This window comes from Calonectris borealis, chromosome Z (genome assembly GCF_964195595.1).
Source record: "Calonectris borealis chromosome Z, bCalBor7.hap1.2, whole genome shotgun sequence".
Lineage (NCBI taxonomy): Eukaryota > Metazoa > Chordata > Aves > Procellariiformes > Procellariidae > Calonectris > Calonectris borealis.
Genome location: NC_134352.1, coordinates 83,503,331 through 83,646,824, shown reverse-complemented (window position 1 = coordinate 83,646,824; position 143,494 = coordinate 83,503,331). Strand labels below are relative to the sequence as shown.

The window sequence follows — 143,494 nt, the reverse complement described above, 5'->3', positions numbered from 1 at the left end:
GCTCAGCTCCCCCCAATCCTCCTTTTCTCCAGCCTCAGGTGCCTAAATACGCTGGCAGAGCTCGCCACGCGCCCGCGGGCAGCGGTCCTGTATCCAAATAGCATCTCCCAGGATCATTCTTTTATAAATGAGGCTTTTCATGGCAAGAAAGTAATGAATGAGTTTTAAGCGTGCCCATAAATGCAATCTTTCAGGACGTCATCTTGCAAGAATACATTTATTTTAGGTGCCCTCCACCCTTTCCCCCCTCCCCCCACTCCGGTTTATTTTAATAATGCTGTAATTTTCTATTATAAAATGGGATTTTTCTGTTTAACTCCATGTAGTCCTTCCAGTATTTGCATGGATGTGCAGGCACTGATGACATTTGTCACCATCAGATGCTATTTTCTTTGAGGACCCCACCCTTGGGGTGGGGAGGGGAAGGGGGGGAGCGCAGGAGGAGGGAGAGGAGGGAGGGGGAGGAAGGAAAACATCAGCCTCAGCACACTTCCAGCCTGTGACCATCAACCTCCCCGGGGGCATGGGAACCATAAGGTCATTTCTCAGGCTCGCTGAGCTCCGGAGCTGTCAAACCACCCTGCGAGTTAAAAAAATGCAAATGTATGCAAATGAATGGGCTATTTCTCTTCCTCTTCCCCCCTCCTATTTAAATGACATGAATCACCTTCAATTTTGCCAGCATCCTGTAAAGTTATCGGCTTGCCTAAGTGCTTCGGTTAACAGAACCGCATCTCGAGAGGACCAGGAGGGGAAGAGAAAGGAAAAGGAGCTGTACATCATTTTAGTTTATAATCACCTACCCCCTGATCCTCTAATTCCATTTTTTCTTGCTTTCTTGCTGCCGAGTGAATAATCCACAAATTAGGGAGGATAGAGTTTAGTGTCTGGAAAAAACCTCCATAAAAACAATTGTCAGGGTAGTCTAACATTCTGCTTTTCTCATCTTTTGCACTTAGGGTGATCTGGCAATAAAAGATCAAAATAGATTCGTAGGACGACACGTCCCTTCACGTAAGGAGCTCCTTTAACACTAATGCTCCTTCCAAACAAATATAAACGAGTAGAAGATAAATAGAGCAATAGAAATTTAATTGCTCATGCTTATTATTAAGGATACAAAGCCTAAAAAAGGAAGTTATCTCTTCCTCCCCGGCTCAGGGGTTATTCATTATCTTACACTCCACTTGAAGACCACATCGGATTTACTTTCATTTATCGGCGATTTTCAAGGAAGATTTGATACGGAGCCGGTCGAGCTGGTAGAGGAGCGTAGCTAGTTAACATGGTTAAGCACAGCACACTATAATGAATCAATTTGTTTCAGACAACAGACATAATTAGCGTGGAGCTAATGGGCACACCAGGGGATGAGAGACTGGAACATCGTCCCTCGGCCGAAAATGTCGGTGGCTGGAGCTGAGGGGGGGTGTAATTCCCGGTTCTTTTCCCCATCTCTGGGCATGGGGAGGTGGCTGGAGAGGGCTTCCCATGGTGGGTCCAGCCCCCCACGAGGCTTCACTAGCTCAGGGACAGCTTGTCCCCCATCCTGACGTTGCTCCCACCAGGCTGGTGGTCCCTAACCCTTCCCCGGGGCATGCTCCGTCTGGGTTGCACCGTCTTCCCAAGGCCTTCGCTCGCCGGCTCCCACACGGCGAGTGTTCGGCAGCGCTGATTAGGTGTGGGGGAGATATCTGCAAGGTCTGGGCTGGAGATTGACCCTGCGGAGGGAGGAGAAGGGAGACGGCATTCCTCTTCCCATGGGAATGTTTGCTTCAGTCTGATCCCCTCTATGGCTCCCCAGCCTCCCCCAAGGGTCACTGGCTTGCCGACCAAGGTGAAGCAAGGATTTCCCTGGACTACCTCCATCAGACCAGGCTCTTTCCATCCCTGAGGGCTGGAGGCTGGTGGTAGGGTGGGAGCCAGCCCCACACCATGAGGCAGACCAGGTTCCCACAGCTGGTGGGAAGGAGGTTTGGAGACAGAGCGGCCAGAAACCGAGCAGGGAAGGACACCCAGGACGTGGCGATGGATCCCAGGAGAGATGCGGAAGAGGCACGGGGTGGGATTGGGAACCTGCCTGATGGTCTCAGCCTTGCGAAAGCGGCCGGAGTCGGGCTGCAGTTTTACTTAGGTGTACTCTGGGCTCTTTCGGAGATGAACCGCTCGGCTGTGAACTGAGTGTCTACCTGCAGCGGGGCCACGAGCCGGGGCTCGGAGAGGTGACACTGCTCTGTGTCCTGGGGGTTTCCAAAGGGTTAGCGTACTCAAAGTCATTCTGGCTGTTTGATGTATTCTGTATGTGATGGGATTAATGTATTCATCGCCTGCTGGAGGAAGTCGCTCTCCTTTCCTGGGATTTCTCATGTGGAAGGGCTGCTGGAGCCATGTGAAAGAGGAAACATCTTACAGATAAAAAAATGGCAAAAAAAAAATCCGGTTTTCCTTTTGGGTGTGGGCTTTTTGCTTCCGAATTTCCCTTTGAAGCTGGAGCTGCTCTAGCAGGGGAAGGTGTCTGCCAGATGCACAGGGCATTTGATACCATGCTAACAAGTCCAAACGGGATTGGGAGCGGAGCAAGCTCAGCTCATGGGTGAAGATAGCAGACGGCCATCTGCCACTGGCCAGACCCTCGCTCTCCGGTTGTCTTTCTTCGAGCGTTTAGGTACGCTGTGACACACAACTCCTCGCTTGCCTCCCCCATTCCCAGATCCCTCGGGAAGACGTCCCTATGCGGGTTGTCCACATGCTGAGGTGACATGGGATAGCTTCCAGGCATGAAGCAGCAGGAGGACACAGAACTGGAGACCTGCTGCCTCATAAGGACTGCTCTCCTGCTGCAGCAAACAGCCATGACCAGCAGTCCAGTTGTACCAGTCCCAAAAACAATTGCGTAGATGAGATGGGCACTCCCTGGCTCGTCTTGTTTAAGCGTTGTAGGTGCTGGCACTTGGCAGCGTGAAGCAATACAACATCACCCTTTCCCCACATAGCTCCTGGCAGGGCAAATCCAACATGTGCCTGGAAAGATGTTGGCTCTGGAAGGATGTGGAAGAAACGTGATGGGGAGGGAGTCATTGCACAAGGTTCCTGGGGGAGGGGTGTGAAAGAGAAGAGGGAGCTTGCGGTGGTTATGAAAAGGTGAATAGGGTGGGAACCGAGAAGAGAAGCATGGAGACAAAGGAGGAGACGAAGAGATGTGGAGGGGAGCAGAGTTTAAATCACAGAGGTCCTGGAAGGAGTTAAAGGTGACATGGAGACACACTGGGGCAGTGCAAGCAGGAGGTGATTACAGAGGTCCAAGCGAGGCGAGGGAGAGGAGGACACCGAGAGAAGGCGGGGTCGTTTTGCCATTATTGGTTGGGAATCCCCTGCTAATGCTCTACTCTCTATGTTTTGTCCTAGGGCACTACATGAGAATATGGCCAATGGCATTGAAGATCTTATCGGGATCCCATTCCCGAACCACAGCAGTGAAGTCTTATGTGGTTTAAACGAGCAGCGGCATGACGGTCTCCTCTGCGATGTCATCCTCATTGTACAGGACCAGGAGTACCGGACCCATCGGTCCGTCCTTGCTGCCTGCAGCAAGTACTTCAAAAAACTCTTCACTACCGGCACTTTAACAGACCAGCCCTATGTTTACGAGATTGACTTTGTCAAGCCTGAAGCACTTTCTGCCATCCTCGAGTTTGCCTACACCTCAACCCTCACCATCACCACCTCAAACGTCAAGCACATCCTCAGCGCTGCCAAGATGCTGGAGATCCAGTGCATTATCAATGTATGCCTTGAAATCATGGAGCCCGACAGAGAGGCGGAAGAGGACGATGACAAAGAGGACGAAGATGATGATGAAGATGAAGATGAAGATGAGGAGGAAGAGGAGGAGGAGGAGGAAGTGGAAGATTTTGTCAATCAGGAGAACCTAACTGATGTCCAAGAAGTAAGCTGTCACCAAAGCCCTTCTAAGTCTGATCTTACCGAAGAAGCATATACAGAAGCACCTAAAGACTTTCCAAATCACTACCCAGCCAATAACTCCTCTGGACACTTGGGTGTGATACGAGACTTCTCCATCGAGTCCTTGCTAAGGGAAAACTTGTACCCTAAGGCGAACATCCCAGAAAGGAGGCCAGCTCTCTCTCCTTTCGCCCCTAGCTTCTTCCCCCATCTATGGAACGGCGATTTTAGCTCCTTCTCCCAGCTCGAGGAGCCACAAGTAGACAACGGCCCCTTGGATCTGGTGATCAAAAAGAGGAAGATCAAGGAAGAGGAGGAGAAGGAAGACCTGCCTCCGCCTTCTTTCCCTAATGACTTCTTCAAGGACATGTTTACCAACACCCCAGCAGCTCCCTTAGGGCATATTAAGGCAGAGACTGACTATAGCGCTTATCTCAATTTCCTAAGCGCTGCCCAGTTTGGAGGAGTTTTTCCCCCATGGCCTCTGGAGGAGGAGAGAAAGATAAAGCCCAAGGCGTCCCAGCAATGTCCCATCTGTAACAAAGTCATCATGGGGGCCGGCAAGCTGCCCAGGCACATGAGGACCCACACAGGAGAGAAGCCGTATATGTGCAATATCTGTGAAGTCCGCTTTACCAGGTGTGCATCGGTTACCTCTGCCACGCGTGGCCGTGTGCGGGGAGGGTGGTTGGTGCTCGAAGGGGCCACGTCATGACCCATGGCTGATTCCTAAGCCACACAGCTCTTTTTCCCCCAAAAAAGTAGCAAAGAAAGCAGGGCATGATCTCTATCCCTTCGGAAAAAAAAGGAAGGAAGGGAGGGTGGAGGAAGAAAACGAACCTACTGATTTTGGTGGGTTGTGGATCACGTCCACAGCTCACTGAATCCATCCGCTCGCTGGACGGAAGCTTAAATAAGTAACAGGATATTTTCAACCCCACCATAGTTCACCACAGTTGGACCAGAGGGAGCTGGAAAACAGATGGTCAAACAGCCAAGGAGGCTTCATCTCCAATGTGCTGGGAGTTGCGTTGAGTTGGGAGGGCTGTTTAGCTGCGGGATGTAATTAGTTTGGGTTTGCACATTTTGGCATCAGTGTAGACCACAACCAAGTTGCACATGTTTAGACATGACAGCGTCTGGGCTTTCTGAGGCTGCAGCCCTCCTAATTATTGTACGTTAGTAGCGAGGTGGGGGTCGGTCTCTTCTCCCACGTAACAAGTGATAGGACCAGAGGAAATGGCCTCAAGTTGCACCAGGGCAGGTTTAGATTGGACATTAGGAAAAATGTCTTCACCGAAAGGGTTGTCCAGCCTTGGAACAGGCTGCCCAGGGAAGTATTGAGTCACCGTCCCTGGAGGTATTTAAAAGACGTGTAGATGTGGTGCTCAGGGACATGGTGTAGTGGTGGACTGGGCAGTGCTAGGTTAACGGGTGGACTCGACGATCTAGATCTTTTCCAACCTCAGTGATTCTATGATTCTATGATTTATCACCCTGAACGTTGGCCGCCCAAGAGCCTGGCACCTCGACTCCCTCCATGGTCAGTGGAAAGAGATCAGCACCCTCAGAGAGGTAGATGGGGAAAGGGGGTGAGCAGGGGTCATCCCTGACCACAAAGACAACCTGCGGGGCTTAGATTAGGACACCTAACTTTTAGGTATCTCAGGTTAGGTGGGACCAGCCCCAACATGGGCTGCTTCAAGGCAGGTGTGACCGGCCAGATCCACCCCTGGTATCAATTCCCAGCCTTTGCACCTCTCTTCACCTCACCGGACCCCTCGGTGGTAATAAATGGGAGCGGGCTACGCAAATCTAATGCTACGGCTTGCAAGTCTTCTCTGAAAAGCCGGGCAAATTTAATCGGTGAGCAGAGACAAATAGATTCCTGGACCTGCTCTTGCTGGGTATAATTAATATCTAATGAGTACAATCTTTACCATAATAATAAAGCTTTCTGACAAGAGCGTGGTATTTCAGCTCCTGGCTGTGTGTGAGAGAGAGAGCCCTATTAGGCTGGGGCGAGCAAACCAGAGGAAAATAATATGCACGGTAGGCAAAGGCGAGCTCCTGACAATGGCCGGACACCTGGGGTGCTCCCGCATTCAGCCTGTCTTTTCTTCTCCCGTCCCTGTGATAATATTCGAGTGGAGGTTATGCAGATGATGAGGATTTGACCTGAAAATAAATTTCCATGCTCCGCTCCATTAACGCAGCAGACGCTGTATTATAATGCGGGGAGCATCGTGCCTCGGGCGGGCGTACGCGCCGTGAGCCGGCTCACCCTGGTATTTGCAGGGGAAAGGCCACTGCCTGGTGCTAATTCCTGCCTGTAGGAATTTGGATCCGGCTCCTGCTGGTGTTGCATCCTCAGGTTGGCGCTGGGTCGTCACCTCCGGACAGGAGGGCTCTGCTGGGAGGAGCGGGATGGGTTCAGCCCGATGAGTGTGGCTGCATCCCGGGCTGGAGGGACCACCTGGCCAGCCCCATCCTGCCGTCCCCATCGCTCTCCTGGGTGTGATGCTGCGGGTGCTAATTGCTGACGAAGAAATAGCTTAGCTTGACCCATCACCAACACCTTCCCCATGATGGGAGTACTAGAGCTGAGCCCTCCCAGAGGGCTCCCAAAGTCCTCTACAGGCACGGGCAGCATCGTTGGCTTTGTTTGGGGAAACTGAGGCACGGAGAGATGTCGGTAGTGAGTCACAGTCACTGCAAAGGTTAGTAGGAGGGTTCAGGTGGGAATTCAGGTATCCTGACCCCTAATCCAGACAGGTTAAATCAGCATCTTGGAGGTTAAAAGCTCCACGCAGAGATGGTCTAGTATGGCCCATTACTAACGCAGGGTTAAACCCGACAGCTTCTACATCCCCCCCATATGCTCAACAGCTTTTAAATACAAAGCATAGGGCTAGGAGGACTTTAGCCCAAAAAAATAATCATAAAGAAAATTGGGACTAACCCAAGGGTGCAGTCTGCCATCATCACTCACGAAAACGAAGCCGTTTGTTTGGGTCACCCCGCACGGAGCTGAAGGCTGGAGGATTTTTTCCTTCTTTAACACTCTGAGCAAAGTGGGAATTTCAAAACATTGGTTTATTTTTAAATGTATTTGGAAGTATTTTGAATAGCACGCAGCTGTTCGGTTTTGTTTGGGGTTTTTTTTTTTTTTAGCCATTTTCAGCATTACTCTAACGTGAGAGCTCTCCTTTAGGGGAAAGCGTATTTACGCCAAGTGGAGTGATTGAGATGTAGAAAGAGATTTCCGCCGGGATTTCCTGAACGCTGCCACCTGCGTTACGTGTTTGGCTTTCAGGGGGAATCTCGTGCTTCCCGAAAGCATCGGACTCGCACCCACGGCAATGAGCGGTGCCTTCGCCGGGGAGATGCAAGCCCAGACGGTCCCCCTTGGGCTCCCCTGGGAATGAGGGTGCAGGGAAGCAGAGGTTCCCAAATGGGATTTCTGAATGAATCGGTCCTTTGCATTATTTCTGCCCTCGAGGAGCTGTGGAGGAACAAATTTACTGGGGGCAATTGAGCAAATATATTTTCCTGGTGGGGAGTCCCCCAACCTTCCCATCAGATCCCTTCCCCTTCGTATCCCCCGGCAAGGACCCCACATCCACCTGGATCTTCCACTCCCGACTCCCAGGGACATCTGATCGCAGGAAGCAGGACTTCATTTAATAGCTCATTAATTTTTTTCCTTAAACAAAGGCTGCTCAGCTTCTAGTCTGCTGTTTTACCCTGCTAAAACGCTGGAGAAAACTGCAAATATTTCAGCTTTTCCACCAAGACAACCCCGGAGTGCTCAAGGAGAAACCGTTCCAGCCAGAAAGGTTAACATTATTTGTTCCTATTATTTGTGTTGTGACAGCTCGCAGAGCCCTAATCGCTCTCCTAATGCAATTGCATTAAGGTTATTCACACACACGGAGCGCGGTTCTCCTTCGGAGAGCCTGCGAGCCGAGCTCTCCCATCTCGCAAAGCCTGTGATTCCCGTGCCGCATCCTCCCCCGGGGTGCTTCACCCCCACCCCAACCTCTGAGCTTCTCCAGGTAGAGCCATAAAACCTCTCTTCCATCCCACGGAGATGCTGCCGGGGCAGGGAGGATTGAGTTTCTCCCCGTCTGCTGCCAGAGATGGGTAATAGCCTGAAAAAAAGCTTTGCCTGTATTTACATTATACAGTCCTGGCACGCTGCGTGTTTATTAGGAAAAGCGATCCTGCTAGGTTAAACATTACATATATAGGTTTAAATTATATTATAGGTGGGGCTGGTAGCTCTGCTTTTTATTAACGTTTCCCAACACTTTGCATTACGAGCCCCTGCGTTCATCTGCTTACGACTTCGCTGCGCGTTATCCGTTTGGGATGAAATTTTCCAGGCTGCTTTGTCTGCTGCTGAGAACGGATTTCAGCCCTTTCGGGGGAAAGGCGCCCTCGTTAAAATCCTGGGATACCAGCATCCTTGAAACTTTCAGAATGAGAAGTTGGGATCTGGCCCTGGGCTTGGCATGGGGACCGAGAGATGCTTTTTTTTCTGTCTCCCTAAAAATCTGCATGAGTTGTAAACCTGCAGGATGCAGGACCAGGCTGGGATCGGTTTCCCGAAGCATCGGCTGGTGAAGAAGTGACTCTCTTGCTAGGGATACTTCCCTTGATCCCGAGGGACTGGTTTGCAGGGATGCCCATCCCAGGGCTGCGCTCCTCGCGGCGTGGCCGACACCGGCCGTCACTGAAAACTATTTTGAGATGCCTACTGGCAGGGCGGCAGAAATTAGTGCAAAGGCAGCACCTTGCAAGTTTTGAGGGCTTGACCCGCCAGCATAAATAGATTTTTGGGGTATTTTTTTCTTTTTTTTTTGCATGCTTACATATTTTATATATAATAAGGACGTGACGCCATATATTCTCCGTATTCTTAGCCACGTTACTAATGTCTTGGAGGGATCATACTGAAAGCATTTTGTAAAACAATATGAATTCTCCCACTTTGCTCTTTACTTACTTGAACTCCGTCGGTGCAACCTAGGCAGCGCGCTTGGCTCGGTTCAGCTACAATCAGCTTCGCTTTTTATAATCGTGTGCCTTCGCTGTGATTTTTGTAGACGGCAGAAGGAAACACTTATTCATGGGTAAAAAAAAAAATAGTGATTGGACTGCCAGCTTGGGAAAATATTCTTGCTGCTTTTAGATGTTCCCCTTAAAAAGAAGAAAAACCAACTATATTTGTAAATAAGTGCTAGTGGGATGGGTATTACGCTGTTCCACGGCTGTATTTAAAAACCTTCCCCAAAAGGCTGGATGTGCGCTGGCCTTGGAGAAGATGGCTGGGAAGGAGAGCGGGCGCAGAGCGGCTGCACCTCTGCCTGCCTCACCCTGTGCCACGCTCCCGCTTCAAACGAAAGCTCCTGAGACACCAAGTGGTCAATGCAAGGATAAAAGGAAAGGAAAAATCAGCTCCAGGAGGGACTTTATTTAAGCAGCGTTGACCCACAAGTTCAACTAATTTCCTTATCTGCAGGCAGGAATATAGCTGTACTTATTTAGATATTCCCATATGTTTTTTGGGTTTATTCCAGAGGGTTTTTTTCCTCCAATTTAGGCTGTTTTGCACTCTCTGGGATGGGCTGCAAACTCCTGACATGGAGGTGCGGTGTTTAGGCACTGTCCCCCGGGAAGGAGGAGGTGGATGCAAACGCCAGCCTACGAGAGCATCCGTACGTTGGGGCAGTGCCACGGCTGGAAGCCCCGTCACCTTTCCCTCTCCTGATCCAAGGGGCAATCCCAACCGCATCCCTTCCAGCCCACGCTGCCTGACAGAGCGCCTTTTCTTTTGCAGGCAGGACAAGCTCAAAATCCACATGCGGAAGCACACGGGGGAGCGGCCGTACCTGTGCATCCACTGCAACGCCAAATTCGTGCACAACTACGACCTGAAGAACCACATGCGCATCCATACGGGCGTCCGGCCCTACCAGTGCGAGTTCTGCTACAAGAGCTTCACCCGCTCCGACCACCTCCATCGCCACATCAAACGCCAGAGCTGCCGGATCGCGCGACCCCGGCGAGGGCGCAAGCCGGCGGCGTGGAGGGCGGCCGGCTTGCTCTTCGCTCCCGGCGGCCCACCGGTGGAGAAAAGCTTCGTGATGCCACCGACGTTGGAGGAGATGAGTGGCCACCTCGGCGGCGCGGCCATGTGCCTTCCTGGCCCCAGCCCCAAGCACTTTTTGAGCGGGACCAAGACCGCCTTCAGCCTGCAGGAGCTGGAGAGCCAGTTTGAAGAAACCCAGATGAAGCTCTTCAGGCGAGCCCAGCTGGACATGGAGAGGAACGCGGGCATCTTCGCCTTCGCCCTGGGCCATAACGAAAACCTCGCTGCCCAACCCTTCTTCCCTCTTCCCGATCCTTGGAGCACGGGCTTCAGCGGCTTGGCGGGGCTCGGCCACGTGGCTCCCATCTCGGAGGCGAGCAACTAAACCCGTGCCCGGTCCCACCGTGGGTCCGCTCCCTTCCCAACAGGGCGACTGGCTCCCTCGAGGTCCCTGCCTGCCTTTTCACATCGTCTGGCTCCCAAGAAGCTCTTCGTTCCCTCGCCACCATGGCCTGCCGTGGGGCTTAGGGCACGGGGCCATCCCCGGGGCGAGCGGGTGGGTGGGCAGGTGCTGCGCCCCATGGCCACCGGCACTTTAGACTCTGCGATGCACTTGGCTTTGGGGCGGTGGGGCACTCGCTGCCCCATCCAGCTGCCCACAGCTCGCGGCTCCATCCGGGAAGGCCAGGCCAGGACTGCTGCTCTCTTCAACGCTCCCAAAAATGTCACTTGCCTTAGTCCAGGGCACGGCCATCACCATAAGATGGCTCTTCTGGGGGAGATGTTCCCCATTTTCCACGCGCGGCGCCTGCTGGACAAGCCGTCCAGAGTTGGTTTTGATATGTTACATTCCTTGGCCCGTTTGGTCAAAAGGACTTTCTTTTTTTTTTTAATTAATTCCCGTGTCTGGCAACAAAATTTATTCTACAAGAGATAAAGGGGTGGGTCAAGCAGCGACGTTGGGAGGGGGAGGATCATGGCCGTTGCCTTTCTCAGCGGTGTATGAGATTTGCAGGGCTGGTGAAAGCCCTGCTGTGCAGGATGAGTTCAGACCCTAAAAAAAAATCCAAAAAAAAAGGAGATAGAAAATCACCCAGGAGCAAAGCTGGGTGGAAAAGGGGGTTTTTCCTTGTTTTGGTTCTTTGGCCATTTCAAAATTTCAGAAGGAGAACCAAAGCCTATTTTGAGTATTTTAACTTCAGTTGCTTGAAAAGGTGAAGGAAAATTTTTGGAAGGATCAGAAATGTTTCGATCCTGAGCTTTTATTAAACCTATGCTTTGCAAAAATAAACCACATGGGAATTTTGAAATGAAAAAGTCATTTCAAACCAAAGAGTCAGAATTCACCACCGCTGACCGTTCTGAAATGTCTGGATTTGTGTCCTTAATTCCCCCTAATTCCTACGTATATTTTGATGACAAAAATTTACAAAACACTTGAGTGTCCCCGAATCTGCAATGTCGATGGGAAAAAATTGGGTGTGCAAATATCCCTGCTGCTTGTCTCAAGGGATCTTTGTGGAAAAGAAGTCCACTAAAGATGTCTTGCAGATGAGATTGTCTACTTGCAAGCAAGTAGAAATACTACTTCTTCACCATTTGTTGGTTCAAGAATTGAGGCAGTAACATGATAGGGTGCTCCAAGCTGAAGGTTGCCCATGGTCCTCCCCAGCACCCCTGCAGACCCTGGCCTGGCCACCCCTATCTAATATTTCTTTTGAGGCCAAAAAAGTGGCAGATTGGCTGGAATTGCCCTGTCAGCCTCCTTCAGCCCCTAAAAACATGAGCTACTCTCAAGAATAAAGGCGTTTGATGGCCATCTGCCTCCAACGGCTCCTCTCGGACGTGGTGGGACCCCAGGTTCACCACCAGCTGAGATGGCTTGGGGCGGGTGCCCTGGGAAGCTGTTTTACACGAAACCAGCGCCCAAAAATGTAAATGTTACAGATTAGGGCTTTTTCTTTCTCTTTTTACTGTTACCTTTCAACATCAGCAGAATCAAAGGGAACGAGAGGACCGTGGGTTCATTAATTTTTTGGTTTGCCCGTCGATGGTGCCGCGCTGAAGGGGTGGCTGGATGAGGGTCTCCCCACCGCAGCATGGGGGGGGGACACAAGGGGTCCAGGATCCACAGCCCCCCATAAGGGCATGAAGGACATCTGCTCTGAGACCATCCATAGCAGAACGATCCCAAGGAACTGCCCAACGCTCGCTTCCTTCTCCAAAAAGAAATCCACAAAGACTCCGCGTGCAACAAGTCAATGGAGGGGGAAAGAAAAAAAAAAAAAGAAGAAAAAAAAAAAAAGAAAACTTCTTAAAACTGCATCAAACTGTTTTGTTTTTTTTTTTTTAAATCCGTATCAACTTCTTACACAAGCGACGTTTTGCAGATGACTGGTTACTTCAGGTGTTTTTTTGTCTACGATTTGGAGTCATTGTAAAGTATCCAAAGATGCCGAGTACTGTATAATCTACGAGGACTTGAAGCAAGGTGGTTTTTCTGTCTCGATTTGTTTGTTGGGTTGGTTGGGTTGTTTTTCCTATTTGTCTAGGGGGGAAAAAAAAACTTTGCAATTTTTCTATTTATAACTATTTTTATGTGATTGCTTTATGTACAAAACAATGGAAAAAAAAAATCAAAACAAAAAAGGAGAGAGAAACACACACACACAAAAACAAATTTGCCTTAGTTACTCACGGGACAATCACCCTTAACTTTCATTGACGCTAGAAAGTGGATGGAAAAAAAAAGAGACTAGATCTTTTTCTGTATTTATTAAACTGTATTAATGGATGCTCTTAAATTATTAGCAGGACTTAGTTCTCTTGCCTGTGGCCACGCTGAGAAGGCAAAGCCGCTGCAGATGCTGAGCTGCCTCCCCCCTTGGGCCGGCGTGGCCATCCCCGTGGCCTCAGGTCTGCGGATGTTTGCTGGACACACAGATTTGGTGCTTTCCAAAGGCACCTTTTGGAAAGCCAAAATAATCACACATTAATTAAGCATCTAGCTGGTACGGGCTCCGGCCCAAAGGGGCCGTTGGCGTTGCGATGCTGATGACGATTAACGAGTTAAGGTTGATTTTCCCGCGTTGCGCTGGGTTGGGTTGGGTTGGGTTGGATGGAGCCAGGTGCTGGTGGTGATCATGTTTTGGGGTGGGGAGGGAGGACTAGAGAAAACCCTATTTCTTCCTATTTCGATGTTGTACGGTGACTCCAGGCCACAGGTATCCACGTGGGAGCCCGGCTAAGCATGGAGGTGCCTTCCCAGGGCTCTGCTCCCCTTCCCCAGCTGGGACGGGTGTGGTGAGCACCGAGCCTTGGGCTGGAAGGATGCGGGGTGCTCTCCCAGGTCACGATGTGGTGGCTTCTTGTTCATCTTCTCACCATGGCTCCCAGGGCTGGGCTGCAGCAGGTACCGATGAGCACTGGGCTGCATCCAAAGCAGCGTGGCCAGCAGGTCCAAGGGAGGTGATTCTGCCCCTCTGCTCTGCTCTGGTGAGACCCCACCTGCAGTGCTGCGTCCAGCTCTGGGGTCCTCAGCATGAGGACGACATGGACCTGTTGGAGCAGGTCCAGAGGAGGCCACAAAAATGGTCAGAGGGCTGGAACACCTCTGCTATGAGGAAAGGCTGAGAGAGTTGGGGTTGTTCAGCTGGAGAAGAGAAGGCTCCGGGGAGACCTTATTGCGGCCTTTCAGTACTTAAAGGGGGCTTAGAAGAAAGATGGGGACAGGCTTTTTAGTAGGGCCTGTAGCGACAGGACAAGGGGGAATGGTTTTAAACTAAAAGAGAGGAGCTTCAGACTGGATAGAAGGAAGAAATGTTTTAGGATGAGGGTGGTGAAACCCTGGCACAGGTTGCCCAGAGAGGTGGTAGATGCCCCATCCCTAGAAACATTCAAGGCCAGGTTGGACGGGGCTCTGAGCAACCTGATCTGGTTGGAGATGTCCCTGTTCATTGCAGGGGGGTTGGACTAGATGACTTTAAAGGTCCCTTCCAACCCAAACCATTCTGTGATTCTATGATTCTGTGAATCCAGCTGACACGAACGTGAGCCCTGTAATTCATGTTGCTGCTTTGGAGTTGCAGAATTTCCTTGTTATTTGTGAAAGAGGTGCAAAACCCGGGAAAACAGGTCCCAGGTATGAATGGTGGGACTCATCCCACGTCATTCAGCCATTTGGAAGTGAAGTAACAGACACCCTGTGCACATTGAGACACCTACATCTTGACACTTTAATTTTGGGGTGTCCTAACCTGCAACGTGATTTCCAGCCTTCCTCTGATGCCATCCTGGCTCTGGAGGGAGGCAGGTACTGCTGGAGGGTGATTCACCCCACCTACGCTGGACCTCCCAAGGGTGGGATGAATCACCTTCGACACCACCTGCCTATCTACTACCTACCAACGTGGTTTGGAAAAACTAGCTTGGACTAAACTTTCCTTTCCCATAGCTACAGTGAGATAAAGTGAACCATGGGGAGGGATGTTCCCTCCCTCCTCCCTGCTCAGCTGATGCGGCAGTCCCTGGCAAAACCTTTCCCAGGAGGATGGGACGCTGGCACAGCCCGGGGACCGTTGCCAGCTCAGTCGGCTTGACTTCTTCCCAGTCTGTTTTCACTGGGAATGCAATGGGAAATAAAGGTCCACGTCCGTCCTCCCAAGCCTGAGGACCAGGGACTCAGGCTGACGGGTTGTACGCCCCGCTGCAACCCCAGCAGAACACCCCGAGCTCTCGCAACCAGCGGTTATTTTCCTTCCCTTACGCTCCCGAGAAGCGCTCCACAGCATCAGGTGCTCGGGCAGGGGTCTGGACCTGCGGGCACAGTCCAAAAATGTGGCTTGAGAAGATGGAAATATCAATCCCCCTCCCAGGGCAGTTGGTCGGTCGTTGAGCATCTCATCTGTGCTCAGAGCCTGCAGGACCACGGCCGGGTCAGCACATAAACAGTGTGTTTCTGAGCGCAAAAAACTACAAAATGAAAATTAAGTGAATTACTTTTTAGCTATTTAAATACATTTTTAATTTTTTTTTTTTTAAATCTTTTAACCCCATTTTATGCTCATATTCTGCTTTGCTTATAACGTCAAAAAAACTCAAAAAGATTCCCAAAGGGGAGGGTTGAAAAATCTGAAAATTGCTCGGAGGAGCTGTGCGCTAATCAGACACATGGGAATCACAGAAAGAAACCAGCTTCAGTAAATGCTTGTTAGCAGCAACATATGGCTACGCTCCTGCTCCCGAACAGCTGCTGTTATCTGCTGGATCATCCGGACCGCGGTGGGGGAAAGGGTGCCGGGGCAATGCTGCGCACGCAGCATTTGCTTGCAGCAGGTGTTGCTGCAAAAAGGAGCATCTCCTGCGTACGGGCGGCGTGGAGCTGGAGGGGCAACTCCCTGCCCTTGGCTCGAAACCCTTTGGCGAGGGGTGCAAGAGCCTCATCCTCCAGTTGTGCAGGAGAAATGAAATACCCCAAAAAATTACCAAAAAAAGGAAAGAAAGAGCCTGCACTTTGGGAAGCGAGAGGTTTTTCCATTTGGCAGTCACCTGCGGGGGGGGGGAAGAAAAAAAAGTGAATAATTTCTTAAAATACCCCCTAAAATACTTCAGATCTGAACGCGCGGTCCTCAGCAGGACTCCCAGTGACACGGTGGGGCTGCAAACGCTGCTCCTGCTCCTGCCCTGCCCGCAGCCCCGTGGGAGCTGCTGTGCCCCCTGTCCTGGGCACTTTCCCACCCATTTTGGAGGGGATTAGTGCTTTATTTACAGTCTCGGTGCCCTGAAGCTGGAAGATTGTGTGGTTGCAGAGGCAAGTTTTAAGAGAGTAAATGAAGCGAGACCCCAACCATCTCATTTTAAGAACGTTGTGTTTTGCAGCCGGTCGCCCATGGTTGGGTTTTTAGGGTCTGCCGTCACCTTTTGCCACCTTTTTACAGCCTGCGTCTCCTTGGTCCGCACGTGACTTTCTTTCCAAGCCAAAAAAAAAAAAAAAAGGGGGGAAGAAATGAGAAAAAAATCTTTCTTGTTGAAGGTACACCTACTCTTCCCGCGTAGCCTAAGCGAACGCAGCCCCGTCCCACCTCCCAGCCCCACCTCCGGGATCCCTGCCGGAGAAAATACCTGTGGCTTGGAAATGCCTTTTTTTTTTTTCCTTGTTTTCTTGTGTTGAACCGATGACTTGCACTAATTGCTGTAGGGCAGGATACTGTTAGGGTTCTTTGTTTCGGTCTCTTGTTTGGTTGCGACTCCTCTTGGCTAAGAAAACGGCAGTCCTATACACGTACCTGCTGCACATTTTACACCCCTGGAGAAAATAAACTATTGCCTGAAGCGGTGAGTGGCTCGTGTATCCTTAACGCTGCGGTGGGGCTGGGGGATGGAGAAGTTAACGGCATCAAATGATGGTGAGATGGGTGATGGACCACCTCGTGGTGGCCCTCCAGGGTTGACCCTTCGTGTGGCATCTGGGCTGTCACCGTGAGGGTGCTTGGGTTGAGGAGCAACCCCTGGCGATGTCCGATACCCCAGCATGAAATTTGTCTGCAGAAAAAAAAAAAAAAACCCATAAGCTTAATTTGGGGCTTTTCTCCCCATTTCTGCTCATCTGCTTTCTGCAGCTCCTTGGCACGCTCAAACTCGCACTGCCCTCGTGTGGTGGCCTGGTGACAGCTCTGCCACCGCAGCAGCGCTGGGGACATTGGATGTTCCTGTACGCGTATCTGGAGATGTTTTGGGAGGTCTCGGTTGCAGCCGGACAGGCACCGTCCTCCATCCCCCCCCCGTCGTGCCCAGCCGCATCTCCCTGCCAGGCAGAGGAAATACAAAGCTCAACCACATCAAGATGGAGTTCGACGGTTGGACTCGATGATCTTTTCCAACCTAGATGTTTCTATGATTCTAAGAGTTTTCTGCGCCCCAATTAACCACAACCACATAATTAGGCCAGTGAGGTTGGGGACATCCCACCCACAACCGTCGGTGACCTCACAGGGACCCTAATTTTGAGAAGGTTATTCCTGCAGCCCAGGGGTGAGCTGGGACTGGACCCTCTGATGCCCAACACGGCCCCAGCTGATATTTCCCTCTTCCCCTCATGGTACCACTAATAATATTGCCCAGTTCAGGTGTGTAGAGGGGACAAATATAAATCGTACGCGATTGTATAAAGCTCGTTTCCTTAGGAATTGAGGCTAAAAACCATAAATGCAAATACCAAGGAAGAAACCAAACAGCAGTGCCAAGCTACAACCCCCCCCCCCCTTTATAATTGGAAGTTTTATTTTATTTCTTTCTTCCTGCAGTGAAGACACCGACTGAGAAGTCACAAATCTGGTCGGGCTTCCTAATAGTTCCCGCAGCGTCTCGAGCCCCAGGGGTCATCTTAAATTCAGGCAGGCAATTTGCAGGCAGGCGATGCAAAGCTGCGCAAGGCGCTGGCTTGCTCAGACCAGGCAGGGGTTGAGGTTTGAAGGACAGACCCTGGCTCTCAGTTAAAAACTCTGCTCTGCCGGATAACCTCCGGCAAATCCTTATAGCGATGGCTGTAAAGCTGCCTGCCTTTAAGGTGTAGCTGTTAACTCGGTTTGCATAGTAAACAGGAGAGTGTTTTCTCCGTGGGATCAACTTCTGCAACGTTAGCTGGAGTTTTGCATCGTTTAGGAAATATTTAAGGCTTCGCTCTTGAGTTCTCAGAACCTGGGTTCTCATTTAAGCGGCTTTTATGAGATTATTTCTGGCCCTTCCCTGTTGCCGGGAAGTTTTAGTGATAATCACTGAAAAATCAAGTTGGAAATGCGAAGTTCTCCCCCCGCGTTCACGACCTTTCTGAGACATGGGCAGTGATTTGCTCCGAGCGCTGCTGCGGGGATGAGGGAGCCGGGCTGTGACACGCCGGAATTCGAAAAGAGCTGGACGAGGAAAGCGAAGCGCGAGCAGGGGCTCCGCAGGAGGTGGAAGATGACCTCCCATGGGGAAACGGTGGAGCTGAGGGCAATCATCACTGCCGGAGCAGCAGCCCACACGTAGACGTGCTCCTCATCCAGCTGGCTGGTGTCCTGCTCTTTTGTGCTTGATCAGCTCAGCCGATGACAAAGGTTATTGTAGCTCCACGCACCAGGGAAGCTTTTTCCCTGGAGCAGAAATAGCCAAGCTGTATAAGATATATATCTACTCTAAGATAGATTCAACAACCCTAATGTATGTATAAATACATATGCAGCCCTACATACATATAATACGTGTTTAGCTGCTATCCTCACTAGATCTTGGGTAGAAGACAGTATGGTTTCTCCTTTTTTGGGGGAAACTGAGGCACAGAGGGGCACAGAGATTTATTCATGGCTTCCTTGCAGCACACAGGTATCTGAGTGCAAGACACATGGTCCTTGCACGGGTGGAAATCATCACTGGGGAGTGGTCAACCTCGGCAACGGCTTAAATTAAATTTAAATTAAAATGCTAGGAGGGAGCATCCCCGTGCATCCTCGTCTCCTTGTCTCCAGCATCCCCATCTGACACAGTGGGCCACTGCGCAAATCACCACTGAGAAAAAAATTTGGAGCAAGAGGGAAAAAGAAAGTAACCAAGAGAGGACTTTTTTGAAGGAGACCATGCTAAGACGAGTGGGTGAGAGCAGCAGGAGCCATCAGGGACCCTGGTTCAGGGGGACTGTCCTCTGCATTAGCAGGCGTCTGCCATAAAGGTTTGTTTCCAAGGGTGGAAGGCTGCCACCCCCCCCAAAATAATAGTGAGCAACACCAGAGATAAATGTCCACGTCCCACCCGGTGATGCTCTGAAGCAACCGGGCGAGAACAAGGGAGAATGAAACGTGGGGATGACTCCGGATGCCGATGAGGAAGAAAACCCCCTTCAGAGTAAAACTCAGCAGCGGGGAGGGGATGCAGCTACCACCAAGCCCCCTAATCGGGCAGGGATGTCCGAAGCATAGGACGTGGTCACCTCACGCACGTGGGTTTCTTGTTTGCGGCAAACGCATGCACCCCCCGCGCTGAAACCCGCGCTGCTCCGCGCCAGCTGCTGCATTAACACCCCATATGCCAGGCCATATGCTCGATCCATCCGGGGGGGGGATGCTCGCATGGGCCTTGAGGGGAGGAAAAGGGACACCTGAGCACGTGGGAGCAGGTATGGTTTAGAGAGGCCCCGGGGACCGGAGATGCGGGTGTCGGGGAAGGATGCTCGGCGGGTGCGAGAGCCCAACAGCAGCAACGGGCCCCTGATGTGAAGCGGCTAAAAAAAAGATCTGGAAGATGTTGAGGGGGTGTTGGAGGGCACCACCAACCCTTTGCAACGTGTTTCTCTAAACCAGTTCGGCACATGCAGAATTTATTACGAAAAGAGCTTTTCAAGACACCCAACAAGCTTAGAAAAATCTCACGCTGGAAATCTGAAGGTGCTCGGTGGTTCTGCACTTTGGGAGCATCTCCTGCCTGGGTGGCAAGCAAGGGGGTGGATGAAGGAAAGGGATTCAGCTCATCTAGGTCAGACACCCGCAGCAGAGACGCCGCCGTCTCAGCTTGCCGCCTAGGCTCTTCCTGTAGTCAAGGGGAGAGCAATCCCGCTCCAGGTAAGCATCTGAAATGGGTCAAATAAACCGCACTTTGCACTCCGGTGGCCGGGAAAGGAGGACGTATGTCCCGAGCGTCCCCTCTCACGCACTGTCCCTTTGCTTATCAGCCTCCTGCCACGCGTTCTCCACCTGGTCCTTTGCAGGAGACCCAGCATCACCATAAACTCCAATCAAAGCTCTCACTCATCACCACTGAAGAGCCCGACACATTTAAATGCCCGGGTTGGGATATGGCATGGTACTAAAGGCAAAATTCCCTGTATGGATCAGCAGAGCAGAGAGGCAGGAGGCTGTGGGTGTGCCAACAGCTCGTTAGGTGCCAGATGAAGGGCTAACGAGGGCCACCACCAGCTGAAGCTCCACAGGTTCAGCCCGAAGCACTGAAAAGGGGCATTAGGCTGCGCTGAGTTAATCCTGGATCGCCAGGGAAGGGGATGGTGGGATCTGCATCTCCTTCAGCTCTTTGCCAGAGGGTGAATGGGATTTCTCCTGCATCCTTGGTAGCTCAGCCAGATACGGGTGAGAGAGGAGACCTGCGTCATTCAAAAGGTTAGTTAAAGCGTTTGAAAAGCAACTTTTTGGCTTGAAAAAAACCCTGTCAATTTATCAGAGTCTTGGTCACAAACAAAGCAGGGGACCTAAGCCAGGTTTAGAGGCCTCCCATTACATTTAATAAACTGTCTTGTGTCCTCTCCCCAGGCACGCCCGTGATTCCCAGCCCGCGGCTGTAACCCGCTCCATCTCCCCGCTTAGAGAGAAACTCATTTCATTTGAGTTCAGGACTGAGATTTGGGCTCCTTGAGGGAAGGCGGCTAATCTTTCTGCCTTAGCTCCTCGATTTGTAAAATGGAAATGATGACTTTATCCATCTTTACGGGCTGCGGTGAGGATTACTGCTTAATCTGAAACTCTGCTGCGCGCTGACGAGGGAGCCCGGCGTGAGAGCGTGTATTAGCCGTATTGATTGGGATGCTGCTTCCCTGCTATGGCTGTAATTGCTCCACGGATGTGGTGGGATTTGCGAATGGAGAAGGGGAGGGAGGGATTTAGGAGCTAATTTCGGTGTCAGGGTGAGCAGGTACATGCTCATCCCTGTTCCCAACTGGGCAGCAGCTTGCTCAGGTAGAGATGGGGAACCTTAACTATAAGGAGAGATGAGTCTTGCGGTGCCCTTAACCCGTGTGCATGTTCTGATGCTCTTGTGTGTGGGTCCACTATCGGCCAAGACATGGGAAATGTCTCCAAGCGTTGAAAAGCATGAAAACGGCAAAAGCTGAAACAAGGAGGTGACAGAGAAGCTGTAAGAAAAGGCAATCGGGGAGCTGGTGGGACAGTAGGAGTTATAGGAGCCTGGAAAGGAGAAAATATCAGGGGATGGCAGGGATGTGATTTGAAAAGAAAGCCATCTCCTTTGCTGCCCCAGGTCTTCTGCGCTGTGGGGCAGAGCGTGGTTTTGAGAGCAACCCCCAGCCCTCCCCCTACACCGTGCGCATTAACCCAGCTGCACCCTGACCCCAGCACAGGTTGGGCCAGCGCCAGGTTATTCTGTTGGTGGATGGGCCAATGATTAAAGTGGCCCAGATCCATCCAGAAAGCATAAGCTAAGGTGTCCAGAGCACTCTCTGCCAAGCTTTTTTGGGGGCTCTCTCCCCTTGGGCAGAGAGTTTATGTGGATAGAGATGTGCTTTGGTCTCAGAAGGGGGTTTGAGCTGGGGCTTAGCCTGGGGGTATAGGCAAACCCATTAATTCAGCCTACTTCGCTGTACACGCTCAAGTTTAACGCCTAAGTCAGGAGACCGTCTTGTCTCCTGATGTTCTGGAGAAGCCATAGAGGCACCTCCTGGATAGATGCTGAATTCTGGGTGAGCAGAAACCCCTTTGGGAGGTGCTCATTTCTCCCTACCAGATGCAGACGGAGCAAGAACCGTGCTAGCTCAGGAGGACGAAGTGAGATGGGATGAGTGCGGGTCAGGGGCTTGCGGGGACAAGGGCCTGGTGGAGGGATAAATACCACTGAACGTGCCAGACTGACCTGACGTCTAATCTTTTCTTCCTATTACTGACAAAATTTCCAACTAAATGATTAAGAACAAAACTCGATTTCCTTCCCAACGCACTTGTCATCGGTAACATGGTTGATAATATCCAGAAAGGAACCAGTTTAGGCTCTCCACACCAGTACCCTGACCAAAGACCTTTTGGTATTTCAAGCCACCATCAGCTGTTTAGCATATTTCTTCCAATATCTGCCCTTGCTCCTGTTGCTGTGGCATCCAAAGGAAAAAGCTCAGCCTGCTTCAGGATTGTTAATTGCTAGGAGACATTTAAAATCCCCGAGATGCCATTGTGTACCACTAAGTGAAGCCTGGTTGCGCTCAGGGACTTGGGCAGTTTGCAGAAACTAACCCCAGTATGATATTTTTTTTTTTTTTGGGGGGGTTGCTTCAGGTTTGGAAACATGGTCAGAAAGGAAAAGGTGTTTTTCTGGTAATGCATTAACCCAAGACGTGTAAAATCTGTGCTCAGTTCTCTGCCCTGCCCAGACTTTCGGCATGAGCTGGGCTGTGTTGTGTCCACCTACGGCAAACAAGGACTCTGCGATCTGGCCATGCGGTGTTGGGTTGGATTGACAATGGGGCTGGACCATCTGAGCTCATTGCTGTGACATCTCCAGGTAGTCACTGCAGATTAAACAGGCATTTTTAGGGCATGATTCGTCTTACCTTCCTTTAAATGTCACAAATGGATCATGCCCCAAAGTGCCTGTGGTCCTCCACTGACTCCAAAGGGAGCCCAGAGACTTGCTCAAGTGCAGGTCTCCTTACTAAGATATTTAAAGCTAGGGTTGATGAATCCCACGCTCTGTAGACACCAAAACTAACCCTGATTTCAGGCAGTGCATCAAGGTGCTATGGCAAAATGCACAGTCCTCAGTAAAGGTCCTTTTGCCCAACCTCAACCCTGTCCTCTGCTTCAGCTCAGGGCCCCTCTGAAGGGCTACGAAGTGCTTGCTCTGGGTTGCGTGCCCGAGGGGCTGCCATGGGAGCCACGCAGCTGGGCAGTTTGTATTTTGAGCTCACCTCCTGTAAATTAAAGGATCCAGCTGGGCAGTTTTGCCTTGGACATGCAGACATGGAGGGAGGAAGAGTCCCTGCAGCACTGTGAACGTGTACGCACAAGTCCTGCCCGTGTGAGAGACAAAATCCAACCCTGCAAGCCTTGAGCTCGGTCAAGGCAACAGGACAGAGCTGCAGTTGTCTCTGTTGGTGCAGGACCAAAGCCTAAGAGGATCTGCATGTGCATGTTGTCCTCCAGCGTCTTCATAACTCATCGTGGTATGTCTGAAACAAGCTTCTGGCAATGTGTTCTTGTTACTGCCCTTAAAATAGGATGCAGAAGGAAAGGTTTGTGGGAGATAATTCATTTCATTGGCTCTTCTGCACCAGAATTAATTGCAGCCATATTTATTGCTCAGGAAAGTAGAGATGAGGTAGATAAGGGAATGTCTTTGTTTAGGGCAATGAATAATTTATGTCGTAAATTCACCAGAACCTTGAAATTTGAAGGACTAATTTTGCTTCCTTCTGTGTCCAGGGAGTGAGATTGAGCCTTAACCCTTGGGCGTGACTGATGTTTTATGACTTTCCCGTCACTACGATCATCTGCTCAACTCTTCTGTAACACAAAACATAGAATTTCCCCGTGTAGGGTGGCTTGCGCTACCTATAGGGTTGGCATCCAGGCTACGTTTGTGTGCAGTGGTGAGAGGTGTATCCAAGGAATAACTCATCCTGTCCTATGACAAATGTCTAAGGCAGAATAAAACATAAACTGGCTACAGAGGGAGCTTTGACAAACAGATTTGATGGCTAATTTTCCATCTGCTAAGACACAGGTTACGTGTCAAACCCATAAGTTCTAGTTGAGCTGGAACAGATGGTTTTAGAAAGATGTCCTGAAGAACACGGACTAAAAACCTCCCAAAAGTTACTAGAAAGTGGCAGTTTCTTTCCCAAAGTGATTTCCCCCAGGCTGTAGGCTCCTGATGAATATTAGAATTTGTGTCCCAGGAAATCCCTTATATCTGCAATATCTATTTTTTCTAAGAGGACAGATCTGTTGTTGAGACCTCTTCTGCCCCTGGGGTGGGCACCACTACCTGCCCACCCCTCTGAGAGCCTGCACCGCTGTGCAGATGGCACGTGTCCTGCTTCCCAGGCTGGGAATCAGACGGTTTTGTAAGCCTTTGCCTTGGAGACGGAGGGCGAATGTTGGTGCATCAGCCTTGCCTGCTTGTGCTCTGGAGCAGAGCTGGAGGGCTCTGGAGCGTTGCATACGCTGGTGTCCCTCGGATGATCTTCTACTTCAAAATGAGGGGGGCGGGAGGGAAAGATAGTGAAATTGTAACTTCAAAGACAAGATGGGATGGGAGCCCGTGCCAGCTTATGAGAGGAAAATCAAGGATGTTTTCGATTAGCGAGAAGGTAAAACACGTGGTTAGACTGAATAGCAATGTCCTTTCAAAGCTCTCTTCTAATCAAAGAAAGGACAGTTGTGGGGGCCACTGGCATTCTCAGTGGAAACTGTTATGTCTTGGGAGGAAAAAATATCCATTTATTTTAATCAACTGAGAAATAGGTCTATAAATCCGTCTGCCTTGGAGAGACCCTGATAGAGTGATGCTAGCTGGATCTTCCACATGAGACACCACTGTTACCACCCTTACAGAGGAGAGGACTGGTGGCAAACTCAAGTTAAAAAGGGAGACTACAGGGAAGAAAAAAAAAAAAAATCTCTGTGGCCTAATCCTGTGGCCTCCACAGAAGCCAATTTTTTTTAGAGCATTTTTTTGCTCTAAAAAATCCCAACACAGAGTAGTTATCCAGTCTGAAGGGAGGTCACCAGCAGATCTCAGCTGGACACTGCACCATTCAACATACGCAGAAGTCCCTTCAGCGCATGGAAAATGGGTGGACAGGCATTTGCAGGGAATTTATATTTTTCGGAGTAGCTGAATGCAAAAAGGAGCAGAGGGCTCGTGGTGTAGAGCGAGCAGGCCACAGGATGGCAGCTGAAACTCAGGCTTGATAAACAACAAGTGCTGAACGTGGAGGGTGGGAAGATGATGCCTCTGCAGTGACTTGAGTGGTTCGGCCGGAATCCGACAGATGATGACAAACATCAACAGTGGCTGAAAATAGATATTCAGGGCTTGGATTTTGGATGTGGACACCTAAAATGGGATTCAGCTGCCTAATTTGGCAGTGATTCATCAAGAGCTGCCCTTGTTGCCTTAAGTGTGGCCCCTATAATGCCAGTTCAGTAGCTCTCAGGCCCCTGTGTCTGTTGGTGCATGTTGCCCTTGCTCTGGTCAAGGCTGAACTATGTCCTGAAGCCCTCAAAGGTCCCTGCTTCTAACACCCATCTTCACATCCAAGATACAGCTGAGGCAAAATACAAATAATGGTGGGGGGGAAAAAAGGATCTTGCTGTTTTTCTAATTTTTCTTCTAAAGTACAAGCTTGTAGGTCCTGCTTTCCTTCCTTGGAGGAGCAGGGAAGGCACAAGCCTGTTCCTCCTCTTTGCCTGCCCTGCCTCCAATTTGCAGGTCAGCGTTCATCCAGCAGTTGAATTTTCAGCTGTCAACAGAGGCAGAGACGAGGGGGGGGAAAAGAAGTCTGATGATAACTAAAAAGCCACCCGTGGATCATTCACAACCAGACAGCCAGAGATGGAGGCTGCTGGGTGAGTAATTTTCACCAGCAGAAGTGACCAAACAGTAGGCAGCATTTTCCCTTGTTTGGTGTTGAGAGCTGTCAGACAGCTGGTGAGATGGTCTCTAGATTGTGCTGGAAACTTCTGGGACAGGAGAGGTAATTCATCAGCTGCTGAAGGGTGTTAGCCCTCAGCTGCTCTCGTCTTCCTCAACATGGCCTTGAAACTCATCTTCTGTGGATGGGAAGACACAAACACCCGGGCACTGCCTCCTCCAGGATACTCTGCCGTCCTGGTGAAGCAGCTCTGTGAGGCAAGAGTTTAGCATTGTGAACACCAAACTCTTTTAACTGTGTATCTCCCAAACCTGCTAACCTCATCCATGCTTTTTGCCTTCCCTTCTCCTTCCCTGCCTCAGTTTTTCCTTCAGTATTTTAAACTCCCATTTACTTTAGTCTTCAAACCCAATAATTACCCCTCCTTGGCTACATGAAGAGCCAAGACTGGGTTACGTTGGTTAAAAAATGGTAGGTCACAACTTCTTGAGCCAGCTGGGAGATGTGGAAACTGGAGGAAGGTCTGGGCAGCGTTTGACATAACCGTGCTCCCGTAGGCTCCAGGCTAGTGCTGGAGCTGGGCAGCAAGGTCTGCACCCTGCCCGCAGCTGGGGAGGGATCAGCTTGGAGAGCATGGGAAGGCACGGAAAGGGTAAAAATCTCTGTTTGCCTTGTCTCAGCAGACTGTGGTTTACACAGAGGCTTCAGGCTAGCAGGAGGAGCATGCCAGCTTACCACCAGGTCAGGTGTTGGTGTAGGGGGGACATTCCCCAGCAGGCGTCGGCCACAGGAGGCATCACGCCACACGCACACCCCTTGAGTCACCACTCCTTGGGGTTATGATTTCTCTTTTCTTCCCCAAGCCTGAAATCACTTACAAGGCAAATCGTTACATTTACTCCATTCCGGTATACGCTGACTCAGGCTCATGTGCTCCTTAGCAAAGCTTAGACCTGTTTCTCCTCCATCACTGCCTCTCTCTGCCTGCTCAGCCATGGAGTGGGTCCACAAAGGCTTCCACTTCTCGCATCCATCCGAGGCTCTTTAAGCTCGCGTAAGGGAGAGGGCAAGGGCTGAGCCCATCTGTGCTGTAGGACTGCACTGAGTGAGAGGCAGAGCTGCAGGCCCTGCCACCAATGGCCAACAAGGTGGCCACACCATGCTGCATGACATCTTGTCTGGTGGGCTGCAACAAAACCCTAAAGTTATTGCAGGCATGGAGTAAAAATCGGGAGTTACAATTATGTTGTATGGCAACAGGAACTTCACATTCATTCACAGCCAAGCGTGTAATTTTGGTCCAGCCACTATGCACAGCCTGGACTCAAGGCCAAAAAAATGGTCCAAGTCCAGCCAGGTCATATGAACTTTGGGTCCATCTTAAGATATGCCCTGATTCCCCTCCTCCTGATGACTCCAGAACTTAGTGTAAGTTTACACTCAAGCATAAGCAAGCTAGGTCTCGTGCTTAACCACTAGCATCTCCTAGGTTTTATTGTGTTGCATCAGTCCTCAGCTGGATTTCCCATGTGCTGCCCCACCAGACCTGCTTTAACAGCATCTCCGGGCTGTTGGGAGAGACTTTGGGGTGTCCATTAGAAAGGTGGCTGGCTACAGCCTCTACCACAACCCACCTGTGTCCATCTGAGACAGATGCTTCAATATTTAGTGCACAGCTGGAACTCTCTGAAGTAGTCAAGATGCTAAATTCACAAATCAAGGTCTGGTTTGGAAGCGGTTGGGGTTACATTAGCACCAGGCTGCACAGTGGGGTTTTTCAACACTGAAAACTAAAAATAGAGACCAAGTTTGCTTTTGATCAACCAAGAGAACAGATATTTAAAATTCAATAGTTAAAATCATTGCAATTTAACTTTCATTGGAGCATTACTTTAATGAAAGATAAACCTATTCTGAATGATACAAAGGAAAAAAGGGAGTAATTACTTAGCTAAGCTATAATTTCATTCACTGTTATTAGGTGGATTTAGATTACTTGCTCACTCGAGATTAGAGATTTGAAGTACACGGCTGAAATCCTCTTTCTAATCCAGAATTGCTAAATCCTTGGGTATTTCTCCATTATCAGACTGATTTGCATCTATGTTCATGTTCAGGACATAATTTCAGTTCTCTCACAATATTTTTTCCTTTCTTCTCCCCTAAACATAGTCCCCTATTTTCCCGATAGCAAACACTGTAGAAAGACCAACAGCACCAACCCCTCCCAGGTTCCCCAAGGCTCCCAACACTTCATACCTCAGCAGGGTGCTGTAATTACAAACTTCAAAGCAAATGATAATTAATTATATTGAAACAAAAGATGCCAACAACATGAAACCACTTGAAAAAGAGGTCGGTTGTTGTTGTTCGGTTTTTTTTTTAAACTTTAACAAACTTTTACACAGACTTGACAAATCTTCTTGTTTGGATGGCTGCTACAGAAGTGAAATCTAACCCCTGTGCCCTGTTGCTCGGTCCCTTTGGCCTTGCCTGGCTGAGAGCTGTTGCTGGGTGTGTGGATGTGGCAAAGGAAGGAGGGAGCAGATGGACCTGGTGCTCCAAGAAATAGGACTTAAGCCTCAGCTGGTCAACTGGAGTGGCCCTGATGGGGTCAGCAGAATTATGCCAACTTATGGCAGGGAAGGACTTGGTCCTTCATTTTTTGAAAGAGGATTTTCAGACCCTCTTCCTACTCGTTCTCATATAAACCCATTTCCCTTGGTGATATAGGTACTTGGGGAACTCCACGAGGAGCTGCCTGTCCGTCCTCATCATCATTAGGGGAAGAGGTGAATTATCTCTGGGTGAGCACTAGAAAGGATGGAGTAGCTGGTGATTTCGGTTTGCATAGTTAAGGGAAAAGCATCATGTCCCCTGATTCTGCTGGCTGATGTTAAACCCGCAGACTACTTTGGGATAGCAGGATGTCACTTCATGTTCATTGCCACTTCCTAGCAACTGAATCTCCTATCAAGACAGGGAGCAAGGAGTTAACGAAGTCTTGTGCTCAGAGACCAGCTGTGGGGGACGGTGTTTTAGGCAGCTCTTGAACTGTGGCACTTAGTAACATGCCCATTAGTATTGCTGGAAAAGGCATCCATATTTTTCTATGTAAAGTAAAATAAAAAATCAAGAATTGTATGGAAAACCCCCCCCACGTTTCATCTGGGAAAAAAAAAAAAGTCTGCTGGAGATTTAACTCCAGACCTTTTGGTTTTTCAGCTGTTTAAATGGTCGGGGTGCAAAGGGAGTGGTTGGGTGCTGCCCAGAATCATAACCACACTGGTTAATGTTTCAGTGCTCAGTCACGTCTGGTTTCTAGCTGTTACCTGCTCTCACTCAACTGATTTTTAACTCACTTGGCATTTTCCGTGCGTGCGAGATGTTTGGTTAGATCCCTTATGCTGCGTGTGTGGAAATAAAAGGCCAGCTAAGAACAGACAAGCGATTAGGCATTAGGTGAGGTATAATCCTCCCTAATCACATTTCTAAACCTGGTAGTTGGAGGTAGGATTAGAGTTATTAACATGCGGACACTAAAGCATATAATTTATTTAACAATTACTGGCTCTTTGTGAAGGGGGATATACACAAGCTGCAACCGCAGACCAGCTTCTCCATCTCGTGCAGGATGAAGCTGCTGTCGGTGACAAAGCTAGCAGATACGGCTCGCTGTCCGCTGGCACAAAGGGCAGCAAAATAGGGGTTACCTTGAATATAAGCAGAAGCAAATCTGAAATCCCTTTGCAGGACCCCTACGCAGTCCTACAGGAGCATACCTGACATCTAGACATTAAGCTGCGTAAATATAAACAAATAACATAAGGTGAAAAAATTTAGCCAGTGTTTCTTTAGTCTTCTCTTTTCCTGAACACGCTGTAATCTAACTGTACAATAGTTTAAAAAGCTGGAACTTGTAGGATGAAGAGCAGGAGGCAAAGGCAACAACTGGGAAGTAGCAACGTTGTGCAAGAGCAGCAGGGAAGGGAATTCCAGTGCTCCTGGACCAAACCCTGTCCTGAGCATGCCTACAGTCTTCCCAGCTCAGCTGGGCACTAGGTGTTACACCAGAGATTTACGTGCCAGGCAGACTCCTGGTAGTCAAGAGATTTGTATTTTAGTTCTTCAGCCTATCATGCCGAGGTACCTGTCTGCCTTTGGAGAACTGAGGTTTGACCTTGTGACTGTGCTGAGGATGTTTGGAACAGCAAGGTTTTTTACCCCATTTGTAAAATAAAAAATAAAAATCTGTGCCCCAGCCTGTTGCCTGGTATGATTAATCTACTGAAGGATAGTTCCAAATTGCTCTAAGAAGGATGTCAGGTCTGCTCGGCAGCAGAAGGACAGGATGCCAAAGCCTGGGGGCAGCTCGGGCTGATCCCAGGACCATCTAGATGCAGATGGGAAGTCCCAGGGAAAGCCCAACACACACATCTCCTTTGTCCGTGCTCTTTGGCTGCCAGAGTCCCTGGCAAAGGCTTGGCCCTGGGCCAGCTGCACTCTTCCAGACGAGTCTTGGGCATGGTTTGGGATTTAGGTCAGACCAAGGACCATTTGCAACAACATTTTTCATGTGCCCGCCCTGTTTTGAAAGCCGAAAGTCTGGAACTCTGGGCGTTGCTCATTCCACACCAGTTGGCGTCTCTGGCTGCGGCCAGTTGGCATGGTACGTACACCGTGCACTGCTCCGCACTGGTAACCAGATGTGTTCACAATGCTGTATGAAGGAGAAAATGATACTGCCACGGTCAGGTTTAGACCCCCACATGCTCTGCTGGGTGCCTGGGGCCAGGCTTGCAGATTTGAAGCATCCCGAGGTATCTAAAAATGAAGAGGCTCCCTTTATAGTTAGTGCAGAATAATAGGAACTCCAGGGGGTTATTCATCCCACCCTAAAACAAGCTCTAAAGTAGGCCAGATGAACTGTCCTCTAGATGGGCCTCTCTTCCTGATGACTGCAGAAAGTTCAGGGTGGCTAACTTAGACTTTGACATCTAACTTCTAACATCTGGCCAAGCGCATCCAACCATCTGTCTGCAGGGATAAGGGGCTGCTCTTGGAGGTACCTCAAGGCACCCCTCAAAAGACACTACAGATCTAGACTGTAAATCCCACAAATGCATTTGCTTGTGTACATTATAGAGCAAAACCATGTTCCAAATATTGTTTTCTGGAACTGTAAGTATACCAGCATGGCTAGAGAGTTCAGCCCTGTTTCTCTGATCTCCTTTCTCTAGGTTTTGTTCTTGCCCCAGACAGTGGCCATGCGACGCAGTTCCTGGCTCAGAGCACGGAGATCTTTCAGGTAATGCCTTTCATGAACGACCTGATGGCCTTGCCAATGTTTCCAGCTGAGACTGTAATCGGGCCATGTCACAGATTTGAGCTGCATCAGCCACTGTTAAGTCATCGTACTCACAAAAGGGGCAAAAAGTCAGGAGAGGGGAACGGCAGGACCCCTTCATGGCGACAATCTTATCTGTCTGGAATTGTAAATGGTGCTGGGATGATTCTCTTGCTCCTCTCCGCTCCTCACCCTTTTGCTGAGAAGCAACCTAAGAAGAGAAACTGATGATCTGTTTCAAAATAGATGTTTTTCCAAACCACTAGCCTTCATTTTTAAATTTATGCCAAGTGTAAAATGTCATGGCTTTTCTTCTGGCTTTATCTAGCAGCAGGAGACCATTATCTACTGACATTACCTGTTAAATAAGTGCAAACTACCTGTAACTGCAGCATTGCATGTGCCTGGGGAATTTATGTAAGCCTGAGCTGATGTCAGGGATGGACTTTGGAAAAAAAACCTAGAACATCTTAAAGAGATAGAGTTGATTAATCAAATCATGTCTTCATCTGAAAATGTTGTACCTGCCACTGACACAAATAACCTCCGAGACGATGATTGACAGAGGATTCACGGGGAGAATATTCTCCCCTATCATTTTGTTAACTTGGTGCGTTTGACAGCACATCACTGCGTCTAGACAGTTTCACGGGCAGGCTGACAATCAGCTGTCTGGCACTGACACGTGGTAGGTGAGACGCTACATACGCTTTTTCTCCGGATCAACTAGAGGAGAAATAACAGGAACATCAGCTGAAGGATGAGAAGATAGCAGCCAGGAATGGATAATCAGAAAGAAGCCCAAGCACACTGGCTGTCATTTCTCCAAGCATTTCCAGGAGAGGACTATTCATACCTGGAGCATCGTAGCTGCCAGTGCCCATCAGCAGAGTCATTAGGGTTTGTGCTGGGCACTTTTCGTGGGCAGAACGACTCCTGGACTCAAAGCCCGCTCGAGGTATGTCTCCGCAGTGTTTCTTAAGGGTGGACAGAGTTCAGAATGACATTCCCCGACTCTCTCCCTCCCCAGACAGTGTAGTCACCTGTAACACCAAGTTTGGTGCATTGCAAAATCCACCCAGGACCTGGGTAAGCAGCCAGCCCTGAACTCCGTCTTGCTCTGGTTACAGCACTCGTAAACCCTGATTGAGTTCAATCAAGAAGTTTTCAACTCCGATTGAATTATAGACACATCTAGGAAAGGGCTTTCCCGATGATTCTTCTGTTTCCTTTAATTTCAACAGGGCTTTTTTCTCTCTGGTGGGCCAGAGGCAAGTTGAGCTTCATACACAATATTTAACAGTAATAATGGCACCCAATTAAAGGTCCTTCAAGGCTTTACCCTATGATAAAGTCACCTATCGGGATGACTTGGGGCTTCACAGGATTGTCAATCTCTGTCCTGCAAAAGCACAAACATCTATCACCTGCGTTAGCTAAGGAGAAGCCTATGGTTACACCTACCACAGTTAAGGTCAAAACTACACACAGAGGGCAGCTGGGTCCTTGAGTCCTGCCAAAACTTGCCTTAAATCCTTGCCATCAGATTTAGCTTTTAAGTTTGTGCAAGACACTTACATTCATTCTGCAAAGGAAGACACAACGTCCTTGGAACATCTCTAATATCATGTCTTGCCAGTGCTTGAGGTGCAAACTACTTTTTTTACTTTAATCTTCAAGCCAGTGGAGGGGGAACAAGACACTGCTTCTGAGGGATGTCACTGTTTGTCTTCAGTTGCTGTTCAACACCATTATTGGACATTAGCCTCTTTCCTTTGATTCTTGCTCTCTGCAGACCACTGCTTCTATTTCAGTTGCTGCTTCTATTTATTTGTGCATGGCGTGCGTCTTCCACGTTTTCTAAGGATTTCATCTTTTGTAGCTTTTTCTTGCCCTGTTCCTTGCTGGGACATATATCAACAGGCTGATTAAGTTCTGAATCTGACTTTTGCAGCCTATCTGCTCTGCTTTCCTTATCTCTGGTGCTTAAAACTATATGATCTGTAATATGTTTGCTCGCAGTTGTGTCAAACTTGCATGAAGAAGCTAACTCAGCTAGACTGCAGTTTCAGATTTTGTTTGGTCGCATCTATCAGAAGACATACTGCTCTATTTCCATTTTCACTAGCAACACTACTCTAAAGCATTTAAGATCTCATTATTGTCTGACCTTTCTTCACCTGTAAATGCTAAGGTCTGACAAACCAGAAGCTGTCCTTGCCTGTGGCTGTAAGCTGGGAGTCTTTTCCTACTGCCATGTTTCATAAATATTGACAAATTACTTTTACAGAGCGATCTGCACAGTGCAGTAAATGTAGTCACTCAGATTGGTGGTTTTAAGACAGCTGTCTCAAGGAATCCAGGCTGCACATCTCAACTTTAAGAGCAGGGACTGCATTTTGGAAAGCAGTGACTTTAAAAAGGATTTACAGGTCACTGCTGAAAACACTGTGAGCATATATTCCCAGTTTTACACGGCAGAGGAAACAGGGCCTTTGAATCCATAAGCAGAAGACAACTGAATAAAGGCAGAGAAGTGTTCTGACACTGTAAATGGACTGTTCATGGTTTCAGTGTCCGTATTTCAAAAAGGAAGTTGTAGAGGTAAAGAGGATTTGGGATAAGCGCTGAAGTTTGGAAACCCTCCTTGCGGTGAAAGACCAAAGAAACTCAGTTTAGTTTGTTTAAGAAAAAAACACTGAGATGCAACTTGCTCCCAGTCGCTAAATACTTCCATGCAATAAAGATTTCTATGTAAAGACATCAGTCTAGCAAAACAAAACCAACAAAAAGGTATAATGAGATCTAATGGCATAAAGACGAAGCTAAACAGATCCCTTACAGATAAAAGGTGCTCATATTCACCACACCAACTTACCAGGCAGTTGGTGCATCCCCCCCGCCCCAGGTTTGTTGAGCTGCCTTTTCCATGGCTGATATGCAATAGCTCAGAGCTGCAAAGGTTACGGGCTCGAAGAAGGATTCTGTGGGGGAAATTATGTGGCCTTTGAAATGAATACATAGAGTAGATGGTTGTAATGGTCCATCTTAGTCATAAATTCGCAGACTCTGGCAAAATGCTGATTTTTAACCTCTCAGTGCCTTAAATCCTGCAGCCAGAACATGGCATCAGGACTATATCCTCCCACATATTGGCGAGAAGCTGTTGCCAGCAAGGCACTTCCTAAGTACAAGAGGGCAAAACTTTTGCGGAGAGTAGATTTTGCTGTGCTGAGAGAAGACACGTGCCCAGCGCCAGCTTCTTGCACCAGCTTGATCCCAAGCTGGGGGGGACAATACCAGACCAAACGGCAGAGGCAGGGGTGACTCCTTGAGTTCTCCCCAACATCCTCTGTAAATACGATGGCTGTCACAGTGTCACGCCACGGCTGTCCAGAGCAAAGAGCTCCTTCTTCTGTCACCCCAGTCAAAGAAATCAGCCGGCCTCCTTGGTAATGCAGAGTGCCAGGGATGGAGGCTGTAACACAGACTTCCCTGTGGATTACACAGAAAAAGCTATCAGCTGGCTTCAAGCGTTGTTAGAAGGATAGAGATTTTTTGCATCAGTTATTCATCATGATAAATGCCAAGAGCTGAAATAAACAACATGACAGTTTTGTAATTATAAAGTCCCAGTATATTTTAAGGCCTAATTTTTTTATTATGGCAACATTTTTATTTGGTGATAGCTTCACCTGCATAACAGTAATATATGTTTTATATCTCTAAATAAAACTAAGCAGGAAAGGATTTTTCAGGTTCTTTGAATTCCTGCTTGATCTATTCTGTCCATCAGAAAAAACAATAACTTTTAAAATTATATTGTCATAAATCACTAGTTTTTGAAAGCACAAAGAGAATGTTCAAAACCTGTAACTAAAGCTTTGCAAGACCAATAATAACATGAAGAAAACTTTTACCTCAAAGGATTCTAAACACTTCATCAACTAATATAGACAATATATACAGAGATCACTTCCAACTCGGCTACCAATCTTGCACAGATGGTGTAGAAAACTGGGGTAAATCTCATTGAGACTAATCTATACAAACATATGCTTAATTAGCATAGTGCATCTTACACAGTGTAAAACAGAAACAGACTGTATTGCAATAACTGATCACAGCATAAATTGGTTTATTTTGATCCTTCCTAGGGAGGCACAAACTATTTTTTTTATTTTGCAGATTTCACCGTAATGAATTCATTTCAGGTTGCTGGAAAAAGCAAACAGAAAAAGGAAATAAGGATGATAGAAAAATTAATCATACCAAGGTTTGCATTTATGCTGAATTTTTATTCCTATGACTGATCCCACTGCCTTCAGCTGGCTTGTTCACTGCACAGATTTAAACATGTACACAAATCCTTGCTGGACCAGGGCCTACCATTAATTCAGAAACAAAGCTATTGTCCCCTAGGCTTACTCACGAATTACACTTGTTTATTTAAGTCAATAAAGATAAACTTGCGTAAATCTCTTTGTAAACAAGGCTATTTCACTTTAATGATGGCTTATTTGGGGTTACCATAAATGTGTTTCTAATCAACTTCAGCTAATCCAAAATAAAGGATGTAGGCAGATGAATGGTGTAGTATTTGGAATAATAAGAAAGGACAGAGGGATAACCCAAGAAAAAACAGAAATGCTGACAATATAGTTTCTAATCTATAAAAATCAGGAAAACAGAGGAAAGAAAAGCCCGTTTCGGTGACTATTGGCGACTGAGAGCGGACGTTACCTAGCTAGCAGTGAGTGGGGGGAGTATGTCCAAATGGGTCCTCAGGGAGCTCACCGGGGGAGCCCCTGCCCCTCCTTATCTCGGGAGGGAGCAGCGAAGTGCTGCTGGACCCAAAGGACATCCTGCAAAACCACCTCGGAGGCGCCGCAGTCTGCTTAACTGCAACCTCCCCTGCCAGCCAAGCATAATTAAAAACTGTTTTGAGTTCAAGCAGTGTAAGACATTACCGTTCCCTGGTGGTGGCTGACCACACCTAAAGTTAGGCGTAAAACCGAGGCTTTGAAGCCAGGAGACTAGTACGAAATCGAGTTCACCGAGCTTATGTATAACATCTGGGATTGCATCTGAGCTACCAAGCTCCCCAGATGGATCCAGGCCTTCGGGATTTTTCTGTAGCAAGATCTTCCTGCCCGATTGTATGAAAGCTCCCAATCCATTTCAGCGCAAAGTCCAGCAAGTTAAAGCAGCCTCAAAAGAATTCAAAATTCAAGTGTTTGACTATGACAAAGTTGACTCTTTCAACTCACTCTGCTTTTGGTTACTCAGGGCAACTGAGTTTATGTGCAAATAGGCACTCGAATTAAGATAAGTTAAGGCAGTTAACTCATTTACTCATCAGAATTATACAGGAATGTGAGCAGATATATAGATCTTCTCATTGTGTTATGAATTTCTTACAGGAGATGTCACTTCTAAGGATTACTGTCTAACTCCATACCATCTGATAAATGTAATGTCCTTTATAACATAAACACCAACCAGTTTGTACTATGATGGGTCAGAAAGGCATAGCTTTGCTTTTAGCGCATTATTTTGAATACTAGCTATTTCTTAAGTCCACTTTGACAGGGGCATAAGACAGACACAGCAGGCTTACATCAAGGTCTGTCAAATTTTTTTGCACTGTGGGACTGTTTCCTTTTTTTTTTTTTTTGCTTTGCTTTGAAATCTCCTAACAGCCCAGTCTGAAACGACAGTGATTTATGTAATATTGGAAACATACTTCTGCATTTTAGAAGAGGTAGTGAACAGATTTGAGTTTCAACATTTCAGAGCAATTTCATTACTGAAAAGATAAATAGAAGAGCAGAAATATGAAATGCCTTCTTATGTATTTTGCTGTTACTCCCAGCCTTAAGTCACAGGTTTTTTTAAAGTTTGAGGAGTACTTGGCCCTTTGCCCATATTTAATCTACTATACGCCGGTACGACTGAGTAGAAGTTCCTATTCATTTTGGAGATTTTAATGCCTCATGCAACAGTTTTCATTTATGATGTTAAAGCTCTTCTCTAGTCACTTTAATGTAATGCCTGTTTGGACAGTACGCCAGAAATCAGTTATCTTGAAAGTCAACCGACACGCTCCTCATTATGTGATGGGAAAAGCATAGTGTGGTGTCCTCTTTAACCCTCTGCGTGCTGCCACAAGAAGTGTGAAGCTGCTTGCAAACTTCATGTGACACAAGCAGAAGTGGTTTAAGCCTGTACTTTAAGCCTGTACTTAACCCTCTGAGGCCGAGGGAGACACAATCTCAATCCTCGGGGAGTTGTTTCATGCTGTTACCTACACGGGGGGAAGTTTTTGCAAGTGCTGCGCCGCTCGCCCCTGCAGCAGGCAGTCCTACAATGACATGGAAAGGCTGCTCTCGTGCCATTTTGCCATCATGAAGTAATGCAGCATGAAAGGGAATCTGTCCCTCTCACAGCTTCCAGACCCAGCTCCTCTGTGCGCCATTCTCTCCTTCATAATCTTTTGCAGATCTGTGGATGATGAAAGCTACCTTCATGTACGTTTAGAGAGAAAATAACATGCTCAAATGGCATTTACAGTAAGCAGGGAAGCAGCACTGCAGTCACTGCTGTAAGAGACAAAGCACTTATTCAAGTATATGCTAGTGCTTCAACAGAATGAGCTAAGAAATCTGGGAGCATTTAGCAGTGGTTCTCCATGGATTTATGGTCATTTTTTTCATACATTATTTCCTGTCTTGAACATGCTGGCTGATCTTTTTGTATCACAACTCTGCTCAAAGCTCTTCCTTTTTTTTTTTCAGTTTAACAGGTCATTTTGACATATCGGTAATAATGACCTCAACACGAAAACTATCTGCTCTGCCTCCAAGCCCTGCCTTCCTGGCATTGCACTTCACACTTGTCTCCACCTTCACGTAGTGATATCTGATAGTGTCGGGTCATTTAGACAGCCTAGGTGTCTTTGAAGATATCTGATATTGGTGTTGTGTTTCTTTTACCTCTTAGGGGATCTGGTCACAGCCTTTGGGAAGTCGACACGTATTCTCTGCAGCATAGTGCAGCCAGCCACCGTTTCATCGTGTTTTCTTTAGTTCTTAAATTATTTCCCTTGTTCTTTCTAGCAGACGTGAAATACCACTGTGCCGTTTCTGTCCGTACAAGAACGCCGTTTGTGAGGATACTGATCCATCTGACACACGTTAACATACATTGCGAGCGATGCTGATGCTCTTCCACTGCAGGTTCAAATCCAAATGGGACTGTCAACCATCTGTACCTAACCGCTAACGTCCCAAATGTGCTGAGCTACACCGTTTAGTTGATAGTATCCAGCTTTGGTATGAGGGATTGAGTTTTGCTGTGTCTTTGTTTTTACCAAATCTTGTACTATTTCGGCAGTTGCAGGTGTGTGGCTGGGAGCCCTTTCTAGAGCGGTGTTTAAGCTGCAGATGCACATCTTGGCTGGCTTCTCCACGGCAACCACGCTTCTCAGGTAACCTCTAGGCTCTGTGATTTGCAGCCCCAATGCCGCCTTCTTCCATTTGCTTTATTTCTGCTGCCGCTTGCCATTTCCTTTCCTAAAGAAAGGAGGTTTATGCAAATGTTGGTTTTTTTGTCAGAGTCCCCCAATGTAAGCTTGTCAACCTTCTGACCTATTTCAACCAAACCTAACAGAGACGCAGAGCTTTTGGAAATACAAGGTCTGTCAAGTTTCATGGCAGCTGCATTAGAAAAGAAAAACCTTGTTAGTGCTCTGCCCGGGAGAAAGGCAGAGAAAGCTCAGCCTTTATCAGCACTGTTTGGCTTCCTTGGCAGTAGAGAAACGGTGGGCAGCTGGCCAGCCAGCACACGCATAGCCCTGAACCAGCCATAGCTTGTGCTGCTCTGTGCCCAGACGGCAGGCCGACAAAAGTGGGTTGGGGACATAGAAGGGAGCTTTGGATATATCAGAAGTTAGCCTCGGGGATGTAAGAGGAGAGGGGGCTGTGGATTTATTGCAGTGGAGAGGTGAAGGGAACGTCTGACACAAACCCATAGAAAAACTGAGCTTAATTAACTTGCTGTTCATAGAAAAAAATCCTCTCTGAATGCAGTGAAACCTCCACAAAGCAAGTGCTGTGCTGGCTGAATAGCCTGTATCTGTTTCCAGGTACAACACGCCTGGAACACCTCCTTATCTTTCAAAAACATGATGGTAATCTGTTAGCAGCTCTGCATTGTCTGCAGCGGGTATCTCCTCCGTTTTACTTCTGTGTTTATTTCATGACCGGCTTGAATCTCAAACTAATGGAATTGGGGGAAAAAATAGAATAAAAAACCTGAATAAGCTACATCTCTGCTTCAAGCTGGGAAAATCCAAGCACAGACGAGGCAAGAGGGAGATTTCTGCGAGTCCACATCTATCGTTCTGTCAGAAGGGCTAAATGATGGGAGAGGTGCCTCACCTGGCTCCTGAGAATACCAAGCCTGTTGAGATGGGATACGTGCCCAAGACGCTGAATCATAACACCTACGTCATCGAGTGCAGAAACCGTTTCAGTCTGGAAGAGGAGCGTGCCTGTGGCAAGCAAGCTGTTACGCTGGTGAGATGGGACCTCAGGTATAAGAGACGTGGCCTGCAGTTGAGATATATGGCGGGGTGGGGGGGGAAACAAGGAAAAGTATCAAAAAGCAGGAGAAAAAAAAGAGCATCTCCAAGAGACTTACAGCGAAGCAGGAACAGGCCTTTTCACCCAAAGAAACCCCAAACAAACCCCATTAAATTCCTATCTTGTGGCTGCCCACTCATGCTTCGGGGAACCTGCCGGGCATCACCACAAGGACCTCTGTAGACAAAGCAGCGACGGATTTTGCACACTGGCGGGTCCCCGGCCGCCAACGGGCTCTAATTTACTTGTGGTGAGCCTGGGCATTTACTTAAGCGCAGGAATTTGGTTATGTTACATCATTACCATACCACAGGTGGTTAAAGCTGTGAAGAGTCTACTGAAGGCAGTCACTGAAAAAAAAAAAAAAACAAAAAAAAAACCAACATGAGAGGAAAACCGCTCTCTTAAGGGCCATTGAACGTGAGGGGGGCAGCCCCGAGGCAGGTGCAGGCAGCAGCAGGCAGAGGGAGGCCGGGCAGGCTTCAGGGTGGCCTCATCTCAGTGTCACACCTTGGGGACCGTCCCCGCCTGAAGCTGTACCTGATCGCAGTGGACGAAGCCTCGGGCTGTTTAAATCTGTTTTGGGATGAGGTCAGGGAAACGGGGCCTGGCGAGGGGCCGGGGGAGCAGGGCCATGCCGCCCTCAGGCCCTGGCTGTGGGGACGGAGGGGCGTCGTGTCCCCTGAGGGGCCGCCATGGCTCCCACCCCGCACCGGCCCACTGAGGGATGAGGTTTCGCCCTCCCTTGTCCAAGGAGCATTTAAACTTTGATTTATTTACGGCTTTATTGGCCGCTCGAGGGCAGGCGGCCCGGGGATATCCCCGTGCCGGGCCCGCCGCGGTCCCTGAGGGAATTTCTGGCGGGAAGCAGCGCACTACTTTTTCTCAGCTCCCACCCGCGCCCGGCGCGGAAGGTTACGGGAAACGGCGGCAGGTTACAGCGCCAATGCGGCTGCGCGCCTGCGGGTCACTCAAACCGCCTCCCCGCTTCTCCTTTCCCGATCAACCGCCCCTAGCGGGCGCGTGGGGCGAAGAGTGACAGCCGGCGCGGCCAATGAGCGGCGCCGCCCCGCCCCCGCGGCGCGGGGCACGCAGCACCGCCCAGCCGGCTCCGTCTCCCTTCGCCTCGCGTCTTTTTTTTAATTTCTCTCGCCTTATTTTTTTTTTCCGCCGCGGGCACTCGATTGGCGGCTCAATCCGCCAATCGGCGGCGCGGGCCGGGCCTCCGCGCCTATTGCCCAATCCTCGCCCTCACTTTCTCAAGTGACGGGCGGTGTAGCCAGTGCGCTGCCTCCCCGCCCAGTGCCGGGGGCGGGGCGCGGCGGGAGCCAATGGGCGCGGGGAGGGCGGGCGCGCAGGGGAAGGCAGCGCTGAGGGAGGAGGGCGGCCGCGCAGCTCGCCGAGGAAGAGGTTGGTCCCGGGGCGGTTTCGGCGGGCGGCCCGGCCGCGCCGCGGGAGGGGGGGCACCGGGCGGCCGCTCCTCGGGAAGGGCTGCCCCGCCGGCTGTGCAGGGGCTGGCGGGTACGGAACGGGCCTGGTCCCGGCGGGGGACGGGGGCGCCTCCCCACGCCCTCCTCCCCCTTTGTTGTGGTGGGACGCGGCCGGCTCTGAGGGCGGCGGGCGGCCGCGGTGGGCCCCGGCGGCGGCGACCTGGGGCTTGGGGGGGGGCTGCCTCTCCCGGCGGGAGGAAGTGGCCGCGTGGGGCGGGGGGGCGGCTGCTGCCGGCCGCTCGCCGAGTCTGCGTGAGGGAAAGCGGGGCGGGGGGGGGGAGAGAAGGTCGCTGTCACCCCCCGCCGCCCACACGCCGGGATAGCCCCCGCCGCGGGGCGGTGAAGGGTGGGAAGGGCCGGACTGTGCCCCCCTGTGTGTGCATGGGGGGTGAGGAGAGGGGAAGAAAAAGTTGTGCTTCTCCTTCCTTTCCCCCTCCCTCTCCGCCCGGTCTTTTTTTCTTGCAGAGATCAGGTGTGTAAAACTTCGTGCCGGGGCGGTGGAGAAAGTTAGGAGCAAGTCGTAAAGAAGCGTTTAGGATTGCAGGCTTCTCTTCAGCCAGTGCCCTTTTGTCTGTTCCTCTCCTAGTCCAGAGCCATGGATGTGAAATACAGACTGCCTACATGAGACATGTACATGCCAATTGAGATTAGTGGTTTTCTTCATGGCACTGGTTTTAATGCTGCAGCTATCTATGCATTGTAAGATGTAAACAAACATAATCTGTTAAGTGTGTCATCTACCTAGATAAGCATATGGGAGAAGTTGTGTTACCACTGAGTAGTTGGTGTTACTGCAGAGTTGTAGAGTTCCTACTTGTAATTTTTTGTGGGGAGTGGAGGGGAAGGGAAAAAGTGTGACACAGTGCAGGCTTTTAGTCTTCGCTCTGGGGAAATAAAAGAAGGAAAAAAAAGTGGGTGGGTGAAGAGCCCTTGTGATGGTCTTGGAGAGCTGTTGAATTGAATAGCTGGGATTCGGACTGCAGCCTAGTCTCGTCTTTTTGATTGTCCGTCACAGTTTTTGACTAAAAAAAAGCCCAACACATGTGTGTTGTGCTCCTTTCAAATACTTTACAAACAAGTAGATAGCGTTAAGAAAAAGTTTTGCTTACTGGGTTTACCAAGCAAGTATTTCTGAAAATGCTGCTAGTGAATGCTGCAACCATTGGATGTTGCGTGTAGGGCTCGTGTTATCACAGTTCATGGTTATAAACGAGTCAGATTCCATCTGTAGCAAGAAGTTTATAATGCCAGTTTATTAGGAGACTGCACATAACAGCAGGTTTGTCTGTTCTTAAGTGTTCCTCTCTTAGCCTGAAGAGCTGTACTTTCAGACTGATTCATGACATTATTTCTGTGGGGGCTGGACTCTGTAGTGAGAGACTGATTAGTCTTTGCTCTGTTCTCCAGACTGAAAAAAAAAAACCTCTTGTTGTTAAGGCAAAAGGCTTCTCTTAGCAGAACGAGGTTGCTGTTTAGACTTTCCTATGCTTTATCGCAGTGTTGGAGCTTGCATGGTGTGCAAGTAGATTATTTGTGTGTGTGTTTGTTCTGAGGCGTAGCTTTAAAACTTTGGCATTTACAAACTCTAGTGAATTAGAGGGGAATGAGAATGTAAGTAAAGGGGAGGTTTTTGAAGTCCCTTCCCCCCGTTTGCTTAGCACTATCATGATGAAAGATAGCATTAGTTACAAATGCCTTTAAAAAGAGGAAGGGGAGAATCACATTTAAGGTGGTTTAAACTTAACTCAAAGATGAGCCTAAGCACATATTTAACAATATATTGGGATGTTTAGTAGAGTAACCTGGTAGTTGATTGTTTTTCTGCAGTTGCGTGGGTCAGACTTGGACTATGCTGACAGTCACCGAAACGAACAAAAGTGTTTGAAGATCCAGTTTTCTTTATGGAAGAAGCTGGGTGTGTGTAATATAATCTTGGAGAATAATTTATCAACTTTCCTGAGGTTCTGTTTGATGATAAAAAGAAGAACACAATTGAAAAAATGAAGTTAAAAGAATTGGTCTCTTGACTGATCTCTTCTTTTCCTCCACCCAGAAGCTAGATTCATGAACAAAATCAAATAAGTTTGAATTACACAGTGAATCTCCAAATGAAAGGCCCTCCTGGGTCCTCCTCTATGTTCCTGTTCCACTTGATCTTTCAGAATTGTTGAGCACCAGTTGATATAATTGAGTTTATTGGTGCTCAAAAAAATCTCTGCTACTGAGAGCAACTTTAAAAAACAAAACTTGTTTCCCTCTCTCTAATCCCTTTCCCACAAAAGTACTGGGAGAACAGGCTTTGTAGTAGATTCTGGATAAGAATGAATCTGAGCTCTACTTGGGACTGAAGAGAATTCCTAAGTTTTGTTTGTATAAAGAACAGTACGCAAACTTTTAATTATTATAAAAAGTATTCTAGAGTTTTCAAATGTATTCAACGCTGCCTTAATGATTGTGCATGTAAATGCCCTGTAATTGAAAGCGTCCATTTATGGGCCTGACTTGCTAAGTGAGCTGTAAATTTTGCTTTTCAGATTGGATTTAATGACTTTTATCATAAAGCCACAAACTGGTTGTGAACTATGCCGAGAGGCAAACAATACCTAAGCTTACTTTGCCAAAATATTTGTAATTGTTGATTTGTTAAACTGAATTGCTGCAGGTCATGCGATGGGATTAGTTTTTTGTAATAGAATGGAGAGTACAGGCAGCCCTGTGTTCAATACTCTCTGGGCTAGAAGAAATTGGCCACTGCAGAAAACCTTCCTAAACATTGCTCTCCACTTCCAGTAGAGAAAATGTGTTACAAGCAGTAAGGCTTCGTTCCACGTAACGTTTTATTACGATTATGTGTGTTTGACAGCCCTAGTGTGAAGTAAGACCAAGAAGAGACTGCGAGAGAGCAGTTCCTGGGTCTCCTATCAGTTTAGTCTGGGGCTCGAGCTTGATTTAATTACACTGGAGCAATATGAGCTTAACATAAGACACTCTTCAGTGCAGAGTGAACTCTGCTTATCAGGGGGGTTTGAAGAACATTTACGTTAGGCCTGTTTTGAAAGTGAACTTGCATTAACTAATTGTTAAATGCAATTATTTATGGTTTAACAAAGTGGAGAAGCTGCTAAGCTATACAAATAAAAACTGAAACAAGTACCTAGGTACCTGATAATCAGTTCTGTGAATAATCCTGTTGAATTTACCCCAGGAGTATTTATTTTCTAAAATAATGAAACTGGCACTTGCCTGTTACACATGGAAAATTTTGGTCAAAACAAATGAGGTGAGAAGGGCTTGAACTGCTGTGGTTTGGAGTGCTTATTCGGTGCTTTGGTGGGGCTATTAAGGTCTTTTAGTTTTAAGGAGCAATACTGTGAGGTTGTTCATAATACTGAGTACGTGGAAGAAGTTTGCTGCTTTGCAGAGACAGGTGGATTGGCTGACTGCAGTTGTAGTAATTTTCCTCTTTTGTAATTCTAGGAGAGTTGCTAAAATACATCTGTCCTATTAGTAGTTTAATCAAAGGTCAGTAAAATTAACATCTCTTCTTCTTTCTCATGTCTCCAGTTGCATGCAATTTTAGTGGCCTATGAATGCATGTGTTAATACAGTGTGCTAATTTTCTAATAGCAATATAGCTTTTCGTTATTACATTTGTCTGTAATTTGCAGTAGTCCATAGTAATTGAAGAAAAATCCAGCTTCTGAAGCTTTCATAACATCATGATCATGCTTATTTTAGTTCTGTGTATGAGAAACATGAGTTTTCTCATTTGATTCATAATCAAACTTCATGAAATGAGTGAGAGGAAAAAAGTCTGCTTTCAAAGTAGGTGGGTAATTCTGTTTTCAGTGAGCTGTATAAAGATAATACAGTTATGCAGAGTTTCAAGATGCATTGCAATACTAGAGCATAATAAACTTAAAAATTAATGTGTAAATCGATTCTGTATATAGGCACATTACAAAATTCTCATTCTAAATCTGTCCCAGAGGAAGAATTTTCTTCGCTCCTGTCCCCCCAGATCACAAGCAGCCTGCCTTGAACTTCATCGGCTCGTGTCAAAGCTGACCCAGGACCTTGGCTGTACTTCTTGGAGCTTTGGCTGGTGAGCTGGCCAGATGGAGCCCCTTGGGAGGGAGCTCTTTAGAGCCACTCCCCACTGCTGGCCTAATTGGCTGAAAAGCTGAACTGGGGGGTGGATCTGAGGGCATTGCTCAGTAGAGCTGGATTCCCCTTCCCCCAGCTCTCCACCCCCACCTTCCCCAAAGCAAAAAACCCCAAACACCCAAAACCCGGTAAGGGAATAGTTGAAGCTGTCCGACTCTGACCTGAATATGAGGAGAGAAGGATGGGCGCCATCTCACTTTCCCATGTGGTTGTTCTTCAGAAAAGTGTGTATGTGGCAGTAGGTTTGAGCTTCTCCAATATGACAAAACCAGGTGTCTCTAATATGCATTTGTAGGGGAAGAAGAATTAGCCCTTCTGGAATCTCAAAAGGCAGTTTTTGGAGAGGTTGTGGGTGCAGTAGAAGTAGTGAAATGTCTTCTCATGGCTGTTCCACTGAGTGCTTAAACTAGAGTGTGTTGTAGCTGAAAGGGAAAAGACTGGCTTTGATTTTAGTTTGAACTTCATACAGAATTCAGCTTTCCTCCGAGTTGAGATCATTAACATCGGGGAAAACTTTCTCACATTCTGCTGAGAATAAGCTGTCTCCTTGTTGTTTGGAATAACACAGCCTAAAGGATCCAGAAGCAGATCATAAATTAGTTTTGTTTTGCTTCTGCTCAATGCAAGGCGAAATACTTGTTTTATTGTTTCTCTAAGTCTTAATGACTTTGGATTAATATAGGAGACATGCAGTACTTTAAAACTTCAACTCTCAATATTGTTTATCCTAATGTAAGGTCTTGATGCTGGCTTAAATAGACTGTGCTTCAATTAATGTTACCTTATTCTGAAGCCACTAGTAGCATAGGGATGCATGTGAAGGGGTAGTCCCTCCTCTTCTAAAAGATCTGAAACGTTGTGCACTTGGTGAAATTGATAAAGAATCTTGTCCAAATACCAGGATTAATGGAAAAAAAAGGCCTTTTAAAAAAATCACAAAAATGGGACTAAAATAGGGAGGAAATGAACTTGTAGACTCTCTCTCAAATGCCACAAATTATTTTGCTCGATCTTCTTTCTTCAGGAGCTTAACTTCTGTCCTCTTTATTCCAGAAGAGCTCTTGCAAATGAAATTCCTCTGAGCCAGAATACTTTTAGTAAAACCAGGAGAGATCAGATTTCTTTATTTCAAGTTTAAGATGAATAAGCAGACTGATATGAAATATGTTGCATAAGGCTTTAGAATAAATTAGCCAGAAATCACTTGATATTTTTGGTAGCACCAGTGTGTTTATAGTCTGTTCCAGACACTCAGGAAAGGAAAATTTCCCTTGAAGATTTTAGTCTGCTAGCATGCTGCCCTTAAGGTTTTCTTCATCTTTTATGCTTAGTTATTGCTGGGATCATGGGCTTAATATTTAATACTTGTTCCAGAGAACCACAGTAGAATGGAATAATAGCAGACATGACTCAAACTGTGACTTTAAAAGTTGCCAACTATGACACTGTTTGACCAACTATAGAAACATGTGTGCATCAGGAGGCAGAGATACACTATGGGGGCAGAGATAAAACAAATACCACCAAAGTTAGGCAATTTGTAAATTTTCCAGTATTAATCTGTTGGGAATAACAGCACGTGCTCCCTATGTTCCAGCAACCTAAAGAAACACTCGTACCTCTCTGGGCAACAGAGTACTCCTTGAATATTCAAAGCTGCGGTTTTAAGGCACAATCCAAAGAACATGGAAGGGGATAAAACAGTGGAAGCTTTCTGCTCTGTATCGCACTGCTGCCTTGATACTAATAGTTCAACTATAGTTGAGCTCAGAAAGGGGTCTTGAAAATCTCCCTGCAGTTGCTCACCGAGTCCCAATATGTTGGTGTGTTGTAGGGGAATAGTACACAGGGAGGTAAAAGATCAGTTTTGGGATATGATGTTGGGCCTCAGTAGAAGAGAGTGAGCAAAGGAGAGAGAGTGCAGAGGATAAACAATGGCAAAGCATGTTTAAGGTCCTTAAAAGTAAAGGCCGTAAATAAGTACTCAGGTTTTGGAGGTGGTTGGCCAAGGACTACAAGGAAATCACAAAAACTATAGGGCAAGGAAGAAGGGATATTAAATATTTAGCATTTATTTCATCTGTGGCCATTTTAGCGATGTGGAAGTGTTTCTTGCAGTGTTGGCAAAGACTGTTTTCTGGGTGCATTCAGGGAAAAAGCATTTTAGGTTTTTTTTTGTGGATGAAGAAAGTGTACAAGGAAAAAGACTAGAGGAATGTTTTTAGCAAAAGGCTAGTGTGAACAGTGGCAGTGTATAGAGGATTCTTTAGGAACAAAGATCAAAACTCCTTACATTACTGTATCAATTTGAAGGCAAAAGTTACAGGTGATGACTTGAAATGAGGTTTGCTGGTTAAAAATGAGCTGCAACAGTGACCCCTAAACCCATTAGTATAAACATGGTGTCTGAGACGGTCCAGGTGGATACAGATAGAACCCAACGCAAATGTAGGGCTCCTCATTTTTATTTGAGCTCCTGCCAGATGTTCAGCAGCAGACGTGTGCTGTCCGCCTTCTGTCTCCAAATCCCTCATGAGGTATAGATTTCTGTCTTTGTACTTTTTATTTTGATTATCATATCGAGAGCTTTAGGATGATATGACCAAAAAGATAAGTGAAACGATAACCATAGACTGATACAGTTTTTCTGTGGTCTTTGGATCAGGTCTTCAAGTACTTGTAATTTAATTGAAGTAGTAAAGCTTTCAAGCTTGGCATCTGTCCAGAGGAGCTTCTCAAACTGTGTGAGCTGTGTTCAGATATTTTCTTTGTGACAAAAGGCTGATAGTCCTGTTTGAGGGAGGGACGTGATTCAAATGTACAGAATCATGAAGCTTGTGGATGAGATGAATACAAACAGTTCTTCAGCAAAGCTTGCAGTGGTAGAACAAGGGCACTTTCTGGCATTAGAAAGAGATCAAATTAAAACGGCTAAAAGTACTTTTTTAGACAGCGGGCAGTTAAACCCTGGTGCTGTCTGCCACAAGAGGTTGTGGAGGCAGGTTCAAAAAGTGGTTAGGTGAATTTGTGGACAACAGATCCATAAATGGCTGTGAAAGGGAATAGGTAGGAATGTAGCCTTTAATTTCCTGCTGTAACAGTTAAGGATGCTGAAGAACTGTGAGGAGAATGGGCTACATAAAATGGCCAGGCTCATGTGCTTTCCTTGCGTAGCGTGTCCTTTTGCCACCTTTGGAGATGGAGCACTAGGCTAGATGCACCACTCCTCCGACCCAGTAGGATATTTCTTATTCATTTCTTCATTGCTACTTTTTCCTTGCATAATTTGCATTTCGGAATTGCTCAGAATTCAACCTATTCAGCCTTGCACTTTGCAGTGCCTCCTCTAGGCTTGGAGCAGAGTGCCACTTTTGCATAAATTAAGCTGGCTGAAACATTCTCCTATGAGTACTCATCACAATCGGCTGAAGTATTAAGTTGAATGAAGTCCTGTCCTACTTGTGTCACATTCTCTCTGCTCAGCCTTTGAAAGATACGGGGCCACTACTGGAATAATTTAGTGAAATTCTTATTGATACTCCTGACAAATCCCTGACATGGCAAAACAATAGCTAGAAGGAAGAAGTTAGTTTAAGCCTCCCAGACTCTTAGTCTGCAGCTGTGGTGTATGTTGTGTTTTGGGTTTTTTTTAAATGGCTGCCAAGCTGCAATAATCACTGTAATAAAGGGCTCTTTAAGCGTGTTCTTTTCTGTTTTTTGTTTTTTTTTTTTCTTTTTTTAAAAAAAAGCTTAATTTTCACAGGGGTAGCGGGTCAACCTCTGCTTTCTGACAACTACAGAAACTGGATGAGCAAATGTGTCTGTAAGGGAACTGGTTAAAACTAAGTATAACATCTGGAAATTTCTGATTAGTTGGGTCTGAGCTGACAGTCTTTTGGAAATGGGAAAAGAAAGATTTTTTTTTCTTTTTTTGCCTCTGAGTAATGTCAAAATAGTATGAGAGTTCAAATATAAAGAAAAACTGAAATGTATGGGGTTTCTAAATTCTTTCCTGCTGCAAGACTTAAATCACTGGATGTGCTTTCGAAGCAGAAGGGCAAATCTTAGTTTAAAAAAAATAAAGCACCAGAGAATACAGAAAATGATATATAGATCAGTGTTATGTCTTAAGGGAGAGAATACCACAAAATTGGACACCTCATCACAAGGGGTATTGTAAAGCTGAAAAATTAGTTAAAAGCATTGAGAATGTGTAGAGGGCCTGGAAGAATAGATGATTTACCTTGGTGGTAAATGAGACCCTACTGAAGTGTGTGTTTTATAAGGCTGACAATCAAAGGAGTATTCTGGGGCATTGAAAGGTGTCAAATTTGAAGCTAAAGAACAGGAAATAATACATTATGTGTCAGTGAGCTCCATAAATGGGAGAAGAATTGGTGTGTGGATAAGCAATGATACTGGTACTTGGTTGCCTACATCTGTCAGCATTGAATTTAATGTTCAGATATTACACCATCAATAGCTAATGTTTAAAACAGGATCTTTGCAGCAAAAGAGGCTATCCTCTTTGGTTTGGTCTTTTTGAATTTCTTGCGTATGCCTCTGAAGCATGTAATGTTGGCCGTGCTCAAAAGTTGAAGTCTTTTTATAAAGCTCCGAGTGAACGCTGTTCCCTGTTTCAGAAACCTAGTGCGAGTGTTTCTTAAAACAGCAGAGGCCATGCAAGCCTCCCGTTTCGTCTCTGGAACTACCCAGTGTACTGGATTAGGAGTCTAATGTGTTTCACTCCAGGCCCACGAACAGTTCCAAACATGTGGAAAAGGGAGTAAGACTTCTTAATTTGGTTTTGCCACCAAAATAAATGATCTAAATTAAAGTACATGCCTGGGTTGCATTTCCAGCGATGCAGTCAACGCTAACACTGCTGTTGAAGGCTGGGGCTGGAGTCCTCCGTCCACACTCCTGTAATTCACCTGACATTAGCATGAGCACTTACAGTACCATGTGTGAGCTGGTGCAACTTGTTAACCTGAAAGAACTAACTCAGCAAAAAAAGAACTTGGTCAGTTTTTACTTGGTTATCTAGCTGAGTCTTTGTAGAAAGGAATCGGCGCTGGTGCCGAGGTGGTGGTGGTGCCACAGGAAAGAAAGGAAGGAGATCTGGGCTTCCTGTGGCAGCAAGCTGTTGCGTTGGCTTGGCTCCCTATGAAACTGTACCCTGAGTGTCCTAGTCAGAGTTTAATTTGAAAATGTTGGATATTGAGTTTATTTTTCTTGTGTTTGCTGCAGCCAGGGCAATCTGCAAAACCTGCAGTCTGAAATATTGGGGACAATTCTGTAATAATTTAACGTTATTGAAAGAATAAAAGTTCTTTTCATATTATAGTCTTGTGTGAAAATGAATGCTTTGACTTTTTACCAAGGCCTCTACTGACAGGACAAGGGGCAACGGTTTTAAACTGAAAGAGAGTGGATTTAGGTTGGATATAAGGAAGAAATTTTTTTATGATGAGGGTGGTGAGGCACTGGAAAGGTTGCCCAGAGAAGTTGTGGATGCCCCATCATTGGAAGTGTTGAAATCAAGTCAAGTTGGATGGGGCTTTGAGCAACCTGGTCTAGTGAAAGATGAACCTGCCCGTGGCAGGGGGTTTGGACTAGATGATTTTTAAAGGTCCCTTCCAAGCCAAACCCGTCTATGATTCTCTGATTTAGGATCGATTATTTTGAATCACTTGTATAAAGTTACCAGTGTTAATCTTGAGTCCCTGTTACTTGGAACCTCTGTCTCTTTGACCCCAGAAAACTACAATTCTTGCTTCAGTTGTATTTTTAGGTACTCTCAGAAGCTGGTGTATAGAGGTATAATTTAGTTGAAACTGAAACGTCATTCCTACTGAATGCTCTGTCTTGTGGAAGTTGAAAGTTATGATTTAAAGTTACCTGTAGAATATAATCTAGTGTTTGTTGACTTGTTGGTCCTCACTGAAACAGCAAAGACATGAGAAGGCATAAATTAGCCATGAATACTGTATCCTGAAGTATCCCAAATCAACCATGGCTGTTTTGCAGATGGGAAATTCCAATAAGATTAAGTTGGTATATTTTGGATAGAAGTGAGGCATGTGCCCGTACAGGATGGAGAGGCATGTAAGCTGCCTTGAAAGCTCAAATCGAGTAGCCTGAAGGTAGTGTTAGCTCTTAGCTTAAACAAGGTATTTTCAGCTGACTGAACTAACTTATACAGTTTGGAAGTAAGGTAACTTTCTGGAGTTCAAATACCCATTTGCTGCGTGGAAATAAGGTGGTTTTTGACTTCAATGCCATACTTCTATCCATAGGACCTTTATGTCCCTCAAGCGATTTCTAACAGCTGTCTGCCTGAAATAATATGGTTGATTTGGGGCTTATGTTTTAAAACCGAAAACTAGCCTAACAGAAGCTGCAAAAACAAGGTGTTTTTTCTAAACACCTTTCTTTTAAACGATTTGACGTGCAAATTGCAGTGAATGCTAGACATGGCCCAAGTTTCAGCATCCCTTCTATTCTTTCATTTTATATAATCATCCTGATCGGGTAGTTGATGCTAAATGAAAACAGACAGTTCTACTACTCAGGTGTCTGCAAACTAAGATTTTAAATATCCTTTAATGAATTTTGAAAGACTTGATGATTTTAAGTACTGCCACTTGAGAAGATTCCTTATCTGCAGGCCATTGAACTCTAGACTGAAAGATGGGAATAAGCTTATTACCAAACTTAGGATGTGAATTTCAAATCGGTGTCCCTAGTAGAACAAAAATTGGTAGTTATTTAAAACATGACAAACAAAATGAGAAAAGGCTTGTGAAATGGCTGGCTGTTGGAAGACTTCTGTCAAGCCGTAATGACTAAATGACACTCCAAACACAATTTTACTTGCTAAATTAATTTGGAGACGGGCAGAACATGCATATATGTGTATGCAATTTGTCAGTCACTTGTGGAGAATTTTAATAAATGACTAAAACCAGCCAGCCTAGGTACAAAACTAGACTCAACTTCTATATTTTCTGGAATTGACTTTAGCCAGGAAAGACTTGAGGAAAAATTAAATGTCTAATCCAACAGTAACCTTAGTCTGCACTAACTGTTGAAGAGTCTGCAGCAGACTTGCATTTTAACTTTATTGATGAAGTATCTAACCATGATGCAGACTACTTCTGAACTATTATCTGATTTGTTTTGGGATGCAGTGTCCTATTGCATTTGGTAGTGAAAGGTCCTAAGTAAGGTATTTGTTTCATGTAAAATCTCAGTGCTAATGTGTCTGTTTTGGTTTGTATTTTTAGGGATCAGACGGGAATCTCTAATTTATTGCTTGCTGAGTGTTCTGTCTGGTGAAAGTCATGTCATCCATATTGCCATTCACTCCACCAGTTGTGAAGAGACTTCTGGGGTGGAAAAAATCTGCTGGTGGCTCTGGAGGGGCTGGTGGTGGTGAGCAGAATGGTCAGGAGGAAAAGTGGTGTGAAAAAGCAGTGAAAAGCTTGGTCAAGAAGCTAAAGAAAACAGGACAGCTGGATGAGCTTGAGAAGGCAATTACCACTCAGAATTGCAATACAAAATGTGTGACGATACCAAGGTAAGTGCTGTTGTGTTTGAAGTTGTTACAACCACTTAAGAAATGACTGAACGGGTGTTTAGGCTATCCTGTGAACAAATGACTAAAAAATCAGTTGCATGCTTTTGATTCTTTAACAATTCTTTAAAATCTATTTTGGTTTTACATAGTGCTTGCTTACAACTGAATCACATGCTTTGTGAAGTCACAGTTTCTAATAATAACTTTACATTTCAATTTGCATTACTACGTAGATTCCAATTTATATGTATTCTGGTGGTGCCCAGCACAGCTCTTAGTTTGTAGCACTGCCTTATGCTTTTATTTAATAACCCTGTGTATAATTGGAGGGGCATACTTGAACCTAAACTTCCACTTTAAAAAAAAAAAAAAGACTAGTTTTTCCTTGGTCAACACTTCAGTCATCTAATTATTTTCAGTTGTATATGGTAGTTTCATTTAAGTTGTACAAGCTGCATCCATTCTCCCCTTTGAAGGGAAATTTTATCTTTGGAGGCAGATTGTCTGAAGACCAGTTTATTTACTGTCATTATTATTTGTTATTGGTTAATGAAAGTGCTTTTTATTTAATAACTTGGAGGATTTCTAGAACTGTTCTTCTGCTCCTGATATGTATATACATTTAGATGAACGACTTGCATTCTACCCCTTTTGACTTTCTCAACTTAATTCATAGCAACTGCTGTGCGAGAGGCAAGGGTTATGTTTGTAAGTATAATGTGGTTTGCTCTCAATTCACGTTGTACAGAAGTCCCACTAAGGTGCATGTGTAAACTCATTATGTGTGACATAAGTACCAAATCGCTTCACAGGTGTGTTTTTCTATGAAAATAAAGTTAGAGGATCTGGTGGCACAGGAATATTCTGGGCACTTAGTCCCCTGACGCTTCAAATAATTTCTAGGAGAGAGAAACTGCATCTGGTTTATGACCTTAATTTCTGTATTAGCACATTAATCCCAGCTACTTTTAAACTTCGTATTAATCATAGCGCAAACTAGATTTGACTGGTGTCAGTAATGATTTCCACATATCAAATGTGTTATAGATGTTATCTGATAATGGTTTTAGCGTTCTCTTTTAGATTTGACACAGCTTTCTGGGAAAATCACGACTATGCTCTGAATGAATGACTACTTTAATTCTGTTCTCTCTTCTGTTCGCAAATTTGTTTCTAATACTGCCCTCTGCTTGTATTTTCTTCCCTAGAGCAGTCCCAAAATTCTGTGGGTTTCCCTTCTGCTTTCTTCCTTTTGCTAGCTGGAAAACAATTAGAAATAAAATATTAGAGCTTTCTTGTCTTAGTGTATATCAGTAGACTAAGATTGAAACCTGTAGGGATATATATTTCTTGACTTGACATGAGATGACTGTATGTATTTAGCAAGTCTTTACCATCACAAAGACAAAATGCTTAATTGGAAGGCGTTTCATACCACAGAAGCTAAATATGCTGTGCACTTGACATAAAATGTATATCTAACTTTTAGAGCTCTTAGAGAGACTTCCTAGATCTCTCCTGCGGGGTTCTGGGGCAGTAAATATTGGTACTTCAGAAGAATAATTGTCTAAATTTAATTTTGCAGATGATGTTAGAAGATACAACAGTATGCTAATATATCATTGTTTTCCTAGTCTACTTGTTGTCTGTATTTGAGTATCTCCTCCTTGCATGACCTTTTGTGTTAAAGTAGTCCTAGTAAATAATTCTTTAAAACAGAATATGAAGCTCTGTTATACTCTGTATAGCCTCCCTGTTGTGACCAGCAGTTCTTGCTGGGCTATGATGTACTGTTCTCATCTATCCTCCAGTCAGCTGTAAAAAGGACTGGTCCTAGGTTTTACTTTTCTTGACTACCTTAGGAGTAAGCTGGTACCTGGAGAGCTCTTCAAGTGGTGTTGGCTATTACACAAGGTTTAATTTTAAAGTAAGAAATGGCTTTGGTATTAAGGGACGAGATGATATCAGGGTTGCCAGCAGTGCTGTACAGAATTCTTGAGTTTCATAGTTGGCTTTTGGACTGTTGATATTATTTCACTTTGACAGCAGTAGTCTGGGTTCCCAAGAAAGAACAAATGTCAACTCAGTACTGTAATGACTTCTGGAGATTCTTGTTCTTGGATTTAGTAAGTTAATGAAACTACTGCTTGAGACCCACTTTAATGAATATCTTAAGATCTGCAGATCAGCAAGGATAAATAATAAAATGCTGAATTTGAAACTCTTTGTTTTCTTCCTAGTTAGCAGGAAGTTTGAGGTGCTAAGCTGTTGAGATGCAGTTCTGATGTGACAGCTGGGCTAACTTTCCAAATATTCTTCTGCTTGGGGAGGGTTTTTGGTTTTGTGTGGTGGTGTGTTTTTTTTTTTTTAACTAGCTTTAGATTTAATTACTAATACAGTTTAACTCAGTGTAAATATTGACAAGTGTTGTGGGATGCTTCTGTTCGCAACTGTTGCATTATTCTCTCAACAGAAGTTTCACTTGTGGTTTCACAAGTTTCTTGTCCCCTTGGAGACTTCCAGAGAGTTTGATACGGTACTTAACTCTGGTGTACTTTTTCATCATTGAAACCTAAAACAGCTAAACACCTACAAGCTTTTCTCAAAATTGAGAGCAACTTGGACAAAAGTTTAATTAAATTGCCTCTTCAGAAATCTGCATATACTTACTGTATGTCGTTGGTAATCCTGCTGCGATTAGGATTGTTCTGGTTCTGTGCTGTTTCTCAAGGTGACTACACACTAAGTGAGGCTGATACTGTGTGTACTATGCAAAAGCTGCTCGTGGTAATTAACACAACTTCTTACACAGACTAATAGAGGTTCTGAGAAAGCAGAAGCAAACAGATGGAGTGGGTGTTGGCATCACACAGCAGGGGTGCTTATCTCTTCATAAGTGGGTCAGTAATCTAGAGCAGAGGCTAAATAAGTGCAGAGGTCCTTTTGACACTAGCCCTCTAAGTAATTTGTAGTTATCTTGCTGAATCCTCCCAGGGAGCCAGTGGGATTCTAATCGCGTAATCCGTGTGTATCCTGAAACTAAATGTTGGCACGTGAGTTCACTTTTCTAAAATACGTAATGAATTCGGTAGCATTTAAGATCCCGTCTTTATGCTTTCCCTTGCCGTTTTGACGCAAGTGGGGCACAAGAAGCAGTCAGTGAAGAAACAGAGCATGAGCATCCATTTATATAAGTCATCTTCTGATGAAGCAGTTTATTCCTTATTAGCATGGATTGTTCTGTTGAAATAAATACTTTGTAACTAGTGATAGCTAAAATCCAAGCCTTTAACAAACCAAACATGCCATGTAGTAAATAGTCAACTGGCATATTCATAGTCTATCTTCATTATTTAAAAAGTCATTTCAGTGGTGACAGTACAGGGTATTGGAATCCAAAGTAGGGAAACACAAATCACTAGTTTCAGTGTCCCGATATTTTGGTGTGATCAGCTGTGTGGTTTTTCTGTCTTAAAAAGAAAACAGATATGCTTCATGCTTTCTTCTTGCTGCTTTTAAATAAAACTTAATAAAATGCGATTGTTTTTGTAAAATGCCTGATAACGTACAACTAATAATAGAGTTTAGTTGGAGTAGGTTTGGGATAATGTTGACCTGGACTGTTGTAGCTCCTGTACTTTTAAAATCTAAAAAAAAGCTAAGGGAAGGGAAGCACTGAGTTTAGACTCCTTTGTGATGTCTTATGTTCCTCTAGAACACGTGTATCTGAAAACTAATGCAGAACTGTGTCCTTCCTGAGCTGTAACATCCATATCACATGTTGAATTCTGCTTCAATGCCAAAATTTGGGTAATTTGACAACTGTATTAGGGTTTTATCTTATATGAAGGATCAGTAGTAATGGAGATGACCTGCCTCTATGGAGTACTCCCCAGGTACAACGGTAGTACTCATTTGTTGCATGTTGTAACCCATTCACTCTTCCCCAGAAGATTCCATCTTGCACTGTGCTTTGGCTTACCTGTTGTTGAACCCGCAGAGCACTGTTGTATCTCATCTCCTTGCTGGCAGTTTCCCTGTGCTACTGCTGACACGGTCTGCACGATGCAATGCTGAACTGAGGCATATGAGATCACTCCATGTATAGGTGCACCTTTTTTCTTCCAGTATATGTGGGAGGATAAGGAAGAGAGAGATGCCTCCCATCAGTCTCAGCGTCTCTAGCTTTCATTCATTTTAGCTTTGTATAGTGAATACAGCTTTCATGCATGCCCTGACAAAGGCTATTTGTAGTTGGGAGGAAGGGGGCAGCTAAAAGATGCATCTATAACAGTATACCTCTATTTTCTCTTTCCAGATGTTTGTGTACTCATCTCAGTACTGTAGAAGGGTTTGATACAGCATCAAACAACTTCCTGATTGATAACAAACTTTCTTCTTGAACAGAAAATTTTTGTTGACGTTAATAGTAGTTAAATTACGGTTATTACGTAAACTTGCTTTTGATACTATGTGTGGAACAGTACTTAACACTTGACTCAGCTTTATTGGGAGGTCCTGAGTTTCTGCAGAGGACGCAAATTTTATCACTGCTTGATGTTGGAGGAAACTACAGTGCAAAAGCAAAGCGATGTTGAATGTCGATGAAAAGTGATCTGGCAGATTACTGGCTGAAGTAAGGTTTTAAGACCAACTTCCTTAAATCCCGATTCAGAGATTCTTTGCTGGGGTGCTAGTACCATGCAAGTGCTTTAGAGTCTTAGGGGAAATGCAGCAGTTGCTTCCAGTGCAGAGAGAAGGCTAATAATACTCCTGTTAAACCCTTGCTTTCAGCCTGCTGTGCCATTAGAGTTGTAGAAGGTATTATCAGAAAAATTTTTTCTTGCTTAACAGTTCAATATGTATGTAGAAAATGTAGTCTTATCTGTGCCCTCTGTCCTTCTTGCTTAACATGAGGATGGCATCCCTGTGCTATGTTTCCTGGTTTTCAGAAGCTTATTTTTGCTTTGTTTTCTGCAGCCTCCCAGCTCTGACTTAAGTGAGAGAGATAGCGAGAGGGGCTCAAATCCTGCCATTATTTTTTGAGGAATGTAGCTGATTTTTGGAATTTACAGTCAACAATTAAGACCTGGCTTCTGCTTCAAATATGAGATGAATTCTGCATTTTTGTACTATCCAGAAGCAAAGAAGAAACCTTACAATGGGTTCCATGGTTTTGGGAATATGGAAGATTGTGAGGGAGTGTTGGGAATGTGAAGCAGACAATTGCGAGTGAAGTGGTTGGTTGGCATTGAACTTAGGAGCTACTTACTGACCAATTTCACTAACACTGCTGTTTCTTAGAGCTTGTTAGGATGAAGTAGTAGTATTTTAAAGCCATGCCTGTTGCATATCTTTCACTTCAGCCAATAGTGAGGGTTGGTAACTTTTTAAACTGCTATCATGGAACCAATCACACCCTGATTCCCCTGAGGAAATAGCGTGGCAGTGGTATTTAAGCATTGCGTTCAGAATACCTTTTTAATATTTTTTCCTTAAGAAAGTAAAAATGTAGTAATATATATTGACTGCTTCTGGAGGCTGTAATGTGGTGGGGGTTTTTTGTGAAGCAAAAATCTACATATCCAGGAGTTTCTTTTCCATGTGACTTCTGAGCCTAAAAGGCTGCTCTTCATGTTAAAGTGACTAATGCTATTGACGCTTCTTTTCTCATACTTGCTTACAAGTGTCCAGGAAGTAAATCCAGTACATCTTAATTTTGTTGTATTTCTGATGTATTCTACAAGTATTAAGATACTTAAAGCTGCAGAATCTAGTGAAAGTTCATCAAACACATGAAGGCAAGACCATTTGACGTGGTCAAAATTCTCCAAAGAAGCTATGAATTTCTCCATTATGCTAGTGTTATTCCTTCGCTTGCTTGTCCCGCAGCCCTTTCTTCATTCCCTGCTGTGAGTTAGCACTATGGATAAGATAAGCAGCCTAGGCATAGCTTATGGCACATGTTAAAATTGTTTTCTGAAGGCTAGCTCTCTTTCTTAATTAATACGAGCCTCCATCCATGGAACTTATTAGTGCTGATCAAAGTGTCTACAAAGGAGTTAACTGCAGAATTAAACTAGGCAAAGACAAGACCTGTTTAAAGATGGGACAACTGGCTTGGAACTGCTGTTCGAGAGCAAACGAATCTTTTAAAATGATGACATTTTGATGCTTTTTTCTTCACATAACTGAGTAAAAAGTAATTTCTAATTTAGGTGTAAAGGGCTGTGGTGGCACAGTTCTTGAATATAACCTGTGTTACCAGTTAGCATGTTTTTTTGAATTCGTTGGGAATATTTGTCAGGAAAGTGATCACATGGCTGCATGCAGTAACCTAGTTTTGGGGGTGCCTTTGATCACCCGTAGAGCAGAGTTGTCAAGCTAATGTGCCTTCTAGAATAGATTGTTTTCAAGCTTTAAGATCTTTCCCCAAAATAGGTTACTTCAGAGGATAGCAATACAGAAATTCCTTTGTTCCTTCTCAGGTTAAAGCCACAGGAGGTGGGTGATTTCAACAATTACACTGGGTGGGGGGAAGGTTCTTCCGGAAACTGTTTTAGGAGAGTTCCCAACATCTGCTAAGCTATGAGCGAGTTAGCTAAGAGGACAACAGCAGGCAGTTGGATTGGCACAGTAGATCCTAAAATAACATTGCTATCCAAACAGAGGTGAAGTCTGTTTTCCCAGAAACAGAACTTGGCGCTGTCTGTTAGTTTGTAGCAGAGCTGGGATAATTCACTATTCAGGTTGGGGATGGGCATTGATTCTTAATCATAGCTCACAAGTTGAGAACTGCTATGTATGAAGAATGTCCTCAAGCCATATACCGTATTTCAGTCTGAATGCATTTACTTAGATGTAAATTGGTTCTATAAATGTTTGAAGACTACAGTTGAACATCTTAAGCTTTCTAAACTAAGTAGAAATGTTTAAGACAGTACATCAGAATACACTAAAGCACCATTTTTATTGCCGAGATTACAGGAAGAGCGTGCTTGTAAATTGTTTGTTGATAAGCTGACTCGTTTTTCTCATGACAGGATTACTGAGGATGAAGCAGAGCCCTCTCTGCTTTTTTTTCTTGTTGGAATTTCAATAAAAATAATGCTTTAGAACAAAGCCAAAGAGATCTTTCCTGGAAGCATGGCAAGAGATGGCTGAGATTTTGGGGAGTGTTGGCCAAGATTAGCTTCAAAATCCCCGATCCTCCTTGTGATAGCTGATGCTGTGAAGGCTTTGGATGTGTTCACTGAAAAGGTGTAGCAAGAGGATCAAGTTGCCCTTGATCTTCTCAGTCCTGTAATTATGGTGGGACTTGAACGTTGTCTCTACATTCTCTGTAAAAGACTAAAGGAAGTTCTTGGTGCTTTCCAGGTGTGTGGCACCAGGCTCTGGCCTCTGCAGGGCAGTAAGGACAGGACGATGGTGTGCTTTGCAGTGGTTTCCTGTTGTGTGTGACATCTCTTCATCTCGGTTTGCCCCGTGCGTACATATGTACGCCTCCAGCAGCTTGCTGTGTAGCTTCCTGACTTCCTCTTAGTAAATGGTGTTGTGCAGCCCGAATGTCAGGCCTAGCAAACAGCCAGGCAGCTGCTTGCCAGGTGAATAGAGTCCGCCTGCATAGCCTGAAGACAAAATGCGAAGAGATGATCCTGCAAGAGAAACAGTCTGTTGTTGCTGAAAGCGGCGACTGCAAAGCAGTTGACTTTCGGGACGTTTTTCTGACGTTTTGCAGTGTCTTCTAATCTGTTGAGAGTTTCTTTCAATAATTCTATGATGACCGCTTTCAGCTGGCCCATGTTCTATAGTGCTGTATTGTGCAGTCTGGATTAGCGTGCAGAGAGAGAACGAGAGTGCTCTGAGAGATTGCACTAACTTCCTTGGGGTCTTTCTTGGACCTGGGGTGGCAGAAGCTGGCACCTGGTTTCCCAAGACCATCTCCTGCCCAAAGATAAATGAGTCCAGCCCTTCTTAGTTTCCAAATGTTCAGGATGGTGTCGTTGTAGACAGAAGGATGCTGGCCCTAATTATACATACGTAAAATGACATAGATTTGCATTCTAGACTGCAGAACAGCTTTAGATGCTGCATGGACATATAATGTCATGCCAGGTTTGACTTCAAGTCTCTGTGAAATTTAATTTCTAAAACTTGAGGTAAGCAATCAGTAAGACAGTGTTGGTGACGCTGCCTGCATCTGTTTGAAATCTACTCTCATGCATTTCCTTGAACTACAAAACTATCTTAAAAATTATCGCCTCAAGTTAAATTTTGCTTGCTTTCTCCTGTTTGCTTCATAGCTTCAGTGTATTTGATATGTAGGGTAGGATACAGGATTAATATGAGCCTAAGATAATGTCTTTTTTCCAATAGAATATTTTTCCTCTACCAACACTCCTACTTGAATGGCCACTTAGCAGCAAGACGTTATTCCTGATACCTGTGTAAGGAAGAATGTATGTGCAACAGTAGGGCGCTGTCCAGACACTGCGTATTACAGCTGTCAGGGCCTTGCTCTAGCGTAGGTAAGTCATTCTTTAGAAGACGAATTTGAAAACTTAAGTTTTGAAGCCTTCTAATGTAGTGTTAATTGAAATTAGAGTAGTGACTGTATTCATGTACAATTGAGTGAGTTTTATTAAAAATACTAAAACATAACTGTTAGCTTGGTTGTTGCACAGCTGTGGATGACGTTGAGGACTGAATTGCTGCAACTAAGGTTAAGCTTTAATGTAGACATAGTTCAGGTTACAGCATCTTATAATATTGATGTCATCCTGAAAAAGGAAGTCTTAGAGTATTAAACAAAGAAACTTAAGGCTGCCAGTTCTAAGCTCGTGCAATTCAGGAAGCCATGTGACTTGCCCACATACTTTGTTACAGAGTTGGTATGCCAAGCAGAAAGTATTGGCATGTCATTTCAGGTAGGTCAACATGTAAAAATATAAATGTGCAAGATACTTAGCGAATAGAAAAATGCTGCGTAGTTCAAAGGAGCTTGCCTGTCGAGTCAGGAGGAAAAATTGTTGAATTTTGGGGACTCTGTTGTATACTAACTGGAGCACTGGATAAAGATTTGGGGCATGTGGATTCTGGCCTTGGCTCTGCTGCTTTTTCCCAGGTAACCTTACAAGTTTTTAACTTGCTGTCATTTTTCAGTCTATAAGTTGAAATGAATTTTTGTAAGACATGTGATAATGCCACCCCTTCATCTCCCTGGTATAAGCTGAATTACTTGGTTAGGGAGTGTAAGTTCAAGGCGTTGTTCCCGTTGGAGTAGCAGTGATACGGAAAGCAAATGTTGGGGTGAAAAGTTGTTGGAATTTGTGGAAGGTTTTTAGCTTCAAGTTACTGTTGCTTCTCATTAGGATTGCCTTAATGGTAAGAAGCAGGAAGAGTCAGAATCAAAAAAACTGTTAAAGCTTGCTTGATTGTATATGCCATTAATTGTTTGGCAGGTTAACAACTGATGCTGGGGCTGCTGAATTTTAAGCAAATGAAAAATAGCTACTTGTGATTACTTTAGCAACTTACCTGCTCAGTGGATCCCGGTACAGAGCTTTAACTAGGAAGGGTAATATCTGTATCTGACACTTCATGCTACTGTTAAGAAGACATATTGGTCACTCAAGAAAAATATGTGTGCTTTATTGTCAATATTGAGCCCCAAATTATCTCATAAATAGTATTTATTTTTTCTCCAATAAAGGAATCAGGGCTTTAGTCAGCCCAAGTCAATGCTAAACTATTCCCTGGCTTACTGTGGTAATTAGTGTCTTTATATCAGGCCAACTATTCAGTGTGGTGAAGATTCCTCTCCTCATTATATTCTTCTTTTGTAGAAGGCAGCCAATTTAGTTTTCCTAGTACTGTAACAGAACACCTGAGTGCTGTTTTTACTAGTGTGAATGTTTTATGGCAACCAGAGCAATTTTACAGGAAAAACTTCCCAATTGTGTAGCTCAGGCTGTTAGTCTAGGAAGAATTTATAGGATAAACAACATACTGCAGTTCTTTTACTGCTGCAGTTTTGAACACAAATAGCTAGTTAACGGGTCCCCTACTGATTTAATCCTGCTTGTAATCTACACCTGCTAATTTAATAAAAGTAATTTCCCAAGTCTTGTTTACTGCTTGTTTCTGTTCACTTACTCCGACTTGGTTGCAGTGCTGATTGGTGGAAAACTTCTAAAATTTACTGTAGTCTCATCATGAACAGCTTTCGTTGGCTTCTGTCATGCTGCATTGTTTGCAGCAGACCAGCAGGATACAAGAGAACAATCGGGAGCTGGAGTAAGTTCACATCTCGCTGCATATGCTTCAAAATTGGCAGAAGAACAATGAGATTGGGGAAATCCCCTTGGACAAGTGCTGCACAGTAATCTGACTTCAGCGTTTGTTCAGAAAAGATCCCCCAAATTGTGGCTTTTTATTCCGAAACGTACAAGCAAGTTTCAATAGGTCAAGAATTGAAAGTTTTCATTTATAGTCTTTGCCTGTAAACTGACCATTTCTTCAGATGCTTGGGTTATCTTTTCTTAGGTACTGGATAGAAAAAAGCCTGGTGCAAAAAAAGCAAACTCTGAGTTTTGCTTAAATGCAGAATTTCAAAGTTGCTGTTTAGTTGAATTGGTGAGTTACATCCCAGAACTGGTGTTCACTTCCTCTTAATTTTGTGGGAAGCTTCAAGTCAAGTTCCTCTGTTGGTATTTGAAATAATTTTAACTCATGCTGTAGTTCTGAAATTTAGAACAAAGAATGTGGAATCTTTCAGCTTTGTGACATGGAAGGTTGTGTTTGAAATGGTGTTTGACTCTTGGGTGTTTGGTTGAAAAGGTCTTTTTTCTTTAGTGGACAACTCAAATGTTGATTTCATGGACTCCAACTACATTTTCCAAGAACCTTTTCTGAACCTTGCTGTGTTTGCGTAAGCTCACAGCAGTGCAGCATCCAACCACCAAAGCTTATTGATAGGTCTTTACATCTTTCTGTAATAAATCTCTCCCTTCTGTAAACTTAAGGGCCATATCGGGGAGGAAGTCAAGTGTGTCCATTGTGATGAATTCCACAAAGCTAATAATGAGAATACCTTTTTGGTTCCTTTGTATTTAAATTTTGAGTGTCTCATGTTCTGCATGTGTGCCATGTACCTGTCTTGCAGACTGATGCTTTGTCTAAGCACAGTTAGTAGCCAAAAATCAATGTTTTGCTGTCCCCTGTATGTCTCAATTAGATCAATATAGTAGGAGAACAGAAGGCCTACTAAAGTGATTGTGCCTGTTGCAAGCTGCATTGGTGGCAGCCATTTTAAAAATGCTGTAATACTCTGTTCAATGATAGGAAGACATTTTTACTGGAGCCCAGTGTCAGCATCTTTGATCATCATGTGGGAACCCTTCAATGTTTTGGCCAATAACCACAGGCGGTCCAAGAAGGATTTAAGCAGCTCTCCTTGCAGCGAGAAGCCACGTAATCATTTACTTGAATGCTAATGTTCCTCAAGCCTTTGAAACTCTCATCTTCTTGGCTGCAGTAGGACAGAGGGAGAGCAGGGCAACTGCCACCTCAGCAGAGGGCAAATGGTGGTAGATCAGGGTTGACTCCTGTTAGGTGGAGTGAGGAAAAGAAACTGTTGGATGTCCTGGGAAAGTGCTTTAACTTAAGCAATTGCATGTGAGGCAACAGTGCTTGTGGGCATCGTCTTCAGTTGCGTATTCTGGGTGTGGATCGTGAGCAAGATGCAGAAGACTTCAGGACTCGTCCATGATCTTAACACTTCCTTTCTGTCTAGCTCTAGGCAGCGAAGCTCAGGAAATAGATTTTGATTCTTGTTGTAGGGGTGTCCCCTGCATACTCATCAATAGTATCTAATGTGGGGTCCTCTATTCTGTTCTGAGCCTGAGGAGAGCAGAGGGCAAGTTAGCCACCTTGGCTATTAAGATGCTTTCTTGATTTTGCCTTTGCTAAGCACATAAGGCAGTATAATATCTCAGCAAACACACTAAGTTCATTTTAAAAATAAAATACTGCTTTCTTGTACCTGAACACTGAAACTCTTCAAGCCTTTTTATGGCTTCCTTGCTAGTTGTGACTTTTCTTTAATATTTCTCATAAAATATGGGCACTGCTGTGAGTGAAGGTAACATCATTGTCAGACTTAATTTTTGTATTTACCTATTTATCAAAATGATATAAAAGTCACGGCTGAAGTACCATTCAGTACTCTTCCTCAATATGTTGCTTGAGGAAGCTTCCTCTATGGCTCAAACCTTAACTTCATTTGAAATATCTTACAGGAAACACTGCATGCCTTAGTTATATAATACTTGATGTTTCTTTGAATTTTCATATCCCTCATCTTTAGAGATAGTCTCTTGTTTGGACATGGGTCAAATTCAATGTATTCTCCGTTTCACCAATTTTCTGCTAGGTATACATGGCTTGGGCTGCAACAGGGGTCGTTCTGGCATGGTGTAGTGGCTTCCCTGCATTGAGCACTTTATATATAATTACATTGTATATCCTGTGTTCACTTGTCTTCCTGGTTTTCTTGAGACGGGTGTGTAATTCATAGGGGAAGCTGTCCAGAGGCAGCTTCAGTTTGAAATGAGGCATTAGAAGATACTGCAACTGTTGTTCTAGGAGTAATCTTTTTGCCAAGTTAGCATATTTTGCAAGGAATCTGGACAAGATAAATGTCATGCAGAGCTAATCCCTGCCCCTCGCTACCCCAAGTACCCACTAGTTTGAGAAGGTTAATCAAAACGTCACATCTTTTTTCAGCTGTCTGTCAGTGGCAAAACAGCCCACTCATGCGGTGGCATCAGCCGCTCACCCACTTGGAGGATGACGGACTACTTGAGAAAAATTATTTGACTTAGCCCTTGGTAGCTGTACTTCTTAGCTTGTGGGAAAAGCTTTCACTGCACCTACTATGACTAATAGTGGTTAGAGAACTTGAGATAAAGGTCATTTTTTAATGCCTGTCTGGTGCTAGTCCTGAAATGTGTATGCCAAGCTCTGTTTATGTCTTTTGAAAGTAGGATCTTCTATGAGATTGCTATCTGCAGTTAACAAACCAATTTGTTGTGGATATATCAGCCAGTATTGCGATAGATATGTCTTCCTATAAAGATACTTTGTCCTTTGATACTTCTGATTCTGTTTAGGTGTGTTAAGGATGATACAGAACGTTAATCTGTGAAACTGCATTGGGTGTCATCTTAACCTGCTGCATGATACTGCTTACTAATACAAAACAGAAAAAAGAAAAAGTAACCACATGTGGTGTGAAATGAAATTGAGATGAATCTGTTAGGTTGTTTGTTCCTTAGGTAACTTGTAAGTAGAAGAAAGGTATTTAATAGCTTGACATTGTTCCCGGTCTGGAAGGCCATGCTAGTCATCTGTCTCTTTAGTTGGAGCATTTCAGTGGTAATTTAAGTATTAGAAAGGAATTGCTTGATCAACTGTTTTCATAGGCATGGTATAATGAGAGTGGAGGACAGATAGTGATTTCTCAGCTAGACTGAGTTGCTGAACATACTTGCTTCATAGCTGCCTGCTACATGATGTGGTGCAACATCTCACTAGCTACCTGGAGCTCTGATTCTTTTCCGAAGTGAATGTTTTTGGAGCACGTATTCCTGGTTATGCTTCCTTTACTCTGATAATAGAGTTTTGATCCTTTATTTCTTTTAGGAGGTGGTGGTCTTGTGTTCTCTGGAAAGCTTTTGTCAGAAAGCCCGAAGATGTTTTCAGGTGCGATGTTCTCAGATGAAAAAAAGATAGCCTATCTTCAACATGAGTTTGCTCAGACATGTAATGAACGCAGTACTTTCAGCTACGGGAGTTTCAAACTTGCAAACTTCTATCTCAGTTAAAGTGCTGTATTTACATTTCTGAAGGTACTGTGAGAAACTGCAAAATAATACAGCCAATCAGAAAACCTTGATTGGTTATAATAGTGTAACAAATGAAAGCAGTGTATGAATTCCAAGTTATCATTTCAAGAATGCCATCTTAAAGTACAAACATCCACATCCTCAGAACTTGTGGGTGTACATGATAGTCTTTTTCTTTTTTTTCCTCTTTGTTGTTGTTTTTTTTTTTTTTGTCCTGCCTGGTTAATCCCTGGGGTGCTGCCATTGTGAATGCTGTTGTACATCTGTCATCTTCACTAGATGCAGGGCATCTAGAAGTCACTGGTTTTGATGGCTTTTTTTGAACATATGACTGGGGGGAGTAAATCTGTGTTGTGGTTCATCTTATCTCCAGTAAGACTGCTTCAGAGTTTGTGAGATACAAATTGCAGCTGCTGAAAGCTGTGGTGTTATGTTGGGAGTGGGGAACTGTAGGGCAAGTTTCCCAGCAAAGCTGTGAGCTCATGATTTCCATAGGCTGCTTTTGCGTGCTCCCTGTCTTCAGTCTCTCTAGCATAAGACTTGTGGCCAGCTCCCTGCTGACTCTTAAGTGAGGCTGAGCTGTACTGCATGCTTTTTATTTCTCAGTCCTGAACACCATCTCTGCGCTGCTTGACCTTGCCATTTAGAAGCTTACAAGTTTGCAGGCTGCTCTCTACCTGACTTTGAACAGAGAGTAAAGACTCCTTGATAGGATCTGCATCTGAACAGACCATATGGACAACAAGAAAAGAAATAAATATTTTACTTCTGCGTGGTTTCCATGGCATCCTGGAAAAATTGCTCTTGAACTTTGAGGTGCTATCCTTCCAGCATCTCCTAGCGTCGAGAGAAAAATAAAGGTAACGCTGATTGTTGGCTGCTTTATTTTGTCTGACAGCATTGGGATAGCATGTCAGGATTTGGGAGAAGGGAGGAGGATAAAGTGCTTTGAAGAGGCCCGCCTTATATCTGTATTTTTGCCTTTATAGGCAGTTTGTTGAACATGTGACCGGGAAGAAGTATGCCTTTAGAAAAGGCAACAGAAGCATATACTGTTCATCAAGATGACTTTGTTGGCCTGGCACTCTGCAAAACTGGAAGAAACTAGCTACTGGCCCTGAAATGAGCAATGGGCGGCTCAGATGTTAGGCTATAACAGAGTATCTTTTGTACCTCACGTTCCCCTTTTGCGTCCCCTGTGGACATCCTTAAAGTTTAAGCTGAAGTAAATGGGAGTTGTTCAATGACTTTTTTCTTTTCCCACAGTGTTAGAGAGGTTAATTGTATCCTGTGCCTCCTGCTTTTCTGGCTATTTTGATGTGTTAATTTTTTAGCATACATCCATTTATAAGGAAGGTTACTTAAGTAATTTTCCTCAATTCAGATGCTGCATTCTATATTTGATGTAATGATTTTGAATGTATTGTATAAAATTCTATGTAAACTTTATTCATAAAAGGGTTCTGATAATAAGAAGTTGTGTAATGGTTCCTGGTTTATATTCCATTAAATATGCACACACATAAACCTTTCTTTCTTGGATGTAGTATGTCCTGAATGTGTGTGTGGGGAGGAGGGAGGCAGGGAGAGAAGGTACAGTTACTGTTTTGAGCAAGTAATCTTTCTGTGTTGCATATGCTTGAAGAAAAAAGGTCTGCTTTTGGACTCTGGGGGAGAGGGTAAACAAGGCTTTTTTGTTATGTATATAAGACCAATTGCTTAAATAAAAGTAAATCTAAGGGACTGGAGACACTTGGGGAAGCACTCATAATTCTGGGAGCTGAGTGCCCCAGCTGCCAGTTTTACTATTGTTTTGTTGAGTTTGTACTCAGAGAAACCTGTGCTTTCAGTTCTGTAAGAGCTTTCTTTTGTGGAGTCCAGGGCTTTTTCAGACATTACTTAATATCCTTTTCCTAGACTTAACAGGCTCTGCTTCTCCTTTGAAGAATGGGAGAATCTGTTGGCAAACTAACTGCCCACCTGTACTTACAATGTGTAAATACCCATTTACTCTGGTTGCTAATACTACCCTTTAACAGAACTTTCCTAGGGGTCTGCTTTTCTACCCCAGTGTCTATCACAGAATGGTTTCCATGGAAGAATCTTGCCCAGCTCCTCTTAAGGATGAGTGCCACTGCGATCTGTGTAAATTGTTTTTAAGAGGAATTCACACTTGTGCTTTTTATTCGGCATTGGTCAAGATATTAGCTCATCCCTCTAGCAGGTGCTTAGAAGAAAAATCATTATTTAATACTGAATTACTGAATGTTTACATTTTCTGTTGCAAGAAAACAAGATCGGGACCTCTGTGTTACTTCACATCATTCACAAGCAGCAATGAACTGCTGTAGCTTTGAGTCACACCATTTGATGAATGTGTATGGCTGGTTATGTACACTTAAGTGAGTAGATGACATTTTGTCACTGTAATATGGGCTGATGGAGATGCAAGTAAAAAGATTGGTCAATTCTTCAGGGATGCAAAATGATGTAGATTCAAAGAGGAGTAGGGTGGATATCTCATGAAATTAACTTAACATTTGCATTGTTATTGCAGATCTCTCTAATGTTTTCTAAGCGAGCATAGTGCAAATAACCATTTCCCTGCCACCCCCAGCATAGGGAAAAGAAACCATGAGCAACATACATTTCAGTAGTTGAGACGCTTAGGTCAGCCAAACTATGTTTTTACAGTAAGCTTTTGTTCAGACAGCTGGCTATACAGCTGGCTGAGGTGCTGTTTGCAAAGACAGGTAGTATAATTAGGATTGCTGCTGGCTGGTACGTAGACATTTTAGGCTGTAGTAGGGAGAAATGCTAATTGCCAGTATATAGAAAGGACTGTCAAGTCAGAACATAAAAGCAGCTACACATATTTTCATTTGAAACCCAGAATTAAGGAAGCCATGATGAGGCAGATTTGGTAGGAACTGTCATCTGTGCTGAATACAATACTGTATGTAAGCCAATGAACTTTTTTAATTGCTGACTTTGATTCATCTGTGTTACACCTAAGCCTTTCAAATCCATCTTTCCTGTTACTGTTGTCTTTGAGACCCTCTCTGAGCTAGTTCCAAAGGTTTGGTATAGCTCCCTCCCGTCTTTATGGGTTCTTGAACCCCAGTTGCGTCAGGAAGATGATGACCGGTATGAGAGGAAGGATTCTGTTCTTTCATCCATCAGTCAATCCTCTTCTCAAAGTTAGTATCAGTGGAGTAATGGGCAGTGTCTTCACAGGAGCGCAACTTCAATGCAGCTATATCAGTGATGAACCAGAGCCTAAGTCAATATAGCGGTGTTCCCGCCTTGGTTTCCTGCTCAGTATGTTGCTGTATAAAGTCTTGGATCTAAGGTCTTACATAGCAAGATTTAAAACAAACAGGCAAAAAAGCTTAGTATGCAAGGTACAGATCTTCAATCTGTAGACTATAACCTGTTTTCTCAGGCAAATTTTACAGAAGCAGCCATGAGCAATGTTAAAGCAATGGCATTTGCCCATTTGCTATGAGAAAATGGAATCCATAAATCTAGTGACCATTTCTTACTGCTGTGACTCCATTTTGGATAGCTTGGTGTAGCTCTTGAAGCAAATTCTGTACCTGTCTTCTGCCCCCTTGACAAAATCTCAGTCAAGGTAGTAAGTCCTATAAATGTTAGGCTGGTATAAAGGTGTTTGTGTGCATGTGCAAAGTAACTTCTCTAGTTCAAGTGAAAACATGATGATCTTTTCTGTTGTTGTTGCATTTTTCTTGTTTAGTCTTTGAGTGAAAACAAATGTCAGTCTCACATTGGTAGGGAAGACTTTGCATGAGAATTCTAGAATTCTCGTCTCCCATTTAAAAACAGATAAATGGGGTACTATCACAGTTTACTGAAATTATTTTTCATTGCAGCCACGGTTCCAGCACTGCAAATGCCTCAGAAAATGTAGGGACAGACAAATTAGATTCAGTGGAAGAAAGGCTCGTGATTATAAGATGCAGGAGAAAGACAAATGGAGAAGATGGCCTTGACCATGGACTTGCAAGCTTCTTAGTGGCTGTAGATTCTGAAAGATATGAAAGAGTCAGGAAAATGTTAGGGGTTCAGTGTAGTACTTCACACATATGCAAGTTAAATGTCCAAGACCATTCCATAATGATTCCTTTATAATACGGGCTTTGACTAGCATGATACAACTTTGATTTCGGGTTTTATTTGTCGTCTTTCTAGTGCTACCACTTCAGGTAAAGAGGAGGCTGTCAACTGAACTCTGTGCCTTTTAGCTCCTTTAGAGCTGTGCCACTTCTTTGCAAGACTTTGAAGAAGAAAGTGGAATTGTAGTTATGTATGAATTGTGACAATATTTAACAACTTCTCTGTAGAGTTTCTGGTACTTTGTATGTAAATATCTTTGAAGTGGTTCTGCCTATTTTCATCTGATGTTGTACTTGTTGCAAGCACTTCATTTAGTACAAAAAGTACCTAGAGCATGCAGCATTGCCAATACTGTAAATGGTGTTAGTGGTAGGATAGTTGCTTTTTTCATTCTGTCTTTCGGTAAAAACTGGTAATAAATTCATATAGCGACATCCTGTAATATGCATATACCAGCCTAAGCACATGTGTGACAGTTCTGGTGCACGTAAGGTACTGTTTAAAACTCTGCTGGCTTCAGGTTCTTTAAACTATAGCCTCAAACAGCATCTCTATAAAACTGAGTATTATTGACGAGACCTACCACCTTTATCCCTGGTTGTATCTTCTATTTTGCAAATGCACTTGGGGAAAGTACAGGGATGTCTTGGAGTGTGCGCAGTGCTGTGCGTAGGCACCAGCTTGTTTGATGCTGTGGTCATGACTGTTTGGACAGGACTTGCACATACTTGCTTGGATCTACAAATCAGTACATCTGGCTTTTAACTGTGCTGAGAAACTGGACCTAATTAACCGGCCTAGGTTGAGTACCAGCCTGAGGTGGGTTTATTTGTTGGCATCTGGACATCAGTGAGGGGACTGTGGATTGTTCTGTGTAGCTGCATCTCCAACTACTGAAGTTTCTGATTCAGAACTACTGCCACTTCAAGCCAGGATGCAAATGGCTTTCTGTATTCACTAAGATGAGGTCGTATTAATATGCTGGTTGGCAATGGTTATCTTATCCTGTTCAGCTTTATCCTGTTCCTTTTTTCACCTAGATGGGTCAGCATCCTTTGCCACCTAATCATATTGCAATTACAAGAATCTATTTTTGGGCAGTGTGTTCCAGTTGAGATGATAACCGTCTGTATTTTTGGACTCTAGAACGTGACTATAGTGTGTTGTTACCTTAGACTGTTTCATCTCATGTAGTTAATATCTGGTTATTAATGGATTTTGATGTGGACTTTGATTCTTCAAATAGGCATATAATACATTAAAGCAGGCAATCGTATTGCTTACTTATGAGTGTGGCACAAACCACGTTTGTCCATGTTCGTTCTTCATGAGCAGATCAATAATTCATCTGTATTTGAACAGGGACTTGATAGTCCAGTTTTGCAGTAGGCTTACAGATACTATTATTGCACTAAGATAGTTTGCACTGTTGGTGCTGATAGGGAACATCATCCGTGATACGTAGACTAGGCAATACAAATACTTTTTGGTTATCTTTGACATTTAGGTTTGTCCTGTGTCCACATTTTTCTTGTGTGTGTCAGTATTTTCTGTCTTACTAAAGAAAGGCAGTTTTGGCACTTTTTCTCAAAATTGAGAAGCATTGCTATAGCTCTTTGCTGTTTAGGTAATTTCTTGCCCAGAGTAGGGTTTTTTGGAACTCAGACTTTCCTGTTAAAGGAAATGATGAAATGGAAGAAGTGAAGGCATACTGTGTGCTGTTGCATGCTGATAGCCACATTAAAGATTCTTCTTGCCAGAATTGTACAGTATCATCTGAGATGCTGCTCCTTACAAGCAGATGAAAAGTCAGGTTGAAACGCCAACTCTTGCAACCCTTTCCACTTAGGGAAAGGCTCCGACAGAAGTGGCTTCGATTCCACCCAGGTCAGTAATAACTTGTCTGATCCTTTCTTAACCACATCAGTCCTCTGGTCAGTCCCGAGATAGGAATTGCAGGACTGAGTTGTCCGAGGTTTAGTGCAGCTTAACCAGATGTCTGCTAGACTTTGACTTTTCCCTAAAAATCCCTGGGTCTCAAAGAGTCGTTGTTATTCCTTGCAAGTATCCTTTGAGCATTTCTCCTTTCTCTAGGAGATAGTTTTCTTTTGTTAGAACTTCAGAACACCTCGGAAACTGAGCCAATTTGATGCTTTATATCCCTGAAGTCCCTTATAATAAATTCACTTATTTTGTGGGGTCTGCAAAAGCCGCAATCTGGTATTCAAGCAGGCTTGCTCTGGGAGTGCTAGAGGCCACAGAACATGGTGATTTGCTAATCTAAGCTAGTGTTGAAAAGATAAAAATATTAGCTTTTGTATAGTTGACCTCGTTTCTGTCAACAGACAAACTGTTTTGAGAACAGCAATGAAAATGCTCCTTGGAATGAAAGCGTCCGCGCTGGTGGGAGGAAATATATTAGCTTTAAGCTTGTATTTTGGAGTATATTTAAGTGCTGTCTACACAGGAAAGATTTAAGTACAGCTTGGATGCAGGAGCGAAATTATATTTTGGAAACAGTGATGGCTCACCAGTGCTGCAGTATACAGTGAGTTCAAAACCAAAAACCCCTGTTTGGTAAAACATGAAGCCCGAAGTGTGCTTCTAGACTTCAGTTTGAGGGCAGTCTGTGTTCTAAAGGTGACATGGTGATATGTCTTGGCTGCCTCCTTCTTAATAAATTAAACGTGCCTGGGAATGTTCCCAGGCACCGTGGCCAACTGGCTCAGGACTGCCTTGTGCGTACTCTTAAACTCTTAGCTACCCGGGCAGGGTGGCTGCATCTGAACTGCCTGGTGCGAGTGGTCCTGGTGGCATGCGACTCGCAAACCTGGGAATTGTGTGGGAGAACAGTAATTGGCACGGCCCAGTGCTGGGGAATGTCCTAGCTGCTTTCTAGCACACATGATCGTGTTCCAGGGCCTGGGAATGTTTCCAGACAAGACTTAACTTATGAGTACAGATGTTAGTCCTTGATTCTTCCAAATTCTTTACGGACTAAGGCATAGAAGGACCCTTCGCTTCACAAGGGATTTGGGATGCTTCAGAAAGGTAGGTTTAGGAGAGAATGCCTCCTATTTATTTTGGGGCAGTAATTCTGTACTACTAAAAAGTCTGTACCTTCTGTCTCCCTTTTAGATGGTTTTAGTGGTTGTTCAAACATCTTTCAGAATGCAGTCATCTTCTTTCCAGCCACTACCTTTCTGGGATGAGTAGGAGTGTCTGCCCTCCATCATGCTATTGCTTGCGTATGAATGAACATACTGTAGCCTTTCTTGGAAGTGCTGTGTATGAAGTATGCTTTTTATGGTTGTGAGGAATTTCATTCTGATTTGGGGTGTGTGTGTGAATATTAAGAGCCCTAGTTTACTCTCTGGGTGACGTGGTGGGGGAACGGTCTTGCATCTTTTAGGCAGTGGATCTTTTATGTGAGCGAGAGAGTGGGGAGACCACTTTATTTCCTCAGACGTTTCTTCCAGTGAACAGTAAAAACTGTGAGCTGACTTTATTGATCATACAGGATGATTTCCTGCAGGCTCTTCAGTGTTGGATTGTGGGTTATTGGAATTGGAGTATAGTTCTAGTATAGATGAGCCAGTAAAACATTGATATTAATCCTAGCTCTAAGCATGCATACATCCTGGAAGACAGCACATCATGTAAGCTGCTGAATATTGGAGCAGTTTTGCTCTAACTGATCACTTTTTCTGTACCTCCTGGCCTGCCCTCCCTCCATGGTGTCCTGAGTTTCATTGCAAGCTATGGCTCCGTCACACAGTCTCTTCAGGACACTGCTTGTCTTTTCTGTAGGTGATGGAATACGCTGTTAGCTTTGATAGTTTGAATATTTATAGAGAGAAGAGGTTAGCAATATAAAATACTGCTGCTGTTCATCATGCTTGGTCAAGGGCTATAAAATTTTATTTTTGCATGTGCTGTCTAAGTCCTATGCAGCAACTGTGTGGCACGTCCCATTTACACCAGTGATGCACCCCACAATTTTGGGAACATGTAATCTGTATGACAGCATCGGCTTTGGAGCACTGCTTTGTATAAAAGATCCATTGCTCAAAGGTAGTAAGCTGTCAGAGCTGACTGCGTCAATTAATATGCAGCAGGCTTTGTGTCTGCTGATTGTTCTTCTAATTTAATGTGCGTGATGATCTGTCTTACCAGCAGTAGTGGTGCATATTTAAGGACACAGTACAGTGCAGGGATGCTCCCTGTTCACAGGCTGCCTGTGTATCTTCAGGGCAACTATTTCGCTCCTTACGCAGCTTCTGGCAGCCCACCGTCCTTGAAGTGTCTTAGGAATATGAAGAAGAGAGGTCGCAGGCTCTACTGATGCAGCGATGGTCAGTATCCCTCTTCTGCCCACTCTGTTTCTGGAGAGCTGTGATGCTGCCTGTGTCTGAGATGGATGTAACTTGTTCAGGACAGTTGGCTCTTTTGGAGAGCTGGATGTATGTCAGAGAATGGGCCTTCGCGTGTGGCTCTGCTGCTCTCTGCTAGACAAAAAGTCATCTAGTACAAGATTTAGCTTGTGTCCATAATCAGTAAAATGTCAAAGGCCATATTTTATTCAACAATTTTATTTGTGATAAATGCAGGCTGCTGCCCAAAATTACACTCTCACTCCTCCTTTGTAGTGCTTGTGTAGCTCCACAGTGAATAGAAAAACTGGTCTGGCTGAAAAGTAACTCAAAACATTAATTTTCAGCCACATATTCTGTGGTCAGATAGGCAGTTCATTGATTTGGGTTGCTGCTCAATTGCATGGACATTTTGGCCTCCCTGGGATGGCATTAGAAATGAGGCGTGTGGGACAAGGCAAGAAGGGGACGAGAACCATTCGTTCCCTTTGGCGGTAGCCCACACTTACATTTTATTAAAGTCACCGTGGAACCGAGATGGTTGTCAGCCCTGAAAGTGGTTTTAAGTACAGTGCTGTGCTGTCTGCTCTTTTGTTTCATAATACTAATGAATTTTCTCTGTGAAGGAAATAAAATTTCTATTTATTTCTCTGAGAAATAAAAATACCTGCTTCACTTCCCTTCAACACTCAATCCAAACTTGTGAGTGTATCAGCTAAGCTTAGTAGCTTAAATTTAAATAGCAAAGCCTATATTTAAAACCAGGAGATTGGTGAACTTGGATTCTTTTCTGTTGCAACTTTTCAGAGACTATTAACTTTAAAGGCAATGTAGCAGCCAGTCAAACTTCAGACTTTATCATTAAGGAGTGGAGTTGTAAGTGGCTTGTCAACCAAATTCTCTTTATTTCTGAGGTGCGAAGTCTAGTTGTGTGTTACTTATGTAAATTAAACTGTCAGTTTTCAATGGTCACACAGCAAGTCTGGGATAGAGCTGAGCCTGATTTATGATTCTGAAAATGTGCTGCCCGTTTACGAGCCCATGCTGTTTTCTTGCTTTACTTAAATCTGCTGCTGCTTTTAGTTCGTGCCTATCATTGGAGGCTCCTTTTTCTTTACTGTTGTGATCTTGTCATTGAACCAGTTTGGTAAAGAAATAGTTGCCTTTCCTTTCCTCCTGCTTGATTTAGCAATTAAAGTTTTCTTATTCTATAGTTAAGAGTTAAAATACTGTGTTGTAAAACTGTGTTAAACATCCTGTGTTTTGTATACAGTGGAAAAGAATATTTAGGTTTTTAATCAAGGAGAGTATGGAAAACAGCGAGAGGTATCAGCTACAATGTGCTTTTTTCCAGAGTCCAAATTTTCCTGTTTTGGGAAAAGCAGCAAATTAGTATGTGCGTGGAGAATGAGATTAATGCTTAAGTGGTGGTACCTGAAAGGTAGATTGTGATGTTCAGTTTCAGATACACATGGCCTTTGTTTGAAGTCTTAGGGAAGCTTATGTTTAAAAACAAACAAAAACAAAAAACCCAATCCAGAAACTACCCTTGAAAATTGAATTTTGTTAAGAGCTAGGCTGAGGAAGTTTTGCCTGTTTTAAGGAACATTACAACTGTATTGACTACTTAAAACCAGAGAACTTGTTCACCTTTTAAAAACATTATCATTTACCTTGAATCACGTGTTCCATTTTGATAGCCTCCTTCATATAGAAAATATAGCATGAGATGTCAGTTTAAATGCAAGTCTAACAATGCTCTATCTTCTATGTGAAAGGAAGTATTCTGTACATTTTCCATGTTTGACATCATGGTGTTTTGAATAACCATGTTCCATATTCATATCAATTTTTTGTTTTTGTTTTCAATTTATGCACAGCACTTGCTCTGAAATTTGGGGACTGAGTACACCAAACACGATAGATCAGTGGGATACAACAGGCCTTTACAGCTTCTCTGAACAAACCAGGTGAATATTCTGCCCTCTCTCGCATCATAGAAATCTTGTGGGAGGGATTGGCTTTGGAGGGTCTGTAATGGGATGCTTTAGCTGTAAAATAGACTAAAATGCTTCCTAGGCCTCTCATGGTACAGCATTTTAAAATACTTGCTTGCCAGTGTAGAAATCCAAGTGTTCTCAGCTGATGTTTTGACCAATGAAACTCTAATTCTGGAATATTCCTTTTTCACGCCAGTGCCATTGAAAGAATGGGAAGACTTGTTAAATGCAAGCTCTAATGTGATTTGGTATTTATATTAACAAAGTTGGGATATTTAATTCTTTAGACCTAATCTTACAAAGTGTTTAAACTGCTTTGTATGCCACAAGCTTTCAGTTAAATCTTGCTAATTGGCTCAGATACGAGCTACTAAAGAATTGTTTGTAAATTCTTCAGTAGTTAATGGTGGGCAAATTCTAAACAGGGTCTTTATTTTTTCATGTCACATTACTTGATTTGTGTATTGAGGTTTGTCTCCCATCCCATAACAATCATAAACATCTGCATTTGTGTAAGCATATGCAGTCTGTCTTAAAACTAGCAAAACGTTTTCAGCTGGTAGCAAGGCAGATGAAGTCAAGAAGATAAACTGTACAGCCCTTACAAGATGTGCATTCATGCCTTTTGCATTACAGTTATACTGCCATGTGGATCACTTGGGCAGCTGACTGCTTATAGGCTTATTTGCAGTCCTGTGGGAATTCTTATACTTAAAGCTATAAAGCATCCATGCCACAGTAAAGCCTTGAGGTTTAGCAGCGGAAGGGACTATTAAGTGTGTGATTTTTTTTTTTTTTTTTAACAACTGTCTTCTGCATTTAAAAAAATGTATATGAAGCAATCACCCTAAATACTTGGTTGGAGGTAAAGTAGCTTTTAATGAACTCTAAATTCACTGGCAATAATTTGAGCAGCTCAAAAATAAGTTAAGACACTGCTTGATACCATCATTTTTATCACATTTGAAGCTTTTTAACAAGAGTATAAATGTCACTAACAGTGTCAATCCACTGAATTCTGAGAATAAATAAACTGCCCATCCCATGTGTGTACACTGTTGCTTTAGCGATTAAGAGACAGCATGCAGTCTGTAAATGCTTCTCAACATCTTTCCCATATAGATCTCTCGATGGCCGTCTACAGGTATCTCATCGTAAAGGATTACCGCATGTTATTTACTGTCGTTTGTGGCGCTGGCCAGATCTTCACAGTCACCATGAACTTAAAGCAATTGAAAACTGTGAATATGCTTTTAATCTTAAAAAGGATGAAGTATGTGTAAACCCTTACCACTACCAGAGAGTGGAGACACCAGGTAGGAAGACTGCTTCTGACTTTCTGTAGCAGCATCTGTACGTACTTGTTCAGCACAATGTTTTAAATGAAAAATAGAGAAAGATGATGCTTTCTCTTGCCAGAAGTACAGGATGATTAGAGATACAGCTTTTGAGAATATCATCCTCTGGAAGTTTTTAATAGTAAAGATACTGAAAAATCTTGTCTTTACGAATCTTTTGAATAACCCCATAAACACTTCCAGTACTGCTAGCAGTTTCCAGCTGGCTAAGTACGGTCCGGCATGGCAAGGAGAATAGAGATGACTTACCTTTGCTGATGTGGAATAGTCTTACTCAAGAGGCACCTCAGGAATCTGTTTCTTCCAGTAACTAGCAGTACAATTGCAGTATTAGCAGTACTGAGAGTCAGAAAATTTCAAAACATCTGAAGAAATAGTTAATGTTTTAGATTATTTTTTTTCTTTTAGCTCACAGAAATGTGTATTTTGAAGGTCTTACTAATGCTTTGAATTTTGCTTTTCCAGTCTTGCCTCCCGTACTAGTGCCACGGCACACTGAGATTCTAACGGAGCTTCCGCCTCTCGATGACTACACCCATTCCATTCCTGAAAACACTAACTTTCCAGCTGGAATTGAACCACAGAGCAATTACATACCAGGTATTTTCTTAACTCCCACCGTAAAGAGTACACTTAACATTGTGCCACTGGAACAAAGATGGTAATTTCATCCTTCTAAGTGATCAGATTAATTGGAAGATGCACGAATAAATTAAATCTAGTTGATTTTGTGTATTAATTCCAATGGAAATACCTGAACACTGTTATTTGCAGAACACGATCCTGTGTGAAACCACATTGCTGTGGTTTCACAATAGCTTACTCGGTTTCAATAGCTTAAGATTCAAAATGCTAATGACTACAAAGTAGACCTTCACCTTATGCTTTAAGCCTGTTTTACAAACATATAGGGGTTGCCAAATGCTGGTTATTGGAGATCGAGTAGTAAACTGCTTCTCAATCCCACCATGTGTAGTATGTGGAGAAAGCTTCGCGTTGCAAAACAGGGACTTAAAAAGTGTTTTGATCTGTAGTTCACAATCAGTCAAGATCTGCTTTGTGTATTTGTTACTACTATGTGCATACAGTTTTGTCTTTTTAGGATGAAAGAACGACCTAACAATATTGAACTCTTAACAAATTCCTCCTCCCCTTCTTTGCCTCTTCCCCACCCCAAAACAAATACCAAGACTAATCTGCTGCAGTGCACCCGAAAGCCTGTACCCTTATTGATACATAAAATCAGCGACCTTTGTTTCCTGCCCCAACTTCCTGTTTCCTATCTCTTCAGGAAGTTGCCTGGAGTGTAAAACCAAGCAAAGCTGAAGTTTCCCCATAAATTTTTAATGCAGCTATGTTATGAACAAGCTGAAAATTCGGATCTGGACTCTCACGAAAAACAAGAGGACTTCCTTGAAACTCAAATATGTGCAATGTACAAATTGTATCTACATGTCTTAAACAGGACGTTGCTTGTCTTTTTTTTAAATGTATCCAAGAACAGAAATGGCACCAAAAATTTTCAATGAATTTGATCTCATCTGTTTAATTTGTGCCTAGGGACAGGAGATCTTCAAAGAGCAATTTAAGGTGCTAGAAATTGGTGTTGCTTTCTTAACTTATGCATACTTTCTTGACTCAGTCTGAGGGCTTTTGATAGCATTTGCAAGCAACTTACTGGAAAGCCACCATTTGAAAATCCAGTGCTATGAAAATGAGCTAAAACAACTCTAGGTAGTTATTTGCAGGAAGTCTGTTCAAGGTGATTGCAGGTATTCGCATGATATTCAGATGTTCGTACAGCTAACCACACCTTGCCTCCTTCTCTTTGTCACTGACATCCTCCTGTTGTATTCATATCATGGCATCTTACTTTATTTGACCTTGCTAACTTAATCGTGAATACTTAGCTAGGTTCTGATAAGTCTCGTGTGTCTTGACAGCCTGCTTCAGAGAACCGTTTTCTTTAGCGGCAGGCCAGACTAACAACCATGCTAGTTTTGCACCGCAATACTGTCGCAGTACTTGGTCTACAGAGAGGTTGGTTTCGCCTACAGCTGGGAAGATGGGGATCGTCAAGGTGCAGGATGGCCTTCGGGGCTGTATGTTCCCTTTCAGGTTACGGATGTGCTGAGCTGCATTGTCCAAACTGCTGGCAGCGTTCAAGCTCTGCTAAGAATTTTTAATGCCGCACTTGGGCATTTGTTTCCAGCTGTGGTGGTGCTCAACCTCTGACCCTAAAACAGTATTAATAGTACTAGGTGGAGGAAATCTTCTCTGTTCAGACAGAGACTAGATATGGAAAATAATCTGTGCCAAAGAGCCTAGATTAGCAACTGGAAACAAGAGGCGTGGGTCGGATTGGAAATGGTTATTGACCTTTTACCGTGGCTCTTTGGAGATGGGTGGAGTCCACTTTATCACAATGAATTCTATAAAAATGTTCAAAACAAATATGATTTTTGTCATCATACTCTTGCTAGTAAAGATTTCCTTTAATCTTCCTTTTAAATTCTCGCTTGAGTTTTGTCACATCTATATTTAGCACACTAGTTTTACAGAATGAACCAAAGATACAACTCTTTCAGTTCATTTTTATTTAATCAACTAACTTGATCTAGTTTCCTCTCGCTGACTTCCTTCTGATCTTACTATATTGCTGTAAATCTCAGACATGATATTTGATATAATTTGATTTTAATTTTTAAGCAAAAGGCTTTATCTTTAAATTTCTGCTGTTTGGTAATAATGTAATGAAATGTGTTTAATCTCTCAGATGTCTCGGAGACAAGTCTAAAGCGATTGTAAAGATAGTTGGCTATAAACACTTACTAAAGAAATCCAGGTTTTGCCTTTAATATATAGGAAAAGACATTTGCCCAGTTCAAAGAAAATTATTTCCTGAAAGGCAGTTGGTTAACTCATTATCTGGATTACAAAGTACATTTTGAATGGAGGAAAGGAACAACCGTACTCTCCTGGGTTTTGAAGATATTTCTGTGGAATTAGACAGTTTTTAGTATCAGAATCCTTCAAACTTGTTACTGAGTTTACTTCGGTCCATGAAACTCCATCTTTACAGAAAGCTAGTTAAAAGAATAGATGATTGTTTCAATAGAGCTTGGAAGTAAGAATAATAATGATAATAGAGCTTGTGTGGCGTGACTAGGTAGATAATACAGTTATCATTGAGTGAAATCAACTGTTGGATATTGAAGAAAAACGGATTTGGGGACTGAACTTTAAATCTAGCAACTTCTATAAGGCGTGGGAGGGCATCTGATCTGATGGTTATACTACATAAAGACAACTCACAGGGTTTTTTTTTTTTGTAGAAGTCACCAGATGGTTTTTTTTTTCATTTGTAATTCTCCTAAATGTGAAAGCTGTTGATCACAATTGCAAAATTGTTACTCATTGTAGTGAAAGTATCTTGTATTAAATGGAACAAATAAGGCTTATATGTTAATTATATAACATATTCGAGCAATTGACTGGTGTACAAGAGATGATACATTTTACATAGACAGTAAGGCAGGTAATGCGTTTAATGTCCTACTGGAAGGAAAAAGGGACAGCAAAATGAAATTCTAATTCAGTATTCAGGTATCATACAGAGCTTGTGAAGACTTGAGGACAAAAACCCCAAATGCTAAATCTTAGAAATTTCCCCAGTCGTTGAACTAATAGGTGGATTTTATTTTTTTGTTTGATAGAAACACCACCTCCGGGATATATCAGTGAAGATGGAGAAACGAGTGACCAGCAGTTGAACCAAAGCATGGATACAGGTAACATTTATTTTTCACTACTTTAAAGACTTGGGATTACTAGTTGTGATCCCTGTGCATAGTGGCATGAATTCAGCCCAAACGACGATGGCAGCAGCCCTCTGTACAACCTGGTGTTTTCTGTTTAAAATATCACTTTCAACCTTTTGTAAACAAAATAATTTTTTGCTAGGGGAATGCTTTTAAAACATTCTGTGCCATATTAAATACATTTCATTTGTTTCATAACAAAAGCATACAGGTCTAATTAAGTCTTCATCAGAAAGCTTTGAAATAGATTTTAGTAGTTTACTGGTTTTAACTTACCCCTAGCTTTACCTTCTGGAAACAGGTTCATTGAGCAAAATGTCTATTTGGCCTAAACAAATTAAAGAAATGCTACATTTTGGGAACCTGTCTCCTAACTCTGACAACCTTATCACTTCTGCCATGTTTCAAATTAATTCTTGTATGGAAGGCTCTATTGAAAGAGTAGTAGAAACATTAAGCGTTTGTGCCTTAGTATGAAAGAGATTCTAGATAATCTGGTTGGCCTTAGACTTGGACAAAGCACAGTTAATGTGCTGGATAAGAACCTCCTGCTCTGTGCTGGCAGACTCCTCCAATGTATGTTTGGTTAGCTAATGTTAGCAACCTTTTTCAGTTAATTAGAATCAACTGCACTAGTTTTTGTAAGAACTGCAATATTTTCCCACTGTGTGACAATAGGTACCTTAATTAAAAAAGCCTGACATCAGCAGTCACTGTAGGAGTGTTTCTGTGCAAAGCCTCTCTGTATTTTGCCTACTAGTGCACAAATTGTGTTGGAGAGTTCATGTTTTTCTGAGTTTTTTCCTTCGTCCTTCCAGGAAGGAATAACTTCCTCAAATGAGGAAATCCAGCTTGTTCTTTTCTAGAGGTAAACCCTCTCCTTTGAGAATAGAGAGGTAGTATCTTGATTGTCTCATCCACTTTTTCTTAGCTTTTTTCACTGAATTTGGGAAGAAGTCACTACCTTCTCACTGGAGAAGTGCATAAATAAAGTTACGTTCACAGAGTGTGCATGAAGTGAGAGCTCTGCCAAATGCAACACTAAGATGTTAATTGAGTCTTTACAAGGAGGGGTAGGTTCCCAGGAGTCTGGTAAATTAAATGTAATCTTAATTCAGAATAAGCATGTGACATGCTGGAAAACTGGTTGTGGGATTTCTGAGGTTTCTTATTCCAAAGAATTGTAATGTAAAACTATATCTAGATAATGGTCATACCTACCCATCTGAAATAACAAGAATCATTTGCTCTGAAACAATCTGTATTGCTTCAACAGGATCTCCAGCAGAGCTGTCTCCTAGTACTCTCTCCCCAGTTAATCATAGCTTGGGTAAGCTGGAAATACTTTTAATTGTTTCTCTGTGTGTGATGACTCTTCTTGAGAGAGAGAGATAAATATATATATAATTACATTAAAAATGAAAATGTACTTTAAAACAGTAAGAGCTGTATTAGGAGGAGACTATTAGGTTGGCTTCCTGGTGATAAACATAATAGGGCTGGGTTAATAACTCGTTAACTACTCTATTTCTGTAACTGTTGAGCTTCTAGCAAAGAGAAAGAAGAATGTAGTTGTGTGTGCAGGAATAGCAATTATAAAATAAATAGTTTAAATGACATTAGTCTATGCATGGTGCTGCCCAGACTTGCTGTCTCCCTTGTATGTGTGTTCTGCTGCTGTTCTCATCTACTGTTTCACCTGTGACCACAACACAATTGCTGCTCCCACATTAGTTGCCCACCTGCTTTGATCAGGTGCCATTGCTGTGTGTCTGTATAAATGCCTCAGGAAGATCAGATTCCCTTGGGTTTGTTTAAGGAATGGTGACAGGATGTGACAGGAAAATGCTGTTCAGAACGCTGAGTAAGTAATTAGGGTAGGTAAAAAGGGGAAGCAGCGCAGGAAAAGCTGAAGATGCACAGGGAAGATACTGAGCTCTAGTAGGGGAGAGTAAAAGGAGCTTAGAGCTGCCTTTAGATAAAGAGACAGTATAAGACATGGTGTGATACAAGGGAACATCATTTTCATATTAATATTTTTTGCCTTTGTGTGGTTCAGTGTTTGATAGTTTAATCTTTTCTTTAACGTTGCCAAAATTTTTGCAAGTTATAGAAAGGCAACAGAAATGTCTCAACGTCTGGCACTGACAGCAACATTAGCTTAATCATTTTACTGAGCAAAATGCAAGTACTGAACTACATGAGCTGTGGTCAGATTAGATCACCCCTCCTTCCCCTCCTCCTTCCCTTGTGTGGAATATTGAATTCCATTCTGTTTACTGGGGTAGGTAAAAATGACAGCAAGCAAAATATAATTTGAGTAGTTTGAGGAGACTACCGCTGTCGTTTCTGGAAGAGACGAATAGCAGGGCAGATTTCTTTTCAGCCTCAAATTCTATGTTAAGCTTGTTTTTTAAAATTTTTTTTAGACTTGCAACCAGTTACCTACTCGGAGCCTGCGTTTTGGTGTTCAATAGCATATTACGAATTGAATCAAAGAGTGGGAGAAACCTTCCATGCATCCCAGCCTTCCCTGACCGTAGATGGCTTTACAGATCCATCAAATTCAGAACGATTTTGTCTAGGTCTGCTTTCCAATGTAAACAGAAATGCTACAGTGGAAATGACAAGGCGACACATAGGTAAAAATCTCTGATCTTTTAAGTATTTAATTTCATTTTAGCCATTAAATTATCTGGAATGATCCAGGTAGGATGAGCAGATCTGTCTGTTGGGATCCTGTCACCCTTGTGCAGCCAGCCATTGAACTTCTCTCTTGAGGCTTGACAAGGAGAGCTTGGTCTCCCTTGCTAAGGACAGAAGTGGGAAGACGCAGAGGTCACCCCTTCTCAAATGAGGGAGAAATGTAGCAGCTTCTGCTACCACAGCTGGTTGCAGTTGCCAAGAGATGTAGTGACGGCTGGAACTGAAAGGAGCTGCCTTTCCTCAATCGGTAGTCACTAAGTTGGTGGCAGCAGCAGTCACACAGCTGTCAGGCTGGGAGCGGCACAGGAGGAAGCCACTCAACTGTACGGGATTTCTGTTGCTCACATTGCTGTTCTCTGGCTTCTGGAAAAAGATGATGCATCAAAGCATCCCGAGCGGCAGGTTTTTGGCTTTCAGGCTCCTCCTTGGACCACTCTGCCCTGGGTAGCATTTATATTCAGAGTTGCTTATAATTGAAATTTAAGCTTTAATGACAAAATATTAACATGTTGCTTAGTTTATTCTAATTTATAAAATGCAGAATGGACATTGGTAGTACTTCTTGAATTCTTTTCTGAAATAGGAAAAGCTGCCATTGAGATAACACGCTGTTTTGACATGATCAAGATTTTCTTTGTAATGGTTAGTAAAGAATATTGTTTTCCACACTGCAGCATCTTGGCTTTAAGTTCTTCAGTAAACTACTCTTTTTTTTTTTTCTGGATTCTTTTATTTAGCAACATTGACGAGACTTTTTTGTTTTTACTTTTAGTAAAAAAGTTCAATCTCTTTAGTAGAACCTTCTGACTCCCTCTGTGCCAAATCCAAATGCTTGTCTAATAAAATATCAGATGTGCAGAAACCCAGGCTGTGCCTGTGCTGACTGATCAAAATGGTCAATGATGAGGAAAAGCAGAAATGTAATGAGCTCTCACTTTTTTATAGAGCAGCCTGCATTTTGTTTGAAAAATAATTTTAAAGAAAAAGGGGAAGAGAAACTATAGCCTTTACAAAGGACCTGTTAATTATAAATAGTTTTCTTTGGGAGATCAATTGTACATTACTTGTCTTACTTGTGCTAGAAATAACCCATACAGATTTTTTCCACTGAGAGAGAGAGCAAGATCACAACTTAAAAGTGAACAATAGGATTTCTTATGGGTATCTTTTTATAATAGGGCTAAGTGAAGTCCTGTTGTTTTTGTCAAAGTAGTACAGAGAAGAGGTATGCAGTGGGTTGTGAAATAGTGTGGGCACATGTAAGCGGAGAGTGTTGAAGTGGTATACTTGTGTTTTCCTTTTTTGCCATAGTGGCCTGTGCCGCTTCACATATGACATTGTAATATTAGCACAAGTTTTAATGCTCTTGAATCTAATCTTTTTATTTCTTTAAGTGAAAAAGTTATTTGGTAATGAACACTGCTTCCTAACTTGGATTTGGTTACATGGCTAGAAAATTCTATCTCGCTCTTGACCAAAAATTATTCTGCTTCTCCTTCAAATATTGTATGTTCGTGGGAGAAAAATGCAAGTTAATTGTGTTCTGCTCCTGCTACAGCTGTCAGCCCAGCAGTGTGGTCCTGCAGATAATTGATTTCTGTTTCTGTTATAAAGAAAAACCTTGGCCTTCTCTGAAACAAAATACTCCCTTGTTTGTTAATCTGCTTGGGTCATTTCATAACTAGAGTTCCTTTGAATTTTGCTACAGGAAGGGGAGTACGTCTCTATTACATTGGTGGAGAAGTTTTTGCTGAGTGCCTAAGCGATAGCGCGATTTTTGTTCAGAGCCCCAACTGTAATCAAAGATACGGCTGGCATCCTGCAACTGTGTGCAAAATTCCACCAGGTTAGTAGCCTACCAAAGGTCTCATGCAAAAAAGTCTAGTGAACGTATTCGCTTCATGACAGTTGCTTTCCTTTTGATACCTAGAAGGGGTTTCTTCATAGTTTCAGGCTTCTGTGTAGCAAACACAAGTATTCATTCATTGATTGTACCCTTTTGACTTTTTTTCTTTATAGGATGCAATCTAAAAATCTTTAATAACCAAGAATTTGCTGCTCTTCTGGCTCAATCTGTGAATCAGGGTTTTGAAGCAGTTTATCAGCTTACTAGAATGTGTACCATAAGAATGAGTTTTGTTAAAGGGTGGGGAGCTGAATACAGGTAAGAAAAACCTTTGCTTTTAAATTTAGAGTTAATAATCTTTCTTCTTTCGCTAATACACTGTTTCTGTCTGGCTTGAAAGCCATACGTCCAGGCTTCTTACTGCTATTGTAGATATGCTGTCTGCAAGTTGAACTGCTGTTTTCCTTTTTCTCCCCCTCAGCTATGGCGCTCCTAAGTCATAAAGACCAGTAAACTGATTTTAGTATGGCACTGAAGTCAGCTGTTGAGCAAGGAATGTTGTCAAAGCTCTGTTTCCTTCCTGCTTGCTTGCTTATTGTGGTGAAACCACTGACAACATCTAGAAGTTTCACAGTTTGTGCTATGATGTTTGTTGGATGTACAGTCATTTTGCTCTCTGTCCTGTTCTGTATGGAGTGTAATGAGTTTGCTAGGTTGTGGTGTGGGATGCAGCTGGTAGTACTCGACAGAAAGAATTGGAGTCACTTGGAGTGCGTTCTGCAGAATAAAACTGCTGGCGAACACGCATTTAAGGGATGGCAAATATTTTGGAACTTGTAGTGGAAAAAGCTTTGCAGGAGTAAGATGACTGTGTTTATGTAGTAAAACTGCTAAAAACAGTTTTTTGAGTGGAAAAATTAGTTTTTTATCTGCTTTTGAATAGATTCCAACGGTATTCCCTATTAGCGCAAACTAAGAACTATAGTTGAGGGCTGTGCCTGTTTTTAATGTAATACGGGAACTTGGGAAGAAAAGGCATTGACTTCTAACAGAGCAGTATTAAAGATTTCATTATTTTGGAGAGCTAGAGTTGTGGTTTTAAACAAATTCCTTAAACCTCTCTAGAAATTGTCCACTGAAAGAATAGAAGTCCGACATATCAATACCCTATTGCAATACATAATGATTTTTTTTAAATCCATATAATTTCTGAAGTTGAATAATGGCATATAGGTTTCACTGTAAATCCTGGGGTTTTGATTCTTTTATCTGCTCTTGAAATATATACATGTAAATAGCAGCGTCAGTACATGGGGGAGGCTTCTCGGCTAAATGAAGCCGATTTTGTAAAAGCCTAATTAGATGAAATGAGAAATTTGAGTAATGGAATAAATTGGTACCTCTGTTAGCAAGAGGTACACAAGAAAGAATCTGGCTCAAGTTTAAAGAACTGTTGGATTTGGCTCAAAAGGAGTATGTATATGCTTATGCATAATTAAATACAACATTCAAATCAGAACAGAAGAAAGGCTTAATCACTCAGATGATATGGAGACAACTTGAAGTGAATGGAGTGTAACTGCTGGGTTAAAACAGTGGGGAGGCTTTTGGTAAAGTTATTTCTAAGGAGGGAGAATGTTGGTTGTTAGTAGTCTATAAACCTTTCAGAGATCATAGGGTTGAAAAAGCTCCAGTGGAAACACTGCCAGAATAGCACAGAAACTGATTTCTGACATAATGCTGAACTAGTTTCTTTGCATCTCTGTTTAAGATGGTGCTAATAAATTATTGATGCACAAAACTTGTGAGTTATGCTGCAGTTGTGATTCTTGTGAAAGCAAGAAGAGGCTGCTCCTGCAAACACAACCTCAAATTTAAATGAATGTAGTCTGAATTGTCAAAATAGACCAGGAAGTAGGGTAAAATCCATCATTCTTGTTAAAACTTCCATGCTTCATTATTATGTCAAAAACATTTCTCATAGAAGAGGCTTTGGCAAAGCTAAAGCGTTACTTATATTTTAGGCTTATGGCGTATGTGCATAAAGGTGTAGATACAGCAAGGTGGTAGATTTTATAAGCTTGGTAGACAAAATAGCTTATAGCTTTTTGCTCGATCCCTGTTGGCTTGAATTGAGGATGGTGGTAGAAGTTCAGATCGGCTATCAAGTGTTCACGTTAATGCAGGAACTATCCAGGGCTCGGATCATCTTCTGAAGAAAGTTAAGTAGAGGTAATTACAGCAAAGAGACTTAGTGATATGTGAACTGGAAATCCATGGGTAGAAGAGGCTGACTTTTAGCTTTGAGACAGCTGCTAAGTGACTGTCACTATTTTATCAACTTCTGCCAGTGTAGTGCAAAGCCAGGGCTGTTGAACAGAACCAGTTAGAAAATTTTGAGGAAGTGTGTTGTGGAACACATTGTAGGGGAGTTGACAGCGGTGGAATAATGAACTTCCTTCTTTGGGAGAGGATTCGAGACTAAATGGAATTATATTTCCTGTGGTTTAGATTGTTCTTTTATTGGATCACTTTGTTTTGGCATAGGCATTCAGGGCTAAGATAACAATGTGTTTTAGAGTGCTGAGAGAGCACAGACCCCAGCCGCTTTCTTCTCCTAGAAAATGTGAAACCACAGACAACTTTTGAAATCCATCCTCTCACTGACTTAATCTTTCTGCCTTTTCAGTTCCTCTGTTTATATAAACAGATTTCCTTAAAGCAAAGGGTTGCAGTGCCGACAGTAAAAATGAAGGGGCTGGGTTTGTGTCTGACTAATCTGCTGCCTTTGAATCTTAATGCCTCCTTGCTTTGACTTTGGGATAGCTAGAATTACTAGGAAAAACTGGCTTAGCAACAGTAGTCTTGCCAGTCTAGTTTGGGAAAACTCCCATGCCTGGAGTGGGTACAGTGAAATAACTGGATTTCTCAGGCAGTATGTCCAATACTGATTTCTTTACTTTGGAGATGAGAAGAAAGATTTTGAATAACAGGTCTCTGAAACAAGCATATATGGGAAAGTGAATGAAGCTTTTATGGCTGTCAGTCCTTCAGCTTTACTGAGGCTTTCTATATGGTGTTTAAGGGCTTCTATTGTGGAAAATTATAGGCAAGTTTATATAGAAGTCAAGGGAAACACCATTTTTACTCAGATTGTTTGTGTGAGGATGTTACAGTACAAAACACATGTAGAGGTGTAATATTACAGGAAATCAGAGATAAAGGTTGGTGTTCCTCTGAGATAGCATCAGTTAGCACAGTATAACCACACACTGTGTTTTGATGAAGTGTTTCTGACAACATCTAGCAGTTTCCTTATACATTTATCTTGTCAATTGCTCCAAAAAGCCAGACCTTATGATTGCAATAGTATTGTGCTGTTTGGCCACGCTGACAGTGCAGAGCCAAGTGTTTCTATTCCATATTTCTCAGTAGTTGTCTACAAAATTCAAATGCAGTTATGCATGCAGACTCTTTGAAGATTGAGATGCAGCTGCACACAGCTATCTGTGATGTGAACACCACATTGGCTGGACAATCTTCAGTTTTTAATTTCTTTTTAGAAGTAAGGCTTTTGGTGTGGTACTTGAAGCAAATGCTGCAGTTCTTATCTTTTTCTCCAGAGCAGAATATTCTTGATGTATTATGGACAAGCATGTAATATTGATGTGCTTTATAGATATGGGGTGTTTTGGGGTTTTTTGTTGCCTTTTGGTTTTTTTTCCCCTTCAAAGACTGTCTGAAAAAAGCTTAGTGACAGTTATGGTAATGGTTGCAGATTGGTATCTTTCTGTGTAGTAGATATGGATGGAAACATGCTTGATCATATGATGGAGAACTTTATAGCAGCCAAAGCTGCTCTCTGACTTTGCTGTTATTCGTTATTTCCTAGGCGGCAAACAGTAACAAGCACTCCTTGCTGGATTGAACTTCATCTGAATGGACCTCTACAATGGTTGGACAAAGTATTGACTCAGATGGGCTCCCCTTCAGTACGCTGCTCCAGCATGTCGTAAAACTCCTTCCTCCGTTACCAGTGGGCTAAATACCGAGTCCAATCAACAGACTTAATATAACAGCTCGTCTGTCGTAGTATTTGTGTGTGGTCCCCATGAACTGTTTACTATCCAAAAAGGTTTTTAAAAAAAAAAAAAAAGAAAAACAGCACTTGAGGTCTCATCAATTAAAGCACCTTGTGGATTCTGTTTCCTATACTCTGATACTAGATGAAAATTTAGTGTATAGAAATGCCTTCTTCAGAAAGAAGAAGGGACAGTTCTAAAGACTCTTAATGGTGTTTTTATTGGGTATATAATTGAGTGTCCTAATGGTTTATCAATAACATGAATAGCTAAGTATATGTACAGGTAATGTATCATGATCTCAAATATCACAGTATTGTGCTGTTCTACATTTTAGTTCCCATAAATAGTTGTTTGTTTTTTTGATTGGGGCAAATCTCTCATAAAATTCCAAGACTCTACTCCTTTATTCTTTTATATTTTTTTATATAAGCAGGTTTTCGAGTTGTCCTAAACATAAAAAGCAGACTTTCCTTGTAGAAAAGCTTAACTTTTTGCTGCCTTCTTAAAGAAAAAAAAAAAATCCCTCCATTGGAAGGGAGAGAAATGTCTTGAGATTCATCTGTGAAATCTTAAGACACTTTATATGCTTAATGGGGCCTAAAATGAATTCATATTATAAATTCCGAGTATCCATCACACTAGGAGTCTACTTTTCCCTACCCATCTCAGTTGATGCATCTGTTGCCAGCAGTATGGCTGGCATGGATGTAATTTAGGACTTTTTTGTACCTTGAATCGTTGAAATCAGTGTTTTTTCTCACGGAATGAGAATTTACCATAGCATTGGATACTGGATTAAGTACGCAAGGTTATTGGCTTACCCCTTACATCTGTATTTTTTCATTAAACAGATGTCACTAAAAATCATGGTTTTTAGTTTTTGGAGCCAAATACCTTGAAAAATCCTTTCCCAGGGTAAACTAGACTCTTTCTATAGGTTTTAAATAGATGCAGCTTCTTAACATATTTCAGTAACAGAATTTAAATTTCTGATCTGAGTGGCTTTGTATAGCTTACTTACGTACCAGATCATACGCATTCATTATGTCATAATGGGCCTTGTTATTAAAAGTAGTTGCTTCTGCAAAACCTCTAGGATAGTGGTTGCTGAGGTATGACCAGCGAAGGAGGACTTCTAGGTTCTTCGTGACAGTGCATGTTATTGTGAACCCTTGGACACTACAGCTGCACCATATTAAAAATATTCTGAAATATATTCTACAAATAAGTCTGGGTTGGGGAAGGGTTGGGAAACTGTATAGAAGGGTTATTCTGACTTGAAAAATATACATCTTACTAACAATCTTGTGATCTAGCTGTCTGTCATTCTTTTGTTATTGTGGCAGTAGCAGGATTGCCTTTGTCTGTTTTTCCCATTGTTTCATCCATTACACTAGTACTGTACTTTGTAAGTACAGCTAGTGATAACTTAGCTTTGAGAACAAAAATGTGGCCAGTGTTACAGCTTTTAATCAGTTGACTGAATTGATGGATATTTTTATGCCATAATGACTAGGGCATAGAAGCAATACCAAAAATCAAGCCTTGAAAAAGTGGGCCAGACACCTTTAAAAAATTGGCAAAGCAGTTACCAGTTTGTGCTAGTTTTACCAGTAGACTAATGTATTGGTAGAACTTGTGAACCTAAGAAATAAGCTTCATGCGTGTTGCATTTGCCTAATATGTGAATACACTAATAAAAGTTTTAATTCTCATGATGGTTGGTTTTTTAATTAATTGCTGTATATATTTTCTGTTGAAGGTTAGGAATCGTTCTAACCCACCCAAAGAAATGGCACAAGTGTCCTGCGTGTTGTGGCTGGAAAGGTTCAGTTTAGACGTTAAAATCACTTCTTATACAGCTATTGTGGAGGTTCTGGATCTGTGTGTGTTTAATGATATAGGCTTCTACTCCAGATCGAGTTTATTAAAGCAGTTGCTTTTTTCTACCACAATCAAATTACATCCTACTAGCTCAGATGTTTACTGTCACCTGTGAAACAGTTAGATAAGAGCGACTTGTCTGGGTGAAAGACTCCATTGCATTTATGAGCAGGTTGCAACTTGAATCAGTTGGGTGACCTAATTCTGCAGTCTCTTTACTGTGGATTTTTGTATGTGTTCTTTCAGTTATGGCGATATTGCTTGCTTTGCCTTGAACGTTGTAATAACCTCGACTGTACCCTTTTTTGGTGCGCACTTCCAAGTAGCGTACAAGGGCACTGCAGACACTATCTGTGGACCTGTGGTGCTGCCTATGTGCAAGGCCATCTCAGTCTGTGTAGAAGTCACTTTTTTTTGACTTCTGTTAGTACCAGTAAAATATTCTCTCCTGCCGTTACTGTTTCAGCCACAGCTTAGTGGAACACGGGAACTTATCTGCATTCGAAATGTTTGCTTGCCTGTATTTCACTTAAATGCCTTTGGCAGTTCTTGAGTAACTTTAACCTACTCCTGTTTCTTAATCCAGTGCCCTTCTGACTTATCCCACTGCTGTTCTGCTCTTCCTCAAAATCTGACCAGTGCCTGCTCAAGCATCTTAATGTGGAATGCCTGTGGTATGTAAGGAATGTGACTTCATCCCTCTTCTCTTCTGTCAGTCAAAGTACTGATGTCCAAAGTACAAATGAAAAGTGAATTATTTTTTGCGATGAGGCTGTTTGGTTAAATAAAATACTTAACAAGCAGGGGATCTCAACTGGAGATGCTTTAAGCCAGCTGCTTATCTGTATCGTGAACCTGGAAAAACTCTATATGCAGCTGTTGCCTTAAGTTTGGACTGGGATACCATGTGCCTGGGTTCTGATCTCTCTTGTCACTAGCCCTGTCTGAGCTTGATTTTCATAGTACTGCCAAAGCCAAGTAACCAAAATTCAGGTAGTTGATGTAAACACCCGAGCCTAAAAATTATTTTTGAGTTGCCTTTTAGCAGCTTGGATGCCCTGAGCTGACATTTCAGAACCCTCCCCTCTCCAAAGAAAACCCCAATTTCATGTAGAAGTTCTTCCAGTGCCAGGGCTGGGGCTTCAAGAACAATGTCAAATGTTTGGAGTCCTGCACCATTAAACTGTGAGAACTGATAGTAGAACGTCACCTGTGTATTTCCCCCTTCTTCTGTGCATGTTTCCCATCTAGGTGGGTAAGCTCTCTGCTGTTACTTTAGCATCTTGCATGGAGTCCTTTGGCTTCCAGGTGCTGTTATACAGATCTAGAACATGGTGATTGCTGTGGTGTTTTCTTGTTCTTATTCTGCTTAATCAGGACTTAACCTCCTTGAGACTGGTTGCCAGCAGGCAGTGTAAATAGTTTAACTTCAGGCTTCCTGTATAATAATCGGCAGGGAGAGGTAAAGTCTGAATTTGGGGCTCTGAATTGCTGTCTGGTAGAGAGCCTAGGCTGTTGGCTGAGGTGCCTGATATAAATGCATAAAGTATGAATATCTGCCTTAAAAAGTTCCTGGGTGCTATCAAAGTAGTCAGCTTAGATGTTTAGGAATAATAGCTTTAAACTAATTTACACGGTAAAAACTAGAAATCACAACTACGGTACTTAACTGAGCTTTTTATTTTTATGTGTCCAACTTGATTTTTCATGTTGAAGTGGGAGGGTGTGACGTTTGGGGGTTTGATAATCATCTGCAGCTCTAAATTGTTGGCACAGTGAACTGTAAGTGTTTTGTTTTAACCTTCAAACTTGTCATACTTCGTTGTGGTTACAGCTTTTTTTAGCATTGCAAACTGAAATTTTACTGCAGCTGGGTTTTGAGTTAAAATATTGTGAAATACAGGATTTCACTATACTCCACCCACAGAGTGTTTTACTTGAGTATGAAGCAGTGTTCCTTTTACCAAAACAAGTTTGACTGTAACCTAATTTTGGGGACACTGAAGCTTTAATACCAGGTCTGAAGAGTCAGTGAGGTACTGTCTTCGTTAGAAGAATTACACAGATCACAAGTAACATGCCAGCTGTATTAGAAAGTGCTTCTAGAAGGACCTGCTCAGGGAATTAAATTGCAGCTGGTCTGAAAGTTTATTACTATTAAGAAAATAGTAATGAAATGTGTGTTTTCCTGACCACTTAAGCTTGGCTAGTAAAGAACCATCATAAACTGTATTAAAGGAGGCCATTTAAAATTAACCTTCGGTCATGTTGGTCCTCTTTTCCATCTCTCTTCTGTAAAAAATTCTCCAAGTAGGATTGCTGTTTCTTCTCTTGGGAAAGCACAGTTTGTGGAGTAAGTTTCTGGAACTAGATTGTCACAGCTACGAAAACTAGAATCAAGGCTTCAAAGCTGAGAACAGTCTTTGATGTTACATTAGCTGTTGTTTCATTAACTGTAATCAGGATTAAATCTAGTTAGTTGGCAGAAGAAAAATGAATGACAAATAATGGATATGTAAAGATGTCAGACCTCGATGCTCTTGATCCTTTTCCCCCATGTACGAGATCTTGTCAGAATGGATTCAGTAAAGCCCAGTTGCTTGTTCTGTTCCTTTTGGAATAGGATCCAAAGTGGCAATGGACATATATGCTCCAGCCCTACTGTTTTTTTTTCTTTTAATTTGCAACAGTGAAAGTTGAAACAAAGCTGCTGTCACTCTTGATTTTTCTGTGTTAACAGCATCTAGCTATGTGCTTGTCTAAAGCTGTGGTAAGCTATCATAAAAAATTTATGTATGCCTCCTGAATTAATTGAGCTTATGAGCAATGTGTACCTGAGGCTGCAAATTCCGTTTGATTTTAAAACTTATCTTTGCTTTAAAGTCTTACTTACTTGCCTTTTCATTTTTAAGTAAAATTCCAAGAACAGCTGTTGTGGCACCAAGCGTAGAAAAATCATTAAACTTAGGTTGCCAGTTTATCTTTGGGTAAAGGGGTGGGTGGTGTCCATCAGTTCTTACTTAATCTTTGAAGGGAGTTGTCTAGGCGGTTGGCCACCTTTGATCAAGGAATAACCAGACAGGGAGGCTGGAGCCTCAAGCATGCCGCCAGTTTACAAGGAAGCTGAAGGAGAGGCAGGTCAAGCTGTAGAGCCATACTCTGGACCAGGGCATTACAGACTCCCAAGGGTTAATTGTCATATGCTCCAAACTCTTCAGAGATACGAAACAGTTGGACAGGGGGTAGTATACAGGTAAGCTTAGGTTGTCTAGATTTGTGAGTTACTCTGAAATAAAACTAATGCCTAATGAGTTTGGAAACACTTCAGAAGTCGGGTCTCTTCTGTTTGTGTTGCATGTCCTTGAAGAGTTGATCTGTAGGATTCACAGAGTGAAGCTGAGAAAAAGATGTGCTTAAGCTGTTGAGATTTGGATGGGGGTTATTCAGAATGGGCTCCCCAGGGCTTTCACAGCTGGGTGTTGGTGTATTTTTTTCCTGTGGAATCACTGGTGGAGCCTGTGGTTAAATAAAAAAGCCTCAGGCAGGAGAGGCAGGCTCCTCAGGAGAGGAACAAGGCTTGATCCTACTGAAGCTCTGAGAAGAGCAAAATTTATCTTGCCACAAAACAGTGGCGCAGGCAGTGCCGAGGTTTGTGAGCCGGTGGAAATCCGAGTAGTGCCGCATGGAGAAGGACTGTGTGCTATCAGAGGGGATGTTAGTTCAGATACAGGTCCTGGTGAAATTTCTTACGGACCTGAGCCAAGTTGTGCTGTGCGTCTGTACTGTGCCTCCTCACATGCTTGGTTCCAAAGCTAGCAAAGGCAGATGAAGCTTGGGCTTGTCTCTGCTGCCAGTGTAGATGGATAAGAGCTCAACAGGGTCCACTTGAAGGTTGAATGAATGTTCACTACCCAGACTACTGTCAAAGGTGGAGAAAGGACTTCAGAATTAGTTGCCGTGTATTTTTTGTAATAGCAAAGAGCATTGACTTTGGTAGAGGAGGATCGGGAAAAAACTAGATTTGTACTGGGGAACAAATGAAATTGTCTTTTGGATGAGAGCTGTCATGCATCTGAGGAGCTCAGCAGTCTCAGAAGTATGGGAGGACTGTCGAGCGCTGAGGCAGGCTGTGGGTTGGGCAGGACTGTGGTTGCTCTGGAGAGCATCCACCTCCGAACTGGATATACCTAACAGGATCCTGGTTTACAGAAGAGTTGCGTATACAGCACTGAGGTGTGCATTCAGACGCCAACATAAACCCTCTCTCTTATTTTGTAGTTAAGCCTTGGAAATGATAACGTTAATTCAGGAACAATAATCCCCTTCTAGACAAGTACACTATCTTTTCTTTTACAGCTTCAGAAGTCTGGGAGTCCAATGGGAGGAAAAACCACAGGTATTAGCAACACTGATGTTAGTACTGATGTGAGGGAAAATATCTTCATAATGTACTCAGACTTTGAGGTTTTGAGTAGCGTAGGAAATTAAAATGGGCAAAGAGCCAGGGCTGAGAAATACTGAGGTTTAGTAGAACAGGAAAAGTGGTGGAGCTGAAATAAAAAGAGAGTGGCTGATGCTCAGCTTCAGCAGTGATACGCGGTCACAAAAGCACCCTTAGCAGTTATCTGAACGCTCTTGATACGTATCGGCTTGTTAAAGATCATAAAACTAGTTTTCCTTTTGTTACAGCACTGAAAGAGTTGTTGGAGCATAGGAGCAAGCCTAATGGAAATGGGGCTGAGGGGAGCACAGATCTAGTTTTGCATCTCTGTTGTCAAAGCTAAGGCTCGATGTAGTCCCTTGAGAAGCAACTTGAGCTCAAGACTGAAGAACTGACACAACTTGTCCTGCAGCCTGGCACTGGATGGAGGAGACTGTTACCTGACCACAAGGAGAAGCAGTCTTACAAATTAGTAATAGTAATAAAAAGCCCACAACCTCAGTGGGAAGAGGTTTGCTCTTTAGGTAATATCTACATGAATTTTGATTCTGGAGAAGACGATTCTGCTTTTTCTTTAATGAGAATGCTCAGATGATCTTTGGGAGTGTTCAAGTGCTCCTCAGCAAATAGTACATCTCATCCTGTGGAATGACGGTGTTTTGTTTGGGATTTTATGAAGGGGGATTTTTTTTTTTTTAGGGACTTAGAGAGTCTGACTTACTGAAACTCTGCGAGACTTCTTGGTCTCCTGATTTCGTTCTAAAAATGCTGAAATCCAAAGTTAGTGGATTTTTGCATGACAAACAGCAGCTGTGCTTGTTTAATGTGGAGAAAACACTATGCTCTTCTGAGGCCCTTAGGAAGAATATTAAAAAGGATTTTTTTCCAAAATGCTTATTTGCCAACAGCAGGAAGTCCTATTAGAAGAGAGGAGGAAAAAACAGCTTCAAAGTTATCTACTTAAAAAAGGGGGGGAGGTGGGAAAGGAATTAGTGTGCAAGTAACAGTCTAAATATTTGAATTCTGTTTGGATTGAGAGCACTGGGTTGAAACTTGCCTGGCTGATGGACCGAAGCCTAGTTGAAGTTAAGCTTGAAGGGGCTTTATTTCGAGTGTAGAACACTTGATCACAAATGTGTATTATATTTTTAGTTTGTTGTGTCAACAGACACCGTTGTTTTGTGTACTTTTGTTTGGCTGACAAACAGTATGGCAGAGGTGTCCTGTCTCCGGTGAAGACACTTGAAAACGGGTCAGCCATCAGTTGAACTATTGGTTTTGTGTGATGTGAGAAATGAACTTGGTGCTTATGGGAAGGCAGTTCTGATCTTGGTGCCATCCCAAGGGCACAAGCTTAAAACTCAGTAGTCCCATTTCTCACGTGTGCGTTCATACGTACCCTCTCAGACCTTATTCCTGATCATCTAGTTGAAATCAAGGGGGACTAACGGGAGGCTTTGCTGCTGCTGTAGTAATACCAAAATTACATGATAATGACCATAATTTGTGTGTTCTCTCTGAGCTCTACCTGATGTTAGTAGAGCTGTGGCCAGTTTAAACTTCAGTGGACGCTATTTGGAGGCAAAACCCTTGAGCGTTGTCTTTGTTATGGAACCAAAAGGTGATTGTGAAGTTGTGGGATCTGTTTGTACCCAGTGCTTCCCCTGGACGTGCTCTGAGAGCTGAGACACTTAAATGAGCAGAAAGAATGATTTACCATGACATTGGGAGGATGTGCAGGATTTTGGGAAGTTGAATCTCTGACCTAGGGTAAGCAAAGATGCTTCTCCCCCTATCTTCCCCCAATCCCCCATGTCTGGTGCTGTCAAAAGATCTGGGTATGTTTAGAAGAACTAATGTGCTGTTAATTAGCACTGCAGTAGGTAGCACTGGCCACGCTAATTGCTAATGTTGGGACTGTTATGTCCAACGGGGCGGCTAACAAAATAAAGACAGATGGCAATGGATTAACTGACTTTTTTGACTGTGGTTCAGATGCTGGCTTTGAGGTGCTCCAGTCTGCTTGCAGAGGCTGCTGGTAGGCTAAATTTGCTAGGACCATGTCAAAAGCCAGCTTAATGAGTTAGCTAGGTATTGAAATGCATTTGTATTTCTTTAATATTAGGCCCAATCATTGAAAGACGTCTAGTTAAGAGAACGTGTAGGTGGATTAAAACAATGAAGGAGCAGGGAGCAATTGGTGGAGTTCTTCCCATGTCATGGGATGTTTAAGCAGTGGTTCCAGTTCAACCCAAAATTCATGTATCTGATGCTAATATCGGCGTGTCTGCAGCCATGGAGCTCTGGCTATGAGACTTTTTGCCAGCCGTGATTGAGCTAATTCCAAAACTAATGATTCCCAAGATGTGCCTTTTGAGGTGTACAGGAGCTATTCCTCCTCTTTTGATATTCTTAAATGTCCTCTGCTCTAGCTGGCATAGATGAAACCTAGCAGTCTGGGATCTTTTTTGTATTTTGTGTTCTTGTTATCCAGTGTGGTCAAGGCAATGTCAGCTCTATCACAAGCCAAGTCCCTTAGAGCCTCTTTTCCACAGAAAAGAACTAATTAAGTGTGAAGATTAAAAAGGGATGAAATACTGATACTGAATACGATAGAGGTAACATGACCATAATTTCAGAAGTTAAAAAAAAAAAAAAAAAAGCAGTAGATCTCTTTCTCAACCTCACTCCCTTAAAAGGTGCTTGCTTGGGTTGTTTTATACAGCAGAGGCATCAGGTTCACTCAACGCGGGCGTCAAACCTCCACAACTATGGAGGAGTAGGGGGAAAATGATCTGTTAGAAGTTTGTGTGGAGGAGTGCCAAGGAAGACAGAGTTAGAGTACGATGAACGGTATCTATGTGCAGATGGAAAGCAGATAAGTACAGTCAGTGGGTAGTATTTTATGTCCTTGTTTTGCTGGAGTCCTCGGGTACTTCTCGCGTGTGTCAACCCTACGTACTTTCAAAGAAGTTTAAACTCGTGGGGAATTTCTTGGTTGCCGTTACCCGATGATGCAGCAGCAGAGCCAGCATTAAAACCCACATCTTCCTGCCTTCCAGCCTCAGGCCGATTTCACTAAGCCACAATATTTTTTCGACAGGGTACCACCGTTGGCAGCCCATAGCTCTGAGTCATGGAAACTTTGAAGTGACTTGTATTTGACTACAGAGATGTGTTTTGCTTTGTGTCCCCCTTCCTTTGGCTTGTGGAATTGGCGTGGTTTCAGCCCAATGAGACCCATCAGGGTGGCTCTCTTGTCCTTATTTAATGAGACAGTGGTGGAGATACTGTGACCAGACTGTAACTCAAGATGGGGTTGGCCTTCTGACCAGCTGAAATAGGAAAGTATCTTCTTCAAAGAGTCAAAATAATGAGAAACAGGTGTTGATATTTATGAAACTAGTTGTACATCAGTTGACGGACTATTTTTGTTCTTAGTAGTCTTGGAATTTGCAGATGTGACACTACTACAAGCCGTCCTTGCTCATTGTAAGGGTAAAGCTACTTTGCACAAGGCCTGAGGACCCTCACTGACCTTGATTCCTTATGTAAGACAAGCTCCTTTGACCTTAGGCATCAACCCAGTGCGTGTTTCCAAAGCAATCTGATAAACAATCTGTGCACTTCTCACCTCACAGAGAAGGTGGGTGAGAATGACCAGTAACACATGCTGCTTCACGGCTAGCTAGCCGGGTTTTAAATATAACCTGTTCCTTGTAAGAGTGAAGAGGTTTGAAAGAACAAAAGCAAGTTAGCACCTTGGCTTTAGTGTTGCACTGAGAATAACTCAATCCTTTGAAAATTACTACTCTCAAACAAAAAACAAAGCAGGGGGGGTACCTGTGTTGATTACAGTGGTTTAAGGAACTTATCAAGAAAGCCTTTGTTGAACACTGCTAGATGGTAGTTTTCAATCTACACAAAAGAAGCCACCAGATTTCGTTAACTTCGGATGAAAAAAAAAAGAAAAAAAAAAAAGAGAAAAGAAAAAAAAAAGCCAGGCACTTTTGACAGAGATGAAATGTTACATGGAAAAGTGTTGATTACATGGGACTGTTGAATAAAAGCAAAGCAGACAAGTTGGTCCCCTGGTCATCTTTCCAGCCAGGAAACCTCCTTGAGCTTATGTCACACCATGTGTCTCCAGCTATTTCAAAATTAAATTTTTCTGACAAGTCTTGTACTGAATATTTCTCACTTTGCATTTTCCTTTCCCATATAACATGAAAATGATCTGACTCTCCCCACGTAGGGTGGGCACTCAGTTCTAAAGCTCCTCCAGCCGTTATATACGGCACAATAACTTCTGTTTGGATGTGAGCCTTTCTCAAAGCTGTTGTATGAATTCAGGCCACTTCTAAACCCCTTCATGGTTTTCACTCCTCTCCCTACCTTCTAACAACAGGGCTGTCTTTTCTTCCAAAAATTGTCCGTGCTATGCTGCTATTAAACACTCCAGCCTCATTATCTTACAACCTGGGGAAGCAATCTCTTCATCTGCGTCATTGAGAGGGGTCGTTTTCCCCTCTGAAGGTGGTGTGTGCAAAACCCTAGGTTTCACAAAGCCTAGGACAGCTAGGATCTGGAAAAAGGCCACAAAAACATGGTTCGAGGACATCCTACAGTGGTTGCAGCTAAGACCTTGTGGTCTCAGGTAGGTGCCAAGCTTGATTCAAATCCTGTATTATTGTAAGCATGGAGTTTGTTAGAGCATCTTGAGACTCCCTAGCCAGGCAACCTTGACTTCCTATGGGCAAGGTTTCCACTATGCTAAACTTGGTTCTGCAGTTGACGTCCCAGCCAACCACCGTGGTCAGACGGTGTCTATCGCTCTCGGGCACATGGTCTTTGTTCTTCACATAAGGTTTCATATATAAGCTTCGCTTCAGGTGTTCCCAGATGGAGCTGCACTCTTTACTCTCCTGCCAGACTTTCCCACAACAACCTGGTCACCGTTCGTGCTGTGGCAAGACTTGTTCGGTGGTTGGGAACAAAAACCTGTCTCTCCCCAGGTTAGCGTTAGCAAGCACCATCTTTTCTGGTTGGAGTAGCTCATACAGGCAACTTCCGTAGCCTTGGTATAGACCTGGTAGACACAGAAATTTCACATTCATGCCCTAAAGCTCTGGGCTCTTCTAAAAGGCGTTCATGCAAAGCTTTCTGGTCTGTCAACCACCGTTTTCTATATCAAAAAGATTACCTTTTCCTCTGCCAGGCAGTCCCGATTTCCCTGTGGGTTTGGTGGAAAGACGACAGGATTTGCTTGTCTCAGCAGCTCCCCTCCTGCTTGTCCTTGAACGCTCTAGGAGATGAATTGAGTGGAGTTTTGCTTTTTTTCCCCCCAGGTAGGGGATCTATTTTGAAATTATTTCTAGGGCATGTGATGCGGGGCTAGCCCCATGTAAATAAACCCAGCCTGCTTATTTCCCATGTGACCGGGAAACATTGATGCTTCTGCTTTTGAGGAGGTTCGTGCCCAGGGTCCTTTCTCAGGTGTTTCAGATTGCATGGCTGAGCTCTCCTGGAGTTGCTCTCCTGAGCTTTGCTATTTCTTCTGTGAAGCTCTGAGGAAGACGGGGTGATGCTCTGATGATTCTAGTCACTGAAGCAGGTTGGAGGCAGTCTACATATCACAATCTGGTAAAAACTGTTGAGGTCCCTGAAATCCATCTGGGCTATTCCCTGAGATGGAGACTTGCCCACTTGATTCGTCCCAACTCTGAAATGCTGTTCCTCAGAGCTGGGATGCCCTACAGGTCTTCTTGCTCACCTACTCCTCTTCCTCTGTAGTACCAGAGGTCAGAGTTAGGGAAGAGAGGTCTCCTAGGAGCAGCTAACTGATCCTCCCCCTCTCCATGTTACAGCTTCTGACTATTTTGGGATACTTGGTGGAGCCAGCAGCCTGGATTTCCACTTTGCCTCTGTTAAGATCCATTCTGTCCCCATGCCTGGTTGTGGGTTGGGCATCTGTTTCCTCCATCTGCTTTCTTGGCCTGTGGTGGGAGGACAGAGGAAACCTGACTCCTCGTGGCTGACACAGCTCAGCTCTCAAGGGAAGAGTGTTCCTTCAGAGTCTACTCGCATTTTTCTCTAAGACGGTGTCTAATTCGGCCAAGAGATTAATCTTGTTTCCTTCCCCAAGCTTCACACCTCTAAGGCACTCTTTTTCACACCCTTCATGTCAGGAAAGTTCTCCTATTTGAAGGTCTTTCTGGTGGGTCATTGGCAACTGCTGCTACAAGGTAAGAATTTGACAATGCCAAGCAAAGGCGAGGAGGGTGCGTTGAGGCTTGCTGCCACGTTGCCGAGGTGCCTCCACCACCAGTCTCGGCTGCCAGGTCCTCTCGTTCAAGTTGAAGGAGCTGAGGTGCTCCTTCATGCGTCGTGGGTCATCTTCCATATCTCTCCAAGCAGCGTCCCGTCTCTGAAGCCTTGAGGGCAGACGCAACGTTGGGCTGAGCAGCTTCGTGGTTGCGTTTGGAATGGAGGGCTGACCCTCTGCCCTTTGAATTAACGGCATGGGGAAATGTCTGGGATTAGGTGGAGATTGTCACTTGAAGATAAAATCCAGCGTGAGTGAAACAACTGTACGTAGGGAACGTGCGTGCTGGTTAGCCTCTTCCCGCCTGCTTGCACGGAGTCATCTGGAGTTGTATTTCTGTATAGGGAGGAAAAGGGGTGTGATGGACCTTCACCCATCCACGCGCCGAGTTGCAGGTAGCTCTGGTGCTGGTCCAGGCTCTGCAGAAGTCACCGCACCATTTCCATGTCTCCAGAGCTGTACTGGGGCTGTTGCAAGGAGACACCGAGCTTGCCATGCAAACCCTCTGCACAGCCCGTGAATAAATCCATAAAATATTACAAAGAACATCATTTTTCTCACGTAATGACATGAGGCAATTCAGCTCAACGGTAACGGAGCGGGGAAAAAAAACAGGAAACAGTTTGTGAAAACACTTTCAAATTACAAAGTACTAAAGGCCACCACACACCCCAGGAATTTATGGAAATGATGCACACCAAAAAACCCTCTGTAAAAGGAATCTGGGTCATGTTTGGTTATTTTATTATGATTATGGCCAACCGTTCTTGGTATTTAAATCGCATTTAATGGGGAGAAAAATTTGTGGTAGCCCCAAGCCATGAAAATTCAGATTTTATTTTATTTTTTAAAAAGAAAGCACGCAGCAAAACTCGAAAAAGCGAACGAAACCACGTTCTGCAGAGCATTTGTGCTGAAACTTTATAAAGATGAAAGAAAATATTCCTAAGTAAGCGAATACTCCTTGAACGCAAAGGACTTTCTATCATCTGCTCTGGTAGGGTTTGAACCACTCTGTATTTCAGGGCTGTTGGGAAGGTAATGAGATTTTTATGTCAAATGATATTTTTCATATGTATTACTTAAAGCAATTCATTCCAGACATCGAAAGGCCAGCTTCTTAGTCGCTGCATCGGTTTTATAATATGAGTCGGTTTTATATTAGCTGTGAGGATCCGGCCTCCAAAATTTCTAGGTTGTTTTGGTTTGGGTTTTTTTTTTTTTCCCCCTCACAGATAAATGTTAATCTAACAGGCAGGGCTTTCATTGCAAGTGGGAGGGTAAATATGTGAAGGTTTCCCGGGAAATATATTACGCCGCAAAAAAAAAAAAGAAAAAAAAAAGATGAAACCTTGAAATGCACAGGCATTGTCGGCGTAATGTTATAGATGGGAGAAGCCATCAAACATTGGCTAAATGCTAGTTAGAAATGATTTTTTTTTTTTTTTTAATTCTTGTCAGCTGGGACAAAGTTATGTCTAAGCTCCCCGTGGCCTTGACAAGCCGTAACAGCCCGCAGAGAGAGACGTACGTGTGGCAGAGCGCATCAAAACACCCCGGCTCCGATGGCAGGGAAAGTAAATTAAAGGAACAGGTTTGATCGTAAACCTCCTGGAAAATATGAGGATATTAAAGCCGGCTGGATAATTAGCATAATTACATCATAGCGAATGCAAAGGAGATCATCTTAAGGGATATTGTGTTGTGGGAGCTCGGCTTCGACTGGTAGTGCATGTTGAACGACAGGCTAATAGACTGCTCCAGGGAACGGAGCAGTAAAATCTTTTTATGAATTTGTTTATCAAGAATGCAGAGATAGGAAGGAACAACGATGGCAGTTAACTGGCTGAATTATTGCTTTTTTAACCTTGCTTTCTGCTGATAGTCTTTTGTCAACGCCTGAGCATCCCATTTACTTTAAGGGCAGAGGAAAAATAGGAGCAGACTTTCAGGCCGCGGGCGCTTTGTATACCTGGAAAGTAGGAGCCAGCTTCTGTGGCTGCTTCTCTCTTTCTCTCCCCCGTTGCCTTTGCCGCGCTCTGCTTGTGGCTCAGCAGATGCCGGAGCTTCAAGAAGCGGTGCTGGCTCCTGCACCGTGGTCGCTTTGCTTTCCTACCTCCTCTTTCCACCAAGACGGGAAGAGAAGTGCTTCACGACTCGTAGATGATCAAAATCTACTGGGGGGGAAAAATTAAGGTACCTTCTTCATTGGCCTGATTTGCTGCTTTGTGCTTTTTTAACTTGAAAATGCCTCCTGTGGTTTTTCAGTTTGCACAATTGCACCTGTGCTGTTGTCGGTCCAGGCTCTCCCCTGCCTTTTGAACCCACTCCCCACTTTAGGTCATGTTTAACAGGGGATGCTCAGTCTTGTAGGATCTTCTAGGGCCACATAGAAGGAAGATCCACACCACTAACCTGCTGCAAAGTGAGCGTGATATTTCTCTTCTGTTTGGTCCACCACTGGTGAACCAGTATCTACTGGCCAGCCAGGGAGCGAGCGTGCAGCCTGGCAAGAGGAGATGCGATCGGTGGGGAAACTCTCCTTGAGGACTTTCTCCGCGATGGAAGGGGTTGAAATGCAATGGAAGATCCAGGAATAAAGCACCAGAGGTGGACGCTCAGCAGCACATCTAGCGCTAGTTCTGTATAGCCCTGTGCGAGGTCAGTGAACGAGTTGGCCTCGTAGTCGTTAATTACTGTACAAAAAGAACACATTGGCCTGGGTTATAGGTGACACTTCACATCGTAGTGCATCAGCACCGAACATCTTGGGTCTCAGCAGGATCAGGTTGGTTGACTCCTCCATCAAACTACCAAAGTTTTTCTGCACAAGCATGCTAGCTATCTGTTCAGATCTCAGTCCTGAGATAATACTCTGGGCTTTTGGTGCTGGTGCTGTGGCATGGAAAATAGCGATTTATAGCTTTTTAAATTAGCTACTGCTTTCCAGGGGAAGTGCAAAACACCGCCAAAAACCTTTACAAATGCTGCAGTTCGAAGCAATTCTCCGAAGTCGTGTGGGAGGTCACATCACGAAGGAGATGCTTTTGTGGTATTAGATGGGAGCGGTCCTTGTCTGTGGCAGCTTTTGGCTGCTGGGTGATCATCTCAGGAAAGCTGGCTGGGAAATGCAGACCTGCATTGCTTTTCTTTCTCTGCCAGCAACTTCACTTCCAGTGCATTCAGCACCAGAAAAATCTCCAAAACGCTGTGGTGCCCCGCTTGACACAAACCCTGCCCTGTGTTGTCTGGGGCATCCGTGCTGGAGAACTGCTGACTCCTCAACAAGCATGTGCAGGAAAGCTCCTGGCCCTGGGGTCGTGCCAAGGTGGGTGCTAGCGCTAAATCCTACCACTGCTTAACATCTTGCCCTTCCTGGGGTGGGATTTGCGAGGGAGATGTTGATGGCATGGCTAAGAGGAGCAATAAATAATGCCGGTCAACCAGGTGGGATTGGATCCCGACCACTGACTTAAGAGACAAGACCCAACAGTGCTGTCTGTTGGGTCTTGCCAAGCTCTCTGTCATGACCAAAATCAGCTCGTTCCTGGAAAAGGGAAAATTATTAGGGACATTTCCATGTCTCCAGACTCCCATGGCTTTGCCTGCATGACCAAAGACCAGGGAATCTACTGCCCGGGGCCAAGATGGTTAAACTGGGAAAACACACTGGGATTTTGCAGCTTTAACCTGAATAAAATGAAACATCCACCTGATGGCAGCAGAGAACGGGGAATGGGCGAGTGGTGGCCAGCCCGGCTGTCCGTCCAGGGCGGAACGTGCACGGGGGATTTCTGAAATGCGGAGCGTGGTTTGGCGATGTGGCCTTCCCAAGGTGAAAGACGATGTCCCCTGTCCCCAGGGAGAGCTCGCCAACAGCATCTCAGTGCCCTCCTGGAGAAGAAAAGGCCACGCAGGGTTCGGGTACCGCTTTTGGGGATGCCATGATGTAATGAGCAGCGTGAAGTGCCCAGCGCACTTGGAGGTTTGCTTCTGTCGAGTATCAGCATCTCTGAAAACCAGGCAGCGAGGGCTGTGGTGGTCTGGCTGCAGGCTGGGTGTCCACGGTTGCCCCTGCGAGTGGTGCTGGATCTGGCCGCGGCGACCGGAGGTGTTGAGGAGAGTGAGAAGGGGACATGGATGGATGTACTGGGGAATTTGGGAGTTTACCATGAGGTGTTCAAGTGTGAGAGCTCCTGAAGCAAAACTGGGGAGTTATTTCACAAGGGACAGAAGTCATCAACAGCAGGAGAAGTCTTGGTACCAAAGCACATCTCAGGGAAAGGGGTGAGACCCACCAGCGACCGCCGTTTGGAGCAAGCACCTTTCTGCATAGCGCAAATGGCATTTTCTGGCCGTACCGCCCGCATCTTTCCAGGGCTTACTGGAACAGGCAAGGGCGTGAGTCTTCCCACGTGCCATGGAGATGCAGCCACCCACGGCACGTTGCATTAAAGGAAACTTGGGGTAACTTTTTTAACTCTTGTTGATGAATAACCCCAATTCTTTGATTTCTAGTGTCTCTTCTGCCAAACTGCTTGGGTCACAAAGGGGATTTAAGAAAAGCTTTAGGGAATATCTCAAAGGAACACTCTCGAAGCAAAATAACACTTTCTATTCAAAATATTTTTTATTTTGAATTTAATTCTTTTGGGGAAAAACATACTTTTAAATGCTCCAGTTGAAAAAAAAGTTATTTGAAGTTATTAAAGTTATTTAAAGTCATTTAACTCTTAAACTTACTAATACTTTTTGCTATTATACCCCCAGTTACGTTATCTTTTTTAGTTGCCAGCGAATGGAAAAATCTGCTGTACATCTGCAGTGATTAATGTTGTCGCTGGGACCTTGTGGCATACTTGGCACTAGGCAAATAGCTATTGTGCCAAGGAGTGAGATGAAGTTACATGAAAAAGGAGGGTGGAAGGAGCACAGAATAATTTTTTTTTTTTTTTTTTTTTTTTTGCTTAGAATAACTTTTCTCCTCTCTTGCCCTGTGCAGATCCCACGTGCAGGAATGGCATCAGGGCAGCAACGGGGAGGTTGGAGATTTTTTTAGCATAGGAAAGGTCTCTGGGGCAGGGGCTGCCCCCCAAACCTGCTCTGCCCAGCCCCTTCCCACCCGACTTCTCGCAGAACGTGCTGCGACGGCGGCAGGAGGTCTCAAATGGGAATGGGCAGCATCTCCACCAACCTGTTATATATAACGCTCATCTGTAAGTACATTAAATAAACTCATAAATGACTGTACGGAAATGTAAGGAAGGTAAAAAGCACCCACTGGGTGTCACGCTGCTCAGTGCAAAGCCCCTCCTGCCCCTTCCCTCCCCAAATCCCCTTAGGACGTCCCCGCTGTTGCTATCTGCTCAGGCCACCAGCCAGGAGAGAAGATGCTTTGGGTTGCTTCAACCCAAAGCCCCTTCTAAAACCAACCATGGGGTGGAAGCTTGTCATCATCCCAAAGGCAGCTGTGTCCACACCCCGATGCCTGGTTTCTCCTTTTTGTGCCTTTCAAAGGACTGAAGGAAAAAAACCAAGGAGGGAAAAATACCCAACACAACCAACACAATCTTTTGAAAACTATAACACGCTGGTAGACTCACCCATGTTGTATGAATTTGAAAAATTAAATTTGGATGGTAATCGCTGCTGCTGTTAGTTTTAAAGAGCTGGCTGGTCCTTGCGTGATTACCGGCCCATTTATGAGAATAATTGGAAAATAGTATTTATATCCATGTGACCTTTCAGTGACCAAGTAATCAGAGCAAGAGCACGTCAATGATTTGGTGTCGGGTGAAGACTGCTGACACCAATAGGCCTATGGCTCAGGGAACGCGGCAGCGACGGGCTGGAGGGCAGCCTTGTTTGAAGACCAAGGAAAGCTGGACAAGTTGATTTCAAAGATAACCTCATTCTGCATTCAAAGCAAACCTTTAGCTAATAATATTAAATGCTAACAAAAGAGACTATGGTCAGTTACGGGTAATAAACTATTAATTAGAGCTTTGTCATAAACGACTCTTGACCTTTGAGCCCAGACAATAAGCGATTGGGGATCCTTTGTTTCTGTGCTCTTGACTCCAGCAGTGTCAAATGTTGGATACAGGTGAGTTATGTTGTTCTCCCCCTTTGGGAAAGGTGATGCCCGGTAATTTGAGGATATTCGGCAACTTAGAAACTAATTAGTTTAAAATTAAATTTTCCGCTCTGCCAGACCAAACACAATAAGACAGGTCTTAAGACACAGGAGACCACTTTGGAAAGGAGTAAAGGGTGAATGGGCAAATGAAAGAGCCGGCACGCGTTTCAGGCGCATCCGGCCACCCTAATTAGGTGGAACACAAAACCATCCCCCTGCTCCTGCAGACCTGAGCTGCTGCTAGCGCTCCTGGGGTCTTACAGTCCCAAATGCTGCCAGGGTCAGGGGAGGTCCCTGCCCACCTCTACCTTCTGGTTCCTTTTCATCCTCCTCCCTTGTGCTGGGACTCACCTAATGCGTGCAGCAAACCGAAAGGGTAAAATAAGCTCAACTGAAGACTGTTTAAAATTAATAAAAAAAAAAAAAAATTCAGTTAATCATGGGCAGAAGCGATGGGCTTGCAAGGCACCACCATGCCCGTTACATCGCATTGCTGATCTAGCTGAAATCTGCCTTTGAAGGGCAATGGCCCAAATCCCATCTCTTCCCTTGCATTGGGATTTCCTTCCTTGAGCCTCTTGCCTACAAAGACCCTCTTTGGGTAAACCTGTTGCTCCCCATTCCCAAGGTCCCGGTGCAGCTCCAGTTTTCTGGGAGGGCGTCTGTGGCCTCCTTCCCACCCCATGGCCATCCCAGGGCTGAAGACCAGGCTGCTTGCCACAGGGGCCGGGGCCACGTCTTCCCTTCTTGGCCAAGCACATGATCATCATGGGACGTGCTTCAGTGTGCATGGCTGGACGCGCAGTGTCTGCGATGAGGAAGGTGAGGTCGGCTCATGGGATGTGCTTCACTGCCTGGAGCCTGTCCGCAGCACCAAAACTCTGGAAGTATTTGCAGGACTGGGCTCCAGCTGAGTAAATCCTCCCAGGTAGGAATCCCCTCTTGAGTGCGATCAAGTTGTAATTAATTTGGGTTCCTACAAAAAATAATTCTTTTTAAAACAAACAAACAAAAAAACCCTTTCTAATGTTCTCAAAATATTTTTTTAAATACACAAAACCAGAAAGGGTTACGTTACTCTTGCTAAAAGCCCTTCCCCACACTCCCAAAAGCCCCGCGCCCCCACTCCTAGCCGGCTCTTCACCACAGTCCTCTTTTTTTGTGGTTAGCACCGCTGAACGCTGGAGAAACTGTAACTGTTCATAAGCCAAGTAGCGCTTCCCAAAGTACAGTATTCGTTTAATGGATCGTTAAACCGATATAAATAACACTGAAGCATGCATGGAAGCAACGAGGATTTAAACATAATTACACAGGGGAAACTTGGAGCGTGACTGTCCGCTTTCTGAGGCTGCGGTGCAGCATGAATAGCATCACCGAAGGAAGGGGATTAAACCGAGCTCAGGAGGGGTTTGACTTTCCAAGGCACTGCTTTAAGCTTCTACATTTCTTTTCTGCTTAAAGAGAAAATTTGGGGATAGGCTCTGACCATTTTACTTTGTTCCTGGAATAATTTCCTTTGTAATGATTGCATTAAGATCAATGAAATTAATTAAAAAAAAAAAGACCATGTCTTCTACAGCCTTAGGAGCTGCTGGAAGTGAAGTGAATGAAGATATCATGTCATTTGGGGCCGGTTTTGGAGAACATTTTGGAGTTTCCTTGTGTGTCTGCCATCCATATATTCAAGCTCCGAAAGGGAACTCGATGACCATTTCAGCCAAGTCGGCCGGGGCTTTGCCGCACCACCTCTGCCACCAGCCTGGAAAACCCCAACCTCGAGGACATCCACCCACCATCTTATTTATCGAGGACTTTGCAGCGTGCAGAGCCGATGCAGATTTATTCAGGAAAGCTGCTCAAACCATAGAATAATGTAGTGTTAAAAATTTAATTTTATATAATAAAAGCCAAATCCTGCTGCCAGGAGGGGCTATGCAACACAAGCGAAGCCTGCATGAAAGCACGGCACGATGTGTGGCCTCTGCGGTGCAAAATGCATGTTCAGACCCCAACCAGTAGAGAATAAATGTTCAGGGCTGTTTTCCCAGGTGCTGGCCAGCCTGGCATCGGTGAGCAAGAATTGGGCGTTGGGCTGGTTTTGGCTAACCCTACCTGGAAGCTGCGCCGTGGTCACCTGGGGACGGGGTGTCCTGATCTTACAGTCACCAACCTGGCACCGAGAAAGGCAAAGCTCCCAGGCAAAGTCGCAGAACGCTCAAAGAGGTGAATATTTCAATATTATCAGTTAATAGTTGCATGTCACTGGGTTACAGCTTAAGTATGGTTGGTTTAAATTAATCTGTGCTGTTAAAGCAGGTGAGACCAGGGAGGAAGCACCATAGGATGCTGATGGGATTATTTGTCTTCAAAGCACCCATATCACCGAAGCACCAAGCCAAGGATGGTGTTGACTTGTGCAGGCATGCAGGTTGGCAACTAACTGCAAGGCTTGTCAGTCTGCGGCTAATTTAACTGTTTTTGATGAAGGAAGAGCTCTGGGGGAAACCAGTGAGGTTGGGCTAAAGCCCCAGCTGTATGGTGGCCTTCTCCTGTCGCTCTGAACTTGTCTTTTAACTTTTCCTTACTGCATGGGGAGGTAATTTACTGCTCTGAAAATGCTGGTTGTCAACCCTAGTGCAACCTCATTGGCTGGTACAGCCATGCAATCAATGGAAGTTTGTTATTCTGTTCATTATTACTCAAGTTAGCGTAAACAAATTTGCCAATAATCAAAAATATCACGCAAGGGAACATCGCTACGCTAATAATTTCAATGCTCTGCATACAACACGGGGGAGCATTTGGAGACTCCTAATGTCCAAAATCTAACTGTAATCTGAACCGTGAAAAACACAGCGTCTTCAGTGTCCTCATCTTCCTAACTGTGATTTTTAAAATAAAACACCACAAAGCCCTTGCGGAGGAAGGGCCGATCTGGTCCTCGCATGCCCTTTGCGTGCATCGGAGAGGAGTTAATATTCCTGAGCTGAGCTCTGGGCTTTCCGCTGTGTTTCGGTGTCTAAGAGCTGTGGGTTTCATCCCTTCTGTGCTTCTGTGTGTCCGTGGGTCCCCTTGTTGAGGAGAAGGTGAGGAGAAGGTGGCAAGCCCCAAGGAACGATGCTGCTCTCCAGCTCTTGCTCCAAGCCCCCGGACTGTTTCGGCATGTGGACTTACAACACTATAAGCGACGTCAAAGCAACCCTGCCCTGTCTAATGCGTCCAAACCACCGAGCTCTATTATTTCTATTTGGACAGATAAATAAGCAGCTGGATGTCCAGAGGGACCTACCAACCCTCCTCGCATCTCCTCAGCCACCCCAATCCCAGCACTGGAGCCCAATGCTTCCGGAGCCAGCGACATCCAAGTGATGCTACCAGGGATCCCAGGCTGAGCCCAGGAAGGTTGGGACACCCAAGGGTGCCCAGGGTGCGGGATTTCCCCTTGCCTTTCCCTGGGATGTGAGAGGTGACAGCTCTTCCACCTTCCTGGACCTGGAGAGGGCAGCAGAGAAAAGCGGAGCATCCTTGGCTGCGAGCGCCTGGATGGAGCAGGAGCAGCTGCGTTTCAGTATCCAAACACACTTCTCTGTGAGGAGGGTAATTTAGAGCAATTACACCGATTATTATTGCTTTTCTAATTAGTGCTTTTCCTACAGAATTAGCTGAGTGTTTATTAGGAGCCGCTTGTTGCCAATAGCTTAACTGCTTCAGTACCAGTTTTAACATTAGAGAGGCTTAATTTTTTTTTTTTTGTCTTGTGTGTAACTGGTTTTGTTATCTGGTTTCACATAAAAGCCCCAATTAAATATTCATTTTGCTTTGTTACATATGGCATTAAATTTTCATGAGCTGTATGTTCTTCTTGAAATTTGGGGAGGGGAAGGAGAGGGGTGAAGTAACCACCGCTCTCTTAAAGGCAGGGGTGCGTGCACGTGTGTTTGCTTTAGTGATAGGGAGGGAACTGGGGGGGGGGAAGAAAAACAGAAAAAAAAAAGCCCACCACAACAGAAAAAGCTTTTTCTCATGTACGGTAGCCTTAAACCCACCAGCGGAGGGAAAAAAATTGCGAGCCAGGTAGAGTTTCGGTCCCTGCCCTCTTGCGTTGCGGCACAAGATTGTGGCGTCAAGGCTGGGGATAAAAGGTTTCCTTGGGGGGCTGAGAAGATGTTTTTCACACTCAGCCCTTTTTCCAGCTTCCTAAATGCCTTTGAGCAAGTTTTGTGGACCCATAGCCTGTGCAATCCTTCCTCGGTGGAGTCGGGGTGTAAACTTGTGTTCCTGGGAAGGGGTTACCTTTTAGCGATGCCAATGGAAAGTGTTGGGATCAATGATGGCTTGATCAGGGGATTAAAAAAAATGAGCAATAAATTAAAAAAAAAAAAAATTAGCAACAAAATTAGCAACAATTAAATCCTTACCCTCCTCTCTGGCGTGGGGTAAGGATTTAAAGAGCTTGCATTTACCTTCCCCGGTGCGTGAAATTTTAATTTACCAGCGGTTGATTCCTACCCCGCAGCTGTAGGGTCGGCTCGCCTGCTGCCATCCCCATGTATAAGGGTTGTTTTTTACTGACCTGCAGCGAGAGCATGGCTTTGGGGTTTGTATCGAGGACAAGATCCAGCAAAGCAAGTGGTTGTGTCTCCCGGGGGGTTTCACGTCGTCCCAGCAGGCAGAGGCAGGCAGCTGCCAGAGAGGCTCAGGATACCCCATTTTTTTCCCCGCAGCTTCACCCTGGGCACCCCCAGAATATATATTTCATGGAGGAATAGCAAAAAAAGTTTATACTGAAAGTACAAGTTTCTAAAAATTACCTTGTACTGCAAAGTGAAAAGGGAGAAAAATTGCAAAATTCTGGCTTTTTAAAATTTTTTTTTTTTTTAAGCCAGGAAATTTAAATTATAACAGCAAAGACGAAACTGCATTTGAAGCAAATGTCTTTCAACATATCCTATAAAAATCCAATTAAATACTTTCCCTGAAAATACAGCTTGTTCTTAAGACACCTTAGAGGTTTGGGGTTTCTTTTGTCAAGGGGAAAGTATGTTTTTGGTTAATGTTTTGATCAATTTGGTCAATTCTCATGTAGTATCACGACTTTGATAGAAATTGAGCACGCTCCTCTTTATCCACAGAAAACAGTAACGCTTCCCACCTGTATTTGAAATTAAAAAGGGAAACAAAATTTGAAAAATGAGGAAAAAGTATTATTTTTGGTTTTTCTTCCCCTTCCCTTGCTTTCAGAGGGCAGATGGGGGTGGTGGAACATGGAGAGCCAGGAAATAGCTGCCATCTTTTTCCTCCTCCTCCCTTCAAAACTAGCAAAAATAATCCAATTGTTTTCAAAAAGCTTGTAATAAGAATATTTCTGAAGACTTTCAATAGTAATATATTGGGTTTTAACTATAAGATACAGAAGAATTCCCATGTCCCATCAGCTGCAGCAGGTGATGGGATGAGCATGTGGGCTCCAGCTCTCCAATAGAGGGATAGAAATTATTATCCGTAATAAAAAAGTTTCTAACTGGCAGCATTTCTGCCAATTCTGGGTGGCACTGTTGTGCCTGGCTGCCTGCCGGGAGCTCGAAGAGCTGCCTCGAACAAGGGAACACGTTTGTGCCTATTTTAGGGTAAAATAGGCTCAAAATGCTTGTCCAGCACAGATAGGCAAACCAAATGTCCTGTGTGTTTCTGGATGTTTGTGTTTCCTATGGCTCTGATTTTTACATATATATAATATAAGTAAAATTCCTTTTTTTTTTAAGGACATCTTTCTCCACAATATCAGGGCTTGCAGAATAACTACTTGACAAAACATTGACCAGAACATCAAATCCTCCAAATTATGTCCTACTTATGGGTTTCCAAAAGCGAGCTTTAGAATAAATTCCTGGGGATAAGTAGGATGGGAAATACACAGGCTAATATGTGTACACGCATCGTGAGCGACGCTGTTGCAACTGCTCAAACCGAGGAAGGTGGTAAGATAAATGAAATTCATAGTCAATAGATCATTTCTTATCCCCCTCTTGGGGCAAGGGGTTCAGGTTTTGTTTGGTTTGGATTTTTTTTTTTTTTTTTTTTTGCCTGTATGCAGCAGTGACTTCTCTGTAGCTATTCCTGAACGTGAGAGTAGGAGCGGGGAGATGTCGGGGTACCTGGTGGGACCATCCTGACCTTCTCAGGGTCTCCAGGCACATCCACGCTGCTTGGGGATGGGTTCCTCTGAGGTACTGAAAGTCCTATTTTTTGGATAATGTCATCAGTTTCAATTTTTTGTCTGTTTTTTTTTGTTGTTGCCAACGCGGATTACTCATTCCTCTTTTTGTTTTAAATAGCAAATTTTAAAACAAGCTTAACTGAAAGGAAACTGCGGAGCGTATTAGAGGTGAATGAAAGCTGGAGGGGGGGAAAGACAAATCATTTCCATGTCAAAAGGTGGATTTTGGGGTGAACCATCACAAAATGGTATAAAATTAAACACATTTTGTCTGGGGGGAAAAAAGTGTCCCAAAAAATTTAGAGGTAAAGCATTAATATAAGTTCGTCTAAATGGGATATTTGCATTTCAAAATAGTATTTTGAGACTATCTAAAATTAATTTGAAAATGTGAAGCCCTTGCCCCCACTGCTGTCTTGATTAAAAAAAAATGAATTGAAGTAAAACAATTAGGGTCAAATTAAACATTCTTTTAATCTAAAATAAGTGTTCTTAACTTTAAGAGAAAAAATTAAAGAACTTTGCTTATGGGTCGGACAAACTTGTTTTCTCCAAAATAAGGGAGAACAAGTCAACTCGCTCTGTGGGACAGTGGATGGTCGGTGGGGAGGACGCGGGGTGCCCTGGGCAGGACGGGCACTGGGGTGGCTCTGATCTGTGCCAGCACCCGTGGAAAAGGGGTTTTGCTGCCCTGATTTTTTCTCCCCATTGGTTTAAATATGGCTTTTTTGGGGGTACAAGCACAGATGCACTGCACTTGGAGGGTTCATCCAGGTTTGGCATTTTTATTTTTCTCTTACATTGCGCGCATCCGCTTTTAGCTTAATTCTTGGTTAATTATCTTAAAGTCATCCTCAACCTTCCAAGCTCACCATTAAAAGGTGAGAGGTCTTTTCTGGACAAGCCATTTTCCAGGGCAATTTGTACAACTCTGCCAGGTTTTCCTTGAGAAGGTGAGACAAATGGGACCGTAGCACTACAAAAATGCATGCGAGGTGGCTGGGATTCCCTGAAACAAAGGGGTTCTCATTGAAAACAGACTTTTTTTTGAGTGTGGAAAAGCTAGCTGCCGATTTTGTGCCTCTTCTCAATATTATTTAGGTCTCTTCAGCGTTTTCTTTCGGTCAGAGGAAAACACAAACTCCATTTGCAGACAAGTTCATCGCTCTGAAAAGCCGGTCATCACCATTTGTGATAATGGTTTGCATTCAATTAGGTGAGTAACCATTTGAAAAGTAATTCTGGGCACTTCATCATGAAAATGGCTTCAGTTTTTCTGCTGCTGTTGCAAATATGGGGACCGGGGTCTGCTGGACCCAAGAGAGCTGCCTATGCACCAGCCCGCTGTGCTGCCCACCCTGCCTCTCCCCCGGCACCTTTTGGAGCCGCCCGTGAAAATCAAGGCTTTGATTTTTGTGTTTTCCCCATTGATTTTTCGTTCCCCTGAAGTCCTTTATCTCGTACCTTATCTTCCTGCGAGTCTAAAGGTGGTTGCGTGGGGAGAAGCGGGGACAGAAAAGTTACTGGGACAAGCAAAAACCTCACATCTCCATTTCATCCATTAAAAAGTGGGATTTTCTTTTTTTTAAACTTAAAAAATTAAAATATCATCTATTAAAGGCAAAAAAAATTATTTGGAATCAACCAAACTTTTGCATATCTAACCAAAATTTTTCTAATTTACAAACTCAAGGAAAGGCTTGCGGTTTAAACCCAAGCCTGAAAAACATAAGCCCGCCTAGGTCTGCGCCCTGTATTCCCAGCGAGTTCATCTCTTTCCTAAGCTCTAACGTGAGCAGGCGCTCGCTGCCGTTCGGCTGCTCCTCTACGCCGTGCGGGAGCCGGCATCGCTGAACCGCAAAGCGCGGCCGCGCAGTCTGTGAAGCTGCATCATACGTAGGGGTCTCCAAAAGCCAGCTTTAGAGTAAATTCCCAGGGATAAGTGGGATCGAAAAATACACAGGCTAATATGTGTACACACATGGGGAGCAAAGCTGTTCTCCTAACACTTTAAATAGTGCAAGGCAGCCAGGGATGAATTTTGATCGTTGCAGTTCATCTTCATCCGTGACGCTCCGGTGCCGTGGCCGAGCCGCTGCCGTGGCTCGCTGCTGCTGGGAGGACCAGGTCCAGAGTGCTTTCGGTAGCCAAAAAACAGGTACCGAGAAGGGGTTTGCTATTGGCTTGGTGGGATAAAATCAGCCCAGCGAGATGGTGCTGGGACATTGCCGGTGCGAGAGGGGACAGCTAATGAGGGCTGTGCCTCGTTTGGAAAATGAACATGTGGAAACTGTGGCTTTTTGGAGAAAGCGGCCGATTTTGGGATGGATATTACTGATTCCCAGCTGCAAACCGGCGGTGGAAATAATAACTTGCGAATAGTGCCTTGCGTGCATGATTCTCAACTTCCCTGGCCAAATTTGGCTGGGGAGCGATTAACTACATATCCCGGTCAGCCCCATCGTCTTGCTGGAGCTGATGAGGGCTGGCTGCTGGATCTCCTTTTCTTGCTTTCCCCCAAATGGCTTTCCCCACATGGAAATGCAGCCCTCACTCGAGAGAAGCCGTGACACCTTCTTTCCCTCCGGTGACAGCCCTTTGCAGGGATGCCAGGTGTGAGGAGCACCTTGTCCCCTGAGAACCCCACTTTCGGAGGCTGGTGTGCAATTACCCAAGCTGGAAAGCAGCCGGGGCCGGTGAGGGATCCCTAAAAGCCCTCATGGGCCACCTCTTAACCATCCCAGCCCTGCCAGGGAGAGACAACCCCAGCAAGGCAAGGACATGGGACCCCAGTCCTCATGCGTGAAGATCAGACCGGGTCCCCGTAGGGTTTGGGCTGGAGGTTGGAAATCGAGCTGAGTTTCCTGGCCCGTGGCTCGATGGCATGGAAACAGAAACGCCCCAGCAGGTTAAGAACAGGCTCTTCCACCTAAAGGATGAAAAGAAGGGGGGAAAAAAAAGAGAGAGAAAGAGCCGCTGCCATTGAATAATTGATGAGTTTCAGACCAATCAATGCGACAGCAGAGCAGGGCTAATTAAAGGTTTCTAAGGAATCCCTGTAGTAATTTACTTGAATGTAAGAAGTTCATTCTCTCTCTCCCTTTTTTCCCCCTCCCTGTTCCCAGGAATTCCAGTTTTAGGCTTCGGCGGTCTCTAACCACCGCTCACTTTTTCCCTCCAGGGGGGTGTTTGCTATGGAAATATGCAATTAATATTGCAGCGATCATAATTGCTAATTATTAAAACAATGCTACCCCCTTTTTCATGGCCTACTTTCTTGTTCAAAATCATTTAAATAACAGGGAAAAGGAAAAAAAAAAAAAAAAAGGCAGAGACAAGGTAGCTGGGGCTCAGCTGAGCCAGGATTAAACGCTGAGCGTGGCTGGGCTTGGCTGTAATTTGGTGCGTTCCCACCATGTCTGCCTGAAAACTCAGGGCAAGGCAGTGCTGCCGGCGGGTGCAGCTTGAGCCATGCCGAAATAATGCCCCGTGATGCCGGAGTGACCCTAACCCATTTAGTGATCAGGCTGTCTGGATGGTCCACCCGTGTTTCTGAAGCAGCCGTCGCGGTGGAGTCCTGGTGCTGACTGCTGCTATGAAATATTAATAGTCGGTGATGAGGAATTAACTGTCAGAGGTGTAGGCTGCCAAGGGAAAGGCGAATCAGGCAGGGGAGAATCAGGCAGGGTGCCAGGGACCTGGTCTGGGGAGGGGATGGAATTCTCTCCCATGCCTGGCCAGGACCTGTCATCCCACCAAAGAAATATGGGGCTTTTGGGTAGCCCAGATGTTGGGAATCCTGGGGGAACAGAGGAGAGCACAGCCAGCTCCTGGTGCTTCCTGCAGGAATTAAAACCCCAAGGTCATACTCTGCTGGGCAAAAGCCAAAATATTGTGGGGCTGAGTCAGGAGAGGAACGCTGGGGCTGGCTCTGGTTGCTCCCCATGCTTTGCATCCCAACCCTTTCCTGACCCATTGCTTGAGTCGCATCCTGGGGGACCTGGATGAGGCTGGGATGGGATGGAAGGAGCATGCCCATGGTGTCATACGAGGTTGCATGGATTTGGGCACGAGCGAGAGGCCGTGGTAAGAGCTGCTGGTGCGGGGAGCTCTCGTGGAGCTCCTTGGAGGACCTTGGAGGACCTCCTCCACGCGTTGGTAGCTGCTGCAGTCGCGAAGGTAGGGGACTTAAATAATAGACCGCACTTAAAAATAGCACAACCAAAATGTGAAGAGCACTGGCGTGGTTTCATCGCCCACGTGAACGCGGAGCAAGAAAGGATGAAAAACCCGCTCCCGAGGGTGCTGGCGGCGTGTCGCACGCAGCCGTTTGTGCACTGAGCATCAGACTGCAGGAATCCGGAGGGGATCTGCTGGGGGTTTCTGGAAGCAATGTATGTGGAAATAAGGCTAAAAAAAAGTCCCCTTGTGTGTTGAGGCTAGCAAAGCAGCCATTTTCTCCCGCTCGTAAATGAAAGCAAAAATCGGCAGGGTTATAATAAAACATGAAAGGCTTATGTGTAAGCTAGGAAGCAAGGCTTTGAATGGGTTCCTGGTGGTCTCAGGTGGTTGAAGGTGTAGCTATAATACAGCAAGCAATTAGAAACAGGTTTTCTATTAACTAGCTTACTTTGCTGGCTGCTTTGATGGAGCTGACCTTTTCCTCCTAGCCCGTCCTGGAGCAGGCGACAGGTTGGAGACTGCCTGGCCCTCACCCCTCTGTGTTAAGCACAGGATTCGGTCCCTCATATCTTATCTTTTCCTGCCGGTGGGGAAAGATGTGGTGTCTGTAGAGCTGGTGGTGTGACGGCTGAGTCCTGGCTCTTACGGTGGCATTTAGGCAGTGCAAACCTGCGATCGGGAAAGCAGGAGGAATGGGCAGAGCTCCCCTTCGTTCCTTCTAGAGCAAAAAAAAACCCTGGTGGGTCTGGGATGTTTTTAGGAACTTTTTTTCTTTCCCTTATGACAGTGGATGCTTCACCTCTTTAAAAAAATCCCTATTTATGTTGTAAAACTATCAAAGGTTCATTATAAATGTTACCAGCTGATTTGTCTGCAATTGCATCCGTTTATCCCAGGAATGAATGGGAGACTCTGTATGAGACAGAAATTTTCCTGATTTGCTGAGATTTCATCTTCAAAGGACTTGAACCTAAGTAATCTTTTCCTGAAGCTCACGAAGCTGCCCGGAACTTACCTGATCTAGTTTCAAACCCACCACTGATCCTGCTGGGATTTGAGCCAGCAATTTGAAGAAAAGCTCTCTGCTGTTTTTCTTAGGTGTGCTTTGCTTTCCACCACCAGCCATCTCGTTGGGTCATCCGTGATGAACAGGCGGAGCGGTCAGTCGGTGGATTGACTTCAGCAAAGGGAGAAAGGGAATTGCTCCCAGCTCTAGTTTGTAGGGGCAAATTGGTTTTGGACTGGGCATGGCAGAGGTGCAAGAGCTGCCTCCGTTACAGCTCCAGCCAGGTGGCTCCTGTTCCCATGTTGATGTTCACCACGCCTGAAGCTGCACCTTTTGGGCCTGAATAAATGCAAAACACAGATGCAGAAGCAACTGCCAGGAGTCACTCAAGGCTGCTGAGAAACCAGGCAGGTAACTGAGTCTGCTTCAGATCTTTTTAACCTTGTGCTAGTCAGAGGTTTGACTAACACATCTTCCAAATCTGTACCCTTTGATTGGTGTCTTCCTCGTTTCCATCACCGACAATACCTCAGTTGCAGCTCTCTCCATCTGCAGCTTTGGGAAAGGTCCATAGTCAATTATTTAAAATAATTCCTACTGTTGGTACTTGCAGGCTCGAGGACCCCTCCAAAATGCTGTCAAGAAGATCCACACCAGGCTCCCAGTGCTGTGTCCAACTCCTCTCCTTCCCAAGCCGAACCATTACTTCTTCACCCAGAGTTGGTAGGTGAGGAGCTCAGACCTGCCCCTGACTTCTGAGGGTATCAGAGCCCATTGCTGGTTTTTAGGGGGAAATCGAAGCATGGACAAGGCCATCCCCACCTCGGTTTGGGCTGGTGGGCTGCTGGGACCATGTGTGCCAGGAGCCAACTCTGCTCTTGGAGAGCAGCAGATGGTCGAACAAACTAGACTGTTAATCCAGCCAAATTATGGCAACAGATGTTTGAAGATGTTCACATTCAAATTCAAACTGTTCGCCCTCTTGGATGAACTAGGCGGGATGAGGGTGTTTGTTAATTAAAAGGTGGGGAGAAGAAAAAACAAAACAAACCCCAAAAAATAGGTGGTGGTGCCAAAATGGCAGAAGGTTTTTCACCACCTGCAATCCGGTGTAAAAGGAGGAGAGATGAACCTTGCACGATAAAAGAGCAGCCCCTGCGCTCTTCCTGCAACCCTCCCGGGATGGATGGAGCATCCCCGAAGGAGAGGAACTGGTTAAAACCGCAGCTCCTGTGTAGCAGCAGGATCCGCCGCGCGAGCGGTGAAAGATTGGTGGGCTGTAATGATGCGCGCGGGCTGTATGGAAATGCCCACCAGCCCTCAGCAGCGGCCGCGGCGCAGACGGGGGGACGCGGCATCGAGAGGCAGAGGGAGCGTTATTGATGCGCTCGCCTCGGGGAGGGAAGCGGATAATGGATGTGGGATGTTGGCCGTGCTTTGTCATCAAACGAGGGGCCTGAAAGATGGTGCGCTGGAATATTATCAGTCATTCCTTGATCAAGATGTAATGCTCTCGGGGTCCTTCTCTTTTTCTCTTTCTCCCCCACTGCACCGGCGAACGCTTTTATTTCTCACTCTTTGACCTTTTTGCTCCGGCATTTGGGATGCTCGGATCCGTTCCCCTTTTAACCAGGAGCATGCCGCCCTCCCCTATCCTCTTCCCTCCCTTCCCCCAAGCTTGAAGATACTGGTGTGAACTCAAGGAAATCGCGTTTCCCGATCTGCGTGGCCTCATCTTGAAAAGACCTTTTGCTTTTTATTCCCCCACGCCGTCGTTAATAGATTGTGTGTATGCATACACATACTTAAGTTTTATTTCTACGGTACTATAGGTAAGAATAGTGCTTCATAGACAAATAAAAAGGTCAGTCCCTGCTTGGAGATTGCCATAACACAGCAAGGGATGGCAAATAAGGGGTTTTATTACATCTCACCTGTATTTAGGCAAATCAAACAATTGCATTTTTTACAGCCCTGTGTAATGGCCTGATGCAACCAAATGAGACCTCTCTCCCGGGGAGTTTAAGCAGCATATTAGCTTTATCACTTGATGACCCATAAAATGGTTGTGCACCCCTTAGTGATTACCTGACTTACTCAGTACAGCTCTGCAGGGAGGATATTTAAACATTTTTTGCATTATCAATTTCATAATGTCATAGCTCTAGTCGTCAGCCTTTTAAAGGCGGTGCCTTTCCTTTGTACGGGGTAGTAAACCGAGGAAGATGGGAATGGAAAGATAAAAACAAGGTTTCTCCATATCTTGGAGGTGGAACTAGAATTTGGGGCATCTTCTCTTCCATCCTGTCTCCTCTGATGACGTTTCATTGCAGGAGAAACTTGGTAGTAGTGAACCTAACAGGGATGATGGACAGGGTAAATGGAGAAATGTTCCCTCCCATGGCGTGTAGCAGAGCATCGCTGCGTGTTGCAGAGCGGTTAAGATGCAGAAGAGAAAAGCAGTGAGAGTAAATCCTGCACATCATCTCTGCAGGCTGCACGTGGCAGGAGAGCCCCAGCACGTGGGCTGGTCTTCTGGGCTGTGGAGCACTTCACTCACCTTCACATTCTGCAACCAATTTTTGTGCATTTATCATCATTTCTTCACAATTTATCCATAAGCACAAGGTGCCACCTCACCTTGTTCTTGTGTCTCCATAGCTTGACCAGGGTTCGTTTGCAGAAATCCCAGCTTAGGGGCTGCTCCCAGGTAAAGGCTGTCCACTGGAGCAGATGCTGAGCAAACCCTCACCAGCATCCCGTTAATTCATCTCTCATAAACAAGAAGTGTCGCTTTTCTGTGGCTGACAGAGAAATTTGTAATTAGAGAAACTCCCTGGGTTGGTATGAGAAGGAGCATTTCAAAACGCTTATGGCCAAATGTCTCGTCCACTACACTTGGGGTTGTTTCTCCTTTCTTGTGAATAACTCGCACTCTGAATATTCCCAAATAAAGCTGGAAATGCAGGGAAAAGTGATGCAAAAGGAAATACGCTTCAGAGCAGCTTTTGAGAGAAGAGCAATAAATGGAGAGGAACAAGATCCAAAACCAGAGTCTTGGGACAAGAATTTCTAATGACAGTGGTTTTGAGCATCTCAGTTTTGGGGAGCCGCTTTGCCTGTAAAGCAGGTTGGAGAAATTTTGTTAAAAACTTCAAGGTTTCAAAATTCACATTTTACCAAATTTGGATGAAAAGTCAATATTTTGGTGCATTTTTAAAATTAGATTTTGGGAAAAAGTCTGTCTGACAACTATTTCATTGAAAAAAAACCTAAATTTAAATTAGGGGAGAGGGGAGGTTCTGCTACAAAGATGACATGAAATAAAGTATGTCTCAAGATGAAATGAAAATGTTTGGAAAATAATTGAAATGAGACACTTCAGTATTCTAAAAAGTTTTTCCATTTCTTTACAAAAAAATCTTGTTGCAGTCGGTATAGACATGAGAAACTCTTCAGTGTTGCCAGAAGTTCATTGCTCCTTGAAAACGTCTTTTAATGACAAACTTTTTGACCACTCTGCTTTTTAGGTAGGTACCCCCTGTTCCCCCTCTCTAATTCAGGTAGCCAAAGTTTCTCTGGTTGTTTTTGGAAACCAAGATCTTTGCTTTAGGGACTGTTTGCCTAGAAAGGAGATGAAACTGCGAGCCTGGAGACTTGGTGCTGGGCCAGAAGCAGCAGTTATTTGGGAGTGGAAAAAGCACTCACTTTCACATGTTGCGATTGTTTTCCAGTTGCACCATAGGTGTTGCCAATTCCCATGCCCCAGCTTTTATCCTGTATGTTTCCAAAAGCTTTATTCTGCTCTTGTTCACTTTTGTACTTAAGTGGGGTTGAATACGCTAGCAACGAAGTCCGCGGTGAAATGAGTCTAGTGTCCAGGTCTTCCCTTTTAGATCTGCTCAAAGAACAAAGATGGGAGCTGCCGACATGGTGAATGTCACTTTGCTCCAATGGAAAAGTTCCTCCGTTGTATCTTTTAATCTCTACATGGTTTTTTGTCTGGAGTCACCTGGAACAAATCTGTGCAAATCTGCTCAGTGTGGCTGAGCGGTAGTTCTTGCAAGGCAACAGGTATTACAGTTTCACTGGGAATATATTTTTTTTTTTTCCCCCACTTGTACTTGCAGGGTGGATCTCAAGGGAGTTTATTTCCTCTGGCATGGGCTGCTTTTGTGGCCCGGAAGTCCCCTCAGTTTGTCCCAGTCATCACGCTTGTGTGGGCAATGACTGGACTACAATCTGCAGGGCCTGGAGTTGAATTCAGGTGAAAACCCAGGTGTTCACTCACATCTGAGGTGCCTCAATGCACCCAACGGGGTCACCAGCTGCTGTGCAAGGCGTGTCTCCTGGAGGTCATGTCTTCAATCTGCCATGCCCTTAGCGATGTTTTGACTAGTCTTATGGCATCTGGCACTGGATACCTGTGCTTGGGCACTTCATTCTCACCCTCTTTGCAGTTTGGTCAAGAGAGGCTGTCCAACCTCTCTTAATTGGAAGACGCATTGAGATCAGTTGACACTCCATCCAGCTGACCTCCATCGTTGCGTGGTGGATGAGATGTCCGAACATCAAGGCTACCTAAAGCTCCTGCACCACATTGCCAATGAGCCCAAATGTCACCAAACTTGACGTTGAGTCCAAAATCACACCACCTTTGGTCTGCGAAGGAGGTTAATAGTGGGGGTTCTCCTGTTGGCCTCTCAGCACAGCATCTCCCTCTGCCCATGCTTTGAGAAGCACCAAATGCTGAAGGGTAATCTTCCAATCTTTGTGGAAAATTTTGAGGGGATGGGGTGAGCTATCTTTTCTTAAATAATTCTGAAACTCCGCAGACCTCCCTATTTTTATTGATTCTCTTTCATCAATCACATTGAAACTTCATCAGTCTCTGTGGGAATTCAGTAAGTAGATATCACAAAGGGTTTGCATGGCACAGTGATAGATCATCTATCCTGAAGTACGCACGCTAAGCGTATCAGTAGTAAGATTTACCCCCAAGAGCAGCCCCCAGAGATAGATCTCAGGCCTTAGTTAAAGACCGCTGTCTCTATTCATTATCTTGTCACTGGTTCCAGAATTGGTTTGATCTATAGATGGTTGTATAGGGAGCTGAGCTTAATAACCAGAGAAGGAGAGCGCTTTGGGGTTCTGTCACTGACTAGGTGGAGTCACCTTGGGCAAATCACTTGCTCCTACATCATCAAAAATACATTAGCACTTCAAACTTGTTGATGTGGATGGGAGATTGTGGGTTTCTGAGGATGTGGAGCCTTTGCTTGTGTCGTATTAGTCAGTGTGTACTCCCCTTTCAGCTCCTGAGGTTGAGTCCGCTGGAGATGGAGGAGGTGGAAAGGCTGCAGGGTCTTACAGCAGGAGCTGTAAGAGAAGGCGTCACTTGGTGATATCTAGAGCAACATTGGGATGCTGCTGTCCACTGAAGCAATGTGCCTTGGGGCAGCTGTTGGGAAGGGATTTGTAGGGAAAGGAGGTTGGCAAATATGTGCTGGCGGTCCCATTTTACTTGGAGATTTCCTGCAGGTGTGGAGGAGCAGAGATGTTAGCTACTACTTCCATTTTTATTGAATGTTTTCTCAAAATCCTCTCTAACGCACAAGGCAGTCATCTCTGCACTCCTAACTTGATTTTGTAGGCAGTTGGACTAGATGATCATTGTAGGTCCCTTCCATATTCTATTATTTTTAGTTTTGACCCTATCTATCGTTTTCATATCTGTTAAATTCACAGTAAACAAACAACCCATCCGGCCATCCTAATTTTTCCTTCCCTGGAAAAATTTCAAAGGGCTGAAGACTGCTGTCTGCAAGTCACCAACTGGAAAATACTCACGTGAGTAAGGGGAAAACTGAGGTAGGTGGCACTTGACCCATTTCTAATTTGCTCACAGTAACATACGTTCTCTTTCCATATGCACCAAAGACTGAAGCTTCCTTGGCTTTTTCCATTTTTTGCTGCTCCACCAAAAGTGCCTATCACCTTAGAAATTACTCACATAATTTTTAGCTTGCTTTTGGATGTCAAACCAAACAAAAAGCCAGACTTCTGAGATAAACGTGTCTTTTTAAGAAATATTTTTGTTAGTCTTTATTATAAAACTTCACCCAAATGCTTCCTAAATCAGGACTCTGCTTTGGCTTTGACGATTCTTCGGTGATTTCTGAGACTTATAGCGAATAATGCAGCTGGCTGGTGGGGGGTCTGCTGTGGGTGTTAGTTTGTGGAAACAAATTCCTAACTATTCTGGTCTGTAAATCTTCGACCTAATGCCATGAGACTTGCACCAGCAAGTTCACTCCCAGCGTATGGGCATTTTAAGTTTTGACAATCCCATTTACCCGTCTATATTGATTGTGGGTTTTGGTATATACAAAGGAAGCTTTTCCGGGGGAATTTGAATTACACTGGAGTAGAAGGAAAGCCCCAGATCACTTCAGCGCACTTTGATATTTAATTTGCAATCCTGGGATAGTGTAACTTCAATTAAAGTGAAGTCATCCCACATACCCGTCTACTGACCTGAGTTCCTGCATGAATATGACAATGTTTGACAATGAGCGAGGAGAGCACACAGCAAAACAAGCCCAAAGTATCGAGTCTCCTCAGGGCACCCTTTCCTTTTGTTTTGGTTTTTTTTTATTATTATTATTGTTATTTTTTCCCCTGTAGTGGCTTTACCCACCTGTAATTGCAATAGAAAGAAGGAGCCAGGAGATATTTCTTTGCAGACGAGACAGTGGTTGTGTTATTATGGTGTATTATGTTACTTTCCATTAGACCAAAAACTTTTCATCGCTAACCCTGGGAGGTGACCTACAGTAAATACAGTGTCGTATTTAGCTTTTGTAGATAGCTTAGCTCTCATGAATGTTTTATAGTGGGGTAAATATCACGTTCTCTCCACTTATTTACATCCGCACAGCATCACAGAAGACTTGTTGGTATTAAATATTAATTGTGAGCTTCAGTGAATCTATGCTTTTGTCAAGAGTGCACTGGGCCACACATCTTTTTTGGCCTCACACATTGAGAAACCGCATGATCTTCTGAAGAAAGAACTGGAAGTGCATTATCAGTGTTTTTAACCAAACTGCCCCTCAGCTTGATGGCTACAGCTTCCATTGCTTTCGCTCAGCTGGGAGGAGGGAGGGAAGTCTCAGACAAAGATGTACATGGCTGACCCAACACTTTGACCTTAGTCTATGTATCCTTTGCATCCCAGGGCAAGTCCCTGTGGAAGGATTTCAGAGATTTATGATGGCCAGAATGGATCAGCCAGTCTGGCTTGCTCTGTATCTCGGTCCAGTGACCTCCTTGATTGAGCCAAGAACTTGTGTCTGCCTGAAGTATATCTTCCAGAGAAGCAACCACGCTTTTGGCTGGAAGACATCAATCAATGGGGAATTTGCCATATCCCTTGGTACACTGCTATTACTTGATGCATGGTTAATTAATTTTAAAATTACCAATGATTTCTAATGCCATGCTACGATTTTCCTGGCTTTCGCTTCCAGCCGTGGGTTTTTGTTGTGCCTGTCCTGGTAGAGTTGTAGATCTTGTCTAGTACCTTGTACTTTCTCCCTGGGAAGGGCAGGTTCTTGGTCTCATGGTGGAGGGTAATAATTAATCTCTTTCTTTTGATATGCTAAATGCATGGAGCTCTTGCTCTCTGTCCGAAGTTTTCTCCAGTCACAAATTGTCCATGGCACTTTTTTGTATCTCAGTCAATTTTTGCATCTCATCTGTTTTAGAGCTGGGGGATGTAGTCAGTACTCCAGGATCAGTCTCTCCTTGCTGCATGAAATACATTCCTCTGAGGGGCTCGAGGCTGCTTTTTCAGTATTGAGTCTTCCTCCAGAGTGACCATGACTCATTACAAGTTTTGGTTGCCAAGGATTATCTTTATTTTATCAAATCCAGAGTTTTTCATAGAGAAATTCTTGAGAAACTGCTCTGAAGTGACACCCAACTTTGGACATGAATGGGACTCTGAGAGGTGCTATTACTATTGTCTATGAGCACAGCTTAGGTTTCCCCCCAAATTTCAGAATAACTTTTCTCAGGCAATGATGAGCATGGATTATTGATAATCCACATGCTCTATATACCCAAATAAATTTGCACCAAAGTGTCATTTCAGACATGTAAGTAGGGATGCAGAGAGCTGTCAGCATCTGTGGTGTTGACTTTGGTGGCTTCTCACTGACCTAACGTTCATTGATTTCATGTTCACCCATATTGGTGCATCTCTGTCGCCTTCCCTCAAATCTCTGCTGAATTATACAAATGTGGGAGAGTAGAAAAGAAGCAAATTGGGCTGAGGAGGTTAAAGAGCAGCTCTCAGTGGAGGGGACAAAGACTTTATGTCTTTGAGGTATTCATTTTTAAATAACCCTCCAAGAATGCTTCATCTGAAAGATGACTCCTCTCTTTTCCTGGCTGTTGCTGGTGCCGGTTGGGGTCACTGTTTATGCTCTGGTGGGTATCGGAAAGGTGGTTGCTTAGGCATGGAGGAAAGCTGGTGTAATGGAGTTTAACAGCATTGATTTTACACGGAAGGCTCATTCTGCACTTAAACCCCTCCTTTCCCCCTGAATACCTTATTTAAATGGTTGGTATATAATTTTTTAATGAGATGTTCCTTAATCCATCCGACCAAAGACTAGGAAGACTACGACTATACAAGAGGGACAAAAAGCTTCTGGTTTTGTTAACTGTCTGATTTTCTGATTCATTGACTTTGGTGGCCTTTATTTGGCAAGAAATGCCTTTTCTGCCCCACCTGACCCCAACCCATTAAAATGATTGCAGCAACCAGAGCAGTTGCTGGTACATGCTGGAGTTTGTCAAGTGACTCTTAGCCCAGAATACTAGCCGGGTTATTTTTAATCAATGCAAATCAAGTTTTGAAGCATCCATTATGTCCTGGTCCAGGGGCAAACTAAACTACATTACAAAACACTTAAACCCCGTAAAATTTCCTGACCTCTGAAATCTCTTATGACCTAGTTGCAGTTTCACAATGCCTAGCGCTAATCTCTCCATTAAAGCCTTTTCACCTATTTCCTAAACTGCCGCACGATGTATGTATTTTGACAAAAGCAGCAGCTTTCAAAGCCATTAAAGGCTCAGGCCAAAAGTAAAGATGATTTTCTTATGGCTGAGGATGTCTGACAGCCCAGGGGGGTGGAACAACACTATGTTCTTCAGCTGACCCTTATTTAAGATAACCTGTGAGTGTCAGGATTATGGTGCTAAGATTACTGTGGTATTTAAATATTATGTTATTAGTCAAATACTGGCATGTATAAACCCAAGATAATTTGGGGGGGGGGGTAGGGGAAGGGGGGAATTCACTGTCAAGGCTCAGATTTAAGCTTAGATTCAGCTCACAATTGAATCTTTAAAAATACGCTCTTCCCCTCTTGTAAACTGCTATTTATATTTATGGCACCAAATTAAAGTTTGGTGACCCTGACATGCTTTCTTTTCATTTACTAATCAGCAAATGACCTTTCTAATTAAATCAAGTGTGTTCCATTTGTGGGAGGGTGTGTTATATCGGTCTCCTTGCTTGGAGGAAAGGAGAACCTGAAATCTGTATTATTCTCCCCAAGTTTTTAAATTCCTGAAACTCCCAGAACTGAAAGAGTGGTCAGGCCTTGGAACAGGCTGCCCAGGGAAGTGGTGGAGTCACCATCCCTGGAGGTATTTAAAAGACGTGGAGATGAGGCGCTTAGGGACATGGTTTAGTGGTCATGGTGGTGTTGGGTTGATGGTTGGACTCGATGATCTTAGAGGTCTTTTCCAACCTTAATGATTCTATGATTCTATGAAGTAGGACTTGCCTGACGCCCTGAGAATTTTGCAAACTTCAGTGCATCTCCTCTTTTAGATTTGACGCCATCCTTCAGGGCGTCGCTAGTTTAGACACCTCATTTGTGGGAGCCTTGGGTTCCTCCTCCGTAAAACAGGGATGGTTGCAAAGCCCCTCAAGACCTACTGGTGCAAAATGCAAGAACCAGAGCAAGTTATTTTAGAGCAGCAGACACAGGGAGGCACGGCGGAGGGAAGGGAGTTTCCCGCGGGAAGCCGCTGGCATTGCCTGCACAGCCGGAGGTTGTGTCATTCGCCTTCCCTTAATCTCCTGCTTTTTATTGGAGTTTTTTTAGTTGTCATTCTTCACAGCGCTGTGGTCTCAGGATCCAGTTAAGCAAACCCCGCATTATCCACACTACCTAACAGTGTGACATCTGTGAATGGCTTTCTAATTACTCAAATAAATCAGCGTGATTGGAAATTCTTGAGATTTTATTGGGAAGGAAATTTATAGTAATTAAACCCAATTAATTTTGGATTTCTGTTAATCCAAAGAAGGTTTCGGAAGCTTTGGGTTAGACCTGCATTGTCTTCAGGAAGTGATGTGGGTGGAAGGATGAGAAATTAATTGATTTTGGACAATATGATGATAATAGGAGAATTTTTCAAATGAGTTTGTTATGCATCTTGCATCAATTGATGTGTCTCTTTTCTGGCATCTAAAAATATCGTTCAGGGCTTTTACTAAAGATTCAAACAGACTGAAAGGAATCTTTTTTAATCAAAATAAAGAACCCTTTTTAATTACTCAGACTCCTTCACAGTTGGAGGTAATAATTGTCTTACATTCTTAAGTAGTGCTGTTATTAGCCTGCCCTGGGGCTCTTCTATTTTCCAGAAGTTAGCATCGCTCTCTGTTGAATGCCAGGATAGAGCGTGCGTCAGCTTAAATATCTCTGTATCTTCAATGCTGGGAATGATGCGGATTGAACCCAGCCTCTTCCTTTGGTGCTGCCGTTCCCAAAACGTCTGTACACACCAACAGCATCCTGGGAGCAGTGGTACACACCAAGGGATGGTAAGACCATGTTTTGCAGAAATGCAGGTCCTTAGGTCCAGCTGTAAGACCATCATCTTATGTTTTTTTCTTAAGCACTTTTTTTGTTGTCGGATTAGGTTTTTTTGGGGCAAATAAGTGCCAGTCAAGTGAGTAAATATTTTCCCTCTCTGTTTTTTGCTATGTGTTTTAAGCCTTTCCTCCAATGCTGATGGAGGGGGAAGAAGAGCATCCAGGCAGTGTTGTGGCCCTCCTCTGTAGCGGCACAAGTGGAAGTTTGCAGACTGTGCTGCAGAATTATCAGGATGGGAGTAAACATTTTATGGGGAAAAAACGGAATTTATGGGACCGGGGATTACTGTTCTTCTCAAAGACCTGCTCGATGCCTACTAGAAATCTAGCTATTAATAACTCACATCAAATTAACAGCTCCTGATGGAGGGAGAGTATTGCAGACCCTGAGAAAGGCTTTTGAACATTTATGCAGATGTTTCTCCTCTTCATGTTCTTGGCATTGGATATTGCTCCTGTGTCCATCTACTTTTTGTCAAAACACTTTTCAGTTGATACTTCTGGTGCCCATTGGTTTTTGTGGCTTCTTCCAATGCTGAGCAGCATGAAGTTGCTCTTGATTGCAGTTGAAGTCAGTGAAAGCAGAACTAGCCAGCAAGCCTTTATACCTGCCATGCACCGAAACACATAAAATAGGTATAATATAGGTGGATTTGGATCTGCCACTTCAGCAGCTGTAATCTATTTATTCACCAGTATTCCTAATGAAGCACTCTTGCCCCTTCCTCTGTAGGTGAAAAAATTAGGCGAAATAAAATGAGGCTCACCCCAAACTGCTCAGAGGAGAGGTTGGATGCAGAACCAAGACATCCTGACACCCACGTTACGGCTGTGAACCGATCAGCTGTCCAGCTCGGCACCTCCTGGCTCGTGCAGTCTGTCTTCTATAGACTACCTTAATTACAGAATAATTTTGGTTGGAAGGAACCAAATGTGTTTCATTGCTATGAGAAGGGAAGCACCCAAGACTGTCAAGGAAAATAAGTAATCCGTCATGTACAGCAAGACCCACGGACTATATGAAGGCCTACTGAGAGAGGGAAAGAAAGAAGAAAGCGAAAAAAGGGTTTGGTGGAGGGCCAATGTCTTTGAATTAACATTTCCCAACCATCTTTGGCCGGGAGCTAGCTGCACTGCCCAGCTGCTGTGACAGGCTGAAAGGGCGATGTTTCCACATTTCCCGTAAAAGCCAAGAAAAGCCTTGTGCAATATTACTGGAAAGAAGAAACTGATTTGGAAGACATCGCAAGCTTCACGTGCACCGGCAACCGGTGTAACCGCTGCATTGCAAACCCTCGGTATAGACGAGCAAAGACCTTCTGCTGAGGCAACTTCATAGGGCTTGAAATATCACATTTTCAGTATCTCTGGCTATAACCAAGGCAAGGTCTGGGTGAAGACCCAGGAGGCAAAGAGTTAAGCTGCTTTCACGTTCCAGGTACTTTCCACTAAAGGAGCCCCATATCAGAGGGTTGTATCTTTCTGAATGTGAGTTTAGACTGCTTTTGTGCTAATGCATTTACATGGTGATTGTGAAAAGCTTTTTTTAAAGAGGAAGATAAATCTTACCCAAATCTGATAATCATTTTTAAAAATCTCTGCTCAGAGATTTATGTTGCTTTTTTCCCCCTTCCCCGGGAAAAAAAAAAAAAGAAAAAAAAAAAAAGGAAAACCAACCACCCTACTGCATCAAAGACAGAAATAATGGCTTGTAAGTACTTAAAAGCTTATGGATAGGAAACTTAAAAAAACTGGTCGGATTCAAACCAAATCCTATCAGATTTTCTTCGTTCTCATAAACCTTTAATCAGCTCTCATGGGGCATTTTTGCTAACCATAAAACATGTGATTAGAAGACACATGAACTACTGGAATTATGACAGCGAGATGGGCTTTGACTTTAGTCCGACTTAAGAACGGGAATCCAAGAAGCCGTTGCAGCGATAGCGGTAGGCGGCTGCCCCGGGAGGGAGCACAGCACACCGCCGTTTCTGTCGCGAGAAGCCAAACCGGTGGTGAGACCCTCATTCACCGTGTCTGGGGCCTACGAGGGGTTTTCAGAGTCCAGGCATCCTCCTCGGTGAAACCCCGGTGCGTTCAGCGTGGGATGCACGTTGCAAGGTGCTGGTCCCTGATAGCCTACTGCTGTTAATGGGGTACAGGAACGGGACAACCCAGAAGGGAAAACAGCACAGTATTTCCAGCAGGGGACTGGGATGATCCTAATTGCAGAGGCATTTTTCACCGACCCTTTCGACAAGATGATGTTTGGCTGACAAGGGTGGGGTGTGGCCCGGGGTCCCTGGTAGCATCCTGCCCCATCCAGGACCTGGTACTTGCTCTAATACCAGCCTATGAGCTTGGCTCAGCTGCTTTCCACCTCAGGGCTTTGTTGGTTTAAAATACCAGTTTTCTGGAGCATGAATTCCCTCGTATGAGGCAGGGCTATGGAGTTGAATGCAATTCAGTCAGGATCTCCGGGTGCTTTTGTCATATAAATAATATCTGTTGGGGCACAGTCACTCAGTCTGCTACAAGAAGAGATTCTGAATTAGGCTGGGAACGGCTCCTTGGTCCCTTTATGGGAGAAGATAAGTGTTTTATAATCTATGTGTAAAGGTATCAGACTTCGGCGGGACAGAAATATGCTGTAAATAGCATAGAAATTACCAGGAAGCTAGACATAGGCAGGCATTTCTCTCTGTTAGATGTCACTGACAAACGTGTGATTGACGTGAGAATTTGTATTTCTGTCATTCAAAAGATGCTTTATCTGGAAAAAGCATCCATCTAGATAGAGATGAATGGGTCTTTGTAGGACACTGCAGGTTTGACATGGGGGTCCATGAGACTGGGGACAGTTTTGAGGGTCTTTACTCTTTAGCAACTAGTTGTGAAGTCTCCATGAGGTGGCCACAACTGGAGCAGAAGCAGCTTTGGATTATAGTGGCCTGAAGGCACATAGGTGTATCACCAAGCTGCTGATTGAGCCTATTCTGGAAGGACCCTCGTTGCTTTAGAAGATGCATTATTCACTCTTGAAGGCCATGATGTTCCTGGTTTGTCAGCTGGGAAAACTCTAGTTTGGGGTCCCCACCTAATCAGCTGGGATGATGCTTTGTGGACTGTGAGGAAATATATATTCCTTGCAGGCTTCAAGGGGCTGCAAGTTTGGAGACAGGCAGCAGCTCTTGTGCATCCCTCAATGCTTCTCACTATTGTCCTGTGGGAGCTACTGCCGGCAGCTGTAGGACTTGGACAGAAAAACAGGGCTTTATCCTGGGTCCTGCTGCTTTGACGTGAATCTACAGAGCCCTCGGACACCTGAATGGGCATCAGAAAGCGTGGGGCAACGTTGCAACCTCCGATATAAGAAGCGGAAGGTGGTAACCAGCCTGAACTGATCACGCAGGGCAGATACTGGAAAAGGAGCTGCTGGCAGATTTTTCCATGAAAGACATTTTATTTTGTAATTCACTTTGCTGGTTCTGAAATTATATCATTCCTCTTAGTATTTAGGAAATGTTGCATGTCCTGTCTTTTTAGCTGGGTGAATACTCAAGGCTGGTATTTTAAAGGACAAATAGATGTAGTATGGACAGACCTGTACCTCTGGTTGGGTAATTTCAGATTAGGGAAAACTGCTGATCTTTTAACTGATACCAGTGCAATTTCAAAATTACCTCACAAAGCACATTTCTTCTTTGTACGTGGATATAATAAAAATTCCACTTAAATAAAATAGAGCCAACATAATATCTCTGCTAGGATCCCAGCAAACAACTTGAGTCTATTACCAACACCTAACTTAACATAATCATTTCAGCATACCATGCTAAAATAATTTTAGATAATTCTGTATATATGACTCTATTTTACCCAGCTGCTAGAACACTGCACAAATAACTTGGTTCGTCGCTCTGGTCTTTTCCAAATTCTGCAGGAACTTTCCTGAGTGTATCTGGGAGGATTATATAGGTTTATGTTACACAAGCTACTGCAACACTCTTTACTATAAGATAAATTTGTAATTCCTAATGCTGCAATGTCTGCCGGAGGATTATTGTGTGTTAATGTGATTGGACTGTATACTGGCTGGAACAATATAGAAATGATAGAAAAGCCTGATATTGTGAGTTACAAAATACGGAATTACTGGTACGAGTGAACTCCTGAAGAAATACCAAACTCTACAAGCGTTACTTAGAGCAAAGGTAAAACTGGAAGCACAAGGTTCATATCCAGATCAAGGTCCGGCTCAAATGCACCCCTGTACTGGGTATTTGTCCTTAGGAGTTTGGTTTGGCCGGGCAGAAGAGGCATTGTGGCCATTGGCTGGGTCTAGTTACCCAGAGAGGTGGTAGATGCCCCATCCCTGGAAACATTCAAGGTCAGGTTGGACGGGGCTCTGAGCAACCTGATCTAGTTGAAGATGTCCCTGCTCCTTGCAGGGGGGTTGGACTAGATGGCCTTCAGAGGTCCCTTCCAACCTAAACCATTCTATGATTCTGGCGGACGGACAAAGTTTGGGAGCTTCTGGGATACTCCCTTCCCATGATGGGACCTTTTGAGGTGCCAAGATATGGTCTGCAGCCACTTGAGTCAAAAGCAGGACTGCGGTTTGAAGAACAGCCCTCTGCACTGTGCCACACATTTTGCACGCAAAGGACAGCGGGTTGATCTTCGCCAGCCCTTCGCACGACGTGGCTCTGCTTTCAGCTTAGGGAACACGGGGCATCGATCTGAGCAGCTCTGCGAGACCTGGTGTCAATTCTCAGCCTTTTTTTTTTTTTTTCTTTTTTTCTTTTTCTTTTCCCCTGCGTTTGCAGACATTTCTCTGATTTTGCAAGCAGTGCTGATCTCTTAGCAGGAACCCGCTAAGGAGATTGCAGCAGTGACCACCGGTTCACCGTACAGGTCACCAGAACACTTCATAGAATCATAGAATCATTAAGGTTGGAAAAGACCTCTAAGATCATCGAGCCCAACCGTCAACCCAACACCACCATGCCCACTACACCATGTCCCACTGCTCTCTGTTGAGGGTGAGCGGTCGCCTTCCAGCCCGGGATCGTTTCGGAGAGCCGTGGTCGATGCCCTGAGCCAGATGAGCTGCTGGGACGTGGTCCATCTGTTCCAGGCGGGTGGCTAAGAGCAAAGCACCATCACCGGCATCCTCTGATGGGGTGCTGGGGCCAGGCTGGAGCATCACCATCCATCCACCCTCTGTGGATGTTTCGGGGAAGGTGCTGCGTCAGCGTGCCCTGTTATTCCCAATGCATGGGAAATTTGGAGGTTGCTCAGAAAATGCAGTCCAGCTGCGCAGGTAAGAAACAGGTCCTCCATCAGGACCCCAAATGAAGGCTACGCACACGTTTTCTGGGAAATCACAGGGAAAAAAAAACCCATCTCATTGTATTTTCGTGCAGCCACGCGGCGATGGCTCACACAGAAATACTTAGGTCACTTGGACTGGAGTCTTCAACTCGCAATGACTTTTAACAGGCAACATCTGACAGTACCAAAGCCCTTTGCAGCCCTGGGTGAAATTATGATAACAAGAGAAAAAAGCTATTACTGCCACCATGCTTTCATTATGCAAATGATATTAAGATAGGCTGTGCAGATCGCCTGTGGCTATGCTATAATCTCCATGCAGTGATTATAATGTGTCAAACTTAGTCATTTTGATTATGACATGTTAATTACATGCCATCCTCATGCAGACATGAATATTACTCGCAGTCAAACAAAACACAAATTGGGGGCATTGTTTTTTGTTGTTGTTGTTGTCTTGTCCTTTTTTTTTGTTTGTTTGTTTGAAATTCTGTTGATTAAATGGATTAAAAGATAAAGAGATACGTAACATTGTAAACTCATTAAACATTGGCCAAGTCGGCCCTGGATGTCTGGGTGGAGAAGGGGGCTTCTGTCACAAAACCAGTCTGCAGCGTTATTGGGTTTGTTTTTTTTTTTCTGTCCCAGCAGGGGCGGCGTTTTAAAAAATATATATTTTATAAACTGGAGAGCTGCGTGGGGTTGAAGAGCGTTTGATCTTTTAACTCTTTCTGGTGTTTATCAGAAGAGGGTGCAGACGGCCAGGGTGTCCCCATCTCCATCGTGGTGCAGTGCCCACGGGTCACCCTGCTGTGGATGTTTCGCCTCATCATCCCCATCCTCAGGTACCTTTATTTCAGAGGCTGTTGGTTTTTTTTTTTTAATCAAATAATGTTCCAAAGTTTTCTGAGGACAAGCCCTTTTTCCTGCTGCCCCACTCTCTCCTTAAGGCCGATCCTGCCTAATCCTCCTGGAAGAAGAGACGAATTTTTTTTTTTCTATGTTTTCCAGCAAAAACATGTTTTAAAATATTGCTATTTTGAATGTAGCTCACTGTAAAAAAAAAAAACAAACAAACAATTTCAGGGGAGATATTTCAATAAAATATTCCCCCATGATGAAATATGCCATTAAATATAGAAACAGATCAGATATCAGATCTTCCCACTGAGATTCCCCCGGATGAGATATCTAGGTAAGAGGCTGAATTACTGAGACACCTCAGTAAGTATGGGAGGGGAGGGGGAAAAAAAAAAAGACACCTCACGAGGGAGCAACACTTAACTAGACTTATAAATAGCTGGGGCTGCAACTTGCGTGATTAATTTGGGGGGAATAAGCCCTCACTGAAAGCGTTTTGCAAATTCATCAGATTTCCTTACTCCTTTAGCCCTCGCTAATGTTTAAAAATAAAATATTAGCATCAAAGCTAAGACTTTGTTTTAGGTAATTAAATGCTTTGAGTTACTGTTTCATTAACAGGGATCTCTCCTAACATTGTCTCCTCCGAGTTAAAAAAAAAGGAGAAGAAGAACAAAGAGATAATGGCAATCAAATAAAAATGTGCACGATAGACCATTTGCAGCTAAAATTTGCATGGCGCCAGGTGGGACAGGACTGAGATGAGGGAAGGAGCCAAAGAATATCCAAATATCAAGGGAGAAGCTTAAAATCTATGATAGTTCCACCCAAAAAGCAAACTCTGTCTGACTTCCTTGGAGGAAAGTCGTAGCAAAACTGTTCCTCCTGCTTCCACTTACACAGCAGGGTTGGAGGTACCAGCACCACCGGAGAGACCTGTCTCACTGGTGTGATGAGCACAGCAGGGCTGAGCTTGCTTTTGGGTGGACTTCGGGGCATCTGGGGTGCCGACTGACCTTTGCCATGATTGCTGATTTTTCAACTTCATACCACAGTCACCATTTTGGCAGCTCGTAGGCGAGTTGGCTGTTTGCTTTTAATGCGCAAAATAAATTTTAAATAAAATAAAAAGCATCCCCCTAAACATTGTGTTTTTACAGAGGGACATTTCAAGGCAAGTTTTACACAGGTTCAGCCCAGAGGGAAATTAAACTCTACATGTAAATGGAGATTACACACAAAGGAATCCATTACTTTCAATATTTCTCAGCAGGAGGGTTCAGAGTTATTTAAATAAGTTTAGATATTAAACCTAAAGTAGCCATTAAAGGAATGTGGATTTGTTTGCCTAGTTTTTATAGAAATCTTTTTTTTTTTTCCAGCTGACTGAAAAATCCATTGCTTGCATGATGGTGAATATTTTTAATGCATAAAAAAATCAAAGAACTTTCAATATAATACTTCCTTTGAATTTTTAAGCACCAAATTACAGAATACTTATTATAGCAAAATGTCTTCTTTAGGAGAGATTAAACTGCAAACATTTTCCTTACTTTTTTTCCCTTTTCCATCTATTCTTTAGAAGAGAGCTAATATAAACACTGACATTAAACCATATTGGCTATGTAAGGCACTTTGATTGTCATTGAGATTATTTTAAAAGTTATTTAGGTCCCCGTGTTACATCTTTGCAACTGCATGGAAAATGTTTCACCATGTTTCTCTTCGCAACATTTCTTTGGGGATTCATAAATATTGATTGTACCGTAAAAAATTGATGGAATCTTGAAACAGACTGCAGTCTTGGTAGCTGGGGAATTTACTCAATTTTTCTCAATAGCTGCAGTCTATAAAAAGAGGAGATTTTGCAAATTGTTTCTCACCTTGTCTTTTTAGTATTTAATAGCTCTCAATTCTGTAGCCTTCTGAACCATGCACCGGGTGCGTTTTCCATCAAAACTGTATCAGGCCTATTCAAAGGGAATTAAAAGGCAAGGTGTCACCAAGGGGTTAAACCGCCTTCCCGGCTGGCAAGCCTGACTTTCATTACTGGTGGCAGTGTAGAGCCATCCCGGTGCTTGTTGTGTTAAAACTTTTGTTAAAAAAAAAAAATGTCCTTAATGTTAATGGGTGTATGCAGAGACAGGGGAAAAAAAAACCCAGGTAGTTCTCTCGCTTGGTTTAAAAAAAAAAGAAAAAAAAAAAAAAGGCATTTCCCTGGATGCCAAGGAATCCCTCAGCATCTTAGTGTTAAGCACAGGATATTCGCTTTTTGTCATTGAAAAGCTTTAACTCCCTTCACCCGGGATCAGCCACAAAGGAGACGTCCTTGGCAAAGCCCCGGGATGGAGCCTGCGGCCAAACCCCGACCTCCCTCATCGCATCCCACTGCACCAGGTCTGGGCTGTCCTTGCTGGAGCCCCTTTGGCTGACACTTGGGATATTTTGGTAAATGCTGGAATAGTTTGGTAAATGCTATAAAAAGGACCTGTTTATTTCCCTCTCAAGCCTCTGGTGAACTTTCTGTGCTCCCCTGCGACCCACAGGCAGAGCCAAGCTTGGAGGCAGCGGCAACCTCTCATCGTTTCGATCCTGGCTGTGCTTGGGTGGCCATGGGGGATGATTCCCTCTTCCCCAGCTGTAAATACAGACTTTCCTTTGGATTATTAAGCTCTCCCAAGGAAAACACTGACGTACACCACCGGTGTACACCACCAGGCAGGTAGGGCTGTGCACAGGCAGCAGTATCTTTGCTTTGTTGCTAATTCAATTAATGAACATCCCATGAATAAACCGGAATAAAAGGGGTGGTGGATGATCTCTGTGATGCTGGTGGGCTTTGCTTTCATTCATTCAGGCTGGGTGCAGGCTGGGATGTTTTGTGAGGTGATGCCTGGGTGTGCTGTGGAGCCACGTTTTGCTGGAAAGCTGCTCTGAGGCTCTGCCCCAGGGTCAGTTTTTTGCAAAAGCACCAGCGAAAGGGCTCAATTGAAGATCCAGGAACCATCCTGCTCTGCTCTATCACTCCATTAGGTTAAACCTAAAATTAGTGTGAAGATCTGGAGAACAGATCACCCAAGCGGAGCAATAAACACTGGGCAGTAGGCAAGAATGGAGTGAAAATAACTGGGCCCTTGTGTTGGGAGAAATAATAACTTAGAAAAGTATTTTATATGCCGTCACCTCTGCCACGTGCACCCAGCACTGCGGCTTCATGTATTTAATTTGGGTCCCATGCATCAGCCAACAATAAGCAACTGTGCTGCTGTTGGGAAAAAACACTCTAGTTATTCAAGAAACGCATAAAAATCTCTTTTTAAGTAGGCATCGAGGTGTCCAGAAGAAAGGTCCACAAGATGTCCATCGGGGTCCATCCAGGTGTCCAGAAGAAAGGTCCACAAGATGTCGATCAGGGTCCATCCAGGTGTCCAGAAGAAAGGTCCACAAGATGTCGATCAGGGTCCATCCAGGTGTCCAGAAGAAAGGTCCACAAGATGTCGATCAGCGTCCATCCAGGTGTCCAGAAGAAAGGTCCACAAGATGTCCATCAGGGGTTCCATCCAGGTGTCCACAAGAAACGACCTCCTCAATGACTGATGGATTTTTCACGCGCCAGGTTTCTGCTTCCCTACCTGTTACATACTGCAATGTGCATCAGACTTTGAGACAGTGCAATAATACGAACGTTGCCCATCTGACAACGAATGCTTTTCCTGTTGGCTTTGAAACCCACTCACTGCAATTAGAAAGGCCTGAAGGATTTTCGATAACCTTAAGCCAGGACATGCTCTGTAAAGAAAGCAGCAGTGCTATAAAGGTTGCCGTTCCTCAGGGCCTTTGCTGCTGCTCTTGGAGTGCAACACCCATTAACATGAACATAAACATTAATGGCCATTCAGTACGCATACGAGCTACGGAAAAAGCCTGCATAAAAGTTGGGCACGCTGCAGTAATGGCTTGTGAGGCCTCTTTTATGTACTCAATACCTTAAGGTTTTATTCTTACAAATTGGAGTTGGAAACCCAACGGCTGGAACCAAGCAGCAGAGATGTGCTGCTGCTGGCTTCAGCGTGAGCAGGGTTGGCAATGGGACTGTAATTGTGGGGGTTAGGTTGGGCTTGTGGTGGACCATCATAGACGTGTGGCCAGTATATGCATACTTGTGCTAGGGCTTGCTGGCACACAACCGGACTGCACACAGTTAGGTCCTGTTCGTGGCTATCCTGTCCACAGGTCATCTCTCGTTGGGCTGGGACCCAATGCAAGGTCTCTTTGCAAAGCCATAGGTAGGAACGTCTTCACAAGAGCTTGTGCCATCACATCTGCTCATGTTACTGTGCTTTAAAAGGTCAAAAGCAGCTCAAAGTCTGAAATTTAAGGCCAGGAAGTTAACGTAATCAAGGAGTGAAGAAGTAATGTTAGTGAAGGAAGGTGGGACAAGAGGGAGAGGGTGTTGCTGCAGGGCTGTGTAGCCCCCACGTTTCATCACAAAAAATGCAGAAGCAAGGTTTCCTCAGGGGCAAGTGAGCAAGGCAGGATACCTGCGCTGGGGAGCAGCCTTGGGTGGCTCTGGCAGTCGTGTTCAGCAAGAGGAGAGGGAAACACAGCCCTCAGACCTGCCAGGCCAGCCACGAGGCATGGGGCAAATGAGCCAGCCCTGCCAGCCGAGACCACCTCACCACCAAGTGCAATCGCAGTGCCACCACCTTGTGCTTTGGAGACTATGCTTTTTAAATGAAGATGTTCCTTCATCCTTGAGTCTTGGGTTTGGCTGTGGCAGAGGCATCAGTGGTGGAGAGGCGCAGTCCCAAGTGCCAGCTAGCCAGCAGGTTCTGGTTGCCCAGGCAGACAGAGGGTAGCCCATTGATGGGCTGGCAACCGTCTGCTGTGTGTTGAGGGACCAGAGCCTGAAACTGGGGGGGTGTCCACGAACAAACACATCAGAGAATATCCAAGAGCGGTGCATTAGCACCAGTGCCTCCTTGGCTCCAAACCTGACAGCACCCAACTTTTCAGGAGCAGGTGCTTTACCAGCAAAGAGCAGCTGCAATGACCAGACCAAATCCTGCCCAAAAGACATTCACATCTGGTAAGAAACAGAGAAGATGATACCCCAAAAAGATGCAGAGCGGGGACACACAAGGTATCAGAGAACTGGGAACTGGTCACGTACAGTTACCTTAAAGAACCAACACAAACTCTAGGAGAAATTGCTGAAACATTATATTATTGTTGTAACTCCTGTTTT

General features: G+C 44.2%; 2 protein-coding genes across 7 annotated transcripts; both read left to right on the top strand.

The window, feature by feature from the left end:
- Positions 1 to 3,406: 3,406 nt before the first annotated feature.
- Positions 3,407 to 10,445, top strand: LOC142075245 (zinc finger and BTB domain-containing protein 7C-like). Its single transcript, XM_075136334.1, has 2 exons — positions 3,407 to 4,602; positions 9,809 to 10,445. The coding sequence occupies exons 1-2, from the start codon at positions 3,422 to 3,424 to the stop codon at positions 10,443 to 10,445; spliced, it is 1,818 nt and encodes a 605-aa protein (XP_074992435.1). The 5' UTR covers positions 3,407 to 3,421.
- Positions 10,446 to 40,741: 30,296 nt separating this feature from the next.
- On the top strand, positions 40,742 to 92,600 carry LOC142075708 (mothers against decapentaplegic homolog 2). Of its 6 annotated transcripts, none has more exons than XM_075137484.1 (12): positions 40,742 to 40,823; positions 52,360 to 52,652; positions 66,357 to 66,416; positions 76,950 to 77,039; positions 78,192 to 78,385; positions 78,893 to 79,027; positions 82,144 to 82,218; positions 83,525 to 83,578; positions 84,678 to 84,890; positions 86,663 to 86,800; positions 86,974 to 87,118; positions 90,693 to 92,600. In XM_075137484.1, exons 2-12 carry the CDS (start codon positions 52,417 to 52,419, stop codon positions 90,814 to 90,816), a joined length of 1,464 nt encoding a protein of 487 aa, XP_074993585.1. In that variant the 5' UTR covers positions 40,742 to 40,823; positions 52,360 to 52,416; the 3' UTR covers positions 90,817 to 92,600. The 6 variants fall into 6 exon arrangements, with proteins under 6 accessions (XP_074993585.1, XP_074993587.1, XP_074993589.1 ...); XM_075137485.1 differs by lacking the exon at positions 40,742 to 40,823 and adding an exon at positions 44,783 to 45,008; XM_075137486.1 differs by lacking the exon at positions 66,357 to 66,416.
- Positions 92,601 to 143,494: the final 50,894 nt, after the last annotated feature.

Excerpts from the sequence above, each read along its gene's own strand:
- LOC142075245 (XM_075136334.1), top strand. The coding sequence starts at position 3,422 with ATGGCCAATGGCATTGAAGATCTTATCGGGATCCCATTCCCGAACCAC. Across the intron at positions 4,603-9,808 it reads TGTGAAGTCCGCTTTACCAG|GCAGGACAAGCTCAAAATCC; the intron begins GTGTGCATCGGT and ends TTTCTTTTGCAG.
- LOC142075708 (XM_075137484.1), top strand. The coding sequence starts at position 52,417 with ATGTCATCCATATTGCCATTCACTCCACCAGTTGTGAAGAGACTTCTG. Across the intron at positions 83,579-84,677 it reads CCCAGTTAATCATAGCTTGG|ACTTGCAACCAGTTACCTAC; the intron begins GTAAGCTGGAAA and ends AATTTTTTTTAG. Across the intron at positions 86,801-86,973 it reads TGTGTGCAAAATTCCACCAG|GATGCAATCTAAAAATCTTT; the intron begins GTTAGTAGCCTA and ends TTTTCTTTATAG.